General features: G+C 44.6%; 1 protein-coding gene across 3 annotated transcripts; it reads right to left on the bottom strand.

Annotated features, from left to right (window-relative positions):
• Nucleotides 1-3,709: 3,709 nt before the first annotated feature.
• On the bottom strand, nucleotides 3,710-103,155 carry RAPH1 (Ras association (RalGDS/AF-6) and pleckstrin homology domains 1). Of its 3 annotated transcripts, XM_048483666.1 has the most exons (16): nucleotides 102,839-103,155; nucleotides 55,828-55,947; nucleotides 54,131-54,236; nucleotides 51,572-52,098; nucleotides 43,139-43,219; nucleotides 37,829-37,903; nucleotides 27,867-27,944; nucleotides 26,168-26,327; nucleotides 23,793-23,914; nucleotides 20,973-21,038; nucleotides 19,917-20,060; nucleotides 16,627-16,737; nucleotides 16,045-16,143; nucleotides 12,879-12,999; nucleotides 12,386-12,531; nucleotides 3,710-10,686 (listed from the first exon to the last, which is right to left on the bottom strand). In XM_048483666.1, the coding sequence occupies exons 2-16, from the start codon at nucleotides 55,945-55,947 to the stop codon at nucleotides 8,716-8,718; spliced, it is 3,927 nt and encodes a 1,308-aa protein (XP_048339623.1). In that variant the 5' UTR covers nucleotides 102,839-103,155; the 3' UTR covers nucleotides 3,710-8,715. The 3 variants fall into 3 exon arrangements, with proteins under 3 accessions (XP_048339623.1, XP_048339622.1, XP_048339624.1); XM_048483665.1 differs by lacking the exons at nucleotides 43,139-43,219; nucleotides 102,839-103,155 and adding an exon at nucleotides 102,567-102,651; XM_048483667.1 differs by lacking the exons at nucleotides 37,829-37,903; nucleotides 43,139-43,219; nucleotides 102,839-103,155 and adding an exon at nucleotides 102,567-102,651.
• Between the last annotated feature and the right edge of the window lie 17,251 nt (nucleotides 103,156-120,406).

The raw sequence follows: 120,406 nt of genomic DNA, 5'->3' as shown, positions 1-120,406 counted from the left end.
CTTTTGTGGCCTTCAAATCCCCATTCACGTTTTTCTCCCATAGATTTCTAGCCATCTAGATCAGCTGCTTGAGAATGCACATCCTGCATCTAAAGCAGGGGTCTTCAAACTGTGGCCCTCCAGATGTTCATAGACTACAATTCCCATGAGCCCTACCACTTGGCCATGCTGGAATTGTAGGGAATTGTAGTCTATGAACATCTGGAGGGCCATAGTTTGAAGACCCCTGATCTAAAGGAAGCACTGCCCTTAGAAAACATCCATTTTAATACACCCATTAGCCTCTCTGGTGTCACAAGGCTCCTTGTGTTTTCTGCTTTGCTTCAATATAGCACAAGGAAGATACTCTCAATAGAAAAGTATTTCTGGTATATTTGTTGGGGAAAGACAGCTCCGTGAAGAGAGAGCGTGTTGACAGGTTTGTGCCAAGGATTCATTTTGGTGTGGGGGCGAGCGCTGAAAGAGACACGGTCGAATGGATTGGCGGCTTTTTAATGTGCATTTTTGTTTCCAGCTTTGACTCGCATCTGAAGAGTTCTCTTGTCTTGCAACTAATGTGCATGCAAGCTTTGTGCAAGGGCAGACCTTCTAGTTAACTTAGCAGAGCCTGAGGACAGGTGCTCAAAGGTTGGCAAGTTACTGCTTTAGTACATGATAAGAACCACTTAGCCGCGTGCGTGTTTGGGTCTTGCGGTAAAAAGGAGAGAAAAGAATCGCTCCTTAAGGAGCCCCTTAGCTAGGCTTCCTTCATTCCAGAGCACAGAGTAGAGGCATCGTCATTGAGAAAAACTTCCTTGACAGAATTTCCCCCCCAGCCTTTATGGATTCTGGCTGGGCCTTAACGCTTTGCTTTCGGCTCAGATGGCAGGAGGTGTGAAAACGAAACCTTAATCATTTTCCTGTGGGAAAGAAGAATCAACGTGAAAGGACATTGCTGCTGGACAGGACTCTAGGGTGCCTGCTGGGTAGCAAAATGCTTTCACTTCCACATGCAGGGCTAGGTTACGGTGCTGATTGCGATGCCTCCACGTTTGGAGTAAGGAAACGAGGGAGTGTCTGTCGTGGCAATCACAAGTCTTCCATTGTAAAGTGGTTGCAGTAGACGCTATCCAGCAGTATCTGAAAAAGTCCCAGACTGGGGGGACGGACTGATTTAAATCTTGGAGGCATCAGGTGGCTCCTCAGTGAGAGTACATCCGACAATTTTTGAGGTGATGCAATATCAAGTATTTAGCAACCAGGATGCCAGTACTGGTTAAAAAAAAAGCATACACGCCTGTGCCCAGGGGCTACCGATATGGGATTCATTTCATAACGTATTCCATAAATAAGGGATACAACAAGCAGTATTAGTCTCTTTTTCCAAAAGAGGATCCATTCTGATGCAGTATTGAAATGTGGAACTTGCCACGCTGCAGGGTCTTAGGGTTAGTGAAGTGTTGAAAAGTTCAAGCCTGATACCTTTGGGAGGAACAATCCAATTGTAACCTGGAAGAACGGTGGCTGTTTTTACCCAAAACGAGTGTTGGGATTTGACCTTCCGCAGCTAGTGTGATGTGCAGACGTAGATTTGACCTTCCTTTGCAGTGCAGAAGTCAAGCGCTCCTTTCCGCAGGGGTGCTGCTGTTCAGTCCCACATGTGGGACTATGTGTGGCTGCACAGAAGATCACTCAATGAACGAGTGATAGGTAAGCAGCGTTGTTTTTTTCTGTTTCAGTGCAGGCTGGTAAAGGCAGCAACACAGCATACCACAATCACAGTGGATCTGTAGGCTAGCCTTACAGGGAACGGGGAAATAAAGTAGGGCAAGGAAGCTGGAGTTTGTGTTGTGCATTTATTCCTCTTGTTGAAAATGCCATCACATTCTCCAAATCCTGACAAATGGGGATGAGCACAAATTGATTTTCTTCAGGGCCTTGCTGACAAGGGTGAGCTTTTTGCTAAGGAGGAGTGATGTTCACACGTTCGCTGGTCTCCTTTTGTTGTTCATGTGGGTGGGTTGCTACAATCTCATCTGTCTCTCGAGTTGTCTTTAAAGAAACCAACCCTTCTGACCTGGTTTATGGTCAGCAGCTATGCTGCTGCTGGCGCCATTGCGCACTCTAGAGCCCATGCCATTAGCCGATCAGTTGTGAGAAAATGTGCAGGATTCTGGGGGAGGCTGTATTGCCGGTATTGTTTTATTGTGTGTGCCATGAAACCGCCTTCCAGTGAATGGGAGGAGCATAAATTTTTAAAAGGTTTTTAAATTGTATTTGGAATTAACTGTTGCTGTGTATTAAAACCCTCTTGTTACAAGTCCTAAATAAAAACAAAAAACGAAAGAAAGCACACACTTCATAACCCCCCTCTGGTAGTGTCTTGAGGTTGTTTTGTACACGAGTTTTTGGATTTTTTTGTTTTTGTTGGGAATCTCTTTTTTCCGGGAAGCCTATAACAGAAACTTCTGGAAGAACAGTACTCTATGGTAAGAACTTTAAAGGCAGAGGGGGAGGGAAGTGATAGATTTAAGCCAGGTGAATTTAGCTTCAGGGACAGGAGAGGTAAAGAACCTTCTGTCCTGCATCCCAGTGTGCTAGGGAGACAGACTGTTCACACTGAGGCTTTGTTGGCATTGACAGTCACTGCTGCACAGCAGCCAAAGGAGGTGATGACCTATACCAACCCCGCAGTGCAGCACAGAAAAACCTGGAGGAGGCTGGTTTGAGCCATTCTATTTATGTAATAAAGGCATAAATGTGCCTGGAAATAATTCACTCCCCACATAACCCCCCCTCCGTGGGTCAGCCTGTACTTTTGAGAGCGCTTTAGTTATGTTGCTGGTGTTATGTTCCGCATCATACAATTGCCCACTAACTTTTGCTTCCCGGTGGTTGACTGATTTACATGGGGTTCCGTAGCTTTCCATTTGAGGAAAACAGAATTTCAGTGCCTTCTTAATTGTGTGGAGATAAAATTGATTGATTGAGTCAGCTGTTTTCCACCAGGTATACTGTAAAGACTGTAAAATATCCTATCCCCCCCACTGATGTCCTTCCTAAACTGCAGAACCCCTCCTACAAAGTTCCTTATAGTAATAGCCTGTTCTTGAACAACAGATAAAGCGCAGCTTGCTTGAAAGATGTGAAATGTGAAATCTTTAGCCACCCAAACGTCCAAACAGGCGCTATTTTTTTGCCCCCTGCCTCTAACAACTTAATCATTTTCTGTAGCAGGCTGGTTTTCTTACTATTATTACTAGGAGATATTTTAAATGAAGTAATCACTTTTACCCTAGAGTGGGAATAGGTCCAAGTAGATACCTGTGAAGGCTTCACCTTCCCTCCCCTGCACAAGTCCAGCCAGCCATCACACTTGAGGGGTTTTTAGGGCTGTTCGTGGTATAGGCACGTTTCTGTGCAACTCCTAAAACAGTCCCTTTGTCAGCCGAGGTGGAAAGATTTTGTCCTGCCCTCAGGAATCCCTCCTTCAATCAAAGACTGTTGGAGGACATACAAACCCTGCGCTTTAAAATTAAACTGCAGGGCAGTGACAGACAGCGGCTGGAACCATCTTCCCATGTCCCAATTTATGCCCATTAGCTCTAAAGGGGTTTTTCCAAGTGAATGTGTGTGAGTTGAATAGAGCCTGCCATATGAGAGGCGGTATGTGTGCGCACTAGTTGCTTTCTGCAGGTGGAAAATCACTCAGGTGAGAACAAAAACCAGGGAAATTTAACTACATCTTTATTGACTTGTGCATATGCCACAGTATAATGATTTCTATTAGGTACTTTGCCATGAATTTATGTTGTATTTCTTCTCCCATGCTTAAAAAAGTATATTTATACATATTTATAGAATATTTTATATATAACAAAGCTCTCGTCAACCATAAATTACCACTCATAAAGAGCTTTGCCTTCTTTCTTTCAAGGGGAAGGACAAGGGAGGCCGTCCCACTCAAAGAGGAAATGTGCAATTTTTTTCCCCCTCTGTAAAGCAGGAAACACAAATGTATTTACAGCACTTTGCACAGATCTGCTGCACAGACAAAAACCATGGTTGCCACATTGGTGTGTCACATGTGCATAATCATTTCCATTAGGAATTACCACCACCGGATACTAACATCTGTCAAAACAAAGCTCAGGTTCCTTCCCACAGTTAAAACATATGTAGAACAGGAAAAAAGCACGTAAAATACATATCTTGTGCCACTGCACCAGTAATAGGCATTTTTTTTCCTCCCATGACATACAGACCAGGGCGAAACACACATCAGGGGCTGAAAGATTTGGTCGTCAAGTTATCTGGTTTGTGCGAAGAGGCTGCAACTAACCTCGACGGCTGAGAATCCTCTACTGGCTCTGGGTTGCCAAGGGCACTTCAACAAGGCATCCTTCGTGCTTAAGAAAACCAATTGGGCTCAGGGTGACTAGAACCGTCTTTCTGGCAAAGCCATGTTCCGCTTGCTCAAGCTTAACAACTGCACCCAGGCAGAGCAGTCCTGACAACACAGGGGTGAACATAATCTGAGCCCAGTGCTCCGTGCTGCAAAATCTGTAGTCCTGAGTGGGAAAATTTATCTAGCTCTGAAAGCGGGGATGAATTCTTAACACAGGCAGAGCATCCACAGGTGTGCCCGTTGGCACAGGGTGTGTCTGACCTGTCTCCTTTCCCCACGTGGCTATAATGTTGGGCGCCATCTGGGGGAGGGCATTTTGAATACATAGCTCAAGTTCTATGTATTTCTGTTCTTGCATTGCTGCTACAGTCTTTTCAGGTCTCGCTAAAAAGGATTATCCAGTTTTCAGTCCTGGGTTTAATGGTCCAGAGTGGCGAAGGCATATTCTTTTACTGATCGTAAATGGAGGCAGGGCGTTTGGTGACAGACAGTTCCGCTTCAGCACATGTAACTTACTAACATTTTCAGTGGCGAGGAAGCCCACTGCAACTCTTAACTAGGTGAACCGTTAACCAAAAGACAGGACACCCCTTCCGCAGGTCAGGGAACGGAGAGCGAGCAACTCTGCACAAACAAGCCCCTACTTTACAGTCCCCTTCTCGAAAGCAAGGATGCTTGTTCGCAACGTGTATAAATAATCAGAACAGTTCTCTCCAAAGAACGGCAATCCGCAAAAGTCAATGGTTTACATCTCAAAGTATATCATTGTGCCTAGCAACCGTTTTGTTGTTTAACAACAAATTTTCACTAAGTGTTCTAGAGCAACACAACTTTAGAAGTTGCTGTTTGAATCTCCCTCCCCCCCCCCAAATTAAATCTTAAGCAAAGAAATGCGAATGATAGAAACGAAGATAACATTTTGCGTTTAACAGCTATGATCACAGTTGTGTGTTATCAAGGAACCCTGAAAATCATTCCTTAATGTGGAATTCAAAATGAAATGTCAGCTTCTAGACCTAAATACAGACATGCATCTAAGGGCAACAATTGCACAGAAAATTCAGCCTCCGTTCTGTTCGAATGAAGCTCACTCGGCTGCCCTGGTGTGTTCCAGAACTTCTTGCAGAGAGTGTTGTAGGCAGTTTTATTATGGCCAACAGACAGAAGCGGCCGTGGCAGAGGTTAAAACATCGCACTGTGGCAGGATTAGTTAAACCCAAATGGGTAGAGAGCTACATAAATGTCACCCGCAAAATCTGAGACATGTGACTTCTTTTTGGTACCCATTCTCAAAAAGCAGCCAAGAATGACAGAAAAGGCTGTCTCTCTGGCCTAGCTGATGCCGACTGCTTAGCGACATCCACTGGTACAGAGAAATGTATGGTCCCCAAAAGTTATTACTGCAAGCGGACTTTTTGTCACAAGCAAACAGTGGTTATCCAGTCTTGGCATTTGTTGGGAAGAAATGCAGACTACCCCCAAAGTACCTGTTCCAGATGAACAAGAATGCAGGGGATGGGGGCGAACAAACTGATCTTACTAACCAAACAGCTTCACATGTCTTCAGTGGCCAAGGCTGCGCTTAGAGGCACAAGAAACCCGATACACTCTTCAGGCCGATTTGATGAGATGCTCTTTCTAACATCAAGGAATTGGTCCGAGCAGCGGCAGGAACGATAAAGTCAGAGCACCAATGCTTTGTGAGTAAATTGTAACTCCAAGACGCAAGTCAGATCTACTGAGCATGCTAAGACGAAGTAATGCAAATGGTTTTAAGGACACTTCATAAGCACAAAAATAGAAGAAACCAAACTCTGAATGCCTTGAAAGATACAAAAAAAGTGCCTTCCAACAGCAGGGCTTTAAAAATGCACACAGTGGTATATTCTTATTGCTCAAGTAAACTATGTAAAGTAGGAAAATTACACTTGGGGAGAGGGGAAACTTCAGCAATTTCAACCATCGGATAAGACAAGATCATGTTCTTTATTTAGGATTCCCCCAGTCTAAGCTCCACACAGACCAAAATTCCTGCCTGCTTCTAAGGAAAAATAGTTCCCTTTGAGTCTTCAGAATGACCCTTATTTGAAAAAAAAAATTCCTTCATTGAGCTCAAGATAGACCAATTTTTAAGGGATCAAATCCCAGAATTAACTAATTCCTGTCTCATGTCTGCACACAAACTACATAGGTTTTTTGGGGGGGAGGGGTTAAACTCACCTCAGCTTTAACAGTCCCCCTTAAAACAAAAAGTAGTTTTCAAGTAAAGAGCAAATATTGCTCACCACAGGCACACGGCACTCATGATATGAAACTGATAACGGTGCTATCCTAAGGAGTTGTTCCAGTCTAAGTCCATTCATTTCAGTGGGCTTAGACTGGAGTAACTCCCCTTTGCATTGCACTGTAAATATGCTCATGTATAATAATAGCCAGTAATTACAGGTTCCAATCTGGATCTTGTACAGTATACACCATACTTGCTTCCAGAGTTGGGATTCCTCACCCATTGAGGTTTCTGAGGGGCTTCTGAACTTAACGCTCCACTTCCATCACACTTGCTTTGCATGAAGAGCCGTTTGTTCTTCCACCGAGTTGCACGCCAGAAACAGAGGCTGGTTGTCTCCGCCCCCTTGCATTTTCATATGGAGCTCACACCATTACCATCCCGTCTGGGCTACGAGAGCTCTGTCTGATGCAGCAGCCATCTTCCAGCTGTCCAGATATTCTCAACGTACCCTTGTGGAGCACCTGCTATGCTCTCCTGCTACAAACACATACCCTGTTTCCCCGAAAATAAGACAGTGTCTTATTTTAATTTTTGCTCCCAAAGATGCGCTATGTCTTATTTTCAGGGGATGTCTTATTTTTCCGCTCCACAGCTGCATGCTCTGGTTGACGGGCACGCTTTCCAAACAAAAACTTTGCTCCGTCTTTCTTTCGGGGGATGCTTTATATTTAGCACTTCAGCAAAACCTCTACTATGTCTTATTTTCGGGGAAACGGTACCTGCCAGCTCCTGAGTAATGCTTAAGCAATACCTCCCCACACCCCATCCTGGAAATATGCTGTATTTGCACGTGCAACTGTACACTTAGATCAGGGGTCTGCAACCTGCGGCTCTCCAGATGTTCCTGGACTACAAATCCCATCAGCCCCTGCCAGCATGGCCAATTGGTGAGCCACAGGCTGCAGACCCCTGACTTAGATAAAGTTTGATGTGCACCCAACCATATGTTGCCACATTGGTGGCTAGCACTAAGTACCTAAGAAATTTAACAGAATATATATGCTCGGCACACCCATAGTGCTTCTGGTTAGGGATGGGAGCTGCATCGCTTCCATTTAAATAGACCTGCATGTTTTAAAAAATCAGTCTGGAATAGCACACACAAGTTACATGCAGCGCCACTCTCGTAAAGTAAAGTTCAGTACAACTTACTCTGCCAAGTGTTTGGGGGAGCAGCTTTCCAGTCTGAGCCTACGTAACTTTCCCAGTGCGTTCAATAGATCTTACTCCCAGGTAAGTGTGGATTCGGTTGCAGCCTGTGGTACACTGATAAAGAGCTGTGAACTTTGGACTACTTGCAGTTCTATCCTTTTCAGAGAGAATGCCTTTATTCTGAATATTTCACTCTACTCCCCCCCTATACAGAACCAGGTCCCAGGGGCTATGAATGGACTTTACCTTGGCAGTAAATCATGACCAGAATGTTTTGGTAGGTTGTGTCTGTATTTTCTTTCAATCAATTGACAACGTTAAGATACTGATACAATCCGCCGGCACCGTATACCCGTCACCAACTGTGAAAAGAAGTTCTTCTGATTTAAAGTGCCCCCTAAAACCTTCATTTTTCAAAAGGTAAAAAGACTACTGATTAACACAGCAATCCCAATTTCCGGTAATATATATTTCAGTTGACTGAAACAATAAATACAGATGTACAAAAACATTCTGGTTAGCCTCTATCGTTGCAAATGAAATATTTCACAATATATTATATACCTACATTTGTAATACATGCACCAACATGTCTCACGTGGACAGACGACAATTTGCTTTCCTGAACTGCAGGAAAGAAAAAGGTTAATAAAAGGTTTTGGTCCAATCCAGTCGGAGGATTTTAAAATTCAGAATGGCCCACCCCTCCAGCCCCAACAACAAATTTTTAGGACTGATAGCGAAAGGGAATGTCCTCACTGTAGTGACTGTTTCAGTACTTCTCTTTGAATCACAGCTACTGGACAAGACTGAATACCAATGTATCACGTATGTCATCTTGACAATTTTGCAAGCAACCCATACGCAGCTACGGTTATCTTCCTCATCACCAGTCTCGAGAAAGCTTGGTGTTTTGATCCCGTTTCGGAGGCGCAGGAGGCGGTCCCCTTCTTAAAGTTGCATAGCCTGATATATGAGCGCCTCCAAAGTTGCTTGTCTTCTGCTTGTCTGAAAGGAGTTCCGGGGGAGGCGGGGGCAAAGCCATATCATCCATTGTAGCGGTTGGCTCCGCCCTCGAAATCCGGGCGGAGGAGAGGGAACCATGTCGAGTAATGGACTTGCGCTGTAGAGTCCTGTTCAGGTCAGCCAGGAAGCCAGGCTGAACGCTAAGGCCGGACTTGGGGGAAGTGGGCACTTGGGAGCTGGTGGTCACCTGGGATTCCGCGATTTCGGCCTGCGTGAGTCGAGTGCTGTCGTTGCGTTTGGGGCGTGTTGGAGGAGGAGCTTTCTTCCCCGATGATTTAGACCACGGCTGAGGCTGAGGATTGACCACAGCAACTTTTGGAGAGGTATTTCCTGAAAACACAGCTGGAATCTCTACGGGTGGCAGAGGAAGCTCTATTTCAGGTGGTGGTGGAGGAAAGTCTGAATCGGATGGAGGAGAAGGAAACTCTTCCCCGGCACCCTTCCCAGAGGCTCCTACGGTGGGGGCTTTTGCTGAGAGCCCAGCTTGCTGAAGAACAATAGGCAGATTCAGCTTTCCGGGCTTCGGAGGAGCAGCAGGGGGAGCTGAAGTCTCCTTGGAAGGAGAGCCCGAAGGTTCCGGTGGGTGTGCAAATTTGCTGACCAAGGCGTCCACCGAGGGTCTCTTAGATTCATGGTATTCAGCCGAGCTGTTAGATTTGATGCTGGAGTTGCGCTGGGGGGTAGGGGGTGGTTTCTTTGCTCCGGGACTGGAGGTCTTATTAGCTTTTTTTCCCGGAGAACCACCTGGCTTCTCTGGGGTGGGAGATACTGCTGATGGAGCCGGGGATGGTGGAGAAGGGAACGGGAGGCTACTCTCAGGGGGAGGCGGAGGGAAGTCAGGTGAAGGGGCTGAGGTGGGTTGCCATTTTGGCTTAGCTTTCACTGCGGGAGGGGAGTGCGGGGGAACGCTCAGAGGAGCAGGCTTTAAAGGCTGGGGCTCTGAGAGTGGCAAGGGGGGAGGGGGAGGAGCCGGAAACTGACTGGCTATTAGCTTCACGACTGATGGCATGGGAGACTGGGGGGAGGGAGGAAACTTACTGGAATAGCTCTGCTGTTTGGGCAATGTGGGTGGTGGAGTAGGGCCTAGTTGGGCAGGAGACAAAGGAATTTGTGGGGTGGTGAAGCTTGGCTGTTTCTTCATGGCAGAAGGAGCAGGAGGGGTAGGCTGCGTCAGTACAGGTGAGGCGGCTTTTGCACTGTTTTGTGTAGGCAAAGTCATGACCGGCTTGGGCGGTGCTTGTGGAGGTGGGGGCGCAGGCATTTGGGGAGGTGGGGGCGGTGAAGCAGCGGTCACAGCAGTCAGTGGCAGCAGAGGAATATTCTGATGAACCTGGTGGATTTTGAGAGGTGGCAGGGGAGGTGGCGGTGGGGTGAATTGTGGTACCGACGGGTTGGAAGGCACTGGCTTCATGAGCTGTGCCATTGCAGAGCCTGGGGTAGGGGGAGGTGGGGGAGGGGGTGGGGGAGGGACCACACCATTCGGGGGCAGGGGAGTTGGAGGCTTTCCTGGTGGTGGGAGCGGAGGTGGCTGCTGTGCCATGAGAGGTGGCTTGAAGAGCAGCCCCCCGTGCTGAGAGGCATTCTGCAGTCTGGTGATGGTGCTGTACTTTACAAAGACAGTTGCCGAGCCCCCTCCAGATGGCACCGATTGGCTAGGCAGAGGGGGCGGAGGCGGGGGTGGTGGAGGAGGAGGTGGTGGAGGGGGCGGTGGCGGTGGCGGTAGAGGGGGCGAGGGCTGTGATGCTGTTGCATATGGGGCGGCTGTTTTTGTTTGGGGTGACAACGGAATGGCCAGTGAGGTAAACGGTCGGCTTATTGAGTCCATTCTGGCCTAAAAGAAAAGGGGGAAAAGTTCAAAAATTCAGGATGTGTTTACGGCAGAGGCGGCAGAATAGTAAACCTTCCCAGCATAATGAAGAGAAAACAGCTAACATCTATTCCAGAGAAGTCACCTGAACCAGCAGGTAGGGAGATATGCTGAAGAAATTCAGGAACTCCTGAAGTCTGCGTGGTCACAGCTCTGCTAGGGGATTTATTTGGCAACCCTGTTGTTTTTCAAAGCACAAGCGCTCCCAACTGCAAAGGCGCAACACTTCAGAACCAAACACAGAGAGCTGCACATCACTGAAAATGCACAAGAGCTTAAGGGACACAGTGGGTTTTCTAAAAAGCGAACACTATGACGAAGATGGAAAGCAGTCGTAGCATGCACAGATTATTACATGGAAGGCCAAGAGGGGAGAAATATGAAGCAAAACAGAAGAACAAGCAAAGGAATGAAAGAACAAGGAATCAACTACTTGGACGGTTTCTATTCAAAAATCACAGAGCACAAAATGAACAATTTTAGTTTAAAGGATTCCTTGTCCTATGTGATTCTTTCAGGGAACGGCCAAACTGTGCACTGACTTGTCAGGAAAACTTTAACATTGTGGATTTTAGTGCAATAAATGTAAGCTTAGCAATGCACCGAGGAACCCTTGGAAACTCAGAAAGGAGTGGTGCAGTTCCAAATTCCTCACTCTGGGAATGGTGACTCCAAAGCAGAAATATGACAGATTAATAGTGAATTTTGGGTCTGTGGGATACCATTAAATCAGGGCACCAAAGAAGGGCTCAGGCACTTGTGGGATAATCAGTATATTTAAAGAAGATTAGATCTCTTGGGAGGAGACAAGTTAGTCTGCATGATTCTGCTATCATTCACCCAGGTTAATAGTTCAAACAAGGCCCCTGACCTGAACTCTAGCCCTGCTTAAGACATCACTGCGGTGGAGCTCTGAGCTGTTCCAGGTTTGGCATTTGCAACACGAGACTGCGAGGCAACAGGAAAAAAACAAAAACAGCATAAAACACAGCAGAGAGATCTGAAGGGGTAAGCAAGGCCTAACAGGAAGCAACCGTTATGCCCGATGTTTCCTAAGTATTAATTTTGGCTTCTGGTTTGCATTGGAATTGGGACATACAGTAGAACCTCGGTTTTCGTTGGTAATCCGTCCAAAAAGAATAGATAAAAACTGAAACCGATGAAAACTGAGGCAAACTTTTCCATAGGAATCAATGTAAATCCAATTAATCTGTTCTAGGCACTCCAAAAAACATACCAAAACCACATTTTTGATGAATAAACATAGTGTTTAATGCTGAAAACAGTAACAATAACACTAGGACCAGCTTCAGAGCCAGTGGACCAATGTCGCAGCAGAAAGTTGTCCAAAGAGGTCTGTTTCTGACGCATCTTTAAGATTTGTCTGAACTAGGGCAAGACACTGTCATTAAACAAGTTGCAGACACGGCCTGCAACAGCTTTGTCCGGGTGATTTTTCTCCACAAACCCCTGCACCTTTCTGCAAATCGATGAAAACTGAGGCAAATCGATGAAAACCGAGACAAATTTTTCACTGAAAAAATCGATGAAAACCAAAACCGATGAAAACCGAAGGCAATGAAAACCGAGGTTCCACTGTATAAGCAAAGCCAATATCGACAAGTGCAAAATTCCAAGGCTGGTCATGATCATATGTACTTACACTAATCTTGCTGGACTCTTCCAGTTGAGTGCCCCGTTTCCAGGCCTCTGAGAAGATGGAGCTGACAATGCTTTGAGAACGGACATGACCCATTTGCGTGTCTGAAACCCCACTATCGGACTGATTAGAATGATTAGACTGAGATTCTGTTGAAAGAAATGTAAGAAAAAGTGTTTCTTTCTGGCTCTGAATTAAGAAAGAGAATGCAATCTGCAGATTTGGGCAATGTGTAGACAGGCTTATAGGTAGTAAAATAAGAGCACAGACTGCAATCCATAGTTGCACCAGACTTTTCAAGGAGTTACAGATACAAGGTTGTGTGCATTTTTAAGGAATTTTCTCTTCAGAGGAGCGTGAACATTTTGCTGTTGGAAACCACATTCTGAAGAGAACAAAACACTTTGGCATCCAACCCACGTATTCAATAATCTTTAAACTTACAAGGCGTCAAGCACAATATCTCTTTTCTTTCTCAAGACTTACTGGGACTTACCTGGTAAACTAGATGAGCTAGATCCTGACTTAATACTAGAGCTGGACAGAGATGTCCAATCGTATGCTGATTCTGTCCTTTTCAGCGCTTCTTGATAGTTCACGTATAGCTGTTTCCCGTACTGAAAGACAGAATGGGGGGGAAGTGTTAACACTCCCCGAGTCTGCCTTTAGCAGCTGCACAATTCAAGTCCCCATCCTCAGCCCACGCCCTGACAAACCGGCAACAATCTTTGCAAATTAAACTGCTTGCATTCAAGTGGAATTACAGGCCTCAGCTATAGGAGTGGGAGGCAGTAACAGGGATTTACCATAACTGCTCTGGACTGCATAACAAACCACTTGTAACTGTATACCCACTGCCCATCCAGACTGGGGTTAGGTAGTCAGATTATGACAGTGATGGCGAACCTTTTCGAGACCGAGTGCCCAAACTGCAACCCAAAACCCACTTATTTATCGCAAAGTGCCAACACGGCAATTTAACCTGAATGCTGAGGTTTTAGTATAGAAAAAAATGGTTGGCTCCAAGGCACGCGTTACGCGGGAGTAAGCTTGGTGGTAGTCGGTGGCTTTGCTTTGAAGCAACTGTGCAACGCTTCGAATGGGTGAATCACGACCCTAGGAGGGTTTACTCAAAAACAAACCCCATTGCCAGCAACCGAGCTTACTCCCAGGTAAAGGATCACACTTTCGTTCTTCCCATGAAAATCAGTTGGGGTTTAACAGCGCTTAACAGGGTTAACTACACTGCTTCCCCAAAACTAGGTCTTAGGTTTAATGCTAATAATTTCCCTAAATTGTTTCTATTACCACATGATGAACTCTGTGCACGTGTGCCCACAGAGAGGGCTCTGAGTGCCACCTCTAGCACTCGTGCCATAGGTTCACCACCACTGGACTATGATATTCTTTTTAGGGCCATGCCAGATAGATTTCTATCTGTAGCAACTGTTCTCACTGCTCAAGAAGAATCCTGATGCTGAAAATGTGGTTATTTTCTCTCTGAAAACCAGCTTACACTTTTATGCTGGGCTGCGACAGATTGATTTTTCATTGCCTTTTATGCCCCTGTTTGCTCACTGACACCATCCTCCCCCCCACCCCCAAATCACTGCTGAGGATGAGAAAATTGCCATCCAATAGCTTTCTGCAAGGGAACGTGGTTGCACTGGCCACATTGAACTAACTTTTAAGCTAGGATGTGCTGGACTCACGCCCAAGCCCTGCTCCCCGCCCCTCCCTGCTCACATGGATATTCCTGGCTAGGAATGAATTTTCATTCATCGTGCAGACATGCCCATACGTTTGGGTTCCCTTCCTTCTCTTTCACAAACTGGGATTTTACAGCAGCTGGAAGGAGAAAGGAAACTAAACTTGTCAACTCAATCTCCTGCATTCATATTATGGGTAACCAGAGTTATCTCTGACCCGGATGCTTGAGACTAGCCTGACCTTGTCAGATCTCGGATGAGACGGCGCCAATAAAGTCCAGGGTTGTTACACAGAGGGAATGGCAGGCAATGGCAAACCACCCTTGTTTGTCCTTTGCCTTGAAAACTCTACAGGGGTCAATTCCGCACTTGCGTTATCGACCTAAGTTCGAGCTGCGTTCGACCTAAGTGCTCTGCACAACCACTGGTTTTGTACCAGCTTCGCCCCATGTAACGGTCAAATTTCCTACTCCAGTTGGGAACTACTACTTTTTCAGGGAACCACGCTCGAACTCAGCTTGATTCCAGTAAAGTGCGGAATCTCTGGTGCCAGGAGTCCTCCATTCAGCCAATCACAGCTGAGTGTTTCGGGCATGCATACAGCTGGCCAATCAAAAAACGCCACCTTCGTCCCTCCATTCCTGTGGCAGTTTTTTTATAATGTGTGTGGGAATAGATAGAACATGGCCGTAGAACAGTAGCCAATCCGAACGGAGCGGCGAAGAGGCACAGGATGATTCCGCCCTCCGAGCTGGGATCAAGCTGACTGCAGTGGGGAACAACAATGGCTTCGACCTAGGTCAATACCCTTTTCAGGGAACTGGGTTGAACCTATTTTACTCATGTGCAGAATCGCCCAGGGTTGCCACAAGTCAGCTGTGACTTGACGGCACTCTCCACTGAACCAGAGTTAAGCTTCTAACTGGGATCCTCTATGCAAAAGAAAAAGGGAAAAAGATTAGGGGTGGGGGGAGAGAGAGTATGCCAGCCCCTAAACAAGCCTGTGTGCATATCTCTCTTTTAACTAGTTAAAAACTATGGCTGAATACAGCAAGTGCACTGGGGGAATCTAGCCTATTATTCTGTCGGTGTTACTGGGTTGCATATCTTTCACATGCCCAGTGGCCAAATGTAAAGAACAACATATCTGAGCTGGCTTTTTAACTGAGACCTTGCTTGATTGCCTACAATAAGTCATCCTTGCTTCCAAGAGACAAACACATCTGTGAGAGCCCAAACAATCCCTTGGAGCAGCAGTGGCGTAGGAGGTTAAGAGCTCATGTATCTAATCTGGAGGAATCAGGTTTGATTCCCAGCTCTGCCACCTGAGCTGTGGAGGCTTGTCTGGGGAATTCAGATTAGCCTGTACACTCCCACACACGCCAGCTGGGTGACCTTGGGCTAGTCACAGCTTCTCGGAGCTCTCAGCCCCATCTACCTCACAGGGTACTTGTTGTGAGGGGGGAAGGGCAAGGAGATTGTCAGCCCCTTTGAGTCTCCTGCAGGAGAGAAAGGGGGGATATCAATCCAAACTCCTCCTCCTCCTCCTCTTCTTCTTCTACTGACACAGTGATTGGCCCTTTCCAAAATAAAGCTGAGTGCCTTGCCTTCTTTTTTCTGGACTGGGTGAATGTCTCCCTGAATCCTTATGTGCAAGACAACTCTTACACCAGACAGAATCAGTACCAGTATTCTTGATGCAGAGGGAAGGCAGGATGGTATAGCCTGATTTCATTAGATCTCGGAAGCTAAGCAGGGTTATTTGGATAGGACACCAGTTGGAAGGAGAAAGGAAAGCAATGGGCAAATCACCTCAGTTGCTTACTTGCCTTGAAAGCCCCTTGCTGGGGTCATTGTAAGTTGGCAGCTACTTGCTGGCACTTCATACATACAACACACACACTTGATGCAGGAGGAATGCTAGGGCACAAGTAGTAAAGAAGAAACATTTACCTTAGCTATACGAATTCCATTTACCCACTGATGTAACGTTCTGACATCATCACAGCACAGATATTTAATATATTGGGATTTCTTCTGGATTTGGGGATGCTGCAAGTAACACAAACACACTATAAGAAAACAAGACCCCTCTCAAGAAAGAACATTCAGAGTGATTACTTATACTCCACAACAGTACTTCATTTTCAGGTTCAAGAACTCAACAGGAAGGAAGCCACAAAAATGTCCTCGAACATCATGCTTCGTCTATTACTGAATTGAACTGTCTTGAAACACATGTAAGTGCAATCCCAGAAAGGGATGGTTTGGCCGAAAGGTCACAGAAAAAGCCAGAGTAACTCTGAATAAGACCACACAGTAAAAAACTGGTTTATCCCCTTATGGGCAAATAAGGCATCTACATTCAGATTGATCAATATCAACAGCGTATTCTTCAGTTTAGCATTTCACAAATTGGAGAGGGGATTACTTGCTAAAGGAAGGAGTGAGCTCTGTATTGAGAGACACCAACATCTTTTCCCCCTTGACCTTCTGACTGCACTTTGAAAGTGACATCTCTTACTCAGCAGTTACCTTCAGCACTAGACAATAGTCTGTTGGGGCTTTATACTTGTTCCGATAGTCTTGCCCGTAGTAAACATTCACGTGGTCCAGCTGAAGAAAGCACACAAGATCCCGTGAGACCTAGAACACAAACACATCTTGTCATGATTTTTAAAAAGTCTGCCCTAAAATTTGGCTTGTCCTTAATCTAGAATTCCTAGCACCTTTTATATGTAAGTAAACGTCAAAATGGCAGCCAGCCAGGATGAAACGGTTCCAGAAGCGAATCTGGAAGAGCAATGGAACTAGTTCTTCTGGCAGAAACACACAGCGGGGTCAAAAGTCTACAGACCAATAAGTTTATTAAATCAGGACTATAAAATATTTGCCAAAATATTATCCAATAGAATAAAGATATTACCAAAGATAATAGGACAAGATCAATATGGATTCGTAAGAGGAAGAGATATAAGTCACCCTTTGAGGAATGTTCTAAACGTGATGGAACATGGGAAAAATAAAAAAATATGCTATAATAAAGTTAGATGTGTATAAAGCATTTGATACAGTAAGCCATGACTACTTATTTCAAAAAATGGGAAAGTTTGGGTTTGGAAACGGTTCAATAGAGGTAATAAAAGAAATGTATAGGAATAGTAAAGCAAATTTCCGAATAAATGATGGATGGTCAGAGGAAGTAAAGATAGAAAGAGGAGTAAAACAAGGATGTCCTCTATCACCATCGCTATTTGTGGTTGCAATGGAATATTTAGCAGATAGGATTAGAAATAATGGAAGAATTAATGGTTACAAAATTAAATGGTTACAAAATTAAACTTATTTGCTGATGATATATTATTAATAACAATCAACCCAGTGGAAACGTTGAAAGAATTGAAAATAATATTAAATGATTTTCAGAAATAGTCAGGGTTGCAGGCAAATATGGACAAAACTGAAATTTTGGGAATAAATATAGAAAAGAAAACATTAGGAAAGGAACTGGTGAAGAAGAGAATAAAATATTTAGGTATAACTTTAACAAACAGAAAAGAGAAGATGTTTAAATATAATTACGAAACGATGTGGATGAAAATTGAGACGCAACTAAAAGAGTGGCAAGAGAAGAACCTATCCATCACAAGAAGAAGAATAGCATTAAAAATGTGTGTAATACCAAAAATGTTTTACCTATTCCGCACTTTACCTATAGAGATTAAAAAGAAGCAGTTTGAGGTTTGGGATAATAAAATCAAATCTTGGGTGTTTAATCAAAAAAGGCCAAGAGTAATGAACAAAATAGTATATACGTCAAAGAAACTTATGGGCTGGGGGATTCCGAAATTGCAAGAGTATTATGAGGCTTTCCAAATAAAAAGTTTAATGGGAATTCAAGAAATCAAAAGTGAAAGATGGATTAAATTTGAAAATGAGATAAATGAGAAGATAGGTTGTTTTGGGATATATATATATATATACAAATTATTCAAAAACAGAAAAACAAAAATTAATTGGGCCCCGAAAAGTGATATGAGAAATTTGGGAGAAATGGAAAGGTTTATGGATCCCAGGCATTCTGGACACAGCGCCATTGGGGAGCATGGTTGGCAACGAGGGGGGAAAATGCAATAAGATCTCTACAAAGGAAAGGGATAAATAGGGTAGCTAATCTGTTTAATGAACGAGGTGAAATAATATCTTTGTCAACATTTGCAGAATTGGGCAGTTTAGAGAATTGGTTGGTGTTAAGAGGTACATGGGAAAAGATAAAGGTCTCAAGAATTACAGGTGAAAGTATAATGCAGAAATGTGTAATTAAATATGGTAAGATGGCAGGGATAATTTTGGGGGATATATACAAATTTATGGTTGATGATCAAGAATTCCTAGTAAGAGCCATCACGGATAAATGGAAACAAGATGGTGTAAAAAATAAAGATACTATCCAAAAAATAATAGATAATATATATTAAGATAAAAATTGAGAAGTATGCAGAATTGGAGAAAAAAATTAATGTTAAAATGGTACAGAACCCCCGAAGCAATTAGTGTGTATGATAAAAGGACTCAGTCCAAAGAGTTGGCATTGTGGGGATAAAAATGCAATATATCTACATATGTGGATGGAATGTGAGGAGGTTAAACAATCCTGGAAATCTGTCTTGCCATATATAGAAAAATATGCAAAAGTACAAATAAGGATAAATATAGACCTATTACTTCCAGGAATAATTGATAATAAAGAAATAGAACAAAGACAGAGATTACTGTTTAAATTAATGATAAGAGCAGTCCATGCTGTAATAGCGTTGGGAAGGAAAGATAAGAAAATATGGACTATACAGAAATGGCTGGAATATGTATGGGAATAAGTTCAACTAGAAATTTTTGGAATAATGTCAAGAAACCAGATATGGCAAGATAAACAAATGGACATGATGACGATTTGGATGGAATTCACAGATTGGATGACTGAAGTTGGAATTACAGAAGATAAATGGAAGAGTTGAAAGAATGAACCTGCTGCTGCACATTTGAAGAAGAGAAGAAAGAATGTGGGGGGGGGGAGGGAGGGTTAAAAAAAGGGTAAAATGATATTAAGGATGTAATAAAAGGTTGTAAAATGCATGTAAACATCGATCCAAAATATCAATAATAAATTTTTAAAAACTCAAAAGTCATCTGCCCATTAAACTCATAGCTCCTGGACAGGAACAAATCATCAGGAATTATAAGCAGGCGGGATCAAATCTTCCCAAGAACAATGACAAATTTCCTGCGATACACAAACCAGGAATTAGAAAGATGCTTCTATGGACAGAAGAAATACACCATGGTGGTGGAAGTATTTAAAAATGGTATTTTGCAAACCAGTTTAATGCAAACAGAACTAGCAGCTGGGAATCTTCAGGACACACTTGTCTTTATTGTGGTCATCTGATCTCCTTGCTTCAACTTGGAAACGGTAAGTTCTACTGGGATTTTTTAGCCACTGTCTAATTTTAATGGAACTATGACTCTCAGTAAGCTGTTAACTCTCCAGCAAACACAAAACAGCTTGGATCCCACCAAAATTATTAGGTGATGGAAAGGAATTTGTTCAGCAGTGAATGACTTGAGTCCCTTCCCGGAAATGCTTCTCAAATGTTACTCTGGCAGGACAGGAGTAATCCCAGGAACAAGCAAAATGAGGAAAGAACAGGAGGAAAGTACTGGTGAAAATTCCCTTCTTCCACCTGTGAAAACCATCAGCAGGATCCAACATTCAGACCCCATAATAATTGCAAACCAGCTTAATGCAAACAAAACTAGCTGCTCACCTTTGCTTTCCCTTTTGGAACATAGTATATCCCAGAAGCTCGCAGGAGGAAATATCGCTTCTTCCAGGACTTTTTGCCATCATCTTTCAACCACAGCACTCCTTCAATTTCTGGAACTGTGACTGAGCTTCCACAAAAACACTCCTGGGACAGAAGACATCAGGCCAAATGTGACGATATATCACAGGAAGATTTCTTCAAAACATACAACATTTTTCAGTCTTGAATTTTTAGGTTTTTCATCGGTATCTGTGAGTGTGAGTACTTGGAATTTAAGAACATTCTGTCCAATCCTACATTCCAGTTTTGCTACAATTTCCTAGTAAAGGAAATGCTAAAATTTATCGAGGCAGATACATTTTGCAATACCCTTTATGGAAATCCACTTACAGGCACCATCTCCTCTATTTGCAGCTTTACGCTGCAGAATACACCCTTAAAACAAAGCGGGCAGGAAACATTAAAGTATGGTGTAATTGTGAGATATTTTTATATTCCCTACTTCCCAGGCACAAGTTCCGAGCCCTTTTGTTCTCTTACACGACATGCTCTTAACCAAGGCTGATTCCGCATGAGCCAAAAACAGCAGTGTGAAAACGGTGTGAAAATTTACACCATTTTAAACCCTTTCACACCGTTTTCACACCACTGTTTTTGGCCCATGCGGAATCTGCCCAAGCTTTGGAACTTTGTCCTAATAAATATCTTGAAGTAATCTTTACATGCTCTGGCTCATTTTTCCTCTGAGATTAATCAGTCACCTTTCCATTAGTTTAGAATTGTTTCTACTATTGTTTTCTACAGCTCACATCACTCTATAAAAATCTGCGTTTACCATGACGTTTTGTATTCCCTCCAAGCTCCTAATTGCTACACTGGGAGATCTTGGAGTTTTTCACATGTATTTCTGCTCCATCAGCCTCATTTCTTTTTGTCCCAGTTTTATGTTTGCTGAGTGCCCCCTGTCTTTACTTGGCCAGTTCACCTTTCTGTGTTACTGCCAGAGATAGGAAAATGCCCCCCTTCTTGCCTTTGCCCGGGCCTAGGAAGTCTTACCTCCAATAGTACTTCCTTGTTCCTGTCGGCCATTTCAGAGGTCTCCCTTTTCCCCAGAAGGTAATTCTATTAAGAAGCACAGTGAGACTTCGAGTCAAACATTGGCATTTGGAAATGAAACCTCAATCTTTGATATGTACACTGTTAAGAAAGTTGTTGTTATGAAAACAAATCTGATTTTCCAAAAAAGAGATCTGACTTTAAAAAAAGGTAGTATTTGACTTTTTGCTTTTAAAATCCACAGTGTCCTTTAAGTGTAAAGTAGGTGACTACAATCTTTGTGTAACATTAAAAACAAACATTAAACATACACACAGAGAATAATTGTAATGGCTAGGGTTGGAGATTTGGATGAAACAAATACCAGATTTGGGGCCAAATCTGGCTGAATTCGGGCATATGTTCTGCCCAAATCCGAATGCAAGGTATTCGGGCTTTTTTGTGGTATTTTTTGGTGTTTTTCGCATTTCGGCCTGCAGGGGGTGCATTTTTTTAAGCTAGTGGCACCAAAGCTAGCGGCACCAAATTTCTGAGTGTGTAAGGAGGCTGCACATTTTTGCAGATAGAGGCACCAGACTTTCAAGGTGGCTCCAGAAGGTACTGGTAATAGCATCCAAGCTTGGTGAGCTTTGCTTCTGGGGGTGGGGTGGGGGCCTGAGTTGAGAGAGTTCTGAGAGAACTCAGCCAGCAGGCTTTACGTGCAGGAGCGGGGAAACAAAATAAGCTTTTTGGGAGACCATAAAATTGAACCCCCAGAAGCAAAGGTGACCAAACCTGGATGCTATTACCAGGAAGGGCTCCTGGAGCCACCTTGAAAGTCTGGTGCTTCTATCTTCAAAAATGTGCAGCCTGCTTACACAGAAATTCCCCATTGGCTACAATGGAGCCAAGGCACTGCAGAACAGAGAATCTGGGCAAATTTCCTGGGGTACCTGTCAGGAGTGTATTTTTAAAGCTAGTGACGCCAAACCAAACTTCACCAAACTCGGATGGTATCATCAGGACAGTCTCCGAGTGCTACCCTGAAATTTTGGTGCTGCTAGCTTTAAAAATGCACCCCTGCAGGCCGAAACGTGAAAAAACACCTCAAAAATACAATTCAAACGGACCCGAATTCTTCGGATATAGCTGAATTTTCGGGTATATCCGAATATGTTATTTGTCTTATTCGGGCATACAGGTAATTTTATGCCCAAATAAATCTGAATTTTACCAATTTTGGGGGGTATTTACCAAGCCTAGTAATGGCCTCTGTGACTGATTTCAGGACTTTGCTGAGTGTAACCAGAGCAAAAGTTCCAGCAAACAAAGAGTTAACCTCAGCAGCTTCTGATTGGCTGGCAGCTAAAGAGACAGATTTTCAGTGAGAGCTGTGAGGACCGAGGAGACTGAGAGATAGCTCAGTTGTGGAGTGTGTTGCTCTGTTCTCTCCGTGTAAAGGCTTTCTCTTTGTGAGGTGACAAATCAGGCAGATTGGGAGGTCCCAATATAGCACTGTTACAGCCTCCATATTTATTCTAAGCCACGGAAAATCTCCTTAGGTCCTAAAGACTCCACTTAAAGGAATTTTAAGCCAGCAACTAAGACCTCTTCCGCACATGCAGAATAATGCACTTTCAATCCACTTTCAATGCACTTTGCAGCTGTGTGGAATAGCAAAATCCACTTGCAAACAATTGTGAAAGTGGATTGAAAGTGCATTATTCTGTACGTGCGGAAGGGGACTGTCATGCAACCCTATATGTGTCCTCAGTATTCTAAAAGTAAAAGGACTGCAACTTCTAAAATTATCCAGAAAAACGAATCAGTCATTGAGAAATGTCCCCCAGAAGTATAACTCTCAGGATGGCAATGCTACCATTTACCCCATCGTTAGTCTTCGTAAGTTCACTGAAGTACTTTCTTAACACAGCTGTCAGTACTATCTGACAACTTGAGAAGAGTAATTTTTAATAAAGCTATCATTTTTGGTTGGGTACAGTTTTTAAAAATCATATGGCTACATACCCACAAATGAACTATGGTACATTTACAACCAGAAGCTATGGTGTAAGTTGTCAACTAAAGTAATTAGGCCATGCTTTTACTGGAACATACACAAATTAGGTCTCTCACAATACTGGATATAGTAAAACTGATTTGTTGACTTGTATATTGCCACATATTATCATACACCCGCCCCTTCAACTAATAATATTTTCAGGTGTTTAGCTACATGAGATACCTCAAAAAGATCCAATGTATTTAAAACTGTTTGATGAAATCATTCCTCCCAGTAGCTCCCACAACACAAAAGATGCACCACTCCTGCATTCAGTTCGCAGACAATAGATGGAATTGTGGTGGTGGAAAGTGCTGTCAAATCACAGCTGACTAAAGGCAGGAGATGTTCAGAGGTGGTTTGCCACTGCCTGCTTGTGTGGGCTGTGAGAGTTCTGAGAGAACTGGGACTGGCTCAAGATCATCTAGCAGACTTTGTGTGAAGAAACGGGGAATTGAACCCCATTCGTCAGACTGGAATCTGCCACTCTTAACTGCTACATCATGTAATTAGATCAGCAAAATTACGTCAAGGTAGGTTATGTAAAGCAGCGCTTCCAGGTAGAGATGGATAGAACGACCTGTAAAGGTCACGTAATTCCATTTCATCCACCTGTTTAGCTTTCTTGTTCACTGACAGCTATTTCTGCACAATAACCTCCCCCCCGGCCGAGTACTATTTTTAATCCATTAAAGATGAGAAAAGGAGACAACAGAAAATATATTTAATTACACACACAAATAACTACTACACACAAAATCCCATCACAGCAGACTTACCTGGGGATTTTTGAAAAGTGCATATTTTTCTATACGCTCCACAAACATAAGCTTGTTTTGACTGTCTCTTGTCCAGTTGAGGAGATTTTCAACCAAATTTTCATGATCTTCGAAGATTCTCTCTGCATAATTAAACAGAGTATGTATAATAGATACTCTAAACGAGCTTCCTGATTTTGCAAGCCACACTAATGGCTTCGTGGCAAAAGACAATAAATATTAATGGAGCTATACCAGAGTTTATAGCTGACACTCCAGAAACACTAACAACTGGGGCAAATACATTATACAGTTTTATGGTTCCAATAATGTACAAGCACACTGAATGTGCCTCTTTCATGGGTCATCACAGCCCAGAGTGTAAACTAACTACAGTTATGATCCCAAAAGCCACATTGTGGATAGATGGGTTTGTGCATGCACAAACAACCTTTTTAATGGACTCCGTGAAACAAAGAGGTTGCTGTTTAGCACTGAAAGCCTTTTTATGCATGACTCTCTCTCTGCATCATTGGGTTCAGGCTATCTTTAAAAAAAGAAAGAAAGAAGAGTCTACCACAATAAGGACCCGTGCGTCTCATTTCATTACCACTACAGATAGGAGGGAAACAAAATCCACAAAAAGGAGAAAGCTTATGAATATTAACGTATTTTCGCAGGAAGAGTCTACAAACAGTTTGCTGTTTTTAATATCCACAAGCCCAAACGTTTTATCCAGTGAAATGTACTTTAAAATGGAGCAGAGTGGACATTAGGGATCAACGCCAGACTGTTCTCGTGTCAAATATATCACAGATTTGAAATGAAAGATTAGTGCTGCATTCAAAATCAGGTAGGAGGTGACATGAAAGATCCCTGCCTGAGAGAATGGACATCTGCTGTCAGTCATAGTAGATAGCTGTGACCTTAACAGACCAAGGGTGTAATGCAGTGCCATGGTGTCAGACATCACAGTAAACCGTGGTTTGTGCCCTACGCTCTGATTGGACTACCAGATGAAATAACTAATTCTGCTGTGTACATAAAACTCTGGTTTATCTGCAGCAGTGGCGTAGGAGGTTAAGAGCTCGTGTATCTAATCTGGAGGAACCGGGTTTGATTCCCAGCTCTCCCGCCTGAGCTGTGGAGGCTTATCTGGGGAATTCAGATTAGCCCGTACACTCCCACACACGCCAGCTGGGTGACCTTGGGCTAGTCACAGCTTCTCGGAGCTCTCTTAGCCCCACCTACCTCACAGGGTGTTTGTTGTGAGGGGGGAAGGGCAAGGAGATTGTAAGCCCCTTTGAGTCTCCTGCAGGAGAGAAAGGGGGGATGTAAATCCAAACTCCTCCTCCTCCTCTTCTTCATCATCATGCCTTTCCTGTAGGAAGGGCATCTTCCCTGTAACTGCTGTTTCCGTGGGCCACCTCGATCGTAATTCTTACATGTGTGAAACAGGTTTTACATCTGATATTCTGAACACATGAAAACACTACCAAAAATGCTTGAGAAAATCTAATTTCTTCTGAAGTAACTTTGATATACTAGTGCAATTATAGAAACTCCTGAAACAAAGTTTATAGAGATTATGGTAATTTTGAAACATTTCGCTTTATAGAGATTATGGTAATTTTGAAACATTTCGCTTTATAGAGATTATGGTAATTTCTTGAAACATTTCGCTTTGTCTTGCAGATATTAGATTACATTTGGGGCATGGTTCTTTTTTACTCAACAACTAAGAGCCTTTCGTGAATATTTCTGTACATGGAATTAAAAATATTGAGCGTTGAAAAAAAGGATGCTAAGAGTTTTATTTAGCTATCAGCCTCTCTGCATCATAATTCTTTTTCCTAATTTTACATATACAACGACCACATTAACAGAACTGAATGAGTTCTCAGGATTTTAAATTAAAGATCACACAACATATGATTCCCTCCATGAGCCCTATATTCATAAGACATCAGAAGAAGAGGAGGAGGAGTTTGGATTTATACCCTGACTTTCTGTCCAGTAAGAAGACTCCAGAAGGCTTACAAACTCCTTCCCCTTTCCAGAACAGATACCTTGTGAGGTGGGTGGGCCTGAAGGAATGAACTGTGACTAGCCCAAGGTCACCAGCAGGAATGTAGGAGTGGGGAAACAAATCCAGTTCACCAGATTTGAGTCCGATGCTCATGTAGAGAAGTGGGGAATCAACCCAGTTCTCCAGATTAGTGTCCACCCGCTCTTAACCACTACATCATTGATATGTTAGAAGACTGAAAACCAGATTATGAACATTGACTAAATTAAGGTTTGGAAATTCGGCTTTCACGTATGAAGTTCGGTGAAGAGGGGAGGAGAGCGAAGAAATCAAGAAAAAGGTTATTCTGCAAGCTGGCTTTACTAACCCATTTGTAATTCCGAGATGGTTTCTACCAAGGACCAGTCTAAGCTAAAACCACAGTGAGATTTGTCCATCAAGTTGTCCAGCACTTGTCTCACCGTCTGCCGCTCATCGACCATCATCGTCTTGGAGCTGTCATCGGACATGTGGACACGTATCACCAGCTGGACAGAGAAAGAACAGCGAGTTATGGAGACGGGCCGTGGCTCAGTGGCAGATGTAGAGAGAAGGGGCTCCCACTGTTTTCTCCCTTTAAAGGGCTTTAGCAGTAGAAGGTAGCGGTACAATTCCATGATCTGCTTTGCAGGCAGGCAGCCTCAGGTTCAATCCCTGGTATCTCCTCAGGGGTCTGCAACCTGTGGCTCTTCAGATGTTAATGGACTACAATTCCCATCAGCCCCTGACAGCATGGCCAATTGGCTCCAGGTAAAAAGGTGATGTGAGAGACCTCTGCCAGGGATGGACCAAGGGTCGGATTCAATGGAAGACTGCTTCCTGAGGCCCCTTCTGCACACGTAAAATAATGCGTTTTCAAACCACTTTCACAACTGTTTGCAAGTGGATTTTGCCATTCCGCACAGCTTCAAAGAGCACTGAAAGCAGTTTGAAAGTGCATTATTCTGCATGTGCAGAATGAGCCTGAGTGTCAAGGCTCTTCAGAGAGGAAGCTCAAAATCCTCCAAAGGAAATCTGGAAAAAGGTCTGCTGCCACCTCCTGTTGAAATGTTTGCAATTATTCCCAGTTGGCCATCAATTCTTTCAAACAGCCACACAAGCGGGGCTTAAATGGGACCTTGCTGCAAGTGCCGCACTTAGGAATCGCTGCACTTAAGAATGATTCCAGTGGTCCTGCTGGATTTAAGTAGGAGTTAATAGCGTGTTCAGTAAATTCAAGCATGGATGTCTTTCAGCGTACAGAGCTTTGACTCTCAAAAGCTTACACCCCAAAAATCTTGTGGGCCCCTAAAGTGCTACTGGACACGAATCGAACGGTTCTGCTGCAGAACAGCACGGCTACCCTCTGAAACTTTCCTTTAGTGCAGTCATTTCGTGTCTACATCACCGCACCTCTAAGAAGAGTTAACTACCGTGTTTCCCCGAAAAGAAGACAGTGTCTTATATTGATTTTTGCTCCCCAAGATGCGCTATGTCTTCTTTTCAGGGGATGTCTTATTTTTCTGTGTTCTGTTCGTCGGGCATGCTTCCAAACAAAAACTGTGCTACGTCTTACTTTCGGGGGATGCCTTATATTTCGCACTTCAGCAAAACCTCTCCTACGTCTTATTTTCCAGGGGATGTCTTATATTCGGGGAAACAGGGTAGAATAAGCTATTTTAACTGCACAGTGCTAGACTGCCAGCATCACCAGAGACACACTGAACTGCTTGGGCATGTGCTACCATTTATGACTTCCAGTGCCTTTAACTAAACCTATTATTAGAACAGGATGCGCTTTTAAGATGCACTTTAACATTTAACTAGGGACTCGTGTGACTAAACCTGGAAAGGCAGCACTGGCTGGCAGCTGGAGCTAAACCTGTGAAGGGCAAATGCTCTGAGAATAACTCAAGACAACAGGTGGTCTGAGTACCATGGAGAGAAGGCGGCATTGAGGCCATACATAGCAGTCAGTTTCAAACCAGCCCTCGAAACCCACCGCGAGTCTAAACTTCATGACAACATGAAACGGAATTACAGCTCACCTTTTTAACTTGTGCTTCTTTAATCTTCTCTAAAGCCACCCTGATCTTTTCGGCCTTCAGTTTAGCAGCTTGTTCCTCCTGCGGACAGAAGAACGCTTGGTCAAGAGAGCCCTGGGCTAAGTAGTAACAACGTAGGAGCTCTAAGAGCGGCGTAGAAATGAAACAAACGACAACTGCAAAGCTTCTTTCCCCCCCTGAACGCTTGCTGCCAGTTGGAAATGATCGTGGGACTCCATGCAAGGTCGGGGCAGCTTTTGAACAGCCCCCCCCCCCACCCAAGCCACAATCTTTATCACTTCCCTACCTCCAACCCCTGTCTAGCACTCGCCTCTACTCTGTTTCTTCTCCTCCTGCCCACCCTGGTCAATTATTAAATGTCTCCTTCAGAAAATGAAGATGTAGAGAGCAGGGCCTTCCATTGTTTTCCAGCTTTAAAAGGCTTTAGCAGCAGAAGAGTGCGATACAATTCCATCGTTTACTGCAGGCCTTTTGTTGATTAAAAAAAGAGGGGACACTCCAGTTTAAAAACATTATCTGATGTAATAAAAGATATAAAGCATTTCCCCTCCTGGTTGAAGACAGGCCGCTATTTTTGTCCTCTCCGAGAGCCCTGCTCCGACATGCCTCTTCTCCCAGTCATGTGCCACCATGTCCTACCTCATTATGCTCAGCCTGTGCCACTGTGAGCAGTGAAGCAACAGCTGCAGATAGCTGCGGCCTTGCCCGTCAGTAACACAATCATCTTCAATAAAAGTGACGGGTAAGTTGATAACAGCCGTAATAAATGGGGGCTGAAACAGTATCCGAGCAGTCAATTAGGCAAGAGACAAAGTTGGTTATCAAGCGGGTGGGAGGAAGGATCCGTCCTTATTCTCCCTGAAAGATGGTTCCATGGAGCTCGAAAAGTAGAACGAGACTAATAATTTTACTTTAAAAAAATGCCACGCAAGCAATACAATGTTGGTGGGGGAAGACCCTTTTGTTTTAAACTGTGCATGAAATTGAAGCCTTTCGACAGACTGATAATTCTTCTCCGCAGCCTCTTTAAATTCCTCAGTTTCCTGACAGTCTTTTAGGGTTGAATCCAGTCAAGTGCAAGGTGACTTGTGGGTACTGGAGGGTGAAGAGTATGTGTGGGAGGTTGGGAGCTGCAGCAACAAGGCAGACAAAAATCACCCCCTCCTCCTGCGGACCAAGGGCAGAAGTAGCCTCAATTCCATACCCCTTTTCTCCTTCCTGCACTATGCAGGTAGCATGGCTTGTAGTCCTTGGGGGTCCCACAATCTCCAATCAGTTTATAGGGGATGTGCTTCTGTACCTAAAACAACAGCTGCATGGCCTCTACTCTACCCAGCATTCTCATTAGGACTGGAAAGCTGCCTGTGTCCACATCTCCCCAAAGAAGTCAGTCAGTAGATTCAAAACCACACATTTCTGGCTAGTTCAGAGAAAGTGAGTGCTTCAGATTTGCCAGAAGTGATGCTCGGGAGTGTGCCCTACAGTCCTCACTAATCATACACGAAATGGACCCAGAATTAAAGAGCAGGAAGCTTGGGCACAGTTCCAAAAGGAAGGATGGAACCATGAGGGTTCTGCTTGCTATCTGGCCAGCCTACCTCGGGAAGAGCTCCGTTTCCATAAATCTCCTTTGATGAAGCTACTTCTAGTTTCAGCCTGGGCAAAGCCGTTGAAGCCGAGCCCCCCGCCCCCCCAAACCCAAGCCCAAGCCCAAACCCAAAGCAAAACAAAACAACAACAAAACTATCTGGGCCAAATGGCCAAAGTCTTAAAAAGCTGGAAAAAAATTGGCTTTCACTCCTGCTAGTGTGGGACGGCTAGCAGAGCTGTGTGAAGGGATTGGGTAACCCAAGCTGGCTTTTGAGGCAGTGGGGCAGCCAGGAGAGCTGCGCGCAGGGGTTAGCTGAGCCAATTCCTGCATCCAGGTCTGCAGCTGCATTTTTTCTGGTTCGTGCAATTGTATGTTCTCTGTGTTTCTGGTGACGTGTTGCTTTCAGCACTGAATCAGATTCCTTATCTATTACAACAGCCTTTGGAGCGTCCAGTCGCTGAGGTGCGCCCCCCCGCCCCCCTTCTTTGCTTTGCTCCCTGGCTCTCTTGCTCCCTATTTTTATAATCTGTTCTTGCATATTTATTGCTATTTTTAGGGAGGAGTTTGGATGCTCCCTTCTTTTTGGGGTGGTTTTTAAAGGAATTGGGTTGCGGGACGCCATTTTTATTGTTACTGTTTTTGACCGCTGTTTATATGGTTTTAATGGTTTTAATGAATTTTAGTACATATGGTCACTATTGTGACCCTTGTTATATATTGTACATAGATGATGTTGTGCACCGCCCAGAGCCCCTTGGGGATTGGGCGGTCTATAAATTTAAATAATAAATAAATAAATAAATGTAAGCATGGCATTCTTCCTATTTTATCAAAGTAAACCTTTACTTTGACTCTTAAATTATTTCATCAAAGTAATTTTTCATACTGAATTCACAATTTGAGGGAGGCTACCGTCTATCTACTTGACACCTCTCCGAAGAGGCTCACAAGCAACGTATTTGCTTCATGCCCACTCAGCTCAGCACAAGATTCAGCAAAGTATATTGAAAGAGGGCAGAAGTTAACTAAACTATCTGTTCCCACAACTGCAGTTTCGGGTAGCACATTTCACTTGTACACAAAGATAAGCACGACCAGCTCCAGACATATTTATAAATCATTATTTAACCAAAGGCTTTACCAATACCACCAAAATATATTGTTGCTCGTTCAGTGCTGAGAAGAAGAAGAGTTTTGGATTTATATCCCCCCTTTCTCTCCTGCAGGAGACTCAAAGGGGCTGACAATCTCCTTGCCCTTCCCCCCTCACAACAAACACCCTGTGAGGTAGGTGGGGCTGAGAGAGCTCCGAGAAGCTGTGACTAGCCCAAGGCCACCCAGCTGGCGTGTGTGGGAGTGTACAGTCTAATCTGAATTCCCCAGATAAGCCTCCACAGCTCAGGCGGCAGAGCTGGGAATCAAACCCGGTTCTTCCAGATTAGATACACGAGCTCTTAACCTCCTACGCCACTGCTGCTCCTGTGGGACAGCTAGCATGTTTCGCACTTCTCAGGTTTGCAAAAATGCCAAAGAAAACATCTACCATCAGAGGTGATGAACCTCTCACTAATGATAATGGCAAACAGTGAGGGTTGGGGGATGGGGAGAAGAAATCCATTCATGCCCTTCTTTATTTTACAAAAATTATGTTGGAGATTGCTATTTTATTTTGGCTTTAACTGAAAATGTTTTTAGCTATTACTGTAAGCCGCCTTGAACCACGAGGAAAGGCTGGATGGAAATGTTTTCGAATACATTTTATTTGACAAAATAACAATGGAGAACTGTCGAAGCAAGATGGAGGAATTGAGGGACCTTCAACCCAATCTATCAGGGTCCTTCAAAAATGTAAAAATATTGTCTAATTGCTCCGTTCAATTTGTGCAAATGAGTCCTGCTGTCCCTAGAATTATTAACAGAAAGCAGTGAAAGATAGCGGAATAATTAAACAATTAAGCGGAATAATTAAACAAGTTCCATGAACGCAAATGGGCTTCATCGCTGTTTGCAGTGAAGCAACATTGGGCATGCAAGCAGACGCCCCATGTCATAAGGCAAACTGCTTTTGAATCAGACAAGAAGTTTCGAAACCAGAGTGTGATATGGCCTGGAGGTTAGGCGACAAAAAGCCATAAAATAAATTCTGCAGGGCTAATGTGATTGTGTCCAGTTTTTTTGGATTGTGGTCTGATGGCTGATCAAAGCAAGAGATCGTTACTGCAAAGTGGCTAATTAACCAACAGACCGAAGAGTTTATTCTGCTGTTCCAAACACCACTGCTTTATCGCTGCAGGCCATCTACTCCCCTAAGAAACTGTTTTGGCTGCATAATTAAAAGCAAAATCCAGAAACAAAAACCTATTCTTTTTTTAAGACAACCCAAAACGATGCAAATCTTTCAAGATATCCAGAACTCTTTCATCAGGATGGAGCTATTTGTTTTGGGGGTGAACCCCCCCCCCCCCCGTGTGTGGGTGTCTGGGGCCACGATCTTAGGGCCTTGTCTTCTAAGCATCCTTGGTCTTCCAGGACAAAAAAAGGAAGGGAAGAATCCCATTTGCTGCATCTCCCTTTCCTCAAAGACCAAGTGTGCAACCTTGAACCAGCACTATTTCAAATCTGCATACCTGCTTAGAATTTCATATTTATTTATTTAATCCATTTGTGGCCTGCCTTTCTCTCCTGTGGGGACCCGAAGTGCCTTACATTATCCTCCTCTCCTCCATGTTATCCTTCTCACACCATACCTGTGAGGTAGGCTAGGCAGTGAGAGTATAACTAGCCTAAGATCACCCAGTGAGCCTCCACTGCATGAGTGGAGATTCGAACCCAGGTCTATGAGATATTGGCTGACACGCTTAACCACTGTGCCACACTTGCAATATTGAAAAGAGGGTCCAAGAAACCTCCCAGCCCTGCCTTAGGAAAAGAGATCCAGCCCGATGAAATGTCCCAGAGAACTCAAAAACCTGCACATTTAAGTTTCTTTGTTGTTTCTAATATTATGTGTGTTTCTTTGGTTTTTTGCTACTTTTTTCAATACTTTCAACCCCTTTCCCTGTTTAAAAGTGGTTTCCGAACAACACCTTATCATAAATGCTAATGGTATAAACCAGTGGTGGGATCCAAAAATTTTAATAACAGGTTCCCATGGTGGTGGGATTCAAACTGTGGCGTAGCGCCAATGGGGCTTGGCGGGCCACGACGGGGGCTTGGCCGGGCATTCCGGGGGCGGGGCATTCCTGGGAGGGGCTGTGGCAAGGACGCAGCCGCTGCGCCGGTCCTTGGACGGGAAACAAATGAACGCAGGCTGCCACGCACACCAGTGCGCCTCCTGCTAGACTGCTTCAAGTTTTGCACGCTACTGCTGAGAGGAGGGGCAAAAATCACGTGGCAAAATCACCAATTAGTAACCCTCTCTCGGCACACACAAATAATTAGTAACCTACTCTCGGGAACCTGTAAGAACCTGCGGGATCCCACCTCTGGTATAAACCCACCAAAGCAAAGCTGATATCATTTTGTGATTTCTCTTCTCCCATACAAAGGCATGAGATGCAACTTGAAAAAATGGCTTGCAGGCAAACATTCCAAGTAAGAGGATGTATGTCTAAAAACATTTCCACAACAAAACCCACAGTGCTCACAGAGCACAATTTCATTGATGTTTGATTTTTTTTTTGACTCTGCAGACAGGTACTGAAACATATATGTAAGTCAGGGGTCCCCAACACGGTACTCACGGGTACAGTGAAGCCCGCCGACACTTTTCTCCTAGCACCCAAGTATTTTTAGAAAGTAGGTGTGGCCAGGTAGGACTCTCCAGCAAGGCTTCTGGCAGGCTACTGGAGATTTCATTGTCTGTACAGATTTGTAAAAGCACTGTTTTGGCAGCAGCAAGGATCTTCACTGTGTGAACGTAAGCGACGACACTTTATGGTTGACTCCACCTTTTGCCACAGCTGTTTTTGTAGCTGCGCCCTCCAAACTGTGTCAGAAGTTGAAAGGCGCCCGCGGGCTCAAAAAAGTTTGGGGACCCCTGATCTAAGCATCTTGCACTTTTCCAAAAGACATCAACATGATTCACATTAGAATGATTTCAGTTCATGCCACCATTTCTGAAATTGCATGCATCCCAAGCAAAAGAGTTTAATCCAGAGATTGTGGAATAGCAGAAAATGACTTTTGTTCTGGACCACGCAAGGAAACAGTATTTACGATCTTATTTCATTGCGGCAGCTGCATTTAATCCCCTCCAAATCTATGTGCATTTATCTAATGCAGCCTGTAACAATTTCCTAGATGGGTCTAAATTCCTAGGGCTGACGTGGTATTTATGGTGAGCAGTTCTCTCGCCCCCCCCCCCCCGAAAAATGAATGTTAGTCATGTTTAAATCATCCATACTCCTAATTTTAAAATTTAAAAGTACCTCACAAGGCAGTTTAAACACCTTTTTTGGGCCAATAAGTCACGGCTCATTTATGGAAACCCCATAGGGTTTCTGAGGCAAGAGATGTCCAGAGATCTGCTGTTGTTGGCCTCTGTGTAGTGACCCTGGGCTTCCTTAGCGGTCCCCCATCCAAGTACTAATCAGGGCTGAGCCTGCTTAGCTTCCGGTATCTGACAAGATCAAGCTCGCCTGGCCTACCCACGTCAGGGCTTAGCACCCTTGTGTATAAAGTGCTGTCAAATCGCAGCCGACTTATGGCAACCCCATAGGGCCCTCAAGGCAAGAGATGTTCAGAGGCAGTTTGCCACTGCCTGCCTCGGTGTAGGTATTCCTTGGTGGTTTCCCAACCAAAAACTGACCATGGCTGAACCTGCTTAGCCTCTGAGACCTGATGAGATCAGGCTAGCTTGGGCCATTCAGGTCAGGGCACCATCAAGATCAGGGCAATTCACCACCCCCACCCCCAATCAAGTTACATCTGACTTAAGGCGACCTCTGGTGGGATTTTCAAGGCAAGAGGCGTTCAGAGGCAGTGGTGTAGCTAGAGGGGCAGAAGGGGATGACGCCACAGGGACCATGTGCAAGTGTCACCTGGGGGCGCCTGCCTGCCTGCTGTTGCCCCGCCCACTGGAGAGGTAGGCAAGCAGTCACCCTTTCCCTCCACCCCTCCTGAGAGTGCAATTTGGGGGAGCACAATTTCAGTTCTTGCTCCGGGTGCCATTTTTAATAGGTGTGTCACTGTTCTCGGGTGGTTTGCCATTGCTTGCCTCTGTGTCACAACCCTGGTATTCCTTGGAGATCTCCCATCTAAATATTTGCTTATGTTCTGAAATCTGACGAGATCAGGCTGGCCTGGGCAATCCAGGTCAGGGCTCAGCACCCTTCGATGGAGCTATTTACATGTTACTTTATGTTCAGCTTAATGGTAAAGGTATATCTTCTGTGCAAGCACTGGGTCATCGCTGACCCATGACGTCACAGCGTGACATCTAATAGGCAGACTTTGTTTATGAGATGATGTGCCACTGCCTTTCCCAGTCATCTACTCTTCACCCCAGCAAGCTTAGAATGATAGAAGACTGAGTCAACCTTAAGCCAACTACCTGAAGCCGACTTCCGCTGGGATCAAATTCAGATCATAAGCAGAGCTTTGATCACAATACTGCAGTTTACCGCTCTGCACCACAGGGCTCTCTACATTCAGCATACCATTGTATAAAACGGTAGATTCAGAGATTTAGCTTTTTAGAATGCTGCCAAACAATGCAGTGGAACTTCTGACAAGGAGACAAACATTTATTCTGGGTTTGTTTTATGAAAAACTGATCACAATTACAAATTTGAGTTGGTTCTCCTCTTCCAATGTTCTCTGTATCGCTTTTGAAAAAAATATTTTTTCAAACTATCCACATTTTTTGCATTTAAATGATTTTGGTGGGGGTATCAGAGTAGCTTTGAAGAGTGTTTATTACATCCCATTTTCTTTTTAAAGTATAAGCATTTTGCTGGAAGGGCTCTTTCTGTGACTGGACAAGAAACTTCAGATTTAAATTCCAAGTCCCAAAAGTATGGTCACACAATTCTCTTAAAAATGCCTACTCTCCAAGATAGGCACCTTGTGAGGTAGGTGGAGCTGAGAGAGTTCTGAAGAACCGTGACTGTCCTAAGTTCACCCCCGCAGGCTTCATGTGTAGGAGAAACCAGACAAGAGTTTGCCACTCACGTGGAGAAATGGGGAATTAGACCTGGTTCTCGAGATTAGAGTCCCCCGCTCTTAACCACTATTCACTATGCTCGGTATATGTGCAGTAGTGCTTTAAAAAACACACATTAAAAATGTGGCTACAGCTTCAGATATTTCAATATTAGGGTTGTTCAACAAAAATGACTAAGTTATTGAACAACCCTAATATTGAAATATCTGAAGCTGTAGCCACATTTCTAGTGCGTGTTTTACATGATGTGCAATAGCGCTTTTCTATTGTAATTTTGATACATGGTGGTTTTTATGCCTAATAAAGGTTTTTTTGATTGATTGATGCTCGGTATATTCAGCCACTGGAATTGAACTTCAACAGGTCAAACCTAGTGATCGGGACCACGTAATTAGTTTCTCTCAAACACAAGCCAAAGTATAATTTTTCTTCTTCGTTGCCTAATTTATACAACCTAATTTATAGATCCTAGACCTTGTGCGTGTTTTATAAAGTTCCACTGATTTTATCAGAACCCACTTTTGGCAAATGAACTACTAAATTAATACAGCTATTTTTTTTCCTGTTTTTCCATCAAGCAGATTTTAATTTTTTTAAAGGAAAACGCTTGCAAAGAAACCACCTATCTCGTACCTCAAACAAATTTTCTGGGGGTCGGGAAAGTACCAATCCCATGGAATTAAAAATGGGACCCATCTTCTCACTAGAAAAACTCAAGGGCTTCCACAGAGGTTCTGCAGAACTGACTAACATGGAAGCAAACAACCAGGTATATATGTACTTGGCAAACATGCAGGTGTTTTCATCTATTCAACAAGGGCATTGCATAGTCATTTCCTGCTGTTGCTTACATGATTTATAGCTTGCTGTTATAATCTGTTTTAGGCAGTTAGCGGTAAAAAAACGAAGCAGAGTTTTGAAATTAATTCTTAGCAATGTTAATTAAGACACTGTTTAAAGACACTGTTCACCTCTCCATAAGCAAATACTGAATGGAATGTGGTGTCTTACAATATTAGGTTTTGCTTTAATACTAATACGTGTAATTTGGGTACAATTTTCAACGAGGGAAGAATACAGATGTCAGGAGCTTCCTCTTTAAGTCATACCTAAATGACCATATCCCCAGCACTGCTTCGACATAAAAATATCAGGCTCAGAAAGAAAGCAAACAAATCAAATACCAAATACCAAATACCAGAGATGGACTGATTTCCATAATTTGTGAACAACAAGGAATCATCTTGGTAGAGACTGTTTTGTGTGTGTGTGTTTTGGATGGGAGCATATATAGATTTATGGAGGAGAAGTTGATTTATGGCTACCAATCTTGATCCTCTTTGATCTGAGATTGCAAATGCCTGAGCAGACCAGGTGCTCGGGAGCAGCAGCAGCAGCAGCAGCAGCAGGCCATTGCTTTCACATCCTGCCTGTGAGCTCCCAAAGGCACCTGGTGGGCCACTGCGAGTAGCAGAGAGCTGGACTAGATGGACTCTGGTCTGATCCAGCTGGCTTGTTCTTATGTTCTTATACTATGAACAGGCCTAGAAAAAGAAAGTTTCCAAATGTGCTCTTTTCTAGAATGTTACACTGACTATATCACAGTAAGAGAAATCAAAAGCAGCTATTTGACTCTATTATTATACGTGATATTCTAAGCAGAGTTTTTTAGTTGTTTACATCAGAAAGTAGCGAGCTTCCCCGTGTATCTCATTATACTGAAGGAATCTCTCTGGCCCCTTCCGCATATGAAGAATAATGCACTTTCAATCCACTGTCAATCCACTTTGCAGCTGGATTTTACTGCGCGGAAATAGCAAAATCCACTTGCAAACAACTGAGAAAGTGGATTGAAAGTGCATTATTTTGCATGTGCGGAAGGGACCTCTATCTCTCAGAAGGTGGATTTTAGGGAGAACATTTATATAATTTTGAAGTTTTTTTTTTAAAAATACCAGCATTAAAATTCTACAGACTACTACCAGCAAAATTATTATTTCAGAAGATTGTGAAATCTCCAACTGCACCCCACCCACAGATACAGATCCCCTTCTGACCAGAGGAAAAGTCATTGTTGTAAACACACAAGCAACTGGAAGCAAAAGTCCAACTGTACATTTGAAAAATGGGAATGCCACTTTAATCTACAAAGAAACAGTCACATGCAGGTGAGAAGTCATAATTCACCTTGGTCAGCAAATGAGAAGGCTTTCCTGCAATGTTTCTCAGAAGGAGGGAAGTTTCCCTGTCCAAATAGGAGTGCTTGTGCAGAAAAAAGAAGAGAGAAAATCAGTCAAAAGTAAGTAAGTGCAGTGATTTTATAGTGTATGATTAGCAGCAGACAGGAGCAATTTTTTTCCTTTTTCATTAGAAGCACATTTAAAAAGAAAAAAAGAATCCCAGAAGTGTTCCAAACTGAAAAGGTCCAAAATGAGCAGTTAGGATATTCAATATTACACTTTGTTCCTGCTTATATGTAACAAGTTTTTAACGAAACAAATCAACAAGTCACGGGATTTCGTTCCTCTGTGAGCTACTAGTAAGCAATTCTGTGGAGGTTCTGAAGAACAGTGTCGGAGGCGTGGCCGGGCCGTCGAGGAGGCATGGTAGTGGTGTGGCGGGGTGGGCGCCCCCCCGGGTGCAGTTTCTCCTTGCTCCACCTCTGTATGGAAGCAAACAACTCCCTACTGGTAACTTATCTTGCAGTTATTCCTATCTTGGCAAATCAACTAAAAATATTTGCACAGACAAACTAGACTTTCTTGGAAGCAGCCAAAGATAGAATAAAAGTCTCAAGCTTCAAACTGTTCTAGTCAAGCAAGTACCTTATCTTAGTCAGACCCTGGGAGGAGTTAGGATCTCAATTTTTCTAAGCAATAAACCTTGTTTTGAACTGTTACACCTTGCTTGTGTGTCTCCCATTCTGTTCCACCCAAGAACAGGGCACCTTTAGATGGTTTTACCTGGGGGACAGAACAAGGAGTCTCCATGCAGCTACCACCATTTGCAGAATGTTCTCAGGAGTTTCCTCTACTTAGACGGTGTCTTTGGAGCTATGAAGATGTCTCAATTTTTTAAAAGGGAGAAAAACAACCCATGCGTAGGATCATCAGGAAAAACAACTTTATTCATCAACGTTTTACAGTGAAATGGCCTTCGGATGAGTTGCAAGCAGAGGAAACTCCTGGGAACGTTCTGCAAACGGTGGCGGCTGCATGGAGGCTCCTGAAGCTGACACAAAATGGCGGGTGCTAGAACAGAACGAGGCAGGAACTAGGACCCCCATGGAGCATTCTACTGCAAATAATGTCCAGGAAGAAGTGGTGGATGAATTTACTATTCTTAGATGTTTTGGTGGAAAAGGGTACAGGATTATTTAAATGGTTATCTTTCCCACCCAGAGAGATTTACTGTGCTAAAACTAAACAGGCTCAATCCCTTTTTACCTCAGGATTTAGTGTCTTAATTCTTCACATGTATGGGACGGTCTTCACAGCACAGGAACTGATTTGAGTAACACAATGGCCCTTAGTCTTTCATCTGTAGTACAACCTAAACTGGCTACTGTAATCCTCCCCACTCCGTTTCCACATTTTCCCATATTGTTTTCAACCACTTATCCAAAGAGTGTTATTTCCAAATATACACCTTCTCAATTATTATAGTTAGCAGCATACACAACATTTTATAAGCTGAGATAGATATACAGATAGAAATAGACAGAGATAGATATAGAGAGGGGGGTATAGAGACATATAAATAAATCAAACACATGCAGCTAATTATAGAAAATTATACGTGCATACACCTAACTTGGTTTTTTAAATACACCAGCAAGACTGAGACAAGAGAACTGAGCAGCGGCCTCCCATACTGTTCAAAATCTGGAACGGCTACAAAAATATAGGCCAAGAGAGTGGTGGCTTGAAAATCAGCAGAGGTCCATGGTGACAAACATAGCCATGCCCCAGGCAACTAAGCTACTCTCTGGCCGTTTCTGCACAGCCATGCTGGGGGGGGGGGGGTGCGCATTGGCGTATATGACGCTGACACACCCCCATGGGACCGTTCGCACCAACGGTCCCGGTAGGGTAGGGAAGATGGCGCAACCCGTGCAGAGGCTGCGCCATCGCCCGAACACCTTAGCATCCCTCTGGCCTACTGGCGCGTTGCCCAGCTCTGGAGTCGCAGGCCGGGGGGGGGGGTGTCCCCTGTCCTGGGCGATGCACCGGAAGGTCGGAGGGACGGTAAGGTGTTCAGGAAAGGGGGGGGGGAATGGTGCCTTTCAGCCGCTGCCGTTCGCACGGCAGCGGTTTGAAGCCGCTGTTTCCGAAAAACCTCACTCAGAGAGCGAGTTTTGGAAACAGTGGCTTCGTGCCGCTTGAGGGTTGCGAGGCCGCCGCCGCAACCCCTCCCCAGGGACGCTGTTTTTAGCATCCCTGGGTCGCTGTATTCTACCCGTGTGGAAACAGCCTCTGTTCCTCAGACATCTCTGTTGACACACACAGAGAGAAATGAGACAAAAAACAAACAGCAAATGTTTAGTAGTGTCCTCTTGAGTTACACTGCGGAGTCGCTCCAACCTGCTCCTTCTTGATCACGTGCAGAGCGAAACATCTTTGAGGGACCTTCCATGAGGGACCTTTTGGGCTGATGCTTTCTCCTTCCTAGAATGGCCATGTAGCTGATACAACTCAATTATGGATTACACCGTGAATGGACTTCAAAGGCTACGTGCCCGATCAGGCCCTTCCGTCTTATCGCTGCCAAGAAGAGGCGAAGGCTACGAAGTGAACACTTGCACAAGGGTGCGTGTGTGAAAAATAATAAACAGTAAAAAGGCATCGCATTACTGCTGCCAGCCTGTATGAACAGTGAAAAATTACAGCTTGCTTGCTCTCAACTGTCCAAATGCATTGAATTTTCCTAGTAAGTTGCCCCACATTTCAAAGCTAAGGTGATTCCTTCTTCCCAGAAGACTGGCAGGTTAAATTATAAATTATTTTTTCAGAGTTCTCATTAGAAACCTTTGTTCTTAAGGCAAGCCGCTTTGTACCATCACTGCAGAACTCAGGCTTGAAATGTTTCCATACCAATGTAGGCTGTAGTCTATTACAGGAGATTTTGTCTATGTTTAGAGACACTAGCCCACGCCTCGTGCTGCATTGTGTGCTCCAGATGTACGAGATAAGGAATTCCTGCTTCCTAAAGACTCTTTTCTTATTAGCGTTATGGAATGATCTCTAACAGGCAGAGAAAGAGGAAGGGAGAAAAAGAGGGCTTTTTACATGTAAAAAGCTTTAAGCCATTTTTTTTTTAAAAAAAACAACTTGTAGAGATGCACAAAGATTTAGAAGTTGTGAAAATTATGCAGTGATCAGGGGAAAAGTCTGTATGTTGTTTTTTTTAAAGTAATATAAAAATCCAGAGAAGGCCAGAATCTAAACAAAAAGATGACAAAAATGTCTCAAAACTGCTGAGTCACCGAAGCAGTTGAGACAGTATGTGAACATAATTGGTCAGGGCAGGTAGAATACCCTCCAGTTTCAAAATCCAGCACAGAATTCCGGCGGGATCCAAAGGCGAATACTGATGTCCCCCATACCTCATCTGATAACATACCGCTGAAAATGTTAAGGACTTTATATTCTAAACATCTTCTAAGTATCTTAACGGGCAACCCACTTTAGCGTCACGAGAAGTCTCTGAGGTTTTTAAACACAGCTTGCTTGGTCAGTTTGAGGTGACGTTACAGCCATTTCATGCTTTGTCTAGGCAGCAGGTGGCAATATTGTGCAACAGAACATTTCAATGTACTGCAACCACACACAGTTGTTTCATGAAATCCAACGTTCACGCACACGCCCCAAACTTGGAATGCCACCTTAAAGGCTAAGCAATAACTGAAGGGATTAATAGCTGGCATATTGTGTTTCAGATTGCGGGGAACAAGCAAGGCGGCCGCAGAGTCCTCTTGAAAGCCCCTGGGCTGAATGTGCTTTTGTCTGAAGCTGACCTCAATGTCGGCGGCAGCCCTTCAAGACAGGTGCACTATCGTTCAGCTGTGCATTTGGCCTGAAAACGGGCCCCACGCTTCGGATGTATGTATCTTGAAATGCCCTTTCCAAGCCAAAGCCCACAAACACCTCCACCACTGCTACAATGGTGCCACAGATGAGACATGTGCCGGAAGATACAAAAGGAAACACACGCCCTTTCTGCACGGGCACTGAGGGTGTGTGTGTGCTCCTTACCTCCGGTCGCCTTCTTTCGCATTGTGGAGGCCAGGGGACACGCCCCCCCCTGCCAGAGCGATAACACTGGAGAATGATGCTAGGGGGCGTGTCTCCTGGCCTGCACAACGCGACAGAAGGCGACCGGAGGTAAGGAGCGTTTGGGAGGGCTGGGAGAGAAACGCCGGCTTCCACCCGGTGCCGTTCGCATGGCACTGAATGGAAGCCGGCGTTTCCAAAATACCTCGCTCCCTGAGAGAGATTCAAAAACACCGTTTGGGCATGAGCTGGGCGCCGCTGCAGCGATTTGGCAGCGGCGCCTGTGCGAGCAGTACTCGCCAAAACGCTGTTTTACCGGCCCGCTGCTGCTGCTTTTGGCCCGAGCGGAAAGGGCCACAGTCAGCTGTCCCCCCCACATCGCTGGGGTTAGGGGTGTGGTGCCCCCCACAATATGGAAAACTGTGTAAAATTGTGATTGGTGGGCCTGCAGACTTTTTGAGCAGGTTAGGCTTCTCTGCGTGGCTTGTATACTGCTCTGGAGGTGGCGGGTGGCGGCATTGGCCACAGCCTCTTGATAGTAGCGGACATGGGGGGGGGGGCTTTTCATTGGTAGCCTCCGTTATGGTAAAGGGGCCCACTTTGGGGGTTCTTTGAGAGGTGCTCATGTTGGGGGGTGAGGTCCAGTGCCGATCTGCGATCAGTCAAAACCACAACGTGGACAGTCACAGTGTGGGAGGGACATCTCTAATTATTTGCCCCCAAATGGTACCAATCACAGGTGACCCATGCAGTGCACAAGTACAATCTCAACCAGATGAATATTTTATTGGTTTTATTTATAGTCCATCTTCCTCATTGAGTCTCCAGGGGAATTAGATAATGTAATGTGCCACACCAACGTGCCACTCTTATCAGTGAACCCATGCATTCCTCATGCCAAAGCCTCACCTTATAGCATGATGTTTAAATACCCCCGAAGTATTACTGGAGCATGCACTGTGCCTGCAATTTGATCTGGTGCAGAAATCGGACCATCCCAAATTGCAGATTTAAATTGGATAGAACTCCCCTATAAATGTGTCCTGGGACAACAGAACTCACTCAAAAGAGCAGAACAGGTGATCAACTTGAATTCGGACAAGCGTGACTCGACCCATCAGGAGGAAAGCAGAAGGGTGAGCGCTGCACACTTTGCTACCCAGGACAAGAATTCCCTTAGACTGCTTCTAGACACTCTGAATCACGCACACAACTAGCAACTTACAGAAGCCAATTCAGTCTCTTCTTCAGAAAAGTCAATGTGGCGCCTGACTCGCTTGCTGGAAGGTTCCACAGAAACAACATGCTGTGAAAATGTCAGAGTGGGAAAGGGAAAGGGAAAAGACAGTGGTAAAATGGGGCAGAGGGACGAAAGGATCTGTTTGTTATATCATGCAGGATGGGGGCAAGGACTGAAAATCAACCAAGGAACCAGTCAGGGGTCTGCAACCTGCGGCTCTCCAGATGTTCATGGACTCCAGATGTTCATGGACCGTCAGCCCCTGCCAGCATGGCCAACCTGCGGCTCTCCAGATGTTCATGGACTACAATTCCCATCAGCCCCTGCCAGCATGGCCAATTGGCCATGCTGGCAGGGCGGATGGGATTTGTAGTCCATGAACATCTGGAGAGCCGCAGGTTGCAGACCCCTGCTTCTACGCACACCCAATGAGCTTCTTTCATATGTTCGCTTTTAACAGAACAGATGCTTGCTTTTTCCCTTTGTCTCCTTTATCGATAATGAGATTTATTAAAGTGAACCAAGTGAACCTAGCCTAATGAAAACCATCACCTTACTCAGACATGCATTCCCTCTTAGCTGCCTTTCTACTACACCAGGGGTAGGGAACCTGCGGCTCTCCAGATGTTCAGGAACTACAATTCCCATCAGCCCCTACCAGCATGGCCAATTGGCCATGCTGACAGAGGCTGATGGGAATTGTAGTTCCTGAACATCTGGAGAGCCGCAGGTTCCCTACCCCTGTACTACACTGTCCTTATAAAGAAGAAGAAGAAAAGTTTGGATTTATATCCCCCCTTTCTCTCCTGCAGGAGACTCAAAGGGGCTTACAATCTCCTTGCCCTTCCCCCCTCACAACAAACACCCTGTGAGTTGGGTGGGGCTGAGAGAGCTCCAAGAAGCTGTGACTAGCCCAAGGTCACCCAGCTGGCGTGTGTTGGAGTGTACAGGCTAATCTGAATTCCCCAGATAAGCCTCCACAGCTCAGGCGGCAGAGCTGGGAATCAAACCCGGTTCCTCCAGATTAGATACATGAGCTCTTAACCTCCTACGCCACTGCTGCTCCTAAAGGAGTGAAACTTAGGTTCTCACTAATAGGTTTAGGAAGAGGACTTTTAGACATGTCAAAGACGGAAGAGTTTGGGGTTTCATTCCTTTGGGCAACTTTTCCATAGTCATCTGAGAAGCTTCAGTTAATCTGCAAAATTTTTTTGCTTGAAGCCCACTTAAACCAGACTATATTTCAGGGTCAGCAGTGATAACATGAGCCACAGGAAACCCAACTACAGTCTTAGGTTCACTAGGAGCAGCAGTGACATGGTGGTTAAGAGCAGGTGCATTCTAATCTGGAGGAACCGGGTTTGATTCCCCGCTCTGCCGCCTGAGCAGTGGAAGCTTATCTGGGGAATTCAGATTAGACTGTGCACTGCCATACACGCCAGCTGGGTGACCTTGGGCTAGTCACAGCTTCTTGGAGCTCTCTCAGCCCCACCACCTCACAGGGTGTTTGTTGTGAGGGGGGAAGGGCAAGGAGATTGTAAGCCCCTTTGAGTCTCCTGCAGGAGAGAAAGGGGGGATATAAATCCAAACTCCTCCTCCTCCTCCTCCTCCTCCTCCTCCTCCTCCTACTACTACTACTACTACTACATCAGCACACAAAAGCAGTAATTCTGAAAGAGTGAAAAGAATGCTCTCGCCCCAACTATAAAGTGATGAAATGGGGGGTGGGAAAGGAGACCAATTCAAAGCAACATACAGGAAGGTTGCCTGACCTAACACAAGGCATTCTGTTCTGCCACCATAGATACACTTAACATAAGTTGCTGCAGTCAGTCATGGGCAGAGGAAAACAGTGACAGCATCAAACAGCAGTATCCACAAATCACTAGATACTTGATGCCGAAAGCATACACGCTTGTAGACCCTGTCATTGACTGTCCTAGAAATTTGATGTGTATGATGACGACGACGGACAGTTGGGAAAAAGCAAGTTCTTTTAAAAAGACTGTTGACTAGTCTTAGCGTTAAATAAGGAACACCCTACTCTGATCCAGAAGATGTTTTCCTCCTCATACAAACACTGTCCATTTCAGGGTTCATTCGCAGCAACCTCTGCTTTTGATTTTGTTAGCAAATCATGCATTTCCAAAGAGACATGAATGAAGAAGTTGCTCACTCAAAACTGGAACTGTGTTATTAATTTTTTTAAAGGCAAGGGGAATTTTTTTGACCTAGAATACACCAAATGAAGCAAAAAATACATTTGAAATGTGTGAGGCTGGATCTCCTCTGACCTGGATAGCCCAGGCTAGCTCAATCTTGTCGGATTTCAAAAGCTAAGCAAGATCGACCCCCGTTAGTACTTGGATGGGAGACCACCATGGAACGCCAGGGTCCTGATGTGGAAGCTGGCAATGGCAAACCACCTCTGAATATCTTTTGCCTTGAAAACCCTACTGGGGGTTGGCATGAGTCAGGTGTGACTTGACAGGTAAAGGGGGGGTGGGGCGCTGGATCAACTCCCCTCCACCGACTGAGAGCTATTGAAATATTTGGTTGAACTACTGACATTTTCCTGAGTTAAAACAAAATAATTTTACTCCAAATAAAGAGCTCCTCCAGGAATTTTAACACTGAACTACATTATATGAAAGACTTGTGGGACTGATTTACTGTATATTAATGAGAATATTCATTTCACTTGAAATCTGTAATACCTGGTTTAATATTTGCAAACTGATACCCTTTTTTTGGATAGTTCCCCTGAAGCTGTTTGAATGGAAAGGTGAAGTTTTGTTTTTATTTTTGTTCCAGAAACAGATGTCGAACTGCTGGTATTTATGCTGTCAAGCCGAAAGCAGCATGTTAAAAACCGCTGCTGAACATTCCGGCCAATAATTCTATTCCAAAGAACCAATATTTCACAATCCTGAACTGTGTAAAGGCCTGACTGCAGAATTTTAATGCATTTCCAAAACATTAAATTTCAAAATATTTATTAATTCCAGATTAGTGTCTGGAAAAGTGCCCATGCATGCTTGAATGCTAAGAGCTGCCTGGGAGGCAACGTAGATATGAGCCCCTCAATTTCTGTCTGCATCGTTAAGATTTAAACTAGCAAGAAGAGGTCAAGTGACATTATGTAGAGCTTCAAAAACTGCAAGTGAAAGTCTGTAACAGGGCCAGCCAAACAAGAGTTATATCCTTCAGTGGACTTAGAAGGCCGTAATGCTGCTTAGGATAACACTATAAACGAGACCTCCAAGAGCCCACAACTTTTCTACATCAGCGGTTCACAACCTGTGGGTCGCGACCCCTTTGGGGGTCGAACGACCCTTTCACAGGGGTCGCCTAAGACTCTCTGCATCAGTGTTCTCCATCTGTAAAATGGATACATGTTAGGGTTGGGGGTCACCCCAACATGAGGAACTGTATTAAATGGTCACGTCATTAGGAAGGTTGAGAACCACTGTTCTAGATTCTGCAAAACTGAATATGTTTGCTAAAACTGAACTTGGATTAGTGAAATTATCTGAAAAAGGGGAGGCTTTTTACAGCTGAAGACGCAAACTTCGTGTTTCCCAAGGTATCAACAAAACACAGATCACCCCTCTTTGCTCATTTTCTTCCTTTTCACCGGATTCATATGAACATGATGTCCCTCCCATGCAGACCAAAAAAATCCACACAGCAAGGCCACCCAGTGCTAGAAAACTGGCAGGCAAAATGCTGATTGAAAGAGACCTTGTGAGACTACTTCATAAGATCATGGCCACCATTTGTTGTCCATCCCATCACATGGAAGTGGCACATCGCTGAGAAGAACTGTTTAAAAAGCAAACTTGATTGTTTGGGTTACATCATCATTGTGTCTTCCTTGCCCCACATGCCCTAGGCCAGTGGTGGCGAACCTATGGCACAGGTGCCAGAGGTGGCAATCAGAGCCCTCTCTGCGGGCACGTGCAAACAGATTGCGCCCCCCCCCCCATCTAGGCTGGCCTGGGCTGCTGGACTCAATTATTAGCATTAAACCTAAGACCTAGTTTTGGAAAAGCAGTGTAGGTAACCCTGTTAAGCACTGTTAAACCCCACTGATTTTCATGTGAAGAACTAAAGCACGATCCTTTACCTGGGAGTAAGCTCGGTTGCTGGCAATGGGGCTTGCTTCTGCGTAAACCCTCCTAGGGTTGTGATTCACCCGTTGGAAGAGTTGCATGGTTGTTTCAAAGCAAAGCCACCGACTACCACCAAGCTTACTCCTGAGTAACGCACGTTTCGGAACCAACCATTTTTTCTAAACTAAAACCTAAGTAGTCAGGTTAAATTGCCATGTTGGCACTTTGCGATTAATTAGTGGGTTCTGGGTTGCAATTTGGGCATTCGATCTTGAAAAGGTTCACCATCACTACCCTAGGCAAAGCTCCTTTGGTAGACTGTTGCCTTGTTTGGGATCCATTGTCTCTGGTATTTGGTCCTGTAGATTGTCGTCTGAGGATGACAATATGTGCTTGGACTGCGTGTGTGTGCTTACATTGTGTGGGTATCCCACTGTACTGAGATCCAGCAGAGACTATGTCTTGTTCTAACTAGTCCATACAACCTACCTTTAGCAATACTGAGGCTCTCTGATGGCTCTGTTATTATTTTTTTTGCCGTCAAGTCACATCTGACTTACAGGTAGTCCGCCACTGCCTGCCTAGTCTACTTCGTGATCCTGGCATGCCTTGGGGATCTCCCATCCAAATAATAACCAAGCCCAACCTTGCCTAGGTTCCGAGATCTGGTGAGTTGGGTCAGACTAGGCTTTGAGAAACTGACCTTTTTGATTGGTTTGGGGTTTTTAAGATGCGTTCTTCTGTAACACTGGATGAAGGCAAACTAGCGCGTGTTGCCAAGATCTATTTATCCTTGTACAGTAAGTGTTTAGTGAATTAATGAATTCTGCCAAGATTATTCGAAGCAAATTTGTACAAAAAAAAAATCATATAGCAATCGTCACATACCTCAACAAATATTCTTTGGCTCTAGAACCCAGACCAAAAATTTAGGAGCCAGATTATATTTCTACCTTCAGGATTATGTGTGATCTTATTTTCTAATTATTGCTACCAGAAAAAATGCTAGATCAGTGAAATTTCTTGGTGCCATGTTGACCTTGTATGTGGGATTTGTCAAACCCTGGTTTATAGACTGCTTGAAATTTCACTTTTTTTGAGTAATGTATATTAATTAATGATTAATTAAGGTTACAGGATATTTCTCACATACACACCTTCACATTTTCTGATACATGGTTATTCTATGGTTATCTTGAAATAATGAATCCCTGATGAAGACACTGATGAAACGTGTGGTTTTATGTGCTATTTTGCAATTAAGGACTGTTTTCTATGTTAACAACTTTGTGATAGCACTGTTTATTAAAATCCAAATCTAACTGCTTTGTAAATAACAGATTTACTAATATGGTTACTGTTTCCTCAACTTTTTTTTGCTTTTTCCAGGTTTGATTTGGTTATAGGTCCATTCCATTTCCTTCCTTCTAATAAAAATATCTGTATGTGCATGTGACCAAAGTGTTGGACATGTGACCAAAGTTTTGGACGTGCACGAGTTACATAAAGGATAGATGCTGACTAAACCAAAAAACGTCTACGTGAAATGGAGAAACTCAACTTATTCATTTAATGTCACGTGGACTAATAGTTCATTCAGAACAATTCTGGAACACAACTGCTTTAATTAAAAAAAAATTGATATCCCAGCTTCTATAAACATTGCTGATTCACCTGAATCATTCAGCAGCTTCCAAGAAAATAAAAATCTAGCTGCAATTAACCGTATGCTAGTCACTTCCATGCTGGATTTTGCATTCTATGTAAATCTGCTTTTGAAGACAACCCAGAAATGTCAATTAGTTAAAGATGCAGTGACAAGGCCAAAAGATGCTAACTGCAGCAAGCAGAGGCGTATCAAGGGAAAATTAGCCCAGTGCAAAATCTGAGTTTTCCGCGCCCCCACCCCGGATGGGTGACTGCCCTCCCCCACCACAACCAAACAATGTTTTTTTTGTACCAGGTCAGTGTATGGACCTGGGGGGGGGGGAGGAGAAGGGGTGTGTGTGTGTGTGGGGGGGTGATTATCTGTCCCCCACACGACTAAATGGCCACAGCCCAGAGACATTTGAGCCCATATGTGCCGCTGGGCGGTACGCCTCTGGCAGCAAGCAGACAACCGGACAGCTTCACTTCCAATCCTTTTCCAAGCTCAATCCAAGGTGATTTGGATCTAGAGAGAAGCCTTTTGGTTAGCCTTAGTTATTTGGTTTTAACACATTTGTATACTATTACCACTTTATCTTATGCCATTAAAGGTTTGTATACTGTGCACTGTACAAGGTGATTTTTCTTTTAAGAATCCAGGGGATCTAAAGGCCCTCTTAATTGCATATGAATTACATGCCATTAACGGCATTAATTAATTGTCTATGAAACTGCCCAACAACTGTGGTCTGGTTGGGAGCCCTGTGCCACTTGGGTGCATTCCCAGATTTGAGATCGGCGGCCACTAAGAATTGGGTGACCTGGACGCCCCAGGAGAGTCCCATCTCATCAGATCTTGGAGGAGAAGTGAAGTCAGCACTGGCCAGTATTTGGATGGGAGATCACCAAGGGCCAATTGGTCATGCTGGCAGGGGCTGATGGGAATTGTAGTCCATAACATCTGGAGTGCCAAAGGTTCGCCACCACGGCCATAGGGTCACCATAAGCCCTCTGTGGCTTGACAACAACGAAGGACTGAGTCTTCTTTGCCATGGCACTTGATTGATGGAATGCCTTTCCTCTGCCTGGCCCCAAACTAGGGCACCTTTTCAATGAAAGGCAAAGACTTTAACAGCTCAGGAATTTTTAAATCATTAATTGTTGCCGGCTGTGCCTGGGTGTGTGTGTGTGTGTGGGGGGGGATTGTTCTTTTTTTGTTTTCCCAGTGTTTATTACCTGCTGTTTTATTATCAATTACTGCTGTAGTTAATTACCAGGTATGGGTAATTTACCTGTTTATTCAGGCTGTTGGTCTTTAGTTATTTTAATGTTGCTTCCTTACACTCCCTTTTACTTTATTTATGCCTTCAATGCTAGAAACCATCTTGTATACAACTTAAAAACGGCCCAGACTATCATTTGGCCCATATAATAACATATAGACGCTTTCTTTGTATATTATAAAGCAAAGTATTCCAAGTGATTCTGAGAGAAGATCCACAGAATGACCTACAGCCAGTGTTCCACAGGTGTCAAACTCGCGGTCCTCCAGATGTTATGGACTACAGTTCCCATCACCCCCTGCCAGCATGGAAACTGTAATCCATAACATCTGGAGGGCCACAAGTTTGACACCTGTGCAGTAAGTTGAGATACTGTGGGGAGTAACCCTGATCCAAGATTTCATACGAGTTCTGTCTCCTTGCTGCTACTTTATTATACCATTGAACATTTAAATAAATCAAATGAAGTTTTAGATCCTCAGCATTCAGCCTAAAAGCAAGATGTTAAAGGAAAACTCTCATTTTCATGTTGAAAGTGAGCAGAGTTGTCATATTATGTGTATAGAATAGCCATAGTTTGCAAAAGCTACAGGTGTGGGACTTTCAAATTACAGGCTGGCTCCCAACACGCCACTCCATGGGTAACATTCACGCACATGGGACTTTTCTTTGGTAGAAGCTGCTCTTCTGCAGGAGAAAGGCTTCACACCTAGCTGAGCAGAACGCTTGGATCCAACGAGTGGTGGGATCCAACATTTTTAGTAACAGGTTCCCATGGTGGTGGGATTCAAACAGTGGCATAGCGCCAATGGGGCTGGGTGGGGCACTATGGGGGCGTGGCTGGGCATTCTGGGGGTGGGGCATTAATAATTTCTCTGTTACTGTAAAAAACTCTTACTGTAAAAAAAAGTTCCTAATTTCCAGTTGGTATCTTTCTGTCCATAATTTAAACTCATTATAGCAAGTCCTATCGTCTACTGCCAACAGAAACAACTACTTCTCCTCTGACTGCCTGACAAATACTTAATACTTTCAAATACTTAATTTTGTTTCTAGAAATCAAAAGAAGGAGACTTTCCTTAAACAAGGAACTTTACCATATTTCTAAAACATGTTTTTCAAACAGCCCAACAGGGAGAATTATCCCGTTTTCTACCTTCGCTAACCAGCCACATAGGAAACAACAGGACTTTATGATGTTTGGACCTAATGGAATTTCTAACGGAAAAGCAGACCCAATTAGTAACCCCCTCTCGGCACACACAAATAATTAGTAACCCACTCTCGGGAACTGGTGAGAACCTGCTGGATCCCACCTCTGGATCCAACTCAGTGTTTCAAAAACTTACTATGAAGAATGAGTCATGCTGTACCTCACTAATTGGTTGTGCTTGTTGAGTCAAATCCAGTTCCTGAGGTCTTGTCACCTTATCAATATCCAGGGAATCCATACTTGAGGCTGCAGACGTGATGCTGGAACGGGAGGAATTGCTGATGGAACGGACGTCCGCGTCGCTCACAGTGCCAGCCGACGCTGTCCTCCTGTGCTGAGTAGTAACCACAGGCTTGATGTCTTCCATGACAGGCTGCTGAGCTGCTTCATCCATACTCAGGGAGGCTTTTTCTAATTGTGCAGTAATGTCGTCCAGAGAAAAGATCGCGTGGGAAGGCTTCGTTACCCGATTAGAGGACGAGCAGGACAATCCCTTCATGCTACTGTGTTTGCCCGCAAGACGGCTACCACCAGGTGGCCTCTGGACCATTTTTCCATCTGGGGCAAAGCGCTTCATGGATGTACTGTTTGCAGACTGTGACCCAATGCTGCTGAGTTCCTGCTCTATGGAACAAAGGTCAGCCATGAGGGCATCCAGATCCACAGTCTCTCCCTGATTCAGGGCTTCTGCAATGAATGACAGGAATACGGTCAACTATCAGAATGCTGTTTCCATGCTCCACTGCTTTAAATAGTTCATTGTTTTGCAGCCCAATTTGCTTCATCTGGCTACCACAATGACTTCCTAAGGAATCCTGTGATACTAAATCCTGTGATAAGGAATGCTGTGATACAAATTATGCTTACTTGGTCTCACCACACGTTCACATGAAATGAGCGTGCAACCAAGACCAAATAAAATTCTTGCTATGATGGTGCAAGAGAATTATCTGTTGCAACGGGCAAACTGTCTTTCAGGAAATATCACAGTTAACTGCTTATTTTCTAAATACACTTCAAGGAACATGGATTAACTGGAACATGGCTTGAAAATCACAAGTCTAAGGATTAACAGAGGAAACACATATCAACAAAACTAGTTTATTTTAATAATTACCATTAATTGCAAAGTTCTATCGCATACATTCCTAAATATCTGGATAAGCCTTTCCATTTTATCTTGTGTTTCAAAACAATGCTCATTTGTAAAGATTTTTTTTCTGGAACTTTCCATTACAGTGCTGTTACACGTGTCATTGAAAAGTTTTTGGAGTCACCTTTTTGGGGAGGATTTTATATTTCACTTTAATTATCAAAATAACACCCTGCACTCTTGATATCCTGCTTTTAAACCACTCCACTTAAAACAGGGGTCTGCAACCTGCGGCTCTCCAGATGTTCATGGACTACAATTCCCATCAGCCCCAGCCAGCACAGCCAATTGGCCATGCTGGCAGGGGCTGATGGGATTTGTAGTCCATGAACATCTGGAGAGCCGCAGGTTGCAGACGCCTGACTTAGAAGCAAGGCTTCGTCCTGCTGTAGTTCTTGCTAGTTAAATACCCATTCAGAGACTGAAATTGTGAGATTTCCTATGAGGTTAGTATCTGATTCCCATGGTAAAGTACATGTGCTGATTTGTCACATGGACACAAGCTTATCCCAAATACTGGTTAACCTTGAAATTATATTATGCAAGTTTTAATGATTCTGACACTGATTAAAAAAAATGACAATATCGTAATGTTACCTTTCTCAAGATCAACGATCATATTAAAACTGAGTGCATTCACTATTGCTTAATAAACCCCGTTCAAAGGAGAGCCATAATGCTCGCCAGGTTTAATGTTATGCCTTCTGCCTTGTTACATGGAAGATTTAATAAGCAAGAAAAGGCTAAAAGATTGTGCCCATGTAACGATGGCTCAGTTGAACCTCTGGCCCACCAATTACTTCACTGTCTCAGATTCAAGGAAATCAGATCCAAGTATGTGAATCTCACTCCTTTACATTTACCCCATCTCCCCGATTTAATTAGATTACACTACCTGTTGGACAACGCTGATCCTTCTCTCTGAATGATAGTGGCAGACTTTCTCCTGGAAATTACTAAACGCCAGTAGATTTCCTTCGTCCTAACATGTATATCCTGTATTGTATATGCTTTTTAATCTGTTTTTATTATCGTTGTACTGCTGTCTATGCCAATAAAGGCTTGCTTCAACATTCGCCATACCCTGACCTGGATAACCCCGGCAAGCCCGACCTAACCAGGGTTGACCCTGGCAAGTATTCGGATGAGAGACCTCCAAGGAATACCAGGGTCATGATGCCGAGGCAGGCGATGGCAAACCACCTCTGAACATCTCTCGTCTTGAAAACTCCACCAGGGGTCCTCATAAATCAGACGTGACTCAACACAAAACAAAACCCTACAAAATAGCATATTGTGTTTTCACGAGCAATTCCAAATTATACGTCCTATCTAAGCCCAACGTTCACATTTTGGGACCGAGTGTCGAGTTCAAAGAACCAGCTTGTCCTACATTTGAGCTCGACTAATCCGCCGCTCCGCAGCACAGCTTTCTTCGTATTTCACACCCAATCGGGATTTGTGAAAATTAACTGTGACAAATTACTTTCTATATTATTTCAAAAATGTTTTACCCCACCTTTCTCAAGATGGCTGCTACACACTGCTTTGAGTAACACCTCTTACCATTCAAGTTATACATTGAAAAGCGGTAGGAGAAATTGGCAATATTTGTCTCCTGACGAAGAGGGGATCTTTTAACTGGCTCCATGGGTTTGTCAGTATCCAGACTCTAAATGGAGAAATCGGAAAAAGCATAAGCTAGAATCATGCATAAAATGTAGACATATTACTGCACAGCTCTTCTAGACATTCGGATTCTTGATAGAATTCAAAACAAAAAAAAACTCCAACATATATCTAGACACCAGGCAAAAGAAACTAGGACGGAATTTATTCCTCACCAACCCACTCACTCCATAGATTGATGAACTGTCTCTCGTTGTTTTTCTGACTCTCACTTTGGACAAAAACCTCTTATTTGTTTAAATCAGAACATGGCAGAAGAGGCTGAATGATTTAAGAACTTTATGCCTAATAAAGGTTTTATGTATGTATGTTATGTATGATTTAAGAACTCAAAACAGCTTTATTTTTCTCTTTTGGGGAAATGGTAAAGTCAGGTTGTCAGGGAGGTTTCAGAAATGAACTTGACAGGTAAGTCAACAACAGGTATGAGGAAACTTAGGATAATTATAAACGACCACTATTTTGTATTCAGAGGAGCAGCAGTGGTGAAGTGGTTAAGAGCAGGTATACTGTAATCTGGAGGAACCAGATATATTGCTTGAGCTGTGGAGGCTTATCTGGGGAATTCAGATTAGCCTGTGCACTCCAACACACGCCAGCTGGGTGACCTTGGGCTAGTCATGGTTCTTCAGAGCGCTCTCAGCCCCATCTACCTCACAGGGTGTTTGTTGTGAGAGGGGAAGGGAAGGGAGTTTGTAAGCCCCTTTGAGTGTCCTACAGGAGAGAAAGGAGGGATATAAATCCAATTCTTATTCTTCTTCAGATTGTAGCTGGAACATTTCACTGATGAGTGTTTGTTACTTCTGAGAGATTGAACACCAGCAGTCATTGCTTAGTTGAACTGACATATGCTTCTTTGAAACAATATTTCCTAAAGTTGGAACGGACACACAAGTTCCCAGTCTTCCTCTTTAAAATTGGTTAGGAATCACTCCATTTTCTTCGGAACTATTTTCCTCAGGGAAGGACACTCAATTCATTTTCAGTACACAGGATCCTTCTTAACCCTACACACCACTGCATTCATTCTACCCTGGTTGCTAGCCTCCAACTGTCACACCCCACAACTACCCCACGACAAACCACAGAATTCTGTTTGAACCCCCTGTCAATCAAGGGGTCCAGGATTGGGACCACACATTCAGCTTTCTGTCACAGAAACACAGAGATTAAAGCTCATGTTTCAACCTGAACACTTGAATAAATAACTCCCATTTTAAAATATCACCTCATTACAGTTTTAAAAGCATTTACCCCCCCCCACAGAAGTCTTAGTTTGTCCATTTATGAGAAGCAAGAAACTCCACTGCAAAGACAACCATTATCCCAAAACATCTGAACTGCAATTCCGATCCCCCAGTAACACTTTCAGTGCAGTTTCTGAATCAGGCCAGTTAACCACACTGTGATATTAATACATTCTACAGTAGCAACTGGTTCTGTATCCATCTCACTTCACTGCTCTGTCACTGCTCAGTAGCGCAGAGAAATATTTTACAATGCGTCCCTCCAATGCTGCTCCAACATAGCTCCGTATATCACTGGCAAGTTTATTTTACTATGGAACTTCCAACCTGTGTGAGTTTATCCAGCTCTCCAAGCCAAGCCCCAAACATCTTGTCCAGATCTTGATCTTCTTTATCACTGTCTTCTTCTGCGCCATGATCAAGTTCTTCATCTGACAGCTGCTCCATCTAAGAGAAACAAGAAATAGATCTTGTAATGTACCGCTGAAGGCTTTCACAGATCCAGTCATAGGTGCAGGCGAAACGTCAGGAGAAAATACTACTGGAACACAACCATACAACCCGGAAAACCCACAACATTGTAGATCTTGTAATGCTTTAAGGAACCATGCCTTTTTCCCCTGAAGAAAACTACACTAAGTTGCTGCAGTACACCATTTTCATCTCACCAACTTTTTCAATACAGTTCTTAGCAAACGGCATCACTAATTCAGTAAAAGGTATAATATACAGACTTTAAATGGTAAAACAAAAATAAACCATCACTTGTCTCACAATTAAATGCCATTATTCCTAGAAACAAATGGAGACCAATAATCCAGTCCTAAATATAAGGACACAAACCTCGATGCTGAAATTGCGTTCCATTCTTAGATCATGATTTCCATTCCTCTTTTTTAAAAAAAGAAGGAAAAAGAATTGGGTATTTCCTCTTTACTCATTACCAGGAGAACACCGCATACCTACCTACATCCAACTCTTCCTTTACACACACACACACACAAATGCAAAACACAACTGAACCCGGAATACTAGGTAGTTATTTAAATACTAGCACTGAGGCCCATTTTACTAGCACTAAAGCTCATTTTAAATTAAAATAAAATGAGCTCAAGAAGGAGGGGAGGGAGGGCGGGGGTTCTGATCCCTCCTCTTCCTTCCCTCCAATTGTTTGGGGGGGGGCCTCCTGGGTTGGGGGAAGGTGGGCAGGGATGGGATGGAGTGTTGTGAGTTGGGGGTTTGTTGTTGGACATTCCATCCCTTGGCAAAAATTACGTATAAGGATATCAAATGTACCTCCAATAAGAGGAATTTTGCTGAATTTTTTGGACAAGTTACAATTTCCTTGGTATGTGGGAAAACTAGTTTGGAGTATGTACAGTCAACTGGGGACCTAGGGATCAAATACAGCCCTCAAAGGATTCCAGTTCCAGTAGAGTCCTGCCCCCTAAGAACATTGCCCTCCTCCAAATATTCTTGCATTTAATCCCACACTGAGACGAGGTCATTTAGTCCCAAGCTAAGATGCAGGCAACGGATTCTAAGATCGTTTCCTATGCTGTGAGCCTTTGGCAGAGCCCTCACATTTAAGCAACCTGCCCCAGGTGCAAGCAAATATACAAAGAAACAACACAAGAAGCTGAAGTGCTTAAACAAAGGTCTCTGTCAAAATGTCTGTTACTATTTACACAGTATTATTAGAGAATCTCAGCTTCCGTGGGAATGAATCATCAGGCAGAGACATTGCTGGTCCTCATCCCTCACTCAGTTGAAATTCAGACCCAACTGAAAAGCTTGAACTATGGTTTGGAATTTTTAAAGAAGATGCTATTTTGGGGATACTTGCCCCCAATACAAACTGCTTACTGTGTTATCTTGTTAGCCCTATATATACAAAAGATAGCTCTCCAATCACGCAATCGCAATTGGGCAACGATTTTATAAAAGTATCGGATGCGCCTGGACAGAACAAAGGACTTTTGCTTACAGATACAATTTCATATTCTATTCTCATAAGCCTAATCAATGTTGAAAATAATACCGTTAGCAGTTGAATGGCAGAGCAGCACTGTACTTTGTGTGATGAATTAACTAAACGCATGCATACGCACAAGCCCAAATTGAGCAGTCTGCTGAATCATTGAATACACATCAAAACTCCCTCTGGAACTACAAAAATGTCTGTAGAAGGATTCCTACATTAGAATCTGACAGTAACCCCGCAGTAGTAACTTCCAGCCAAGATACAGCTCAAAAGTCAGAAAGAAGAAGACACCTACATCGGTTTGACACCTTTCCTGGAGGAAGCAGTGATAGCTTTCTCCTGGAGAAATGTCAGCCATTGTTTTCAGAGTGAAGATGTCCCTGCTTTTGTACATAAGAAGTAAAAGAACTCAAGGGTTACAACCAGTGGTGGGATCCAAAAATTTTAGTAACAGGTTCCCATGGTGGTGGGATTCAAACTGTGGCATAGCGCCAATGGGCCTGGGCGGGGCACGACGGGGGCGTGGCTGGGCATTCCTGGGCAGGGCATTCCTGGGCGGGGCTGTGGCAAGGACGCAGCCGCTGCGCCGGTCCTTGGGCGGGAAACGAATGCACGCAGGCTGCCACGCACGCCAGTGCACCTCCTGCTAGACTGCTTCAAGTTCTGCGCGCTACTGCTGAGAGGAGGGGCGTAACTAAGGCAAAAATCACGTGGCAAAATCACCAATTAGTAACCCCCTCTCGGCACACACAAAAAATTAGTAACCTACTCTCGGGAACCTGTGAGAACCTCCTGGATCCCACCTCTGGTGACACCCTGCTGACAGTTCTCACGACACTGTATGCTTTACCAGCAACAAATTTTGCGCTAGCACATTCCAGGGAATTCAGGCTGACCATAAGTTGTGCAACATCATCCAAACCACAGGAAATGCATCCTTTCAAATGGCTGACAACTCTCTTGCTCCAGAAATTCCGCTTATTGGGGCCAATTAGAATGCCTTGATGACATCCTGTCAGATAGCTTAGATGCTGGATGCTGTCCAGATTTCTACAGCTATACAGTATACTGTATGACCTCTTCCAAGAATATAGAAAAGAAAAAGCCTACGAGTAAACAGAGATAGTTGCAGCTGAAGATATTCCGACCATCTGTTTTCACTCACCATTTTACTGAGTTGTGGTAACTATCCAACAGGAAGGACGGTTAAGTATTATTATTATACAGTCCAAGAGGTACTATTCTCATAGCCAAGGAAATGCTGTGTTATTAAATAGTAAGTACTGAACGTTTTCCACAAGTCTCTCAATGGAAAATAATACAGTCATGCTCAGTGCATCTATAAGAAATAATTAGCATGAATTTGAAAATGTGACTTACAAATCCAACATGCTGCTAAAATGCTTTCACGCTGGTCACACCAGAGCTCTGGAGGGATCACAGCTCAATATTTATAACATACATTCAAGTATTCCCAAGTGCTCCACATACATTCTTCCAGCAATCCTTACAGAAGCCTGTGAAATAAGTCATTATTGGTCGATTCCACACTTGCGTTATCGACCTAAGTTCGAGCTGCATTCGACCTAAGTGCTCCGCACAACCACTGAGATCGACGTGGTTTTGTACCAGTTTCGCCCTGTGGAACGGTCAAATTTCCGACTGTAGTTGGGAACTACTACTTTTTCAGGGAACCACGCTCGAACTCAGCTCGATTCCAGTAAAGTGCGGAATCTCTGGTGCCAGGAGTCCCCCATTCAGCCAATCACAGCTGAGTGTTTCGGGCACACGTACAGCTGGAGAACCACCGCAGCGAAAATCGCGCCTAATTTTTTTCCCCTCTTCTTTCTTGCATTCGAAGCGATGGCTGGTCGCACAAACGGTGCACAATTTCTGCGTACCAATGTAAGCGGCCAATAAAAAAACGCCACCTTCGTCCCTCCATTCCTGTGGCAGTTTTTTTTAATAACGTGTGTGGGGATAGACGGAACATGGCTGTAGAACAGTAGCCAATCGGAGAGGAGTGGTGAAGAGGCACAGGATGATTCCGCCCTCCGAGCTGGGATCAAGCTGGTTGTAGTGGGGAACAACAATGGCTTCGACCTAGGTTAGTACCCTTCTCAAGGAACTGGGTTGAACCTGTTTTACTTGTATGCGGAATCGCCCATTATCACCCTTTCATTGCAAATGGCGAGGATGAGAACACAATGCGTGACCATTATGGTCTAATCCACCTGTGGTCCAGGTGAACTTTGAACTTAGCATTTCACAGCTCACACTGTTGACTGCTCTGTTGCACCTGCTTCTCTTCTTCAACATCACTACCAAATTCAGTTTTAAAAAATAACATGTGGCTTTCAGTTGTGTCCTCAAGATGCTCCAAAAACCTTCTGTGTAGAAGATTTTGTTCTTTGTTATTGCTCTTTGTTTTGTGGCAGCTGCAACCAAAGCAGTACTTCAGGAAACGTTCCCTGCAAGCTGTGGATATGCATGGCCACCACATTGGTGCTGTGTAGATAAGGGGCCGATCAACAGGGTGAGCTCTCCCAGGTGGCTCAGTTCCACGCAACGTTTTCAGACTGATGTGAAGTTCCGGGGAATGCTCAGAGGGGGTGTTCACTTCAGGGCAACCCGTAATGTCTTCCTATTGCTGCTGTAGCCACTAACCTGGATAGCTTTAAAAGGGGCTTGGATAGATTTATGGAGAAGTCGGTTTATGGCTACCAATCTTGATCCTCCTTGATCTGAGATTGCAAATGCCTTAACAGACCAGGTGCTCGGGAGCAACAGCCGCAGAAGGCCATTGCTTTCACATCCTGCCTGTGAGCTCCCAATGGCACCTGGTGGGCCACTGCGAGTAGCAGAGAGCTGGACTAGATGGACTCTGGTCTGATCCAGCTGGCTTGTTCTTATGTTCTCCTTTAGGCTACAGCTGCCCTCAAGTAAATATCCATCATCATCAGATACAAATGATCAAACTGACAGTCTCCAAGGGCAAAAAGACTATTCTTTACCTGTGTTTTGCTACTGTGCTATGGAACTGGACTGCTTCAGTCCCAACAACAGCCATGAACGTTGTTTCAGTTTCCTCTCCCCAACTGTAAACTGGCTACTGTTCCTCCTTTGAGCCAAAGGATAAATAGTACTACTTACCCACCCCAGAAACAGGCTACTGAACAGCTGGATGTTGGTGATCTGTGCCAAAGTTCCCACTTGACTTTAAAAAAAATCACGTGAAAACAGAACCTCGGGCCCTTAAAGTGAGCCCACACTAGCTTCCCAAAGCAACTGGTCAGACATGTTGCATCTGATCTTTTTTCCCTGCATTTGAATCTTCCCCTTACTCCATAGAGTTCAAAGCCTTCTCTTCCCACATTTCCCACTATGGGGATCAGAGTGCTCTAACTGATGGGATCCATTGGGTCCTGAAGGCAAGAAGATTCTCCAGCATCCTGTCTCCATGGGAATGGGTCATTCAGTTCTTCTCCTGTCTCAGGAGTGAGAGCCGTATCTCACGGGGGCTCTGAGCTTCCTAGGCAGGCTTCCATTTTCCAGTGAGCCTTGGAAGTCAAATGAGATTTAATAAAAAAAAGAAAAAGTAGGGAAGTTCTGTGGCTGGCATAATCCCCTCTAGCTTACGTGTGGCTGCCATAACTGGACATGTCCCATGGGATCCCTAAATGGTTCAGATGGTATACCAGGCTGTAGCTAAGGAAGCAATCAGTAGAAGAAGACTATTCAAAAGGTTCACACATTGGAAACAAGTGGGTCACATAAGCAGGGGAATAACTGTTTTTGTCCTCCATTTTAAAGTACTTGTCTCAAAACTGGGCAAAAATAAGCAGGAGCGTCCAAGGATGAGTTGAACAACACAAAAGAGTCTCTATGGTTTCCTTGTACACTAGCGACTTCAGTCCCTATTGGTCAAGGCCACCAGGGTTGTAGAACTTCATGAAAGAAGAGAGAACTGCAACAGGACCCAATGGAGATAGTAGAGAGATGTTTTCTAGAGGGATGGCAACAGAGAATGTAGTCCTGTTTTTTTTTTCCAAAACCACCACAAAGGAGAAGTGGGATAAGCCACAACCAAACAAATCTGATTGAGACTTCCTGAGGAACCTCTATACGTGTGGTTTGTAACCTTTAGTACATTGGTTGTGGTGAATTTTCCGGGCGGTGTGGCCGTGGTCTGGTGGATCTTGTTCCTAACGTTTCACCTGCATCTTGGCTGGCATCTTCATAGGTGTATCACAGAGGGAAGTCTGATACACACTGTGTCCAGTGAGAAGGGAATGTTTTAGTGGGGTATAAATTGTCATGTCCCCAGGTGGGGAACCAATCAGTAAGTGTTTGGGAGGAACTTGCTATACAAAGGTGTGGTTGATAATATAGTATTACAGGTGGGGTTTTTCAGTCCAGGGAGTGATTCACTTTTGCATTCTCTGCAGGGCGTGATTCACATTTGCATTCAGTCCAGGGAGTGACTCACATTTGCATTCCCTGCAGCAGCAGCAGCAACAGCAGCAGCGGCGGCGGCGGCGGCGGCAGCAGCAGCACTAGTGAATGCAAATCCTGTATTGGTGAATGCAAATTCTGAATTGTCCAGAATTTCAGTTTTTTCAAATAAAATGTTTTCAAAAGTGTTTTCAAATAGACTATTATGTCCAGTTTTGTTTAATACATGCTCTGAATGCATATTTTTCAGGATGGTTAAGCCGACAGTGTATTTTGTGCTCCTTGTCTGCTCCTTATCTCCTTCTGAAGTTGCAGAACATGTATTAAACAAAACTGGACATAACATTTTATTTGAAAACACTTTTGAAAACATTTTATTTGAAAAAACTTCTGGACAATTCAGAGGGTTATTAAGTCAGACTGCACAGGGAGGCCATTGAAATTCACAAACACCAAGACAACTCTACCAGGTTGAAGAGACTCTGAGAATTCAACAGAAAGTTTGGCTAACAGCACTAAAAAACACCAAAAGCAAAACCCCAAGGCATGCTAAGTTCATGGACAAATGGACTCCACCCAAACACAAAGCTTCCCATGGGGTTCTGTTTGCTTTTTAATCATAGGAACTGCTCTCCAGAGTGGATCATAGAATCTCCCCCCGGCCGGGAGATGATGGGGAACTGTGTCCATAACATTCCGAGGTCGAAGTTTGACACCCACTGTGTTGAACTATAAACCTCGGTTGGCAAGATGCCGTTCTGTAGTAGGTGTAAAATGTATTGTTGCCACAGCACGCTTTCTGTGGGTGCAGAACATGAGATCAATAAGGCGTGGGAGTTGCACCGAAGACCAAGATATACGGCTCATATAGGCTGGTTTCAAAACAGATCAGCAGCATGGTGGTCTCCAGATAGTAAAAAAGAAGCCCCACTGGAGGCAATGCTTAAGTTTGCCATGGTTCCAGGGTGTTATGAATTTCGTGAAGTCTTATAGGTACCAATAGGTTTCAAGGCTGTTCATAGCCACTGGGTTGGATCCTCACACCCATGGGATTCCACCCATACCAACATGCCATTTTCCAAGAGTGCGACTAAATGCCACAAAGCTGCATAACAGCAGCCAGGCCCTGCCAACCCGGTAATCACTCAAAAAAAGCATATCAAAGAGATAGAAAAGTGGCAGAGAAGGGCAACGAGGGATGAGATTTGAGGGATTGGAGCACCTTCCTATGAGGAGAGGCTGCAGCTTGGGGCTCTTTTAGTTTGGAGAGGAGACGCCTGAGGGGGGATAAGGATTGAAGCCCATAAAATTATGCACGGGTAGAAAATGCTGACAGAGAGAAATTTCTCTCTTCTGGCCACAATACTCAGGAACCAGGGGGGCATCCATTGAAAATGCTGGGGCTGGGATTATTCATTAAAAGGAAACACACTTCACGCTAACGCAGGATTGGTGTTTGGGATATGCTGCCATGGAGGTGGTATGGTGGCCAACAACCTGATAGCATGCTTTTAAAAAGGGCTTGGATAGATTTCTATAGTGAGAAGTTTCATGGTAGAATCGATGTTCAGGGGAAGAATTCCCATCAGCTCCTGGGTCAGCATGGCCAATTGGCTATCTCTCTGTAGGGGCTGATGGGAATTGTGTTCCTGAACATCTGAGAGCCAAGTGAGGTTCCTAATTCCTGATCTATGCTTTCACCACCTTGACCCTCCCTTGATCTCAGGATTGCAAAATGCCTTAGCAGACCAGGGTGCTCAAGGAGCAGCAGCAGAAGGCCATTGCTTTCTACATCCTGCATGTGAGCTCCCAAAGGCACCTTCCAAGAGCCACTGCGAGGAGAGACACTAGATGGACTTGGTCTGATCCAGCAGTGGCTAGTTCTTATGTTCTTAAGGTACTGTCCACCCTAGTGAAGAATTAAACTGTCATACTACTGTATTCTGTCTGGTGCCTTGAGGCAGACCCAAATCACCCTTGCACTGTTCCTGAGGGAGACCTGAACTCACAGTGCCTCGGGGTGTCCCTCCAATATTTCACACACACCCCTCCTCTCTGAAAAGTAAATGAATGCTGGAGCAGCAATCCTGTAGGCTCAGGCGAGAGGCTGATTTCCCCTTCAGGGGCAGGACAGCCTCCTGCCAAAATATGCTATACAAATATTACAAATTAAGATTTTGTTCTTAGATGATTGAAAATGTTTCAGCCTTTTGAAGCCGAAACGAGCATGGCCTCAATAAGACGCATCTATCTGTTATCACCTGATACCCTGGATATATTAGGAGAAATAGTCATTGAGTTTCTTTTGTGCTGTATTTTCAACCTAGCAATCTGACCTCTGATGACAACAGCTTTGTCAAAACATGAGGTCTTTTATAGCTGACATCTGAGTATTATATGTTTGGATTGTTTTGTTACACTTATGGTATATTTATTAAAGGATATTAACTTAGTTCAGAATTTACTCAATTTATAATTCAGATCTGGCATACACATAAAGCTCAACCTCTCCTTTTCAGATCTTGGGGTTGATTGTGGGTGGGGTTTTCTCCCTTTCGTGGTGCTGAACAAAATGATGTTATATTCATCTTCTACCTTTAGGAGTGAGGGTTCAAGACCAAGAACACAGTCCTTTCCTTCCTTTGGGCCCCCGCAGGGCCCTCCTGCATTGTCAGGAATATCTCAAGCAAAAAAAGATATATCTCAAGCAAAAAAAGCTTTCACAAAATCAACTCATTACCAATGGAACAGCTGGACCACTACAGAAGAAAGAGAAGATGGGATGTCCCAAAGCGTTACAGAATGTGGCCAGTTGAAGGATGAAGAGATGATCCACAAGTTTAAGGATTGGAAGACAACTTCCCTAGACTGCTAGGGAAGTTGACATGGAAATTCCACAGGACATGGACATTTGACATGGAACTTCCACAGAACTACAAAAAAAAAAAAAAATCCATCCTGACAGATTTCTTCACTCATCAAACTCATTGTGGCCAGAAAAACAAAGGACATCAGAAGTCGTCAAACATTTCTTGGCAATTAAAGTAGCAGAGTCAATTACACGAGATATGTGGTATGCAGAAATATACAAACCAACAGCATGACCTCTGATTGGTCTAGCACAGTGGTATAATCCCACGCACGGGTGCCAGAGGTGGCACCTTCCAGAGCCCTCTGTGGGCACATCGTTAAACAGAGTGCCCCCCCCCCCACACATCTAGGCTGGCCTGGGCCACTGGGCTCGATTATTAGCATTAAACCGAAGACCTACCCTGTTTCCCAGAATATAAGACATCCCCGGAAAATAAGACGTAGTAGAGGTTTGCATTGGCCAAATATAAGGCATCCTGAAAGTAAGACAGTAAAGTTTTGTTTGGAAGCACGTCCGAATGGACAGAACACAGAAAAATAAGACGTCCCCTGAAAATAATCTTGGGGAGCAAAAATTAATATAAGACACTGTCTTATTTTCGGGGAAACACTGTAGTTTTGGGGAGGCAGTGTAGGTAACCCTGTTAAGCGCTGTTAAACCCCCACTGATTTTCATATGCTAAGAGCCATCCTTTACCTGGGAGGTAAGCTCGCTGTTGGGTACGGGGCTTTGTTTATAAACCCTCCTAGGGTCGCGGATTCAACTACAGAGAGTTGTAACGTTGCTTCAAAGCAAAGCCACCACGATCACCAAGCTTTACTCCCGGTAGCCACTGGTTTCAACCGCTTCCCGCAACCAAACTCAGCATTCAGGCTAAAATTCGTCAAGTTAAAATCTGTTGCAATAAATAAGTGGGTTTTGGGTTGCAGTTAGGGGCACCTCGGCCCTGAAAAGGTCTTCGGCCACGCTATTCCAGTATGGGAAAGCATTCAATGTTTTCCCGCTTGTCTGGCATCAGTACCTAGGCTATTGACAGAAATCCCACCCATCTCCCAAACACCCACCAAAGGGTAGCTGCATGACAGTGAGGGGAACCTATGGGTGCTGAGGTGGCACCCCAGAGCCCTCTCCGGTGGGCACGTTACCTGGCACACGCAAACAGAGTCCCCCCTCCCCAATCTAGGGCTGGCCTGGGCCGCCAATTACGCTACCAGTACTAAACCTAAGACCTAGTTTTGGGAAGCAGTAGGTAACCCCAGCTAAACCCACTGATTTTACATATGCTAAGAACTAAATCTCCTTCACCTGGAGTAAAGCTTATCCTTTACCTGGGAGCAAGCTCGCTGCTGGCAATGGCTTGTTTCTGAGTAAACCTCCTAGGGTTGCGATTCACCACAGATGCACGGTTGCTTCAAAGCAAAGCCGCCGAATGCACCACCAAGCTTACTCCGAGTAACGCGACTTCTCGAGCCAAACTACATTTTTCTAAACTAAACCTCAGTATTCAGGGGTTACCCCACAAGCAGCACTTTATATGTACCGGGTGGGTTTTGGGATGCAAATTTGGGCACCTCGGTCTCAAAAGGTTCGCCATCTGTGGGCGCTGATGTTCTCATTTTAAATAAAGGTTTACTGTACTGTTCTCATTTTCTTTTTTTTTAACATTACTTATTTTGTACCAAACGCTGCGACATAACACAGAAAGTAGAAAACAAAGAACACAGGAAAGAGAATAGTAATAAATGGATCTGTATTATTATGTTGCAGATCTAGAAAATAAAGAAAAAAAATACAGTAGGCCCCAAAAAAGAGAACACCCAGAAAAAGCAAAAGTAAAAAATCTAGAGAATGGAGGGATGAAGAAACGGAAAGGACGCTTTTAAAAGCCAGGCAGCTGATGCACACATTATTGATCCTGGGTGGAATCAGAGCTAGTGGGTCTTTTTAAAAAAGACCCAAACCAGTTCACCTGTTGAAATAAAGATCTCCAGAAGTTGTTGGAGAGGCTAGGATCAGACCTGGTCTACCCTGATGACACAGCGACTGCCCAGCAATCATTTCAGTAATGTGCAGCAGCGAGATCCCAAAGGCTCATCTCATTCAAAGTGCCATTTCTCCAGCAGTCCAATATTCTCATTTTCTTGATGAACCAGAGAGACTGCCCTGAGAGATGTCCAAACAGCAAACTGCCACCTCAGGAAAGAAGGGGTCCTTTTCAATGCAGAAAGAGTGCTTTGAATCCTTCTCAGCAACCCCTTCATCTGGGAGTGATTATAAAGACACCGCAAGAGAAATTCATCTTGTCACCAGAATGTGTGGAAAGACAGTTCTCCGGGTCTCCTGGCTCTTTATCGTGGTCTCCAGAAAATACTGGAAGTATTATGTGTATGTATTTCTCTAGTGATTGAAGAACTGACTAAATCGCCTTTGTTCATCTTGTTCATGTTAGGTTCACTCAGGCTCTCCAGACTCATGGATATTTCCATTGCCCCTGCCAGCATGTAGGACCACCACAAGGCGCTGGCAGGGGCTGATGGGACTTGTAGTCCATGAACATCTGAGAGCTGCTGCTGTAGACCCTGGTCTATAGCTTATATGTGAGACAAAAGAGGTATGTGGGACAGATCCCCCAACCTGCTAAACAGTGGTTCTCAACCTCCCAATACACCATTTATCATAGTTCCTGTATTGTGGTGTGACCCCCCAATCTTACAACATGTATCCATTTTACAGATGGAGAACACTGATGCAGAGAGAGTCTTAGGGCTACCCCCAAGTGGCTGGTTCACACCCCAAAGGGGTCAGGGTCAATCTACAGGTTGAGTAAAGGTAAGTACCTGGTTTCATTGTAATTCCATTCCCAGGTAATTCTTCCTTTCCCCCAGGCTTCTATGTTTTGGGAGAAGGAAAGGCATACGCTGGAAGTTCTTATAGTTCTTCATAAGCAGAGCTGCTTTCAGAAACCTGGACCATCCAGGCTGTCTCTGAACAGGTGGTTAAAAGAATCTTATCTCCTTGACACACGCAATGCAGAGTAGGCAACCACCTGCCGGTATCATGGTGAATTCCATTTGATGAACAGAAATGTCATAGAAACCCAGAATCCACAGCAACACTGTAGGAGGCTGGAAAACTGGACCATGCTTGCATACACTGCACAACCGTTCACTGTCAAGACAAAACAGGTTTGTACAAATGCACATTTGGATACTGTGCAGCAGTTTTTATAACCATCACAAAACACCCAGGAACTGCTATTCATGGAACATTTTTAGTATCTGCTATTGCAAGAGAACTAATTTTTTTTGGAGCACTGAATCCTCGTGAACACGGAGAGCGAATGTGCGTACAACACAGTAGAGGAAGTCCGTTGTCTGATAACAGTTAAATCTGCTATCATTCAAAGTAAGCCTGACTGAAGAAGAAACACATTATCTCTCCCATCTTCTCTGAGAGTGTGTACATAGAGAACAACCAATTTCCAAAGATATGAAAACACCCATTTCTCTGTCACGTCGAGGAAGACACAAATACTCGAACTGCTGGAATGTCAATAGAAAAACATCTCTAGTTTGTACCGCAGAAAATGCACAAGGTAAAAATCTTTATTCCTGCATGTTCCAAACCCTGATATGCTAGCCTACCATACCAAGGGAAAGAATTTAATCATTTTGCTGTCTATCACCGAGACAAGGGCATCACTAAGAAAAGCCCAACTAGTTGTCAAAGGGCCTACTATTATTCCAATAGTATACCAGCAATAAATCAAAGTTTCCAAATGCATATGAATTCCAGCCCTTTCAGCTTAAGACTAAAGTTGCTAGTGAAATCCCTTCTGTAAATTAATGTTTTTTTAATTATAGCTTCCATTGAGCTATTTCTAGTATGCAAAGAAGGAAATTCAGGAAGGATGTGAGCATGGTGTGTGTTTCGTTTGTTTAAAGCCAGAGACAGCTGTTACATTGTCTGAAGTGTCTCATTATTTGGCTGTCTTGTGGGAAAGATTTCTAGCATCACTTGGAGTTTCTCCTTATTTGGAGAATGTCATGTTCATGAAAGCGAAGGATGAAGTAGATAATCATGGAAATAGTGACAAATCCCCCCCCCCCCCCAATAATGGGTGAATGATATCCCTTCCCTAAATATTCCCACAAAGGAAACATAACACATAACCTTTAATTCTGCATTTTGGTCCATTTAGGCAGCTTTCAAAATCTGTCACTTGTTGCAAACACTGACAGTTGTTCCGAGGTTAATAAGCTCTAGCCGTGCTCTGTTTTCCCAAAGTCAGGGATCCGAAGGCAAAATGTAAGTCTAGAAACCAGCAGGGGAAATTCCATATTGCTCTCCACCATAGCAACAGAAAGTTCTTTATTAGCTGCCTGCAATACTGGGAAGCAGAGAGTTCAAAACGATGCCAGAATGTGGAACTGCTACATATATCCCAGCTGCCATCCTCTGTAAAATCCCTTCACTAGCAAATAGTGACGGAAGACTCTCGTTTTGCCCTACAGGAACGCAGAAAGAGAATGTCTCCAAGTCCACGTGACGTTTGTAGATTTCTGTTCCAAGTCTTAAAGCACACACAAATACTCAAAGAGCTAAGTCCTTCTTGAAACAGTCTGCCTGCCTTCTAAGACTCACCATGAGCTGCTTAAGGAAAAAGGAAGTAAAACTAGTAAACTCTAGTGCAGTGATAGTGAACCTAGTGATAGCGAACTAGTAAACTCTAGTGCAGTGATAGCGAGTGCCCAAACTGCAACCCGAAACTCACTTGTTTATCACAAAGTGCCAATACAGCAATTTAACCTGAATGAGTTTTAGTTTAGAAAATCCATTGGGTCTGCCTTCTGCACCTTTTAGCATCTCTACTCCCTGCCTCTGTCTCACACTTCGGCAGCAGCCACCCAGAGCACAGGCACCAGGTCCGCCAGTAAAGTCCTCCCTGCTCGCTGTGGGGCACACACGTCATGCCCAGTGGCCCAGACAAGTCTAGATGTCTGCCATGCTGGCAGGGGCTGATGGGAATTGCAGTCCATGAACATCTGGAGAGCCACAGGTTGCAGACCCCTGGAGTAGACAATTCTGAACATGAGGCACCAAGAGTCTGATTCACAATAAGGCAATTCCATATATGTGTGGTTGTCAAAACCATAATATATCAATATGTGCCTAAATATACTCACACAAAGGCAGAAAGAAGGGACTTGGGCTATGCTGAAATTTGCAGGTTATCTCAAAGAGCGGTCTCATGAGGTTGATTACAGCAATCAAGTCAAGTATTATTTGAAAGCTTGTATTAAGATTCAAATCTGTTCAAAAAAGGTATACAGCAAATGCTGCTGGTAGAACGTACATTTAGTGGCTATACCTAACCGGACATCAAAACTCCAAGCAAAGTTCACACCTATGTTCAGGTATCCAAGAAGTAACTTGGCCCAAGTAAATATGGGACTTTGACTTTCCAGAATTCAACTGAATTCAACCTGACAATTATAACAGATTGCTTTGATCCTCCACAAACTTTAGCAAAAAAAACCCGCAACTTTTTGATCAAGCACTAAATTAGAATTTTAAGCAAAGTTGAAAACTGTGGATCACTTCCATTCATCTCTTGCTCTAAGAATTTGACAACTCAGGATTGCGGCATACAGTCCTAAATTTCCACTTCAAAATACGACCGTCAAAGCAGCAAAGCAGATTACCTAAAACCTGTAAACCCAACACATTTAACAATTGTCCAATTTGTCTAATGCATAGGTATGATTAGAGATGTAAAGGTCCTGAAAATTTTGAAGCCATCCCAAAATCCTGAAGGCACATTTAGCAACGTTGAAATATAATGTTAACATTGTCCTGTCAAACCTAAACTACTTTTACTGTTTTAAAATGCTTCACTTATAACTTAGCATACAAAATTGCAATACTGCACATATTTATGGAATTTAAAACAATTAAATAACTTTTATATAGACAAACCTGCATTTGCAAATATACCCACTGCTTGAGAGAGAACCACAAGCTGATGCACCCTGTGTTACCTTCGCACATGTTCCTTAATTTTTGCTCTCTGGTTAGAGACAGTTAAGTTTTCCTCTGAGGCTTTGACGCCGTTTCTACCCCACCTCCTTCTGCTCTTTTCTCTCCTTCCTGTGATGTAGGACAGTAACCTACTTTTGCCCAATCTGCCGGGTGTTACAGTGGCTGGAAGGAGAGGCCAAAAGGTCAACTATGTCAGGCCAAAAGGACAACAGAGGGCATATTACTGTACCAGGAAAGCTCTCTGCACGCTGCCCTCATGAATATTAGGTCTCCTTTTAGGTGTAGAAATGCATTTTGGATTTAAGAATTGTATACATCGACAGCAGGCCCAGCAGGCCTTTAAAAGCATTTCATTTACCTTTAAAATATATATATATATCTGCTCTTTCTGAGGTATCTTTCAATTTTGATGATGGAAGAAGTCGGAAATTTTAGTGGCACTGACAAACTCCCCAGAAATATATATATTCCGTATTCTTTCTGAGGCATTTCCTTTCAATTTTGGCTGATGGAAAAGTTGGGAAATTTTAGGAAGTACTGACAAACTCCTGTGAAATATATATATTCCGTGCTCTTTTCTGAGGCATTTCCTTTCACTTGCTGATGGAAAAGTTGGAAATTTTAGGGAAGCAATTGACAAACTCCTGTGGAAATATATGATCTGCGTTCTTTTCTGAGGCATTTCCTTTTCAATCTTGATGATGGAAAAGTCGGAAATTTTGTGGCACTGACAAACCCCTGTGAAATATATATATTCCGTTTCCTTTTCTGAGGCATTTTCAATTTTGCTGATGGAAAAGTTGGAAATTTTAGGAAGTACTGACAAACTCCTGTGAAATATATATATTCCGTGCTCTTTTCTGAGGCATTTCCTTTTCAATTTTGCTGATGGAAAAGTTGGAAATTTTAGGAAGTACTGACAAACTCCTGTGAAATATATATATTCCGTGCTCTTTTCTGAGGCATTTCCTTTTCAATTTTGCTGATGGAAAAGTCGGAAATTTTAGGAAGTACTGACAAACTCCTGTGAAAATATATATATTCCGTGCTCTTTTCTGAGGCATTTCCTTTTCAATTTTGCTGATGGAAAAGTTGGAAATTTTAGGAAGTACTGACAAACTCCTGTGAAATATATATATTCCGTGCTCTTTTCTGAGGCATTTCCTTTTCAATTTTGCTGATGGAAAAGTTGGAAATTTTAGGAAGTACTGACAAACTCCTGTGAAATATATATATTCCGTGCTCTTTTCTGAGGCATTTCCTTTTCAATTTTGCTGATGGAAAAGTCGGAAATTTTAGGAAGTACTGACAAACTCCTGTGAAATATATATATTCCGTGCTCTTTTCTGAGGCATTTCCTTTTCAATTTTGCTGATGGAAAAGTTGGAAATTTTAGGAAGTACTGACAAACTCCTGTGAGAAAAAATATATATATTGAAAAGGAAATTGAAAAGGAAATGCCTCAGAAAAGAGCACGGAAAACCCTGCTTTTCCCCTCAGGTATATTATTATTATTATTATTATTATTATTATTATTATTATTATTATTATTATTATACATAACAACACAGCACACAAGTGTCTCGAATTCATCTCTGAATATCGAACCTTCCTGCAAAGGACCTAGGATATTAGAGGTATTCTATGAGAATATGGCTGCAGTTCTAAGAGAAGTGCTGCTTTCTGCAGCATATTGGATACCTGATGTTCCTGTCCAAGAGTTTGCAGAGGGTTGGCCTAGATGTTTTTCAAGATTATTATTATTATTATTATTATTATTATTATTATTATTATTATTATTATTATTATTATTATTATTATATTTAATATACCGCCCCATCCCCGAAGGGCTCTGGGCGGTGTACAACATAAAACAGTATATATAAAATCATCATAAATACAATGCCCATAAATACACTTAAAAACAGCAGTTGCTTCCGAAGATAGGCGTCTCGCGAAAAACCTTAAACTTAACCCTCCTAGAAAGAAGGAGGGGGGGGGGAGGTAATGGGTCCTGATGACATTAGGGGCCCATGGATTAGAGGGGGGGGGGGCATGACAACATTTTACACCCTTGGCATGACAACATTTTAACACAGGGAGTTGCTTCAGCAATGGGGTATTATTCTGAGTGACTGCTTGAAGTGCTCCATGCCCAGCAACAGTCCTCATTTATAAGTGCACTGTATAAGAGATAAGTAGGCACTAAGAGAAGCAACTAAAGAGAGACAGTATGGTGTAGTGGTTAAGGTGTCAGATTGCGATCTGGGAAACCCAGGTTCAGACCCCACTTGTACTGTGGAAGTTTGCTGGGTGACCTTTGGCTAGTTACATGCTCTCAGCCCTGACCCTGGGTAGTATCTGGATGGGAGTTCTCCAAGGAATAGCAGGGTTGTGATGTTGAGGCAGGTCATGGCAAACCACCTCCTAATGGCCCTTTCCCCACTTACCGTTTGCAGCGCGCTACTCTCAGCGCGAGTCATTTCTGGTGCGGGGTCGTGTTCCCCACTGCCCCGCACTCTGCATGGGGTCATCAAAAGGTGCTGTTTTTTCAGTGCCAGAAATGAGGCGCGCTGAGGGGACGCGAGAGCGGCAGAGTTGGGGCGGCTGCGTTATCGCCGCCCGGACTCGTGGGGAGTGCTGCTGGACCCCGCGCTATTTGGGGAGAGTAGCGCGCAGCAAACGGTAAGTGGGGAAAGGGCCCTAATGTCTCTTGCCTTGGAAAAAACCCTACAGGACTGCCATAAATCACCTGTGACTTGACGGCAAAAAAAGAGAGGTGGCAAGAACTATTAAGAGTGTCAGACTAGGATCTGGGAGATCCAGGTTACAACCCCTACCCTGCCATGAAAGCTTGCTGGGTGTCATTGGGCCAGTCACACACACTCAATCCAACTTGTGTTGCTTGTGAGGATACAATGGAGGACAGCAGAACAGTGTAAACTGCTTTGGCTCCCCAATGGACAGAATGGTGAGTATAAACAAAGTCCATAAATAAATATCAGTGCCAGTTCTCCAACCTCCTGTAATATAAAAATCTACCACTGTAGCATTTTCTTTTTGCTGCATCCAAAACATAAAGCACAGTACTATTATAAGCCCAATAACAGCCACACAGTTCTCATCTTCAAAGCACACGGAAGGGTCCTGCTATCGAGCTAGCCTTACTTAATGTATTTATCAATGAACACATTCACTATGAACAAAGAAACACAAACTTTTTATGAGTTAGAGCTAGAAAGGTGGGGTATGAATTGAAACTTCTCTTATTACTATATTCTGTGTGATGCGTTGGTGCCTATTAGCACAAACACAAACCAAGAGTCTTTCACCATTGAAATTGCTCACATTGGATCTGGAATCTAATTATCGGTATTTTCGGATGTAACATCAACAAAATGATAAAACGTAAACATGCCCCTGTGCTTGTCAAGCAAGTCCCGTTCCCCCCGCATCCTATCATGGAGGGTCCTCCAGAAACATTATGTTGTGAAAATTAGGAAAGTCCCTCAAAACTCGGATCCAACTCTGGATCTACAAAGGCATGAAAAGATAATGTTATATTTTCCATGGCTTTTAATAACCAAATGAAAAAATAGCATGCCGAGATATTGTAAATATCAAAAATGTCCTATCAAAAATATCCTTCATTGTTTAGAGCAGTGTTTCCCAACCTTTTCGAGGTCAGGGTGCCCTTGACCTCACTCTTCATATCTCACGGTACCCCTGCCGCCACCCTCCACCTTCCCCTCCCATTGCCCCTGCTTGCCACACACCCCACCTTCCCCTCCCAGGGTGAAGGGAAGCACTGGGGGTGGTGGTGGCTGCTGACCTTGTGGCAGGCCGTGCCCCATGGGCCAGCTCCATGTCCTTGCTGGCGCCGGTGGGAGACACCACAAAAATGAGGGGGGGGGGCGGTAGTGTTGCTGCGGTACCCCTGGGACATGCTCACGGCACCCCAGAGTACCAGGGAACCCTGGTTGAGAATGGCTGGTTTAGAGTATAGATGAGCATCATAAAATGATGGTACACTAGCTGATTATGTTAGTGCTAGGATTCTGAATTTGTTTGAGTGAGTGTGAGCATTGGAGGGTTTTTTTAAAAAAGCAGTTACTGCTTACATTATAGTTCCTTAAATCGCAAGCATCTGGAGGGGGCTTTAAGCTAAAAAGTAAATCCCTGTGACTGAGTGTTCCATCTGAAGGAAATAGGAATGAAGCATCTCTTCCAAAAATTGGAAGGTAACTTTTTTTTATAGAAACATGAACTAGAAAATTATTGTGACAGACTTCTCCTTGTAAGGTATTTATTGCCACATTTCCAAGCCTTATTTTTTAAAAGGAAAGGTTTCCAGAACTTACTGATTGATGCCAAGAAACCATGAAGACAAGCAAGGAAGAAAAGGGGATTCCAAGTAAGGCTGCTTTGTAGCTCACACATTGTTCATGACCAGTATTCCGTTTTACATCTTCAGCAATGTACTTAATTTCTTGCAGATGCAGTGATCTAATTTCTCAAATGTATTTTGAGTTTGTTTTTTTAAATTGAGATTTATTGGTGTGATCCAGATGCGGATCACGTTGGAGGACAGCAATTTGAATTTACAGGTTTTTCGTTTTGTATTGAGTTTTCTGCCTGCAATTCATTTTGTCTTGGTCATAAAAAGTTGGCCTTGGCCAAGTCTATGTCTGAATAAAGTGGGGATTTTTTTCCCTGTTAGATTCATGCAAATTATGCTTTATGAATCATTTCTAAAATATTCAAATCAGATTCAGGCCTTGGTTTCAAGCCATGTTTGTAGTGGTGACTTCCATGGTGAGCTTTTTAGAAAGCTTGAGTGCCTGTATAGACTTGTATAAAACAATATCCTTGGAACTGTGCGGGCCGTTGTGTCTTTATAATTCAAAGACAGAACTGAAGGACTTGCATCCCTAAGGCAATCTTCTTTTGTTGAATGAAATCACTCCCTTTTGCCTGGAGCAGAAATTCAGGAGTTGAAGCTCTGTTATTGCTTAATAATTACCTTTGTAATTATGCAGGAAGAATGGTTCACTCAGTCTACTGCAGGTAACAGTTCAAAATTACAGGTGACATATTCTGATATTTTGGCCTCCTTGTGTGGCTGTCAACTCTGCATCGTTGTTAAGGAGTCAGGGTTTTGGGTCTGCGTGTTGTATGTACGATACCATTTTCCAGTTCTTTCTGGTCTGTGCTAAAATATCTACATGTGGTTGTTTTTTTAAATGGGCTGTGAGAAGAGAGCAAAGTTGATCTAACATAGACTGCCCACTGCAGCTCATGAACCACCCTTTTGTGGGATGTAATTCAGCTGATGTAACAGCAACTGAAGGAAAAACTTGTGCTGTCTCATAGATGTTCACATGGTTATGTGGCAGCTTTTGTGTGGTTCATTGTGAGTTTTCTTCCAGTAATGATCTCATAGGTACCACGTGGCGTAGTGGTTAAGTACTTGCACTGCCACTCACACGGTCAGGAGTTCGAGCCCCCTGTGGGTCAGATATCCTGGCAGCTGGCTCATGGTCAACTCAGCCACCCATCCATTTCTTGGTCGGTAAATGAGTACCAAGCTCATAGCTGGGGAAAGAATAGCCAGGGAAAGCAATGGCAAACTACCCCACAAAAGAGTTTTGCCTATGAAATCACTGCTCGCAGTAGTACCCCAGGGTTGGCCATGACTGAAGGGGAAACTTTACCTTTTACCTTTAATAATCTCATATCTTCCAATTCCTAGTAAACCAGGAAAAGAAGGGTCTATGTGATCATCCCTGCCTGTCGCCCCACATTGCTTAGCATTCCACACTGACCAAGGTTTCAAGAGCCACAGATGTGACTTATGAAATCTCTCCAACACAACCTGGATGCCAGTAGGTGGCATAGGCCCTCCAGAGCCATTTGAAGTTGTCTCCTGCTTATGGAGGGAGGAGTGACAAACCCACCCGTGCCATCAGCTGGTATCAGTGATATGAATACTGCAGTTGTCTCAGGTCGGCCAGGAAATTGCTTGATATTGAGAAGTAGATCCCACATATGCTTTTGTCCGTGAGTCAGTCTAGGTGAATGATGGGCAGAAGGAACCGTAACCTGTTTGTGGTACTGAACACAATGAGCACAACGCTGGCCACCGTCTGTGAAAAGAGCAGTGCTGTTAGGGCAGCGGTTCTCAACCTGTGGGTCACGACCCCTTTGGTGGTCGAACGACCCTTTCACAGGGGTCGCCTAAGATTGTATCAGTGTTCTCCATCTGTAAAGTGGATAAATGTTAGGGTTGGGGGTCACCACAACATGAGGAACTGTATTAAAGGATTGTGGCATTAGGAAGGTTGAGAACCACTGTGTTAGGGTATTACAGGCACTGGCCCACCTCCAAGTCAAAGTCAATGAAGGTACAGATACTTGGCTGCCACAGATAACTTGAATACTAAATCACCATTGGACTGACCCATCTTGCGATTGGACAGCTGCTGAGATTCTACAAAGACATTCGCTGGAGAGGTTTATAGGGGTTGATGTGGATTTGTCTTCCTTCAGTCAGAGTAGACATGACGAATTCTGTTGTGTGAGATGTGGTTGAAATGTCAAGGACTGAGGGAAGAGCTGGCTGGGGAATTACAGTTCTTTCTTTTCCTGGTTTCCAGCATACAAAAGGAAATATGTACACTTTTTTTTCCCTGTCACGCCACAGCTGACTCGTGGCAACCCTAAAGGTTTTCAAGGCAAGAGATGTTGCCTCCGCGTCACCCTGGTATTCCTTGGAGGTCTTCCATCCAAATACTAGTCAAACACTGGCACTGTTGTATTAAAGGACTAGGAATGGTTTGTGCACATGTAAGTGCCATAAAGTGGCAAACGAAGTATGGTGACCCCAGCAAGTGGCTTTCAAGGCATGTGAGAAGCAGATGCGGTTTGCTAGTCCCTTCCTCTGCCTTGGTGGTCTCCCATCTAAGTACTGATCCTTCTTAGCTTCTGAGAGCGGACTATACCATGCTAACTTCCCTCCCCTAGAAATAGTAGGGACTGGAAAAATAATTACCATATATACTTGAGTATAAGCCGACTTTTTCAGCATATTTTTATGCTGGAAAAAGTCCCTCCTTGGCTTATACTCGAGTATATACAGTAATTCCAAGATGGCGGCTGGAGCTGGGGATGCTGTGGGGATCCGGTAAGCATGTTGCTGCTTTTTTTCTAACTCACCAGAGAGCCATAAAAACAAGCTGTAAGGACAGCCTGCATAGCATTACAACTAGGTTTGTGTGTGTGTGTGTGTGTGTGTGTGTGTTAAAAGAAACCGAGGCATTTCTCTCCTAAGGGTTATTGGTGTGTTGCATTCTAGATGAATACAATTCTTCATACAGTAGTTTACTGCCAAATACTGATGTTGCTGAAGACAAAGACTTTCTCTGGAGCAAAGTTTAGGCTGGCATGGCTATGAATCCCAGAATTATTCTACATTTGGAGGAAAACAGTGGTTCATTTGTGTTCCTAGAGTGCTGGAAAGCTGCTCATCCCTAATGCAAACTCTGTTAAGCAACTCTATCTCATCTTGCTCCCAAATCTTCCGTTTTTAGCTGATACTTAGTCAAAATCAAAGGCTTATACTTGAGTCAATAAGTTTCCCAGTTTTTTTGTGGTAAAATTAGGTGTCTCTGCTTATATTTGCGTCGGCTTATGCTCGAATATATACGGAAATGGGAAAGGGTGCATTCTGGAGAGGAACAGAAAATGACCAGAATGGCAGTGAATGTTGAGTATTGCTCTGATGTTTTGAAATGTAAGTGGCTAGCTGTAGCCCAAACACAAAAATTGGCTGTTAAGAGTAGCAAGAATTCTTAGCCACAATCATATTGCAGCTGAGTTTAATTAACTGGTCTTGGACCATAATTATATACTGTGTATGAATATATAAACAACGCATGGGGGAAAATTGTTTTTATTATAGCAAAGGAAAAACTGTATAAAACAAAAGACTTTATAAAAACATAAACCACAGTTGAAATGCTGATGCTAAGTTCTCGTTGAAAGGAATTTGGCAGCTCCTATAGAGTTTTACCGGATAAGCACCCACATTGTTAGTTTGCACAATGTCACTCATGGTGGAGAATCTAAAAAGTGAGAGGGCAGGCGCAGTTGCCACTTAAACCCTCCCATAAAGAATCCCTTTAGATAGGAGGAGGGAAGGTTATTGATATAGAAAGCCAAATCCTTGTAGGGTGGTTCCTTATAACCCAGGACCATACTTATTTATAAACTTTACATCTTCTACAATGGGAGTTTCCTGCAGTAGCAGCCCAAAATCTTTCATTTTAAACCAGTAGTTCATACATAATTCACTTCTTATTTATTCCATTTATGATGATTAACTATTGGAAGTACATGAGAGTGAGTACTAGGAATTGAGTGAAGTGATGTTGTGTGACTTTTTACGTCAGTTCTGCTTTGTGCTCTGTTTGGTGGTTTTGTATCAAGGGTACTGATAAATATTTACTTCTGTCTGTCTTCAATACTTCAGTGGATTTTGAAAAGTATAACTCTGTTTAGGATTGTGCTGTGAGAGTGGTTACGCTCTCTTGGCAAACCCAGACACTTAAGGAAGAAATTGAAGGATTTATGGATGTGATTGATGTTCTGTACTATATTTTGCAAAAGGGTGGGTGGATGAAAGGAGTGAAAATTGCTTTTGAGCTGTCCAATCCAGATGTCTTCCTTCAAGACCCTAAGAGTTTATTGTACTCAGAGCAGGACAGTTCCCTCTTTTACTGGGCGTCATTTGGTTGTGCTTCTTACTGGGCTTCTTCTGCAGTTAAAGTGTTTGTTCAACTTGCAAAGTAGTACATGTTTGCATACCTGGGGGGGGGGGGGGGCTGACCTCGTCAGATCTCAGAAGCTAAGGCCCTTTCCGCACGGGCCATTTACAGCGGCCCAGGGACGGCAAAAACGCCATTCCTGGGCAGTTGTTCACACAGGAGGCGCTGCTGGATCGCAGCAGCGCCGCCCTGGCCGCCCAGGAGTGGCGTGAAGCCGCTCCTAATAACCTCGCTCGTTTACTGAGGTTATTCTAAAACGCCGTCTTCCCATCAGTGCGGTGCAAACCGCACTGGGCAGCGTGGGTGGGTCCCTGACAGCGTGGGAAGATGGCGGTTTCCCCATTCCCTCCACTCACCTCAACCTCCAGCGTGCTCTGGAGGCTGTCAGGGACCCACCCACGCTGCCCTCCGACCTCCAGGGGTCGGAGGGCAGCATGGGCGGGTCCATGATGGCCTCCAGTGCGACGCTGGAGGACAAGGTGAGTGGAGGGGGGGCGCAGAAGAGGCGGCTCCATGCGAAGCCACATCTTCTGCACCGGCTCCTTGAGGCTTCAGATCGCGGCTCCCATACACGAATCGGCTTCCTCAAAGCCCTCCACACGGCATAATTTCTTGCCGGTGGAGAGGCCCCGTTAATCTTGAAGCAAGGGCATAAGATTGGGCCTTGGGTAGTAATTGGATGCGAGACCTCCAAGGAATGCCAGAGTTATTGTGCAGAGGCAGGCAATGGCATACCATTTCTGTCAGTTTCTTGAGCTGAAAACCCTACTGGGTTGCCATAAGTCAGCTGAGACTTGGTGTTGCTTTCCACACATATCTGGGTGCTTTCCACACACACCTGGAGAGGCCTTCCAGTATGCTGAAACCTCTGTCTCATCTTCAAGTAGTCCTGATTTATTCTTACACTAATGGATCTTCTAAGCATCATTTGCCATTAGAAGGAAACTCTTCCTTCCGACCAAGATCTCCCTTCCATGATATTTTCATCCCTTAGGGACTTGAGCAGACCAGTGTGCCTCTACTTGTTCTCTTCTGTTAATTGACTTTCAGCTACTTTGAATAAATGAAAGGAAATGAGGTGCTCAGTTCCCCATCATGGTAGGGGTTTTTTTTTTGGGGGGGGGGGGGGTTGTTGCTTTTTATTTATAAAGCAATATTTGTCTTCTTACGTAGGTAATTGTTAAGAGATGTAAGGACCCTGTTGGGGGAAAAAAACCTGCTGGGGCATTCAATTATTTCCTGAAGAATTTTCTGATCAGTGGCTTTGACATTTTCTAGAACTTTAGATTTGTCCAAGTATATAGAAATCCTTGCTTTATTTGCAGATGGCACAATTTAGCTGCTTTCCCAAATAGGCAAAACCATAAACACCAATATTGGAGAGTGTGATGATTGTTTTATCTACATTTGATGTTACATTTTAATATCTTGTTATAAACGACTAAAACTTTTTTGATCAGTAGACTGAATTGTACTGTGTTGTTTATTTAAAAAAGCAGAATTAAGTTGTGTAGTGCACTGTAGGACATAATCCTAAGCAGGCGTAATAAGAAGTCCCATTTTATTTAGTGGGGTCACTCGCAGGAGAGCATTCTTAGGTTAGCAGATAAAGTCACAACTGGACAAAAGAACTTCAAGACCACAGGTTGACTGCTCTTACTTTTCCTACTTGTGTTTAGAGGATGCATAGTATATTAAGATAAACATAGATATGTATGTAAAAATAGATATGTATATGAAACTGTTGTTTCATCTTGGTTTCCTGATGCTAAATTTATGTTCTTTGAAGTGTCTCCCAGATTCCAGCAGAGCCTGTTTCCAAATAGCTGTTTTTAGTATGTTGTAATGATTCCTGGATCATATGGTATAGCCATATAGCTTCCTTCATGTGCTTTCTTTTTAATTTTTTTAAATTATTAAATATACATATAGAACAAAAAAATCAACAACAAAACAAAGAACCACATAGTAACCTCATATCCAGTATAAAAGATACCATCAAGGTACGGTAAAGAAAAAAATACACAGCAGAAAGGGGGGGGGGAGGGATGCTTCCCTCTAAGATGGATGAGACTTTACATATTCATTTCTTCAAAATGTATTTCTCCTCTGATATAACTGTTCAATACCTCATTCACAATTTTTCTGCAAGTCCCTCCACCCATGAAAGAAAATTCTTTAGCTAGTTGTTCTCTTGAAGTTCTGTTAAAATAAAATAGGGCTGTTCCAAATAATCTTGAAGTCATATTTCATTTTCCTCCTCTAAATTAATCTAACCTTATTTGCTAAACTTTCAAACGTCATTATGTTCTTTTAATTTATCACACCACCAATCTAAGGAGAGCTCTTTGGTATTTTCTGAACACTGGGCCATGAGAATTCTTTCCTGTAATTCCTCTCCATATAAATTCCTTCCCTTCCTCTCTGCCTAGCAGACATCTTGTGAGGTAGATGGGCTGAGAGAGTTTGGAGGCTTCATGGACCAAGGTCACCCAGCAGGCTTCATGGGTAGGAGTGGGGAGACAAACATGTTTCACCAGATGAGAGTCCATTGCTCATGTGTAGGAGTGGGAAAACAAATCCAGTTCACTAAAAGAAAGTCTGTGCTCACATGGAGGAGTGGGAAATCAAACCTGGTTCTCTAAATCAGAGTCAACTGCTCTTAACAACTACACCACATTCCATTTTCAGATAAAAATACCTGTAAGGTATATTTCTGGATGTGTTATCTTTAATAATCTTGCTTGTATGTGTAATCGCTAAGGAGTCCGAAAAGGCCAAAATGTATATTGTCCCTTGATGGTCACTTACACAATTGTATCAACAGTGTTTGAGATTTGTGTAACCATACATGCTATTATTTCAGACCTGTATTTCAGACCTTGTGTTTTTGGGTACGCTATATAATATAATTATAGATTTTATATTTTCAGCTCAACTTTTGAGGGTCTCGGCCCCTTGGATCCCTCTTCAAAGGCCAATACATAACTTTAGATACAACACTAAACTTTCATATCAAGTATTTTGTTGGGCACCAAATACTAGCGTTGTTCGAAAACTGTTAGAAGCCAAAAATCTGTTTTGATTCAATAGTTAGAAGCTACAGTCATGACCCTGTCAAGTTATACACACACACAAATATATACAGGCTACAGTTTTTATACACACACTCAAGCTCAGTATATACAGGATACAGTTTCTTCATCAGCCATTCCAGAGAATCTGAAATATGGAATAGTAGAACTAGCTGTAGCAGTAGTTATAGTAGAACCAGAAGGAAAGCTCTAGCTCAGTGTTTACCAACCTTTTCGATGTCCCGGTACCCTTGACCTCACTCTTCATATCTCACAGTACCCCTGCCATCCCCCCCACCTTCCCCTCCCAGTGCCCCTGCTTGCACCACCCCCACCTTCTCTCCCAGGGTGAAGGGAAGAACTGGGGGGGGGGAGGCTGCTGACCTTGTGGCAGGCCCTGCCCCGAGCCAGTTCCATGTCCTTGCTGGCGCCGGTAGGAGACACCACAAAAAGTGAGGGGGGGGGTTGAGTGCATTGCCACGCAGTACCCTCTGGGACATAAGCCTCACGCATTTGCACCCCAGGGTACCACGGAACCCTGGTTGAAAATCACTGCTCTAGCTGAATATGCATTTTTCACCCGCACCTTTGTACTGGGATTCAGGCAAATTGTTTCGGTGTACAGAAAAGCATATTTTACACTTAAGCTAATTATGAGCGGCAAGGTACTAAAAATAAGTCTCTAATCAAACCTCTGGGGGGAAAAACCCCAAGACCATGCTGTGTACGTTCCATATCACATCCAGTGTCTGCGTGGGAAAGAGCGGCACAAACCAAAGCATTCTTAAGATGAACCACACAAAAAAGCAGTAAGCTCGTTTTATCAGTAACTGCACGACGAAGCCCAAATCACAACTCTACACAGAGTTAAAACAAATATGAATGAAGGAGGAAGGAAGTTCTTATTTACGCCCTTAGAGAAACAAAAAAACATTATGTCATTTTAACAGCTGTGTAACAAATTGGCATGCTTCTCATTGATTTTTTTTTTTGGGTTGGCTGTGTGAATAATACCCCCCCAAAGAAACATTATTTTCTTTTCTTCAAAAATATCCACTTTGGTATGAAGACATGAGTCTCATGGGAATTACACGAGCCAATTCCAGGACAAAAAGAGCAGAAATCCAGATCAGCTTTTAATTCTGACAACTTATCTATAGAGCTTATTGTAACTGTCGAAAAACTCAACCTGGAATCCAGCGTTTTTCATACTAGATATAATGGGCTGGACTCTTACAGAGCCATTCCTCTAAAGACAGCACTTTCTTCCACCACAAAGAGCCTTTGTCAACACAACAAGTGCACTGGCAGACACCTCCCCGCCCCTCACCTTTTTTGCATCAGAGGAAAGTAGCCCCTTGAAAAAGGGTTTCCCCCTCCCCCCAAAATGAAATCTCCATCTTTCAGAAGTCTCTCATCTTTACAGAATCACCACTGAGAGAATGGAACTATTTAACTCTGGCAGGGAGGAAAACTTGTTCACCTTTACATCTATCAATCCCCTTACAACATAACAGAATGGCCTCCTATCTGTATCATCTGACCAATCCAGATCAGAGAAGAGTTTTTTCACTCGCTCGCTTCAATGTTTTCCCTTCTGCCATACGAGGTAGATATAACAATCTAGAAATGTGCACAAGGGTGTGTTCATGTGGTGCAAATCAATTAGAAACATTAACTCACCAATTATTCCATTGCCTAAATCGGCAAGTATTAGAGACAAATACTCTAGGTTGCTTTCTATGATACCTAGCGAGCTGGATGAACTAAGCAGACTATTGTTCTTATTAAATAGTTCTGATGCTCCATTCTGTGAAATGGCTGCGAACTTTCTGCTGGAAATATCCCACAAGCAACAGTATGTATGAATCAACTTAATTTGTTATATGTTGCAAGTTTGTATTTTGATGCGATTTACATGTGATTTTATACTGTTTATGCCAAATAAAGGCTAAATGAATGAAAAGAATCACCACTGCATGATGGCGAAGACGATTCTCCAGAACAAAACCGGTGAACACAAACCCCCTTTGGATTACGGTCATAGAACATTCTCTTTTATAGTAATATGCGCAAGACTGGCCACAAAAAGGTATATGAAACTCTTAGCAAGTTAGTATTATCTGTTTTCATTTGCCAGTGATTCTTGGAAGGAAAAGAACACAATAGTTTCGCACTGCAAAGGCAACTCAAAACAGAAAGGAAAAGTAGGCTTTTATTTTTTTAAAAAAACCAAAATTAACTTAAAGAAAAGGAAATCAAAATTGGCTACAGAAAGACGGGGCCAAAGAATAGACCCCACCCCCACAACCTCTGCTCTAAACACCAGTTGTTTGGAATGCCAGTTTTAATCTACGGCTAAAGCTGTTATCAATCAGTCTGCTCATTAAGCGATTAAAATCTTTACAAGGTTTTAATTTTAAAAAAATAGACCACATAGAAGTGTACATTGAAATGCTGGAACTGATTTGTACATTCACTTCTTTGAAGAGCTCCAGTTTGGAGGAATTTTTGCTTCCTGTGTTCAGGCTCCTGTGCTATCCTTCACGGTTCCATAGGACAACTAGAAGTATCCCGGTCAGTTCCTGAAGAAGCAGGCCCTAGTCCAGCGGTTCTCAACCTTCTTAATGCCGCCTAATCCAGGTCCTCGTGTTGTGGTGACCCCCAACCCTAACATTTATCCATTTTACAGATGGAGAACACTGATGCAGAGAGTCTTAGGCGACCCCTGTGAAAGGGTCTTTCGACCCCCAAAGGGGTCCCGACCCCCAGGTTGAGAACCACTGATCCAGTCCATGAAAGTTTACACTGGAGTAATATTTAGTAGGTCTCGAAGACAACGTTCCTGTTTAATTAGACATCCGTAGCAAAGATGGTTGGTGCTCAGTGGCAGGGAGCCTGCTATGTATGCAGAAGGCCATACATATGTATTCAGTCTCCAGCTTTTCCATGTAAAAGACCTCTCTCTGAGGCCCCTTCTGCACACGCAAAATAATACATTTTCAAACCACTTTCACAACTGTTTGCAAGTGGATTTTGCCATTCTGCACAGCTTCAAAGAGCACTGAAAGCAGTTTGAAAGTGCATTATTCTGCATGTGCGGAATGAGCCTGAAACACTGGACAGCTACTGGCCGCCGAAGTGGACAATGGCAACCATGACTGACCACTGGTCTGACTCAGTATAAGGTAGCTCCAAGCACTCAATTGATGGCACCTGGGATGGCTCAGTATTACATCCAAGCCTACGATTATGGAGCCTTCAATCAAAAGAATGTATATGAGTGGTGAAGAGGAGTTGATTAAAAAGCTCCTCATGGAAGCTAACTCCCCAGTTACGGTCCAGGTTGCAAAATACTGTGCAATATTACTTAAGGGCTGAAAACTCATTGTATTCTCGATGAATTAACTCTGTAAATCCTGCAAATTCCCGGTTTTACTTTCCTTAATTTTATTGTGATTTGTTTTATATGCTTGGGTGTGGTTCTGTTTTTAACTGGCGGAAAGGCGTGAATAAATTTTCTATTAAATCTGATATTTGAATCCACTAGATCACAATCCTCAACTCAGGTCACCATAAACCACATGCACACCGCCAGTGCTAGATGCAGCAGGCACGATTGCTTATAACAGAGCAACCGAAAGCAAGCTCTACCAGGACTGTTACACCTTCCGCTACCAACCACGCTATATTCTACAGGCTACATCAGCAACCCCGAAATCTAACACCTTCCTAACCACAGACAACCAGACTAATGCCGTCCTAAATACTTTAGAAGAAAATTGAACAGGTAGCATCTTTCTTCTGCCTCCAAGACACCCAACAGCAAAAACACGCTCAGTTATGAAGACAGATATTTAAATCTAATCTGAAAAGCCACAAAGGAGAAGCAACGGCACATCAGATAGCCTGCAATTTAAGATTTTCGTAGGAGTACAAGTTATCACTACAAAAATACTAGTTATTACTAGCGCTGCGCAGCGAAAAACCGCTCAGTCTGAATCCATCCATTCCAGAACCATTGCTGATGTCTGTAGACTGAAGAGGTGCAACGCAAAAAGGCTTCCATTACACTTAATTTATCACTCTTAATCCTGTGCAGTTTGTTGATTAACTTCGGCTTCCAAATCCCTATTTTTTTAAGTATCACTAACTTAAGAAGAAGAAGAAGAAGAAGAAGAAGAAGAAGAAGAAGAAGAGTTGGATTTATATCCCCCCTTTCTCTCCTGCAGGAGACTCAAAGGGGCTTACAATCTCCTTGCCCTTCCCCTCACAAACAAACACCCTGTGAGGGTGGGTGGAGACTGAGAGATTTCGACGTAGCCCAAGGTCACCCAGCTGGCGTGTGTGGGAGTGTACAGGCTAATCTGAATTCCTCAGATAAGCCTCCACAACTGAAGTGGCAGAGCTGGGAATCAAACCCGGTTCCTCCAGATCAGAGTGCACCTGCTCTTAGCCACTACGCCACTGCTGCTCCTTAGAAGGCAAAAAGTTTACAGAAGGCTATAACCGTTACTTAAAAATTCAATACCTGTGGTGTGATCTTCAGGACACTTTCCTGAGAGTTAGCATCACTGAGCAGACCAGAATGGTTCTCAGGAAGGCTTGCGCACCCCGTCACCCCAAGGTTCCTGAGCTGAAATCGCAATGCCTCATAAAACGTCTGCCGGAACAAGTTAGGTGAGGGAGGCCTACTGATAATGTTAATTAATAATTAATGCAGATCGCAAACATGGCCCATGCAGATAAGATGGGCTGCTACTGGTTCAGACTCCCGCACAGTCCTCTGAAATAGCTAATGTCAAGAGAGTAAGCGCACTGAAGGCAGAACCAGCTCCTTCGCATTCAACCTCACAATGGTTTTCAGGCCCCGAACTTAATGGAACAAAGCCACCGATTCACTCTGAATATCGCAAGGTACACAGAACAGAACTTATAAATATGGTTCTCTTTCACAGCATGCTTTTAAAGGATACTTCGGGACACAATAGACCAGAACAATATTCATCTATTAGCCTGGCTGAATTTGAAAACGCCATCCATACGGTGCAGCAGCAGCGGCATAGTGGTTAAGAGCAAGCGCACTCTAATCTGGAGAACCAGGTTTGATTCCCCGCTCTGCCACTTGAGTTGTGGAGGCTGATCAGGTGAACTAGATCAGCTTGTGCACTCCAACACACGCCAGCTGGGTGACCTTGGGCTAGGCACAGTTCTTCTGAGCTCTCTCAGCCCCACCCACCTCACAGGGTGTTTGTTGTGAGGGGGGAAGGGAAAGGAGTTTGCAAGCCCCTTTGAGTCTCCTACAGGAGAGAAAGGGGGGATATAAATCCAACTCTTCTTCTTCATCTTCATCATATAATTGTGTAAGATCTTCCAACAGTTATCTCAGGTTATGGATTTTCTCCAGAATGAAAACCAGAAGAGTGAGTGACAGACATTTGTAAGCACTTACAAGATACATACCTGTTGCTTCCTTCTAATCCTACGCAGCATCGCCTGCAATCACTGAAGTATTAAATCAGTCTTATCTTTGTTCACTTCGAAAATCTGCATGCTGCCTCTCCAGAGAATGTGCTCCGCCTGGAGGTTCAATAGCTATTAACACCACATACTGATATAGAAGAAGATGTGGAATCAACTAAATCAACAACAGCCCCATGACTTCCCTGACTACTAATGCAGCCACAAGGATACTGGCTGTAGCTAGGATACTCTCCCACAAGGGCCTTGTGCTTGTAAAGTCATGAAAATAGCACTCCAAGGTCTGTACTGCCCCAGTTGTAATCCTTGAGATAGTCAAGGATGCTCAACAACTTGCTACTCAGAGGACAGAAATGAGCAAAGCAAATGTGTTGAACCCAAGTTGACAACCAGTTGTCTATTTAAGAAAAAATGGCATATTTTGATTTGAGCAAAAGGGTTTCATAGCCAGGAATACTGGTTTTATTCATTGGCCATTTGACCATTCGATAAAAGGTACTGGCAAAGGGGATCGAAAGAAGATTTAGTACAGCCCTCTTTACAAAGAGGACATGAATTTTTATCTTTACAAAGTTTAAATAAGGTGTGCTACCAATGCTACAAGATTACCTTTCCCCAGGCCCATCTGAAAAAAAGATTAACATTGCGGTCAGTGCGCCAAAATCATACAATAAATACTCACGTTGAGGTATTCTGGGGGCTACTCTACATTAAAACATTTTCAGCTATGGATAGTCAAGAAACCTATCTACTTCCAAATCAACATAATTACACAAAAGTGAAACTTCCCTTTATTCTGCCATGTTGTTGCGCTATGGCTAAATTGGCAGTAATTCCTTTATTCCAACTCCCTATGATAATTTCAGGGAATCTTTCAGAGCTACTGAGTTTCCGCTTAGAAGCCGAAGTGCTCCAACGCAGAAACGCATCTCGACAGAATTTTTTTTCTTACTTAAAAACCACCGGTACACATCCATGTTTTAATTTAATTTCAATACAGCTGGAAGATTTTATGAAGCAAGCATAAAAACAGGCACCTATCCAAATGACAGAGCTTCTCTTGGAAGGAGTATCCCGGCCAAACAGTTTTCCCTTGTGAAACGCTCTCGACGCTTTGCCCATTCTGAAGAAAAAGTTGTGCAGATCGCATCTTGCGGAAAGGTGCCGAGTAGAAGCAAAACCTTCAAAAAACCCCCACACATATGTTCCTACACATTAACTAATTTCATATCAAGAGACACGTAAGCCTGTGGGAAGAGACAACTGCATTATGCGGAGAACAACTAACTTGGGGGTGGGGAGTAATGCTTTTGGTTGCTCTGTTTCAAAAACGAAGGAAATGGACGAGATAATTAGATCTTTGTGTCTCATCTGTTTCTAATGGTAAGGAGAAACAAGCTTCAATGCATTGTACAGGGGGGGAAATCTCACTGGTTGAGAGGCGTGTTTTAAAACCTTAAGTTCTAAGAAATGCAGAGTGCATTTCAAACACACACACCACAGCGAGATCTTTCTTGCATGGATGTGCCCTATCCTCTCGGTGAAGCTGGCCAGATTTTTATTTGCGGTTGAATAAGGGTTTCTCTGACTCATCTTTGTTCATCATGTGAAGGTCCTAAAAAGAGGCAGTTCTAAACCTTAGACAGAAGAAGTAATCAAACACCGGGATTTCTTAAGAGCTGCCATACAGCATTAGAAGTCAAAGCGCATGACTGTTCAGCTGCAGGCACAATATTTCAGGGTACTTTTTCAGCGGTCTCAAACTGTGAAACGACACTTATCCTTGCAAGTAAAACTTGTGGTTGACTCTTAAGAAGGGAAGTCTAGATTTAACCATATTACAGACGGAACTTAAAAAGTGCAGCATTTTTTAATCCTTCCTGCAGGTTTCACTAATGGAAGTAGCTGTTTCCTATGCTATTACATACCTATTTGATTTCCATTTCATCATACAGAATGATTTTAAAAAACCAAATACCATATCTAAATATATTGTACAGAAATTAAAGTTTAACCTAACTCCTGCTGAAACCTGACCCATATGAGCCTAGCCAAAAGCATTTCTGACTGAGAGATACATGGGGAAAGACTTTCACAATTGTGTTAGGGGTGGGGTGGGGGAAGTCACGAGTAGTCACAGGATCTTGTTTGCTGCTTGAATTTAACACAGGGGTGATGTTCTTTCTAGCTACTAAAGTGTGGAAACACTACAAAGAATGCGTCTTAAGTACTGAAGAGCTGACTCTCTTGATGACTGCAGATGCCCAAGACCAGCTACTCAAGAGGCACCAACAAATCAGGATCGTGTACAGCAGTGGTTCTCAACCTTCCTAATGCTGCGACCCTTTAATACAGTTCCTCATGTTGTGGTGACCCCCAACCCTAACGTTTATCCATTTTACAGATGGAGAACACTGATGCAGAGAGTCTGTGAAAGGGTTGTTCGACCCCCCAAAGGGATCCCGACCCCCAGGTTGAGAACCACTCGTGTACAGAATGAAATAAGTTTAGAATTATAAAGAGGAGTCTGGATTTGGATTCCTATCCAGGACTGTTTTGGATTCCTATCCAGGACTGCTGCCCCAACCTGTAAGGCAGGTATCTGCAGTTATCCATTTGTAGACTGGCAGACAGAATTGCTTCCCCTGTTCGATGATCTTTGATGAAAACCACCAGGCCAGACAGGATTATATCTGTGCTGGTACCACCACAGTCAGTTCGCCTTGCGAGAAATCTGCCAATGGAAAGGTAAGAAGAGCCATTGAAGAGGTCTGGAATGAAACCTGCCTCATTGAAGGGCATCGAGGTTAGAGATAAATAGACCTATGAGGTTGGAAAGGAAGGAGAGAGATGATGTTCAGGTGGTGATTAGTAGCTAGACCATGCCTCTGATCTTCTTGGCTTTTTTGGTCCGTGATGAAGAGGGAGCCCCAACAGTGTTGATGACTGCCCCCAGATGCTCCAAGGTCTGCATTGGGTGCAGATGACATTTTGAGAAGTTTATCAAGAAACCATATTCTTATGGGCTCTGAAGGGTTTCTGAGTGTTGGTCTACGCTGCCTGGAAGGATGGTGACCAGATCATTGAGGTAGGGGTGGATGTGAATGTCCTGTCCACAAAGCAGAATCACCAGGTTGACAAGTAGCTTCGAGAACACTCTCCGTGCCATGCAGGAAGTGTTCTGTACTGAAAACAATGGTTATTGATGCAGAATCTCAAGTACCTCCGATGACTGTGGAGAATGGAAACAGTGAGGTTGATTGAACTGAGGTCTTGGTGAGGTCGACTGAAGTGAGGAATTCCCTCGGCTGTAAGGACACAAGGCCTGGGGCTTGGAGTGCTGGGATAGGGGCATCAATTGGAGATATCTGCAGAATCTCAGAAGCACAGGATGACAAGGCATACAGTTTTTTGGCAGATCCGGAGAACTGCTTGGTGCCCATTGGCGTTAGCCGCTTCATCTTTAGCTGGATCTTCAAAGCACAGAGGGAAAGGGAACACCTTCTTGGAGGGGCTGACAATTCCCCTTTACCTACATGTCTAGACTTAAGGTCTAGCTTGGCAGTCTCCTCTCCACCTTGGGCCTTTTTAAAGTCAAGGGCTGCCAAGGGCTTTGCTAACAAATAGTAATAGTCCTCCCCATTAAAGTTATAGGTTAAGAGGGTTGTATATCCTGGCCATCTTCTTCATTCTCGGAAATGAACTGACCCTCCTCCCTGGATTCTTCGCTATCAGAATCCTACGGTGGCTCACATGGTCCCTTTTTCTGCCTGCTTTTGTAAGACAGGAAGAAACTTTCTCCTCCGCCCTGGAAGGTTCTCTGGATAAGGAGAGACGAGGGGTCCCAGATCTGCTGGCCTTTTTGAGGACAGGGACAACCTGCTCCAACATGACCCCAAACTCCTCCCTCATGGTGGATTTAATAATTGCAGCAAAATCAAAGTTAATGGACCCGGTATCGGAGTTAACAGGCATCCATTTGTCTAGCTCAGGGGTAGGGAACCTGCGGCTCTCCAGATGTTCAGGAACTACAATTCCCATCAGCCCCTACCAGCATGGCCAATTGGCCATGCTGACAGAGGCTGATGGGAATTGTAGTTCCTGAACATCTGGAGAGCCGCAGGTTCCCTACCCCTGGTCTAGCTCTTCCTCTTCTGGATCCTGCGAGGCCCCTGGTGGAGTCCTGAAGGGAGCTCCCTTACCCGAAGCTCCAGAGCCTCCTCTGCCTGAGGGGCTGCTTTTCATGCCTACTCTGCTTCTCTGGTGGCCATTTTGTCAGCAGCATCTCGTTTGGTGTGCTTTGCCACCAATGGCATGGCAGCTCTCACGGAGGGAGTGACAAACAGGAGAAAGGGAGAAGGAGTACAAGTAACAGCAAAGGAGCTAGTAGGGAGCCATGCCACAGAAGGGAGGGAAGAAACAGAAGAATACAGCTAATAGTCTAGCACTGCAGTAATAAGGCAATAATAGTAAACAGTAAAATAGTGAACGCAGTGCAGGCAACAGACAATTGCTCTCCCATAAGGCAGGAACAGAACTGGACCACACTGGGTAACTCCCACTGGAAGCAGGAAGCAAAAGAATTGGTTCCTGCCTCCCATGTCTATGGTGGGAATTACCAGGAAGATGTCCTCCAAGCTCAGATGGAGAACAAACCTGGTCCTTCAGATTAGAGTTCATCGCTCTTAACCACTACATCACGCTGGCTTTCTGTAGCGACAGCACTACCAAACACAGCAGAGTTATCTGTACTCTACATTACACATCCTGACTCATATATGTTGACAGAGAGAAATTTTCTCTCTTTCTCACAATACTAGAACCAGGGGGCATACATTGAAAATGCTGGGGGGAAGAATTAGGACTAATAAAAAGAAACACTTCTTCACACAACGTGTGATTGGTGTTTGGAATATGCTGCCACAGGAGGTGGTGATGGCCACGAACCTGGATAGCTTTAAAAAGGGCTTGGACAGATTTATGGAGGAGAAGTCCATCTATGGCTACCAATCTTGATCCTCCTTGATCTCAGATTGCAAATGCCTTAGCAGACCAGGTGCTCAGGAGCAGCAGCAGCAGCAGCAGGCCATTGCTTTCACATCCTGCACGTGAGCTCCCAAAGGCACCTGGTGGGCCACTGCGAGTAGCAGAGTGCTGGACTAGATGGACTCTGGTCTGATCCAGCAGGCTAGTTCTTATGTTCTTATGTGGTAGATGCATTAATAAACATTAACTGAATTGGTGGCTGCTGAACGTATCATAAACAGAATATGGATGGCTGTGGAAGCACAGAACACTATGCAAGATAGTTGGTACGATTATAACGAATAGCTACCTGCATTATGAACTTCCACAAGCCAGAGGTTTTGTGACCGTTTCCACCACAAACATTGTTTCCAAGGAAGAACATCCAAATGTTTCTTTCAACAGTGGCATAAATGCCTCCGTAACACTATACCTGCCTGTGCGTCAGGATGTATATCAGATAAGGAATTCTTCTAAAGTAGACAGGGGCTTCCATTTGAATTTCAGTCTGGCACGTCACATGACAGACATCGTTAACAATCATATCCACAGCTTCAACAGGAGTGGAGATTTGTGGCCAGGCTTTATTTGTACATTTGAAAGTTACAACCAAAAACAATTTTTACACAACCGAGATGCTGAGCTTTAGCTGTGTGGGGGAAGACCAATAAGCCATCTTGGTCCAGCTTCTTTTAGTGGCCAACCAGATACCCCCAGAAGACCTACAAGCAACGCATGGAGAACAAAACCTAGTTCTGTTGCTCCCTCCCCCCAGCACTGATATTTATAGGGCTGCTGTCTCTAGATACAGAGATTCCATTAAATCATTGCAGCTAACAGTCAGTGATGAAATTCTGTGCTAACAGACCATGGGCTATATCAGGGGTCTGCAACCAGCGGCTCTCCAGATGTTCATGGACTACAAATCCCATCAGCCCCTGCCAGGGGCTGATGGGAATTGTAGTCCATGAACATCTGGAGAGCAGAAGATTGCAGACCCCTGGGCTATATTATGGGGTTAAGGAGGTATGTGGCCCGATAACTGGATAGCCCAAGCTAGCCTGATCTCATCAAATCTCAGCAGGGTTAGCTCTGGCTAGTATTTGGATAGAAGACCACCAATGAAATCCAGGGTCACTATGAAAAGCAGGCAATGGCAAAGCCACCTCTCTTATCTATGAAAATTGTACAGGGTCATCCTAGGTCAGCTGAGACGTGATGACACTTTCCACCACCAAGGAAGTATGGGGTGGGGATTATCATGTTAGCACAGCTATTGTAATCCAGCCTCTGGGACATGCTTCTATTAGAAGCGAAATGAAGTATATATATTTTTTTATATGAATAAAAGTAATTATGGAGTAATCTCTTTGGTAGAGAATGAATCAGCTTTACAAATCAGCTTTTTTCAATGTGTCAAACTGTGTCAAACTGGTTGTGCACATTTTCATTCAGAAACGCGAAGTACACATGGAAAGCCTGATTCAAAATCATTTCCTCCTGTCGCAAAATGTGGCACAGACTCTAGTTCCGCCACGCAGAGAGAAGCTGGGGGCTCTGCAAACTAATTCTTGTATCTAAGATGCCTCAAATCAAAAATTTAAATACAAGTGTTCAGTGGGATGCTGGAATAACATTAAGTCTCCACACACATTTCTTTTCAGTATCTAAACGGAGTACACAAATTAAACAGGATGTTACAACCTACATGGCTTGGAGAAGGGCTATGGCTCAATGGTAGAGCAGATACAGATGGGCAGGCAGAAGGTCTTAGATTCAACCTCAAGCATCACTTGCTGAACTTCTAGATGAGACTCTGGTGAGCTGCTGTCACTCTGACTAGGAAGTACTGACCAGTGGTGAGATCCAAAAATGTTAGTAACAGGTTCCCATGGTGGTGGGATTCAAAACTGTATGAAAGTGCCAATGGGGCTGGAACGATGGGGAGGCTGCAGATACAGGGCTGGCATTCCGGGCGGGCATTCCCTGGAGTAGGTGGGCTGTGGCAGCAGACGCAGCCTTGGCCGCGCCGGTCCTTGGGTGGGAACGACCCATCGCAGGGCGCAGGCTGCCACGGACGCGCACCTCCTGCTAGACTGCTTCGGAGTTCCCCCCGCCAGCGCTTACCGCTGAGAGGAGGGATGTGAATCCAAGGCAAAAATCACGTGGCAAAATCACCAATTAGTAACCCCCTCTCGGCACACACAAATAATTAGTAACCTGCTCTCGGGAACCTGTGAGAACCTGCTGGATCCCACCTCTGGTACTGACCCTGGTGGACCAATGGCCTGATTCACTATTGACAGCTTCACATGTGTTCGTGTGTCCCAGGGGCATGATTTTGAGAAATTAAGCACAGCTGGCTTACACAGAAGACCACCTGAGTACTCTGCGTATGTTATGTGGAGCTTCACAGAAAAAGTGTGGAATATTTGTTATTAATGGTTACAGAATGTTCTTCCAGAATGGACCCCCATGACATGTTTAGGCCAACATTTTTCAAATATTTATAAGAATACAAAATAAGGTCAGCCTAAAAATAAATCAGGAGATTTAAAAAGTCAAGTCCAACAGAGGTATAAAATGATTACATCACTCCTTTCCCACCATCAACCTCTGCCCAAGGCAGATTACAAAGGCAAATGTAAACCAACTCAGGAAAAAAAATCAACTTAATGCACTGTCATCGCAAAATACACAAAAGAGGCCCTATGCACAGCTCTTCCACAGCCACCCCACAAAAAGAAAGGGTGCCCACAAATGCCTTTTTAATCAGAGGCCCCTTCCGCACACGCAGAATAATGTGTTTTCAAACCACTTTCACAACTGTTTGCAAGTGGATTTTGCTACATTCCAAGCTATTGCAGCTTCAAAAAAAAGCATTGAAAGCAGTTTTGAAAGTGCATTATTCTGCATGTGCGGAATGAGCCAGAGTGACTTTACAATGTCACTGGAAGCACTGTGCACTGATCTCCTCTGGGAGACTGGACCCATAGCTGAAAAAGGCAACATTTGAGGTATGGGAAAGAGATGAGACAACCTAGGACACAGGTGTCAAACTCGCGGCCCTCCAGATATTATGGACTGGGGATGATGAGAACTGTAGTCCATAACATCTGGAGGGCCGTGAGTTTGACACCTATGTTCTAGGAGGATCTAAGCTGCCACAAAAAGTCATACTGGGAGAGGACTGGTCCTTCAGGTATGCGAATTCCAGGCCACAAAGAACAACTTCATTTATAAAAACCGGAACCCTGAGTTGAACCCAGAAGCATACAAGTGAGGTGGTCTTTTTTGTTTACAAAATGCCTTTCGCTTAAACTCGAGGCAGAATACAAAATAAAACAATGTACTATAGGATAAAACATTCAATGAACAGTGCTATAGGACAAGGATGACGCAATCAGAAGATAATGTGAACAAACTGCTCAGGTCAAGGTATACCATAAACAACATGGTAAGTGGCATTATAAAGATGGAAGACAATATCGTAACAGCAAGTTAATACATAGCATAATCATTGCAGTAGTCTAAAATCGTACTACATTTCCTTCTAGACAGCTGCTGTTATTATGATGTAGGAAACTACAATGAAAAAACTTATATGTATTTGAACTTTCTTAACTTCCTTGCCTGTAATGGACTCACAATGAGAGACATTCAAAGCAGAAAATCGCCTTACTTTAATGATGATTCAAGCAGGAAGAGGTAAAGAAACTCTACTGAGGCAAAAAGTTATTCAAAGAACAGAAGGTCAATGGTTAAAGCTAAGCTATCAAGTGCTGGAAAAACTAGGATGACAAGGAGTACTAAGTATTAATAGGAAATAAGGAGTATGGACCAAATACACTAATTATTAAGCAAGATGGGGAAACATGAATATGCCTGTTTTGTGAATCAATACCGATATTTTATACAGATTATGATTTTCGATTCGAGAGATAGGTAATAACTGTTCTCCAGATGTTATGGATTCAGCGTCTAGTTCCCATCATCCCCTGACAGCATCATGCTGTCAGGGGATGATGGGAAGTGTAGTCCATAACATCTGGAGGGCCGCGAGTTTGACACCTGTGGACTATAGCTTTCAGGTCCTATTAAGAAAAAAATGTGGGTATATTCTTAAAAGTTCCTTTAAGTACAAAACAATTTATTTGGAAAACCAAAAATCCTGATAAACTTGAGGAGAAATGGTTAACTATATTTCTCCGCTTCAACAGACTTTCCTACTATATGAAACTACTTTAAAAAATGATACTTGTTTCAAAGTTGTTAGCCTATCAACCCAGGATCTACAAGGTTAAATACAGACCCAGCAATTCCTGAATACGTCTGGAAGCTTTACCGTCAAAGAACAGATATTCCTTCATAGCACTTATGTCCCAAAACTCTTAGCCAAATCCATTTCATTCCTCAGTAGCTTATTCAGCTACAAGATTTTCCACAGCCATCAACATTAAACTCTGAAGACTAAGAGATGCTCTTAAACAGGTAGAAGAAGATTTTTTTTCCCCATGGAAAGAGTTCAAGGTATTCAGTGGTGTCTTTTTTTCCAAGTGGCCAGAATGAAAACTGCTTTTTTTTAAAAATTCTCAAAACTGCTAATTTCCAATCCTCACATTTCTGGTGTCTCATCAGGAAAAAAATGTATATTTATCATCTGTTAAAGTGAATTTAACTTTTTAAAAACCCTACCTAGAAATTAAGAAATGTGACTTAGATAATTCTTATTGATCATTTTAACACTATGTTTAAACAAATTCTAATTTAATCAACTGGCCAGCAGATTCTTATCATTTATTTTTGTGGAGAAAATACACCATGTTGGATGACTCCTTATCGGATAAATCAAACCTCAAATCACCTAGAATTGTATGCAGAAAAAAAGCCAAAGTAGCTTTTTTTGACAACAGCTGTAAACACCAGTTTGTTACTAAGTGTAACGGAAACGTTTTCCGTGACCAATAGTATTTGCATACCATGGATGAAAGGAACATACGGTAGTACCCAATCTGAGATCATCAGTGCTTTGTTACAGTTGCTCTTATACCTACTAATTGATGAAAAGTGTCCAATTATCTTGGGCTAGTCACAGCTTTTCGGAGCTCTCTTAGCCCCACCTACCTCACAGGGTGTTTGTTGTGAGGGGGGAAGGGCAAGGAGATTGTAAGCCCCTTTGAGTCTCCTGCAGGAGAGAAAGGGGGGATATAAATCCAAACTCCTCCTCCTCCTCTTCTTCTAAGGAACAGTTACAATTCACCTAACTTACTTCTATGGAACACATGACTTTTAAAAAGTGATAAATGCCAGTGATCCATTGTCATATATCGATGAGCCCATAGCCATATTTATTTATTTTATTTTTTATTTCATTTTTATACCGCCCTCCCCCGAAGGGCTCAGGGCAGCGAACAACACTAACAAACAAGTAAAAACAAAATCAATACAAATTAAGAATTAAACGGCAGCATTCAATTATCGAACCCAATTAAAATAGATGGCATCCGACTATTAAAACTCCTCTTGAGAGAAGGACAGCGGGTCTTAAGAGTGTTTCGGGCACCCACATCAGCAGCTGGTCTCCCCAAAGGCCTGGTGGAATAGCTCAGTCTTGCAGGCCCTGCGGAACTCATTAAGGTCCCGCAGGGCCCGGACAGCTGGAGGAAGAGCATTCCACCAGGCAGGGGCCAGGGCGGTAAAACCCCTGGCCCTAGTGGAGGCCAGCCGCATCATAGAGGGGGCGGGGATCACCAGCAGATTGGCCTCTGCTGAACGCAGAGACCGTCGTGGGACATATTGTGAAACATGTACCAAAATTCTCACTAAGCTTAGATATACATCAAAGAGAGAGAAGGAATGACATGTTGAAAGTTGAGGGGCACTGGCGACATGTGGTCCCAATATGGATCAACTTTTTAACAGGAAAGAGGAAAAATATGTGGCTCAGAAAAGGGGGTTAGTAAAAGAAGGGAAGAACTTGAAGGTAGTGGTACACTCGAAATGGTCCAGGCGTGACATTCTGCAAGTTTGGGTCAACCCTGCAGGCAGATATTGTTCTCGGTCAACCGGTGATTAGCTACATAGACATTTTGCAGTTGGATTCCATTGCGGACATTCTCCTCCACTGCCCACTTTACCAGAATCCAAGATCCAGCTTATTATTACAAATCATTGACTCTATGAAAACACTTACAGAGCTTGATAAAGTAAATATGCTCTTAAACTGTAATGACCTTGACTGTTGTCTCGCAGTGGCAAAGTTTCTGGCTGAGGTTTGCGAACTGAACTTATGATCCAGTGTGAAGTTTTATCTAGTAATTTTAATTGTATTTATATTGTATGTTCTGTATGCCAATAAAGGCTTATTGAAATTGAAATTGGTGACTTAAGTAACGGTTTCATAAATTTTTTTGGGGGGGGGAGTAATCTGTTTCAACTACATTCTGGGCAGTGGTTTGTATTTCACCTCATAGACATTTTACATAAGGATATTTGTGTAACTTGGTGAAGATGATCTGAAGATTACAGAAAATTAAGGGGCAAAAGCTTTAAGATGGAGTATAGAGGGACTGGACCATATGAAGCAAGATGAAATAAGGGATGAAGCAGAATTGGGATAGCTTAGGAAAAAATGACTGTAACTAGCTTGGGTGCAAAAGAACAATTTTTAACATTTAAGAAGTCTACTGCCTATTCAAATGATCTGCAATAGTGAGAGATTTCATTATTGAGGAGCAGTCATGTACCTGCTCCCCAGCAAGGAACCACTTTTTAGTCCTGATAATAAATCTTCAGATAGACGAACGAAACAATAAAGCTATAATGTGTTGATAGAATTTGATTAAAAATAATAAGTTAAAGCGTATACACAGAGTTGCTGTTGAAAGGAGAAAGAGAACATTAAAATGAGCACATGGGCGAACTCAAAAATATTTTGGATGAATATGAAAAAGTGGTATGGCAAGCACTATATATAATGCAAGTTGGATGCGTCAGCCAAATTCATGTCCTGTGCATAGTAAATCTCTATGTCCCTAGAATCAGATGTCATAGTCTGAAAAGTTTAGAACGTACAAGAGCACTGAAGAGTACACCATCAAAAAGGACTGAAATAAGACATTTTCCCATATATTGAACAGAAAGGGAAAGGAGAATACACCCTCAAAATCTGGAAGATTGTAATCAAACTCCATAGCCCCTATAACAGATCAGGTGTAGGCATACCATGCAAATAGTTATGAAAAAGATCTGCCTTACTGTAGTCAACAGTCTGATTCTATCCATGCTTAGTCAAGATGGAAGTCCCAGTGTGTTAAATAACATTTACTTCTACGTTAAGTGTACACCAGATTGCTCATAAAAACTTGGCAAACCGGCCACAAATAATGTAATACATCTACAACAGTTGCACTGAAGTTGGCTGGTTTCAGATATGTCTTTGAAACCAGAGTTGGTTTCAGATATGCCTTTGAAACCAGAGTAAAGGCTACATGCTAACTGAAGCATGGCAAAACAGTTAGCTCTATATTCTGCACACATACCCCTAGCAAAAACTGGCACATTAACAGCCGATGCTGTTAAATTTAGTCACTGGAAGGGGGAAAAAGCCCTGAGACACTGGATTCTGATTCAGCATTTTTCCACATTCTTAAACTTCTCCTCCCCCATCATTTACAAGGGTTTCTTCCAGCAAGCAAAAGACTGTAATTTAGCAGGCTACGCACACAGCAGAACAGCCATTCAAACAAGACACTTCTCCCTATGTTTTTTACATACTTCTCGCTATATTTTTACATACATTTGATTTACAATGTTTTCATTCTGCCCAGGTTTAAGACATTTTGGTTTATTAAAATTTAACCATTTTATTACAGCTAAGCGGGACAAAACTATAACAACGCAAGCTAATGACTGCTTTCCAGATATAAAATTCATTCTTGTCTGTCATCAGATTTATTTCACAGTATTCTTCTCAAGAACAATACCTCGCAGTTATTAAAAAAAACCACAAAAACAAAGAAAAAAACCACTGCAGAGTACTAGCTTTAGAAGAACTTTCAAATACATAAAACAGCTTTTTAGGGGTTTCCATGGGCTAAAATATGCTTTTTTTCTCACCTCGCTAGGTTACACAACAAGATTCAAAAACCGGCGAAATAAATGGGGAAACAGCTTTTTAAAGGCAAGTCGGGTTTCTTTCTTTCTTTCTTTTTTTGCAAAGACAGCCACAATTAATTATTGTGATTTTGGTAATTGTTAGGGACAACCGACAACGAACAACCATCTGCAGCAAAAACCAAGGTAAACTCTCCTCCTGCCTTCCCCACCAATAGTTTCCCCCCAACTCTCTCCGTTTCAATGGAAACCACCAGCTGTGCCCACTAGATTCTTCCACACTATGCCAACAGGCAGGCTATTCTTTGGACGGCGATGCCAACGCATTCCAAAAGGAAACCTTTATTTCACACCAATCCACACTTACTTAGACTCCTAGAGAATCATGCCACATGCATTCAAATGGGCTGGAAGATCAGGAAGGAAAGTCGCCTCCAGCTCCGCTGGGTGGAGTGCTGCTGGAATGGGCACTGTCTCAGCACCCCCCTACAGCTCAAGCCCCCCACCCCCCACCCCATACACACCCTTTGCAATCTCCAAGTTTATTTTGAAACCTGGGTGGGGATCGCCTTCCGATTTTTTTTTGACGCTCCAGCCTCCGCAGATTCGACAGCCGTCTCTGGGAATGTCACTCAGACGGGTTTCAGAAGGGAGGAAGAGAAAGGGGAAATCACAAATCTGGAGCGTCACATCTACATGGCCAAACTGGTTTCAGAGGGGGGAAGACAGGGCAAAGGACGGACCTACCAGCTGTTTGGCATATATGGGGGGAGAGCCCCCTCCTTATAGATCCACCAGCTGTTTAGTATTGGGGGGGGGGGAGAGAATCCAAGGGATGTAATGCCATTTTCTGTAGCAAAGCCAGCTCCTTCCCTACCATGAAGGCTGGAGGGATACAGCAACTGCCCCTCACTCTTTCCTCCTAGGGCATTCACACATGCAAATATTTACCGGCACACCCCCAGAAACAGATCCAGACCTCCTCTTTCCCCATCCATCACCCTGCCCAGATATTCCTTTATCTGCGAAAGCGGATCCTTTACACACACCCTATTTCAGAGATGCAAAACATTATCTCCCCCCCCCCACCCTTCCAACAGTTGGGACCCCGGCCCCACTGTGTGGGCATGGGGATGGGGTGCTTAGCCCGCCCCAGCCCCCCTCCACCCCACACCTCTGCAATCCCGGCACACCTTGTTCCACAACCAGCCACCATTTCGGGCCAACCCGACCGTACAGGAGGAGCCTCCCTTTTGGAAAACCGATTTAACGGTGGGTGGAGGGGGAGAGATGAGGAACCCCATAACCCCCGCCCACCCTCGCCTCAGTCCTGCAGGGGCGGGCACAGCCCCCCCCCCCCACCACCCTAAGGTCGGGCGCTTGGAAAATGGTGGTGGGGTGGGAGGTGTGGTGCGCTGCTTTGCCGGGGTTGCAAAAAAGGGAAAGCGCCGAAGCGGGAGCTCACCGTGACGGCTGCGGCTGGATCCCTCCTCCTCCTCGCTGCCTTCTCTCGGGGGCGGCGGAGGGGCTTCTCCTCGCCCTCCCGGGGAGCTGCGCCGCCTCCCGCCCTGCCCGCGCCGGCCTCCGCCCCTCTGCGAACGTCCCCCGGCTGCTCCCGCCGGCCGGCCTCCTTCCCTGCCTCTCGGGCAGCGCCAACCGCTCTCACTTCCGGCGCGCGGGCCTCGCCTCCTCCCCGCCGCCGCCGCCGCCTGCTGCTACTGCTCCTCCCGCGGCGGCTGCAGCAATCGCCGGCCTCGTGCAAAACCCGGCCGCCCCGCTCCACACCCCCTGGGCCGGGAAGCCTGGCCGCGCCCAGCTGCCCCCGCTCCTCCTCCTCCTCGGTCGAGGGTGTTCCCCACCGGCCGCAGTCGCTTTCCCCCCTCAGCCCCTGTGAACACGAAGGGTTCTTCTGAGCATGTGCAGAGCGCGACCCATCCACGCCTCGTGTTGCTGTTAAGGGGATTCTGCGCGCCAGGGAAAGATTGCAGAGCGTAGTAACTGAGGGAGGCGCGGGTGTTGTATTTATCGCCACAGGGTGCGGGGAATCCAAGGGTTCCTCTGAGCGTGTGCAGAGCGCGACCCATCCACGCCTCGTGTTGTTGTTAAGGGGATTCTGCGCGCCAGGGAAGGATTGCAGAGAGTAGTAGCCGAGGAGGTGCGGGGAATCCAAGAGTTCCTCTGAGCGTGTGCAGAGCGCGGCGCGTCCACGCCTCGTTGGGTCGGCTGGAGCGGCCCTGTGTCGTTGTTGAGGGGCTTCTGCACGACAGGGAAGGAGTGCCACAGCGTAGTGGCTCTGTCGCTAAGGAGTGACCATGCTGTGCACAGGGTGTGCGGAATCCACTGGGAGTGAGGGATTCGGTTCAGAAAGGCAGCAACAGAAAATGGGTCCAGCAGTACCTTTAAGATGGAATCTTTTTTAAAAAAATCCTAGTATAAAGTTTATGCTGGAATAAAATCATGTCTTTGAGGCATCACGAAATGCCTGTTTTTATGGCTTGTTCCATGGTGGTTGTCCTGCTTTTCCGTCTTCTGGGCCAACTCGAGTTTGACTCTGGAGAGGTGTTGTGGACACTTTCTGAATAAATTCAATCCTGAAAGATATTTTTGGGAGATGAAAAACAAGGCCAAGGTGTAAAAATTGGTAATATATATATTTTGTCGCTTAGATAAAAAAATTCCCCGTATGTTTCTCCTCTTCTTTCAAAAATGACTGCAGGGCTAACAGATTCTCTTGAAGAAGCCTCTTGGGCGAAACATGTGGGGAATGTCTATCTGTAATAAAATGTATTTTCACCTATTTTGTACCATGGTGCTTGACCTTATTTTTTTTTATCTCCTGTGACTGGTGCAGCCCTTTCATTTCTCCTTGCCTTTAGACATTTTGGGGGAACAAATCCAGTTGACTTCTCTGCAGTAATAAAATAGAGAGCCAGTGGAGTGTATGTCAGATTAGAGCCTGGGAAACAAAGGTTTGAATCCCCACTCTGTCCTGGGAGCTTGCTGGGTGACTTTGGGCCATTCACACGCTCTCAGCCTCGACCCTGGAAAGTGGAGGCAGGCAATGGCCAACCTCCGAAAGTATCTTGCCTTGAATATGTGACAGGCTCTCCATAAGTCTACGGTGACTTGATGGCAAAATAAAATTATTTGCCATCCTTTATCATTTCCTCTATAATCATGTATCAGATAGATTGGGGAGGGGGAGGTCTATCCTGACCCCAGACTCCCAGTGCTTGGAGTCAACATGGGGGAAGTCCTCTACGCCCTTGTTTGTTGACCGTCGACAACTATTTAACCACTGTGTGAAACAAGATGTGTGAACTAGAAGGATCCCTGATTTGACCCAGCAGGGCTCTTCCTAATCATCTTTATCGTGTCACTCTATTTCCTGACCATATTTTTATTTTATTTATTTTATTTATTTATTAAACTTCTATGCCGCCCCATCCTCCAGGGGCTCTGGGCGGTGTACAGCATAAAACAGGGTAAAACAAGTCACTAAAATCTTTAAAACAGCGGTAACAAACATTAATAGTAATCCATAGAATAGCTTAAAACTCATAAAACAGCAAAAAACCATAATACATAATAAAAGGCGTCCGACCCCAATTTAAAACCTACCCCCATGGGGGGGGATGGCAGGACCCCTCAATATGAGGGGACCCTGATGTAACTGCCCTAGGGGCAGGGCAGGCACCATGTCAGCAGCTGGACACTCCAAAGGCCCGTGGAACAACACAGTCTTACACGCCCTCCCTAACTCACCCAGGTCCCGCACGGCCCGGACAGCTGGAGGAGGGTGTTCCACCAGGCCGGGCCAGTGTCAGCAGTTGTCCTGGCCCGCTGTGGAGGCCAGCCGCGATCATAGAGGGGCCGGGGGCCACCAATAGTTGGCCTCTGCAGAGCGCAGAGGCCGAGTTGGGACATATGGGGTGATGCGTCCCGAAGGTACGAGGGTCCCAGGCCGCGTAAAGCCTTAAAGGTCAAAACCCACACCTTGAAGATGATTCGAATTCAACCGGGAGCCAATGCAGCTGTCGCAACACAGGCTGGATGTGTTCTCTGAAGGCTCTCTCCTGTGAGCAGGCGTAAGGCCGTGCATGTTGGACCAGTTTTAACTTCCGGACCAAACGCAAGGGAAGGCCGCGCGACAGCGAAGTTACAATAGTCCAGCCTGAGGTGACCGCTGCATGGATCACAGTGGCCAGATCCGCCTGGGAGAGGAAGGGAGCCAACCGCCGGGCCTGGCGAAGATGGAAAAATGCAGTCCGTTGTATGGGCCACCTGGGTCTCCATTGAGAGAGATCTAATCCAGGTGGACCCCAGACTGCGAACAGAGGGGTCGGCGCCAATGAGACCCTCCCACACCGGGCGGCTGGAAATCCCTAACCTCACCCCTGGCGGTCTAGCCAGAGGATCTCCGCTCTCGATGGATTCAGTTGCAACCTGCTCTGCTGCAACCAACCAGCTACCGCTTCCAAACAATGCTGGAGAGCCGCAGGGCGCAACCGCCCTCCATCAACAGAATGAGCTGAGTGTCATCAGCATATTGATGACAGATCAGCCCAAAGCTCCGCACTAACTGAGCAAGTGGTCGCGATATAGATGTTAAATAATAGCTGGATAGTAGCGCCCTGCGGTAATTCGCACTGAAGCGGCACCTCCGGAGGCTTCATCCCCGCACCACACTTGCTGACTCCGGTCCCGAGAAACGAGGCAATCCACTGAAGGACAGCGCCCCGCACTCGAAGCGCCAGGCGGTGGGTCAAAAGGTCGCGGATCGCACTCATATCAAACGCTGGCGGTAAGATCTAACAAAACCAGCAGCGCCGATCCGCCTGAGTTGCATACGGAGCGCGGTTCGTGATGGCGACAAGAGCGGTTCTCCGCCCCATGCCCAGCACGGAAGCCGGACTGGAAGGGGTCGAAGCCGATGCGTCATCCAGGAAACCCTGAAGCTGCTCCAACACCACTCTCTCAATTACCTTCCCCAGAAACGAAAGATTCGAGACGGGCGTAATTGGCCAGATCCCCTGGATCTAACGATGGTCTTTTCAAGAGTGGGCGGACCACTGCCTCCTTCAACCCCTCTTGAAAAAACCCCTTGCCCAAGGGAGCTATTGATGATGTTCAACACATGGGGTCGTGAGTCTCACCGCAAGCTTTTATAAGCCAGGAGGGGCACGGATCCAGAGGACAGGTAGTAGGTCTAACAGCAGCCAAGGCCCTGTCAACAGCCGCTTCGAGAGCAGGGAGAACTGGGCCAGACTTGGGCCCGAAGACAGCAAGGGAGCCTCCAGTTCACTAATTGTAGATAACGTATGGAAGGTCCCGGCTAAGCAACGTGACTTTATCTGCAAAAGCTCATGAATGCCTCTACAGCTAATAGCCAATCGATGATTTGTAGACCCTTCCGATAAGGAGGTCAAAGACCGAATTATACGAAATAATTAAGCCTGGCGGGAGCTAGCAGACGCAAGAGAGGAGGAGAAGAAAGCCCCTTCTTCGCCTTCTTCGTTGCCATCTCATAGGCCTTCATAAACGCCCTATAAGATGTTCGCGAGCCGCCGCGAGATTTCCGCCACACTCGCTTCTAGTCGCCTAAGCATCCGTTTCATATGGCGCAGCTCCTCGGTATACCAAGGAGCCTGCCGAACACGGGCTAAGAGGACGCCGGGGAGCAACAATCTGATGGCATCGGAGAGCCGGGAGTTCCAGTCCTCCACCTGCTCATCGAAAGGTGCCGGGCGGTTCAGGGTCCCGCAGAGCATTCAGGAAACCAATCGGGTCCATAAGTCTCCGCTGGCTGGCATAATCAGCCCTCGCCTAGACGGGTTTGGCGTGGCAGGGCCATCCGAACCTTCAAGGCGAATGGTCAGACCATGGCATTCTATCCGTAGAGGATATGACCATATTAACCCCCAAACCAAAGACCAAATCCAGCGTGGGGCCGGCCTCGTGAGTGGGGCCAGAACTTACCAAGGAGAGGCCTAGTGCCGCCATGGATGACACCAGGTCCGCAGCCACTGTACATGAGGCGGTGTCGGCATGGGCGTTAAAGTCCCCAGAACAATAAGACTGGGGAACCGCAATGCCCAGTCCGCCACCACCTCCAGCAGCCGCAGCAGGCTGTCCCCTGGTGCGCCAGGGCGACCGGGTGTACACCAGGAGGACCGCCATCCTTCCACGGCCAACCACTCTAGGTCGACACACTCCATGCCGGCAATCTCTGGGATGGGGTCACTCTGAAGGGAATGGAATCACTGATGAACATCGCCACACCTCCCCCCCCGCCCATGTTTTCGTGGCTGGTGGAGGCATCGCCAACCCGGGTGGCGGATTCTCGCCTAAGGCTTAACTGTTTCACCCTCACGCACTCCAGGTTTCAGTGATACGCCAGGTCCATCTGTTGGGCTTCAGATAATCTCGAGCACAGCGGTTTTATTGTTGATGGACCTGGCATTGATCAGCACCACGCTTAATGCAAGCAGAGTAACCCTGAACTCTGCCACCGCTGCCTCTTGGGATAGGGTCGGAGGTCAGAAGGCTAACGAGCATGACCGTGATCTCGCTCGCCTTCTATCATATGGCCGCCGCCTACCGCTATATCTACCCCGTCCCATCAATACCGGGATCCCCTGCCCCAAATAGGTGCCCCCATTGTTCAGCCGCTCTCCCCAAAACCTATAGCCTCGCTAACTACTACCACACCAAGCAGGCAGACCAACAGGAGGGTCTGTCCCAGGCAGGGCTGAGCAGGCTGGCTGCCTTGGGCTGCTGGTGGAACTCCTGTTGTAGCTGCCAGGCCCCACCCCCTGCAGGTGTTCCCAACGGGGTGGGTGGGGAAGGACTCTCACTCCTTCCCAGTGGCAGCAGGCGGCAGCTCACCCGGTGGACTTCTGCTTGGCAGGCAGGCAGGCAGGCAGACCAACAGGAGGGTCTGTCCCAGGCAGGGCTGAGCAGGCTGGCTGCCTTGGGCTGCTGGTGGAACTCCTGTTGTAGCTGCCAGGCCCCACCCCCTGCAGGTGTTCCCAATGGGGTGGGTGGGGAAGGACTCTCACTCCTTCCCAGTGGCAGCAGGCAGCAGCTCACCCGGTGGACTTCTGCTTGGCAGGCAGGCAGGCAGACCAACAGGAGGGTCTGTCCCAGGCAGGGCTGAGCAGGCTGGCTGCCTTGGGCTGCTGGTGGAACTCCTGTTGTAGCTGCCAGGCCCCACCCCCTGCAGGTGTTCCCAATGGGGTGGGTGGGGAAGGACTCTCACTCCTTCCCAGTGGCAGCAGGCGGCAGCTCACCCGGTGGACTTCTGCTTGGCAGGCAGGCAGGCAGGCAGGCAGACCAACAGGAGGGTCTGTCCCAGGCAGGGCAGTAGGGAAGTAAACATATCCTTTATTTTACCATCCGTCAGTCACCCTTATCAGAGGTCGTACACACGTCTGTAACCACCTTGGTTATATGTTGTTGAAGGCTTTCACGGCCGGAATCACTGGGGTGCTGTGTGGTTTTCGGCCATACAGCCCGGAAACCACACAGCACCCCGCCTTGGTTATGTCTGGGCATGCAACAATGGCGAAAGTGAAGTTGTGGATACTACCCCTTTTACATTACGTCACCCAGTGAAGAAAGCGGACTACATAAATGAAATTAATAATAAGTAATTTTTAATCAGAGTTTTATGTGGGATGGGGGAAATGTATGAACACCCAGGGTTATGCATTTTAATCTGGATGAAATATGGATTTTTATTTGCATTTTATTTATAACCTACCTTTTCCTGCAAGGGGTCACCAAGGTAGCTTAAATTGTTTTTCTGTCCTCCATTTTATCCTCATAAATAACCCTGCCAGGTAAATTAGAAGAAGAAGAAGAGTTTGGATTTATATCCCCCCTTTCTCTCCTGCAGGAGACTCAAAGGGGCTTACAATCTCCTTGCCCTTCCCCCCTCACAACAAACACCCTGTGAGGTAGGTGGGGCTGAGAGAGCTCCGAGAAGCTGTGACTAGCCCAAGGTCACCCAGCTGGCGTGTGTGGGAGTCCACAGGCTAATCTGAATTCCCCAGATAAGCCTCCACAGCTCAGGCGGCAGAGCTGGGAATCAAACCTGGTTTCTCCAGATTAGATACATGAGCTCTTAACCTCCTACGCCACTGCGTAGGTTGAGGGTGTGTGATTCAGGCAAAGTTTCCTAGCAAGATTCCAGGGCAGAGTGTGAATTCGAACCTGGTTCTTTCGGATTCTAATCTGACACTAACCACGACACCACGCTGGCTCTTCCTAGGTCGTTTGTGTTCCTACATTATTGAGAATTACTAACCCAGACACGAACCTGCACTGCATACATTTTTAGCCTTGCTTACCCTCCTGATTTATGTAGGCATTATAGATTTAAAATAGATTTGGAAGGCATGGTATAGCTCAGTCCTGTCTGACCTCGGAAACTAAGCAGGGTTGTTATTTGGATGGGTGACCACCAAGGAAGGCCATGGGAAACCACTACTGTTTCTCACTTGCCTTAGACTTACCAGCTCTGGGTTGGGAAATCCCTGGATATTTGGGGGGTAGAGTTTAGGGAATATGAGGTTTGGGGAGGGGAAGGACCTCAGTGGTACACAATGCCTTAGAGTGAGGGTGTCAAACTCGCGGCCCTCCAGATGTTCATGAACTACAATTCCCATCAGTCCCTCCCAACATGAACATTGGCTATACTGTCAAGGGCTGATGGAAATTGTAGTTCATGAACATCTGGAGGGCCGCGAGTTTGACACCTGTGCTTAGACCAGTGGTGGGATCCAAAAATTTTAGTAACAGGTTCCCATGGTGGTGGGATTCAAACTGTGGCGTAGCACCAATGGGGCTGGGTGGGGCATGACAGGGGCATGATCGGGCATTCCGGGGGCGGGCTGTGGCAAGGATGCAGCCGCTGCACCGGTCCTTGGGTGGGAAACGAATGCACGCAGGCTGCCACGCATGCCGGTGCACCTCCTGCTAGACTGCTTCAAGTTCTACGTGCTACTACTGAGAGGAGGGGCGTAACTAAGGCAAAAATCACGTGGGAAAATCACCAATTAGTAACTCCCTCTTGGCACACACAAATAATTAGTAACCCACTCTCGGGAACCTGTGAGAACCTGCTGGATCCCACCTCTGGCTTAGACCCCACTTTCCATAGCAGCCGTTTTCTCCAGGGGTACTGATCTCTGTAACTTGGAGGCCAGTTGTAATTCTGGGAGATCTCCAGCCGCCCCCTGGAGTCTGGCAACCCTAGACTTAAAAGCCCCTTGCTAGGGTCACCGTAAATTGGCTGCAAAGTGACGGCACTTATGTGCACAGGGCTGGTGTCAGCATACCTTGAGAAGCCCATGGCTGCTGGCTCCCTGCTCGCTCATCCCCTCTGAAGCCTGCAGTCACGTGCTTACACTTACCTGCTTCTGAATGCCTGGTCACCTCTGTTCCTGGCTGCATCTGCTGCCTAGTGCTGCCGGAGATGGGCAGTTGGGTGATGCACAAATCATTAGCGTTCCTGGGGGCTGTGACATCAGAGCTCCTGGCTGCACCCACCATCCAGCAAGATGGGGGGGAAGGTGCACAAGCGATTACTGCAGCGATTACTTCAAGTGGCGTGGCAGAGCTGCAAGCGGGCAGGCATGGTGCACAAGCAATTGGGCATGTGGGCGGGTGGGCAAGTAGGGGCAGATGGGGGTAAGGATGCCAGCCTCCAGATCGGACCTGTGGACCCTCTGGAATTGCAGCTTACCTCCACACTGCAGAGATCGGTTCTCCTGGAGAAAAATGGATGCTTTGGGGGCTGGACTCTGGGGCACTGTACCCCACTGAGCTCCCCGCCTGCCCCAGGCTCCACCCCCAAGTCTCCTGGACAGTGGTGGGATCCAAAAATTTTAGTAACAGGTTCCCATGGTGGTGGGATTCAAACAGTGGCGTCGCGCCAATGGGACTGGGTGGGGCACGACGGGGGCGTGACCGGGCATTCAGGGGGCGGGGCATTAATAATTTCTGTTACTGTAAAAAACTCTTACTGTAAAAAAAAAGTTCCTAATTTCCAGCTGGTATCTTTCTGTCCATAATTTAAACTCATTATAGCAAGTCCTATCGTCTACTGCCCACAGAAACAACTACTACTCCTCTAATTGACTGCCTGTCAAATACTTAATACTTTCAAATACTTAATTTTGTTTCTAGAAATCAAAAGAAGGACACTTTCCTTAAACAAGGAACTTTACCATATTTCTAAAACATGTTTTCAAAACAGCCCAACAGGGAGAATTATCCCGTTTTCTACCTTCGCTAACCAGCCACATAGGAAACAACAGGACTTTATGATTTTTGGACCTAATGGAATTTCTAACGGAAAAGCAGACCCAATTAGTAACCCCCTCTCGGCACACACAAATAATTAGTAACCCACTCTCGGGAACTGGTGAGAACCTGCTGGATCCCACCTCTGGTCCTGGAGTTTCCCAACCTGGATCTGGCAATCCCCCCCCCCATTCCCTGCTGGTGGCCAGGGGGACTTGGCAACAGTTCCTGGGGGGCTACTTGGGTACTGTCTGCCCAGGGCCCCCAAAACCTAGAACTGGCCCTGTATGCACACGTGGTTTTATTATTACATTAAAGGACAAGTCATTTGGCTGACGTTTACCTTGGCTGTTTTAGTAGCACTTCACAGCCTCAATCACAAACAAAACACAGAGAGGCCTCTTGCGACAGGGAGAAATCTGAGCCCTGCGACTTGTGACCCACCTGCTACTGTGGCATGGATCAGATCCATGTCTAGTTCTGGCCTGCTCCAGGGCCGTGCGTCAGGTGGTGCCAAGTCGACGGCACGCCCATGCAGAACCACTTGCCCGCTGGCCAAGTGAGGGATAAGGCGGCACACCCGTGGAGCAATGCCCAGGCAAGAATAAACATCCTCCAGGCCTGGGGAAAAAAATCCAGTCGGCCGAGACACACCTAACGGCACCTCCCGCCGTGACCAAGACGGTGTGAAAACAAAGAACGCTGCTTGTTTAGCTGCCACTGATAGCAAACCAATATAATACTTGCTTTGCATTTATAGAACACTTCTGAAGAGTTTCACGTATGGGTGTGTATGAAATGCTGTCAAGTCGCAGCTAATTTAGAGCTACTTCAGCAAGGGGCTTTCAAGGCAAGTGAGAAACAGAGGCGGTTTGTCATTGTCTTCCTCCGCAGAGCTTTCCTTGGTTGTCTCCCATCCAAGTACTGGCCCTGCCTAACTTCCAAGATGTTAGGGAGGAGGGAAGGCTATATTATGCTGCCTTACATTTTACTAGTCCACACCAATGATGGGGTAGGAAATCGCCAGTTTTTACTGCATCGACTTTCTCTTCTTAACCACTTTCCATATTATTTATAACATACTTTCCCCTTAGATAGTTGGTTGTTCGTGTTGCTTTCTAATTCTGTAATCCTCGATCTATTCGTTCATTATATTCTGTCTGCTTAAAGCCAGTCATATGCCTTGAGCCTCAGCGAGAAAGGCAAACTGTAAGTAAAGCAAATAAAATCATCATGGGGGTCATGTAGAAAAGTACAGAGATTTTGGGGAAAAATACATTAAAAAAACACAAATTATTAAAAAAAACTAACTTTGAGACGTTACCAGAAACCTACTTACTGGGACTGTATATAGACAAAAAGTGTATACTCCACTCTAAACTGTTAACCTATTTAGCTTCAGCGGCACGTATCGAATTGGCAAAATATTGGAACACAACACAGGCCAGCAAAATCCAACCCCACCTCCTTGCGGTGCCGGCTGGGTAACGCTAATGGGGCTCTGGTCTTCAGTGACAGGTGGTGCGACACGCTGGCTGAAGTACCCACTGGTCGCATCCAGAGGTGGGATCCAGCAGGTTCTCACCAGTTCCCGAGAGTGAGTTACTAATTATTTGCGTGTGCCGAGAGGGGGTTACTAATTGGGTCCGCTTTTCCATCTCCACGCCCTCGCCTCCTCGAGAGGCATACTGCCTTTGAACGTGAAGGTTCCATATAGCAATTTCGACTAATAATGTAACTCCCTGAACTGGGTTAATCCCTTTCAGGTACTGCAATTCATTGATTCTCAGTACCTTTTATCTCACCAGTCTCTATCAAAGAACCTGTGTGTTTCACCATTGCGGTGTTCAGATTTGTGAGTTGGGGCATTTTCTATAATGTGATGATGATTTAGAAATGACCTGGTGCAAAAAATTTTTTTGGGCGGTCGTGGTGGGGTGGCTGCCCATGGGGGGGGGGGGGGCATCCAACTAAGGTTTTGCCCAGGGCTCAGGTTTGCCTAGGTACGCCTCTTCCCCCTTTGGCGAGGGAACCTGTTACTAAAATTTTTGGATCCCACCACTGGTCGCATCATATGAAAACTGTCTCAATTACCCCAGAAGACCCTTGAAATCGTGACCTTTGGAAGAGACAGTTACAAAACTGACCCTGCACATGCTGGAAACCAGTTCGGAAACAAGAAGAATTGGAAGACAACACAGATCCCTTCTCTCAACAACTGGTTTGTCAGAATATGGATATATATGGACCTTGATCTATTGACCTTCTCCCTGCAGAACAATGAAATCTTAAAGGAGAAAGAAGACAGCTGGACTTTACTAAAAGAATTCTTTGCAACGAGGTTCAATCCTATTTGAAATAATATGCTTTTGACTTGAAGGTTTGTCAACTTTTGATTTAAAAATAACAACTTTGGTTATATTTGAACTTATGTAACAGGCTAGTAAATACCTGATCAATTCTTTTTTTGATTATAATAATTAACAATTGGTTAAGTCACTGGAATGGTGTGTGATAACCATGAAGATATATATGAAAATATAATATGAAAACCCCTATTTTAGGGACTGTAGTATATATATTACCTCCTTTTTATACGTTTTTGTTAATTTTAAATGTTATCGAATCGTTAATTCTTTGTAACTTTGCAATTGAAAATAAACTTTTCTAAATAAAAATAAAATAAAATTATCAGCCCTGCATAATAATGTGTGTGTGTGTGTGTGTGGTTTTGATGGTGTTTGTATGTCACCCCGAGCTTGACCTCGGTAGGAGAGGGTGGAATATTTTAAAGGTGCCATACAATTGTTGCTGTAGCTTACCTTCAGTCACACTGTGAAGTTTCTTCTGTTGTAATTGCAGCAGCCAAATTTTTCAAAATCTGCATAAACAATCAAATCTCCAGTGGCAAATCCATCCACTTTCTAAAAAATGCTTGGTGGGCTCCAGGAAAGGGGTCAGTCGGCACCATGCCGCCCATGGGAGCCCGTGATCTAATTGCCGATATGGCTATTAGAACATAAGCATGCATCCCTGCACTACAATATGACAGCAATATTTAATTCCACGAAACCTGTTCAGAGAATATGCAAACATTGTGTCTAAGGCATTTTCTCAAGCGTTTGGCTTTCTCTATCTGTTGCTCCCCACTATACAGCCAGAATGAACAAAGAACCTTTTCTTGTAATACACCTTCTACTTACCCCGCCAGAAGAAAATGTAAATCTAACTCTAACATATGTTGCAAAAACACAGAACATTGCCTAATACATATTCTAAATTTTCCCATAAAGGCAGCATCCAAATGTATGAATGAGTCTGGAAATTTTCAGACAGCTTCAGGCAGTTGGAAGTAAAAGTTTATAAGCTGAATTAGGTTTCCTTGACCTCAAGGCGACTATGTGATTAAGTCTTTTTTTACAGCAGATTGAGATCTCTTCTTCCCAGAGGGGGTCTTTTTTGTTTTTTTGCATATTCTTCATTTTATTGTTTTTTAAAAAATAATGTTTATACTATACCAGTTACAAGATGGCATACCAGCCACCCCACATAGAAAAATAAAAGAAACAACAGATACGAAATACAAAACATCAACCTCTATCCTCCCAAAAATAACCATTAAGCCAGACAGTGACAGTTAATAAAGAAAAGATCAGAAAACAATGTATTGTCGAGGGCTTTCACGGACGGACTCAACTGGTTGTTGCGGGCTTTACCAGACCATGGCCACACAGCCTGGAAGGCCCACAACAACCAATCAGAAAACAAGATTAAAAGGGAAAAAAATAACTGGTTACAGTCCTGCCTTCCCTTTATTCTGATTTCCCTTTTTATTCCTTTCATGACAATAGCAGCCTCCATGTTTTGAGTTTAGTAAATATAGCCTTGTGTTCAGCTGCGGGATTAAATTCAGAAAAAGCCCCCACTCCCCTTATAGCTGCTTCCACGGCTGGCTATTATCACCAAAACAGAAGTATGACGTCCACAATTACTTGTCAAAAGTGTCTGCTATAAATCAGAAAAGTGAGGCCATGAAAGCGATGACCTCACTTTGAAAACGTTTTTTTAAACCCTTTGTGTTTCTGTTGTACTTTCAAAAACATTTTACCTCAGAAATGACTTGTTCGTCCTCTCTGATACGTCTGTGTTTTGAAATGTTTGCATTTGCCCTTTTGTTTACTGAATATATCTAAATGATCCCCCCCTTCCCTGAATGCCAAATTCATCATGATCAGATCCTATCGCCGTGGTAGTGAACCTATGGCACTCCAGATGTTCATGGACTTCAATTCCCATCAGCCAATTGGCCATACTGGCAAGGGCTGATGGGAATTTTAGTTCATGAACATCTGGAGTGCCATAGGTTCAACACCACTATTGGTGTTGCACCAAATTGTTTGCAAAGTCTCCAACAGCACCACACCCCGTGCTCTTGCAACAAACATTGCAAGCTGCCCTCTGAAATTTTATGGTGGCATTGCTGACACAACTGGGCATGTTGGCATGACCGTCTCAGTGTCAGCTGTCCTTAGGAAGGAGTGGCGCCAAATATCCCCTTAGATGGGATTCAGCTTCATTTGGTAGGTCATTCCATTAAAGTGGAGGGGGAAGCAAAGGTTCTCATATCCCACTTTTCTCTACTATGAGGAGTCTGAGAGCAGCTGACAATTGCATTCCCTTCCAACAGGCACCATGTGAGGCAGGTGGGGCTGAGGGAGTTCTGAGAGAACTTTGACTGACCCAAGATCACTCGTTGGGCTTCATGGGGAGGAGAGGGGACCCCAACCTGGTTCTTGAGATTAGAGTCTGCCACTCTTAACCACTGCACCCAGAGGCATATCTAGGGTGGAGCAAGGCAGGGTACATGCCCTGGGCGCTGTGCCTCAGGGGGAGCTAGCCTGCTCCCTGCAGCCCCTAGGAGTGACTGCACCCTACCACGTAGAATTTGGGGCAGGCACTCAGTTGAACACTAAACCAGCTTAAAGCTCAACCCAGCCGAGCCCGGCATACATCAGGTGTGCCCTGCTCCTAAACTTCATGTGCAGTTTGGGGGGGGGGGGGTAGAGTGAGTTTTAGTAGTTCTTGCCCTGAGTGCTGTTTTTAGCAGATCAATCCTTGACTGCACCACACTGACTCCCCAGCCTAGGGCTGCTCTTGGACCAACCTTGCTGATGGATAAGCAGGTCAGAGCTGTTTCTAGGAGCACCTCCTTTTCATTTCATCTGGCTCACCAGCTAGACTCTGTTGGCCCAGCTGCACTGCCAAATACAGTGATGCCGAATACAGTGATGCCGAATACAGTGACTCCGAATACAGTGATGAGAAGGAGAAGAAGGAGGAGGAGTCTACTATAATATGTTGTATGTGGGGCTGCCTGTGAAGACACTGGTGGGGCTTCATTTGGTACAGAACGCGGCAGCCAGACTCCTCTGGGGCCAGCAGTATGGGACATATAGCTCCAACGCGCCAGTGTCAACTGGCTGTTCACTTCGGGGTCCAATCCAAAGTGCTGGACATTACCTTTAGAACCCTTCACAGCCCAATACCTTCATACCTCTCAGGCGGCATCTCTTCATGAATGCATTCGAGAAGGCATGCCAAACTGTTCTCTTCCAGAAAGCATTCGGCAGAGGGTGAACTGTTTTAGCTGTGTTAACTGTGTGTGCCAGTTTTTGATTCTATCATGGGAGAGCCAGAGTAGTTCAGAGGTTTTAGTGTCAGACTAATGATGGGATATAAATATGGGAAATCAATCAATCAATAAACAAGTGCTACTGACACAGCATTTGGGAAGCCTGGGTTGGAGATCCAGCTCAAACCTGTTATAGTGTCCTCATTATGAGCTTGTGTACATGACAATAAGAAGAAGAAATGAGAAGAAGAAGGAGGAGGAGAAGAAGAAAGATGGAGAAAAAGAAGGAGGAGGAGGAGCAGCAGCAGCAGCAGCAGAAGAAGAACAACAACAACAACAACAGCAGTTTGGATTTATATCCTCGCTTTTCCTTTTGCAAGGAGACTCAAAGGGACTTACAATCTCCTTTCCCTCCCCCCCGCCCCACAACAAACACCCTGTGAGGTAAGTGGGGCTGAGAGAGCTCCGAAGAACTGTGACTAGTGAGAGACCCCAGTTAAAATCCCCACTCTACCACAGAAGATTGCTGGGTGCAGGGGCATTACGAGGCAAACTGGAGCCCTGGGCCAAAACCTGAGTTGGATGCCCCCCCGCATGGGCGGCCACCCCACCACGACCAAAATTTTTTTTGCACCAGGACATTGGTGCCTGCAAGGGGTGCATTTTTAGACATATTGGCACCATAATTTCAGCGTATCATCAGGGGACTGTCTTTATGCTACCTGCCAGGTTTGGTGAGGTTTGGTTTAGGGAGCCCAAAATTATGGACTCTCAGAGGGGGTGTCCCCATCCCCCATTATTTCCAATGGGAGCTAATAGGAGATGGGGGCTACAGTTTTGAGGGTCCATAACTTTGCCCCCCCTGAACCAAACTGCACCAAACCTGGGGGAATCTCCTGATGAGTCTCCTGATGAGACCCTGAAAGTTTGAGACCAGTGCTCAGAATGTCTCTCCCAGCCTGCAACTCTCTATGGAGCACAGGTAACTCATCGAACAGAACAAACGCAAATTTCTGGGATGTTCCTGAGGGGGGGGCGCATTTTTGGATGTATCGGCACCAAAATTTCAGGGTATCATCTGGAGACTGTCCTGATGGCACCCCCAAGGTTTGGTGCAGTTTGGTTCAGGGGGTCCAAAATTATGGTTTGCTCAGGAGATGGGGGCTACCCTTTTGAGGGTCCATAACTTTGCCCCCAAGAATCAAACTGCACCAAATGTGGGGGGTGCCATCAGGACAGTCTCCAAATGATATCCTGAAATTTTGGTGCCGATAAGTCCAAAAATGCGCCCCCTGCAGGAACATCGCAGAAATTTGCCCAAGAATCTTTGTTCTGCATTGAGTTTTCTGCATTCCTGTCAGTGGGGTTTGCAGACTGGGGGGGGGGGGGCACATTTCTGAAGGCACAGTCTCAAAACTTTCAGGGTCTCATTGGGAGACTTCCCTAATGATACCCCCCAGGTTTTGTGCAGTTTGGTTCAGGAAGGCCAAAGTTATGGACCCTCAAAGCTGTAGCCCCCATCTCCTATTAGCTCCCATTGGAAACAATGGGGGATGGGGGCACCCCGTTTGGGAGTCCATAACTTTGACTCCCTGAACCAAACCTCACCAAACCTGGGTGGTAACATTAGTAGGGGCTCCTGATGATACGCTGAAATTTTGGTGCCACTAGCCTAAAAATGCACCCCCTGCAGGCCAAAAATGGAAAACCACTAAAAAAACCCCAAAAAACTAACCCTGCATTTTGATGCCCCCCACAAGGTGATGCCCTGGGCTGGCTGGGTGTCGTGGGGCCGGTCACATGCACTCAACCTAGCCTGTCTCACTGGATTGTTGTTGTAAGGACAAAATGGAAATGGGAAGAATATTGTAAGTCACTGAGGAGCCCCATAAAGGGAGAAAAGAGGGGTATAAATGGAGTAAAATAAAGAAAACAATTCTGTATTGGTTTTAACTGGCTGAACTCTTGATATGCCTGTGTCCTCCTGCGGCCTCTGCTATTTTGTGGGCCTCCTTGACTTTGTGGGGGTGAATGGGGCCGATTGGCCATTTAAGGTACAAGGGAAATTTCTCAGTAAGCCACTACCCTAGAGGGCTCCAGTGGTCACAAACCCCTTCACTGCACTTTGCAGGGCCACTTAGCTGAGACTCTTCATTGGAAATTGGTGTCCGCTCACCAACACTCTCCTCCGGCACTGCTGCCATTTTATGAGAACACAGCCATTTTGGCACCACGTAGTCCAGTGGTTCCTTAGAAGTGCTAGCTTGTATCCAGTGGTGAGATCTAAAAATGTTAGTAACAAGTTCCCATGGTGGTGGGATTCAAACTGTGGTGTAGCGCCAATGGGGCTGTGCAGGGCACGATGGGGGGGCATTCCTGGGCGGGGCTGTGGCAAGGATGCAGCCGCTGCACTGGTCCTTGGGTGGGAAACGAATGCACGCAGGCGCAGGCTGCCACGCATGCCGGTGCACCTCCTGCTAGACTGCTTCAAGTTCTGCGCGCTACTGCTGAGAGGAGGGGCGTAACCACGTGGCAAAATCACCAATTAGTAACCCCCTTTCGGCACACACAAATAATTAGTAACCTGTGAGAACCTGCTGGATCCCACCTCTGCTTGTATCACCACAGAAGCTCAGCCGGGCTAATTCCAGGGCCATTTGCACTTCTCAGTCTACTCCTGGATATAAGCAAGAATATAAATGTTTCAAACAAATTATGAAGTGCAGAAGCAGCACAGTAAAATAGACTAGGGGCGACATTAAAAAAGATATCTACACCTCAAGGCTTATCCCAAAGTCTTGCAAGCCGCATTGGCCAAGCCCTTCAGCACGCCAGATGTTTGGCAGTGAACAGTTACAGCAGGTCTGCTGCGGACAACCAGCGGAGCAAGAAGGCCTTGTAAAGCACTGTGTATAAAAAAATAAGGAACATGGATACATGTTGGTGGGAGTGGAGTGTAAAGTGAGAACTTGTGCGTTTGTGCTGTCTGCCACTTCAGAGGCCCTGAAACACACGATAAGGAGAGATCACTCCCTCCACTTTGCAAGATTAGCAACTTTTTAACTCAAAGGCTAAGCAAAACAAACTTCC

The sequence above is a fragment of the Sphaerodactylus townsendi genome, linkage group LG02 (genome assembly GCF_021028975.2).
Source record: "Sphaerodactylus townsendi isolate TG3544 linkage group LG02, MPM_Stown_v2.3, whole genome shotgun sequence".
In the NCBI taxonomy this organism is placed as follows: Eukaryota; Metazoa; Chordata; class Lepidosauria; order Squamata; family Sphaerodactylidae; genus Sphaerodactylus; species Sphaerodactylus townsendi.
This window is presented reverse-complemented; position numbering and strand designations above follow the sequence as displayed.

Coding starts and splice junctions, on each gene's coding strand:
- RAPH1 (XM_048483666.1), bottom strand. CDS start 55,947: ATGGAGCAGCTGTCAGATGAAGAACTTGATCATGGCGCAGAAGAAGAC. Junction 20,061..20,972: donor ACAAGGAAGTACTATTGGAG/GTAAGACTTCCT, acceptor CTTCTGTCCCAG/GAGTGTTTTTGTGGAAGCTC. Junction 16,738..19,916: donor TTCCAAAAGGGAAAGCAAAG/GTGAGCAGCTAG, acceptor TTTGTGTTCTAG/GTCTCACGGGATCTTGTGTG.